The sequence below is a fragment of the Mixophyes fleayi genome, assembly GCF_038048845.1.
Source record: "Mixophyes fleayi isolate aMixFle1 chromosome 12 unlocalized genomic scaffold, aMixFle1.hap1 SUPER_12_unloc_1, whole genome shotgun sequence".
Classification (NCBI taxonomy): Eukaryota; Metazoa; Chordata; class Amphibia; order Anura; family Limnodynastidae; genus Mixophyes; species Mixophyes fleayi.
Window position 1 is genome coordinate 139893 of NW_027445895.1, and position 125552 is coordinate 265444.

At 41.6% G+C, this 125552-nt stretch overlaps 2 protein-coding genes and 3 long non-coding RNA genes across 6 annotated transcripts; 1 reads left to right on the plus strand and 4 right to left on the minus strand.

Moving 5' to 3' along the window:
• Positions 1 to 4578: 4578 nt before the first annotated feature.
• LOC142112065 (uncharacterized) lies at positions 4579 to 99055 on the minus strand. The gene is given in 11 exon segments (XM_075193913.1): positions 4579 to 5098; positions 5100 to 5346; positions 9116 to 9254; positions 10484 to 10529; positions 10578 to 10656; positions 18111 to 18124; positions 44311 to 44389; positions 62848 to 62870; positions 89719 to 90084; positions 93778 to 93842; positions 98774 to 99055. Coding segments are annotated over 11 exon segments (1470 nt in total). The 3' UTR covers positions 4579 to 4968.
• LOC142112071 (uncharacterized) lies at positions 59914 to 60939 on the minus strand. The gene is made up of 3 exons (XR_012681150.1): positions 60879 to 60939; positions 60152 to 60211; positions 59914 to 59950 (listed from the first exon to the last, which is right to left on the minus strand). It is a non-coding gene; the product is annotated as an uncharacterized LOC142112071 (long non-coding RNA).
• On the minus strand, positions 68025 to 71018 carry LOC142112070 (uncharacterized). The gene is made up of 2 exons (XR_012681149.1): positions 70892 to 71018; positions 68025 to 69152 (listed from the first exon to the last, which is right to left on the minus strand). It is a non-coding gene; the product is annotated as an uncharacterized LOC142112070 (long non-coding RNA).
• LOC142112067 (uncharacterized) lies at positions 74398 to 80473 on the plus strand. 2 transcript variants are annotated; one of them, XM_075193914.1, is made up of 5 exons: positions 74398 to 74678; positions 74847 to 74946; positions 75032 to 75096; positions 77933 to 78044; positions 78285 to 80473. In XM_075193914.1, the coding sequence occupies exons 1-5, from the start codon at positions 74577 to 74579 to the stop codon at positions 79628 to 79630; spliced, it is 1725 nt and encodes a 574-aa protein (XP_075050015.1). In that variant the 5' UTR covers positions 74398 to 74576; the 3' UTR covers positions 79631 to 80473. The 2 variants fall into 2 exon arrangements, with proteins under 2 accessions (XP_075050015.1, XP_075050016.1); XM_075193915.1 differs by having other exon boundaries at positions 78288 to 80473.
• A 14064-nt stretch (positions 99056 to 113119) lies between the features above and the next one.
• Positions 113120 to 117230, minus strand: LOC142112069 (uncharacterized). Its single transcript, XR_012681148.1, has 4 exons — positions 117175 to 117230; positions 115865 to 115921; positions 114434 to 114502; positions 113120 to 113768 (listed from the first exon to the last, which is right to left on the minus strand). It is a non-coding gene; the product is annotated as an uncharacterized LOC142112069 (long non-coding RNA).
• Between the last annotated feature and the right edge of the window lie 8322 nt (positions 117231 to 125552).

Consider the following 125552-nt stretch of genomic DNA (forward strand, 5'->3'; position numbering starts at 1 on the left):
GCAGAAAGATCAGTGAACAGCAAATAGCCAATATCTTCCAGAAACATTGGAATATCCTAAAGTCTGATTATGACCTGAAAGAAGTGTTAGAGGATAGGATCTCTATGACATGGTGTAGATCTAAGAATTTGGGGTTTCATTTAGTCCACAGTTTCTCACCATTTGAAAAGAGAATTTCTAATCGACCAATGGGTTTTTTCAAATATGGCGTATGCCGGGCATGCCAATTTATGATACAAACAAAGGAGTATAAAGATCGGTTCTCGAGAGTTAAATCAAAGGATTCATAAATTGTAACCCTCCGAATGTTATTTACTGCTTAACTTGTCCCTGTAACTTAAACTATGGTGGCATGACAGGCAGGTCACTCAAAAATAGAATCTTGGAGCATGTAAACAACATAAAGAGAGTCAAGAGAGACAGAGATAATTTAAAACAACTAACATATGTTGAAAGGAGCTTTATGAAGTGCCATGACTGTGATCCAAGATCACTACAGGCATTTGTCATGGAACAGATCAAGATGGGTTTGAGAGGAGGAGATCTCCATCAGGAGCTCAAGAGGGAATCAAAGAGAATTCTCCTTATGGATTGTTTAGCTCTTATCTGATACAGGGCAACTCAGTTATGATATAATCACAATAAACATTTGACATTCTTATAATTCATATGAATACACTAATAAAAACTGTGATTCATTTATCAAAGCTGATTGCTAGATATGGAAAGCAATTGTTATACAGAAAGGTAATTACTTGCAAACTAATAGATTAGAATGTATAATAGATATTTACTAATGGCATCATTTGGCATTACATATAGGTAATTATAAAATTCACATATCATTGTGTTCTCATTTTTTACACAACTTATGCACTTTCATTTTTGGGGTTTTATTGCATTTTATTTTTGCTATCCACTCCATTAAACTCATCTGTGTCAGTAGTGTTTCACAGTCCTGATTTACAGCTCGATCTTGCTCCAGCACCTTCCCTTGTACTGTGTTGCTCTCTAGCTCCAACTCTACACAGTCCACATCTGGTATTATACCATCCTCTACTCTGCACTGTCAATCTGTTATACTGGTGAAGGTTGGTACTGCATCCTTTTGCAAACTCCATATACCTGCTAAATTTGGTCCTGGTGCATCCTGCATCCCAGTTGCCATAGAGATCTCACCTCAACATCTCATTGCGTAGTCCTCTGTGGTGCCCACTTACCTGAATTAAGTTACCACTACTCGAGATTAAGCCCTGGGGACAACCGAGCACCGGCAAACACATCTGGTTCTATAGGAAAGGAGGTTGCTAAAGATGAAGCTATCATCAACGACAGGTTCTGGTAACTTAACTGGTAGGGTGACTTGTGACAAAGTAAAAATATTTATATTGTGACTCTATTATATCGCTGGAAATAGTGTTGATGAATGTATGTTTTATTCCTGTACATGTCCGATACATCATTTTTGTATTAGCTTCTCAAGTCTTGTTTTTGGGATAAATAAGAATGTTTAGAGAGCTATGTTTATATTTGGATCAAAACTCTCAATATTCATATCATGTATAGTTCTGTTTAAATTCAAGCCAAAACTTCATTTCAGAAGTTAATTTTTTTTTATTATAGAAAAGTTTTATTTAGATGTATGCCTTATTTTAGTTTTTATAGTATCATAAACAAATCCGTTTAATATTGAGTTAAAGCCTCGTTTTGGAGCTCAACATAGCTGTAAGTATTAGCTCTGCCATATTCCAGCCCACGTCTCGTTTTAGTGCTTGAGGTCTTTATGTTTTAGCCCTGTTTCCATCTAAGTCCAAGCCTCGGTTTGGAGCTGAATGTGTTTGCGTGTATTAGTTTTCTTTTATTTAAGTCCAAGCCTCGTTTTGGTATTTATATGCATTAAATCTGTTTCTAAATCCAAACCTCATTTTTGACTCCATCTAAAAGAATGCAGCCTCACTTTGAATTTCCTTCAAGCCTCATTGCGAGTTAAGCGACGACTTCCGTACAGGATCTTTGTCTCCACGGCGGCACTTTATTGGCTGCTATACACTTTAAAAAGTCAGACAATTAGTAACATTGAGAAAGACTCAAATCTGAGGAGTCAAAACGCGTTGGTCACTGTGGTGATTCCTCGCTGACCAGGACGTTCACTTGGTTGGTGATTGGAAGGAGACTTCCGGGACTAATTTCAGCTTTACCTTCCTCCGTGTCTTCGTGTGAGCTTTATGGTAGGGTCATCCACCCTATATTTATGTAGATGGTACCTATTTGTGCACCAGTTTTTATCTATATGGAATGTGAGTGTATTTTTAAATATTTGGTATCGGTGTAATAAAGAATAATGCAGTAGATATTGTTAGGTCTTTTTTCACATTTCCATATTGGGAGCTATATACTGAAAGAAGACTCTATGAAGATCAATGTAGAGAATACAATGCAATAATACAAGAAGCTTTTAAGGAAGCACATTATATAAGGGGGTTACCCCATTCACCTACACGTGGTTCACTGGTTTCCAGAGACAACTGCACCACTAGGAACTGAACACCAGTTATTGTACAAGAAAAATCGTTAGTCTTTGGACTTTAATGCTCTTCTGGGTGGAGGATATTTAAGTGTTAACATACTACACTATGTGTTATATATTATCCAGCTGGGAAGTGTTGCTTTATGAAGACTTCCACTGGTCTCTTAACCTACATATACTTGTGAGCGTCCAAGCACGTATATAATATATAATAATTATATATATATATATATAATTATTTATATTATTTCACACCAAACCACATATACTATGTGTACCAGATAAATATAAATTATTTTGCTTATCTGTACAGGTTCCTGTTGGCTCAATATTGCTTGTCTAGTTCACACCATACATAGATATAAAGAATGAGAAATCCCATATAGTATCTTTTCATAAAAACAAATTTATTGAATAATATAAAAATTGCACATTCACAAAAAATAAAAGAATCAAAGTCTTATCTGTAATCAAGGTGTAATTATACCAGTACTCACTGTCATTAGTCACCACCAGGGGCAGGCTGGGCTGGGGGGCACCTGCCCACCGGGCTGGTCACATAATGGGCTACCTTGGGCTGGATCACTTAGCCACTAGCCTTTTTTTCCCTTTAAAATGGTCCTAATAGGCTGTTGAATCGAGGTTTCCCCCCAGGGCTAAAATTTGCCACCCCTCCCCTGATCACCACTCAGTGGAGTCAGAAAACAAAAGATTGAATTACTGGTGGTTCAATTCCAATATTGGATACAGAGAAAGTTTGAGAAATATATCACATGTAATGACCTCAACACGTTTCGTCTACTAGAGACTTTATCAGGAGAACAAATTCACCTATATGTGCATTTATTACTTATACTATAGCTGGTGGCCATTTTGCACATGCACAGTTCATATTCTTCAGTGCGCATGCGCGGCTTGAGAATTAAGTGCAGATCGTTCGTGATTGCACCAAGTAAACACCTAGGAATGCCTCACATTACCTGTAAAATATATGAGAAACAGAGGCAGAGGATCTAAGAGACCTCATATATGTGGCTTAACAATTTCTTACAAGTGGCAGCCATAACAATTCCGTGCACGGCACCAGTTAGCTTATTGTGGTGCACACCTGTCTCGTTCGCAAATTAGATAAGGGCAACATAACCCATATACACAGCCACAACATTAAAACCACCTGCCTAATATTGTGTAGGTCCCCCTCCCCTTGTGCCAACAAAACTGTTTTGACCATGCGAGGCATGGACTCCACAAGACCTGTGAAGGTGTCCTGTGCCACATCCCACAGGACACCTGTGAAGGTGTCCTGTGGGATGTGGCACCAAGACGTTAGCAGATCCTTTAAGTACTGTAAGTTGTAAGGTGGGGCTTCCAAGGCTTGGACTTATTCTTACAGCATATTCCACAGATGCTCGAATGGACTGAGATCTAGGGAATTTGGAGGCCAAGTCAACACCTTGAACTCTTTGTCATGTCCCTCAACCCATTCCTGAACACTTTTTGCAAAGTGGCAGGGTGCATTATCCTGTTGAAACAGGTTACTACATTCAGGGAATACCGCTGCCATGGAGGGGTGTACTTGGTCTGCAACAAAGCTTAGGTAGGTGGTATGTGTCAAAGTAACACCCACATGAATGCCAGGACCCAATGTTTCCCAGTAGATTATAATCTAGAGTATCACAATGCCTCCACCGGCTTGCCTTCTTCCCATTGTACATCCTGGTGACTTCTCTTCCACATATTAAACGATGCACACGCACCTGGCCGTCCACGATGTAAAAGAAAATGCGATTCACCAGACAAGGCCACCGTCTTCTATTGCTCCATGGTCCAGTTCTAGCGCTCACTTGCCCATTGTAGGCATTTTGGTGGTGGATCAGCATGAGCTCTCTAACCGTTCTGTGGCTACACAGCCCCATAGGCAGCAACCTTCGATCCACTGTGTGTTCTGACACCTTACTATCATAGCCAGCATTACCTTTTTCAGAAATTTGTGCTATAGTAACTCTTCTATGGGATCGGACCAGCCAGGCTAGCCTATGCTCCTTATGCGCTTGGGTGCCCATGACCCTGTCGTTGGTTCACCGGTTGTCCTTTCTTGGACTACTTTTGGTAGGTACTAACCACTGCATACCGCAAACACCCCACAAGATCTGTCGTTTTGGAGATGCTCTGACCCAGTCATCTAGCCATCACAATTTGACTCTTGTCAAAGTCGCTCAGATCCTTACGCATACCCATTCTTCCTGCTTCCAACACATCAACTTCAAAAACTAAGTGTTGACTTGCTGTCTAATATATCCCACCACTTAACAGGTGCCATTATAACGAGATAATAACTGTTATTCACTTCACTTGTCAGCGATATTAATATTGTGGACGACTGGACTATATATATGTATTATATATACACACACACACACGGATCAATTGTTTAATTTACATTAACAGTTAAATGATTTCACAATATTTGGAGAATTGCGGAAAACTTGTTTCATTTCCAATTGCTTTTCTCTTGTGTGAAATTTTTGATGTTCAACAAGTTTAAATTTCTGTGTAAAACATTTCCAACATTTTCTCACCTGTGTGACTTCTCTGATGTTTAACAAGATTTGATTTCTCTGCAAAACATTTCTCACACTCAGAACATGTATACGGTTTCTCACCTGTGTGACTTCTCTGATGTTTAACAAGAGATGATTTATGTATAAAACATTTCCCACATTCAGAACATGGAAATGGTTTCTCACCTGTGTGAATTCTCTGATGTTTAACAAGATTTGATTTCTGTGTAAAACAGAGAGGCCATTTTGTATGATGACCTTAAAGGTGTTTTGGTACAAATGACAGCTCACAGTCATGTTGTTACTGGGCTTGAGAAATGATTTGCCAGATTGCAATTTTGTTTGCAAATGGTTCTGTTCAGCACCAGTAATGGGCATGGCCAAGGCACACATTGCATGCATTGGAGTGTGCTTCTGAAATCACAGGGCAAAAATACCCAAAATATACATTTTCCATGTGATGATTCTGAATAGCAAGACATAAAAATAGAGTTTCCCAGAAGAGCCTTTTTCCCAAAATAGATAAATAGAGGATACATGTGCACAAGATATAATAAATATAAATCCTTGTGTATGTAAAGCTGCTGCAGTCTCTTTAGATAAACATAGAAAACTGAGATCTTACATACGACATATACATAAATGTATGTAAGATCTGAGTTCTAATTGGATTCATTGATGGCCCTTACTGATTGGCCAATATACTTTTAGATTTCCAAGCAGAATTTGGGCTCCATCCTTCTGAAAATATTTCACTTGGAGGCGGAGAAACGCGTCACGTTATAGAGTTGTTGGTTGTACACACAAACACTGTGGCCGCTGTTGGGATATCTTCTTATGGCAGACTTATAAGCGCTGCTCTTTCAATGACCGGAAAACTGAAAACTATCATCAGGAGAGAGGTGACATCCAGCAATTAACTCCTAGTTATTGCTTCAGAGCTATTTGAGAATGGAACAATGTTAATGGGAAAAGTATAGACAGGACAATCTCTGTCTCCTCTCTCATATCTCCAAGTTATTGCAATATATTATTCCTCTGGTGTTAGAGAGAATCATACAATAAATGGAAGTAAATGTTCCCTACAGATTGGATTGATCGATATTGAAATGAGAATATCATCATGTAGTTACACACATATATATATATATATATATATATACACACACACATTTATCTATCTAAATATTTATGTATATATATATATATATATATATATATATATATATATATATATATATCCAGTCGTTTTTCCTTCCTTGATTCCCACATGCGTGAATATTGCGCCAGTCTACTCTATATGAGCGATTCCAACAGGGCAACATGTCTGCAGAGTTGCTGTTATTAATGTATTAAGTTAAGTGCTATTTTTTATCACATTATGTATTGTGTATTGGATTCTCTAATTAATCATTTAGAGAAGTATTATCAGTATAACCTATAATTATGACTCACCATAAATTAAGGCATTACCTGGCCTTTCATTCCTCTTCTGTGTCTTCCTGCTTCCAGCTGGATCATCATCATCATTTATTTATTGATCATGTTCAGGAGAACTACCAGTGGTAGTTGTGGTAGTTGTTAGTAGAACAGGTACAGGGTATCCGGCCTCTATAACTCTCTTTGTGTGATATTATTTCCCACCTGCTGCACTGTGTCATTAATTCTCATTAAAGGATCATTTAATTTACATACATATCATTTTTTAACTCTTTTTCTGTCTTTCGTCTTGTGCATTATGAATACTTAGTTAGATCTTTCTTAATTGATTAAATTACACATTCCTTTAGTTGAGCCTACCATACTCCCAGCTATACTACTAGGTATCCACCACTTTACCATCTTATTTTCCTTGACTATTCCCTTGTCCACTCTCCTCTGCTTCCTGGTGTACTCTCTGTATACTCCACCATGTCCTCGTACCTTCACCACATTATCTTAGTGTTTTCTGTCTCTCACACCTTCTACCCCAACATCTCATCCCCCTTCTACCTCCTTTTCTTTTAACTTTTTATTTGTAACAGCAGATAGATATCAATATACAGCACAACCGTACATGTTGTTGACATTAAATAAGAACCAAGGTTACACAATCTAAAAATCGGAGAGGAAACAAAAAATGAAATAAAACAAAACAAAGCAAAAATACAAATGACTATAGAAATATAGATTATATTCTATGTCACATTCCAATTGGTATTTGGGAATTAACGGCCTACGTGGTGAGTGTACAAGTGAGGACTTTTCCCGTACCAAAGATAGACCATGTAAGGTTGGATATATATAACAAATAGAACAAACTGCTGTTTTATTTTTTAATTTTTTATGATGAGGGGGAGAAGGGAGAGGGACTGGGATAGAGGTGGAGGGATTTTCCAAATTGGAAATACATCTCCTACCTCCTTTTCTTAAATCTTTATAGTAGAAACTGGAGCTTTACATAAGATCTGAAACCACTTGATTCCCATTTCCCGATATACATAATCATCTTGTCACTTAAGCCCCAGCTGACAGCCTCCATTGCTGTCCCAATCAGGAAGGAGTGTAACCCATATTCTGCCACTGACCCCCCCAGCTTCCCCATGCACTGTCTGACAATAGATATAAACTGAAAGTGATACAGAAAAGCTGATTGTGCCGAGATAGGATTACAGTTACAATCCCCCCATACAAAGTTATGTATCTGGTCACTAGTATTTGGATATATTGTTATCCCCATTTGGCACATATAATTCCCACTCTAGAATCCAAGACTTCTCCCGCGCTGCCCCCCTTCACTGGAACGACCTCCCTCGCTCCATCCGTCTCTCACCCAACCTGTGCTCCTTCAAACGGGCACTTAAAACTCACCTGTTTCTTAAGGCCTACCAACCATCCACTTAACCTCTCATCTCTTCGGTTCTCCCCTTTGCCTCACTGGCTCCCTTCTGTGCCTGATTCTGTCCACCCTCCCTTAGGATGTAAGCTCGTATGAGTAGGGCCCTCTTTCCTCCTGTCTCCATACCTGTTCTTCCACTCCGTCTCTACTGTATTTGCCTGCCCGGAGTTTACGAAGTATTGGTATTTTATGTTTAATGTTCTGTACTGTTTTGCCCTGTATGGTCTACTGTTTGTACTGTGTACGGCGCTGCGGAAACCATGTGGCGCCTTACAAATAAATGATAATAATAATAATAATAATAAAGACTCTGTGGATTCATTTGGTTGAAGTATATGGATTTCATAATATGGTTCTGAATGAAGAGTCAATGGACTAAAACTACAGGTTCATAAATATATATCCAGGTGGGCTCCATGTGCCTCTTTTGGACTACAAATTGTCTGCTGGACTATATCCTGGCCAGTTACCCCCTCCCTTAGTGAGGACAGGAAGTCTGGAGCAGCTGGAGCCCCTTTCACAACATAAATGTATAGAAGGGATTGAAACAGGAAGTTGCTATTCATCATCTGGGATTAAGCCCTGCAGTAACCAGTTTGCTACTCTATTGTTCTCTCTAGGACTGTGTCAGACTACTATGCACTAGACCAGCTGGGGGGAAACCCATGTGGGGATGACTTCTCTCCACTCCCATATCCAACCCCTGATTTGGGAGCCAATGGCATTCTGTACGGACTTGGGATAACCTTACAGGACGGGATTTCACCTGTGGGTATTCTGAACTGTTTAAAAAGAGCCTGCAAGGAGACCAAGGGCTGTTTATTGGATATCCTGAGCTTGGTATTGAAGATCTGTCTCCTACCAGCTCCAACGTGTGTCCTGATTACAATTTTACATCTAGGCACATCTCTGGCTGAACATGGTGCAACAGTATAACTCTGCCCCAATGGGAGCTGCTTGTGAGTCTGCACATCTGGGGGTAAATGTATCAAGCTGAGAGTTTTCCGGCGGGTTTGAAAAGTGGAGATGTTGCCTATTGCAACCAATCAGATTCTAGCTTTCATTTTGTAGAATGCACTAAATAAATGATAGCTAGAATCTGATTGGTTTTTCAAACCCGCCGGAAAACTCTCAGCTTGATACATTTACCCCCTGGTGTGCCTACAGGAGTAGGGTGACAGGGGTCCAGGCTGCTAACATCTCGGTAGTGAGCATAAGGCCGAGAGGCCAGGACCAGCAAGCCTAGAAGTGTAGAAATCGGAGGAATCTGGAAGACCTGAGTACTGACCTATTGTGACAAAAGCATCAGGACCAGAGACTTTTTCACAACTTAGCCCGGCCAAAGAAATACTGTTTAAACATATGTAACGGTTCCTCATATCTTTATCTGGGGATGTGTTGGGGAGGTTTTTAGATGTTGGCGATTTAATATAGTTATTGTGTTACAGTTGTGTTTGCACCTTCTGTAATAAAGGTACTATTATAGCTACCACTCCTCTTTGTCTGCGTGATCCAAAGAACACCAAGGTACCAGGGCTACTCTGTGGGCCTTGACTCTAATGCCCTGGTGTCCTGACACTGATCATCAAAATCTGAGGAGCATGACTGTCCCAATACTATCCCCATTCATTATAGGTTTTCATAAGACGCTGGTCTCGTCACATGAAAAGAAAAATGTCCAGATAGTGGATAACTGACTTGATTCCCATTTCCCACCTTAGCACCCACTCTTTTAAGGAGGTGAAAGCTTCAGGAAGATGCCTCTTACAGAATGGCCGCATCAAGTGAGGTGTATGATGCAGAACATGTCTCCTTACTGATCCCATTAGTCACCGAATCTTTCTTTGGAATTGACAAATGATGAATCAGGCTGAATATTCTGGGCTTTGTTTTAGGGAACATTTACAGTGCATAATGCATGGCTGACATCAAATATCCGTACAGTTTCAACTCTTTGGACTCCCTATAAGGAACTCTAAAAACATTCTTAAACCCATTCTCCAATAATAATGCTGCCTCCCTGTCTGGATGTCTCCTAAGTCAGGGATGCTTTGTATCTATATTTAATTTGTTATATCTTTTTCAAACAGGTTTCCCATGCCTAAACTGTCTTCCGATCTTGAAAACACTTAGCAAGCGGCTGCCCTCCACCACAGCTGAACATTCATGTCTGAGTCTGCATGGGGCCACATACATTGGCCATCAATAAACTGCCAGCATGTTCCCTTTCTTGCTCCTACCAACACCACAGCAGGCCCAGGAGAAGACCACTGCCAACCCATTGCAGGAAATCCCAACCTCATTTATAGCCACATGGGACATCCAGACAGCAAGAACTTGTAAAACATGCCCATATTCAGGGCATAAAATAACGTTTCTCCCCTTCATTACTTCTCTGACATACAATACCTTTCTGAATTACTTTGAAACCCTTTCCCACATCAGCACATGAATTTGGCTGTTCCCTAAGTGATTTCTCTGATATTTAACAATTTGGAATATGTGTAAAACATTTACCACATTCAGAGCAAGAATATCTCTCCTGTATGACATGGTCTTTCTCCTGTATGGTGCGCAACAAGAAGTGAATTATGTGCTAAATATTTCCAACATTCTGTAATATGGTTTCTTTACGGTATGACTTCTCTGATACTTAAGAAGTAATATTTTAGGAAAACATTTCCCACATTCTGAGCAGGACCAAGATTTACCTGGAGGAGGTGGGAGGGCAGCCATAATCCCTGAGCTGCCTTAACCTAAGACCTCACCTACCTTTCCTTGAACAGTCACAATTTGTGTTGGTCAAATAGGCTGAACCTACTAGGAAAGGTGTTTGGGCTGATCGGGGGGAACTCTTGGCAAACTGTGCATGGTTTGAGTGGATTGGCAATTGGCTTAAATTGTCCTGATTTTGCAATTGGTATTGATGACAGGTATTGCACAGGTACTGGTCCCAGTGTACATCTATTTTGCCTAAGGGAAGCTGACTTGTACAGTCAAACAAATAGCTACAATAAAAATTGTTGCATCCCTCTCTCTCTGTGTAGTGAATAAAGCTCTTTTGAAATATGCCCATAGCAAGGGAATTTCTTATCCACATAAATATCTAGTTATTGCTACAGTAAGAAGAAAAACACAGACACAATTCTTTCATTAGAAAATGTATTGCATGGAAATGGTAAAATAACTACATGCACAGTGTACACATAACAACATATACAACAAAATCATAACTAGTACAATAAAGACATAATGGGGCTTATTCAGAGTTGGACGCATTTGCGCACCAAACGTACGTTGGAAATAATGTAAACAAAAAAGTGGATTTACTCATTGATGTTGAGTCTCAAGACGCCTGCAGCTCAAAAACAGTTTCTTTGTGACCAATGTAGGTCTGCCCCCCCCCCCCCCGATATAGTGGGGTGCAGATATAAAATGTAATTAAAAATGGAAATGTCAATTACGCAATACTCAATCAGCAATTTAGAAACAGCTAAATAGGGCTGATAGTCATCATCATATACCTGCACCAAAAATCTAATACCTGCATGAGGTTCGAGCCCTAAAAGGCGTATTTGCAGATGTTATGTTACAATTACATGAACCCACCCATACTGTGCTCAGCCCATGCATGCTAGTCCCTGCACATCCTTATTCTGCTTTTCCAGACAAAGGCGGACGGATGTCAGCGATATAAATAACTCTATATATGGACATATACTTTCTGGATTTTGGAATCATTGCAGTATGAAAATACACATCTTATGCAAACAATGACCTACGTCTAACTCTAAATGAGCCCGAATATATACATTTCCTTTATACAACGATGGTAAAGATATTTTGCATTCCCCACTAGAGCAGATCAAGCTCCACCTTGTTTGATGTCTATGTACTGAAATACCAGCTGTGCGATGTTTTGCTTGTTTGTTCCACCTTCAGATTGCTTTATTTTATCTTGTACACACCATCCTGAAAATGTTACTACAAGCATTTATTTTCTTAGTAGCCTCCTTCCGTGATTTTAGCCATGTATTTATAACATCAGGGAGAGTGGATTATTTTCTTGCCCCGGGATACAACATAAAGCTGCTCACTGGGTACAATTATACAGAAAGCAAAGCAGAGCAACACAAACACACAGCTCTGCCCCGTGGTATCACCACACGGGTTAAACGTACAGAGGGAAACCAGGATGTAAAAGTTGTGTATTTACTAAAACTTGGAGTAAAGCCTATACAAGCCATTAAATACATGTGATGGTTGGAAACCCCTTTAATTATGCTTCTGAAAGGATTTTATTTTATACAGGGCTTTGTCACTAAAAACAATACATTGGGTATAGTGAAACCTCCTAAAAAGCCTTGACATAATTGAGATTAAAGTTGCATTATCAAATAATTGTTACATGTTACTCATTTGCCTCTTTCCAGCTCCAGGGTCTGCTCTATGCAGCCGCTTTTCCCGGGACACCTTCGTTTCTGGCTCCTCCGTGTACATATGGCTGTGGCAGTGGCTTGTGAGCAGGAGGTCCAATCAGAAGCCACAATCTCCATGACTGCAACTCCTGATTGATCATCCTGCTTACTCATACTTCTACCTCGGGGAGATCAAAAGGGGGCGGGGTGAGTCGATTGCTTAATTTGGCCCTGCGCCAAAATGTCCATTTAGTCAGAGCTGTGAGATGAACCACGGAACCACGGGAAACACTTGTGCATGGAGCAGGCCCCGGGGCTCCAGAGAGAGGAGGAGCAGGTGAGTAACATGATAACATGCAACAATTAGGTGGTAATGCAGATTTAGGTGCTCCTCTGCTGCAGCATATCACTATCATGACAGTGTATTGTCTTGTCATCACAATATTCAACAGAAAGGGACTTTTAAAGAATATATATACATGATAGGGCACCAGCATACGTGTACAGCAGCTGTAGCAGTTAATAGATTGGAGAGAACATGAGGACTGGAATATCCAAATCAGTTTAAGACAAAGAATAAGACTCTAGAAACACTGTATCTACTTAATCAGGGAATTTATTTTACATCTAGATAACATTTAACATGTTTCATTCCTACAGATTAAATTTTGTTGTCTCTGAGATACAAAATGAATAATGAACATCATGGGAATTACTAAACAATTTGTTATTTTAATAAAAGTATATATAATTATGTGGTAGTACAATGTAGGGAATGTGAAGAAAGTATAATATCATATAAAACACAAGGCATCGGAAAGTATAGAAAATATATATTATATTTGAACTTGGAAGTTTTATATATATGACTCTTGGGAAAATGCGAACTGTCAGATACTGTACAACAAAGTAGGATTATATTAAATTTTAACACACTGGCAGAGTGATTGCATGATTCTGATCTTAATAAGATGTATTTAGTAGATTTTACCATACCCTGTGGCTGGTTTCCCATCCGTGTAAAGATTAACCCTTCTAATGCTGCGGTGCCAATTGGGTTAACCCCCCAGTGCTATGTGCTGAAGGTGCAATGTATTTTAAAGTGTATTTTAATAAATATATAAATGTAGATATTGGCGCTGAAAGGGTTAGCCCAGGAGTAGAAATGTATAAAGTGATATGTGTGTTTATAAAATGTTATTTCAAATGTGTATAAAACAAAAGAAATTGCTTCTCACCCCACTGCTGGTCCAGTGAGGATCGGAGCTCAGCCAGAGCTTTAATTCCTCCACTCCGGTTCCCATTTGTAAGTACAGGATGACTGGAGTGTCGGAGGGGTCTCCAATCCCTGATGGTACAGTGGGGGCTGCAGGAGCAGCCCCTGGATAAAGTAGGAGCCTGGAGCTCTCTGTGTGTAAACTCCGCTGGCAGCTGTAGTTCAGTGGCTTCTAGAGGAGACTTGCAGAGGCGCCTCCTAGATTCACACATGAATCCAGGAGTCCCAGTCTGCAGAGCACCATACTGGAGCTCAAAGAGCCTGGGGACAGCTGGTGGCAACACTATTCTCCTACAACTCATGTGCAGTTGGCATTCACAGTCGGTGAATATCTGCTGACAGGTGACACCAGTAGAAGTGGTCAGTAACAGCCAGATACAGACAGTAAGAAGGAAACCCAACTAAACTGTTTAAGATCTCCCTCTCCAAACACTGGGTAGCAGAGTAAGCCCATCCAGTCACAGTTTATAACTGGTGGCAAGCAATTTGATAATGCTAGGGGTTTTTTTTTGGGAGAGCCGAGTTACTCAAGTGAAGAGCTCCTTCCACACAAGGGAATGCAAAAGATGGTTAACTACACCGCAATGTCCAAGGTAGATCTCGAAATCCTGTGCAAAACAAGAAAAATTGTACAGTAAAAAGTCATCATCTGCTGCACCATGATTTGGGTCCTGTCACTTTACCGAATTTGAGGACGGTGTTGGAGACAGTGATTTACACTTGCAGGTGTTTGGAATGATTTCTAAACTCCATGCTTTGTCCAAAAAGGAGTGGGTCAATTATTTGGTCCTTACAATGCAAGGGCGTGCATTAGAGGCCTATTGTGTATTGACCCCAGATGACTGTGCAGACTCTGAAGTGGTAAAGAAAGTTCTCTTTAAGTGCTACATTATTACCCCAGGAACCTACTGGCAGAAATGTGAGGATTTTTTTTTTTTTTTTTGTTTTTTTTGCACTGATTTGGAAACACTCTGTTGACAGATATGACTTTTGACAGACAGAAATATTTATGCACAATTAGGGAGGACACCCCAAAAGCACTGGGGAGTGCTAAAAATTATTTGGTAGATACTGCTGACAGATATGACTTTTGACAGCCAGAAATATTTATGCACAATTATGGGGGACACCCCAAAAGCACTGGGGAGTGCCAAATATTAACAAAAAATAATAAACCTCTATCCTCCTCTCTTCTCTAGCGATTTTTGTTAGAGCAATTGCAAGAAGAATATTTGATTCTCTGTCCCTGCTCTAATCAGCCTGTGACTACACCCTGCTCTCTCCCTCTGTCAAATGGCGATGGATTGCTGTAGAGGCGTGTATTTATAATGTTGAAGTATCGCGAGAACCGAGCCCCGAGATCCGATGACGTCACGATGACGTTCGGCCTCGATTTGGATTCGGAACGGGCGGGAGAGTACCGAGCTTCTCCTCAGCTCGGTACTCGGATAGCCAAAGTTCGGGTGGGTTCGGTTCTCGGGGAACCGGACCCGCCCATCTCTAGTAATAAGGGACCAAAATTTCTCATTGGCAACTGGTCCATGTTCTTGATATCTTACATACTTACCAACCTTTGAAAAGTGAATTCCGGGAGATCCTGAGAAGGTCGTGGTGGGAGGGGGCAGGGCGCGGTCAGTCTACAACACAGCGCACTGCGGAGACTTTGAGTCGTGGCTACTTGGTGCAACATGTGGCCATAGGCCGGCATAAGAGTATGCGTCCAGTTAATTTTGAAAGGAAAAAAAAAGGTTTCTAAATTATAGCAACTATCATCATCAGCTATTTATATAGCGCCACTAATTCCGCAGCGCTGTACAGAGAACTCACATCAGTCCTTGACCATTGGCGCTTACAGTCTAAATTCCCTCACATACACAGACTAACGTCAATTTAATAGCAGCAAAGCAACCTACTAGTATGTTTTTGGATTGTGTGATGAAACCCATGCAAATGTGGGCAACATACAACCTCTACCCAGATAAGGTCATGGGTGGGAATTGTACTCAAGACCCCAATACTGCAAAGCAGAGGTGCTAACCACTGAAAAACCCCCGGCTGTAGTCCTGGTGGGAAGTTTGGATTGTGGGTCAGTGTGGTGAGAGGAGACAATATGTAAGAAATGTGTTTTAGTTTCCTCAAACAAGCCCAGCGTTGGAGGGTAGGGCCAGCTGTGGGATGTGGGGCAGCCTGATGAGCCAAGGAGGAGATAGAGAGGGACACTTAGAGTATAGCAGAATGGTGGCTCAGTGGTTAGCACTTCTGCCTCACAGCACTGGGGTCATGAGTTTGATTCCCTACCATGACCTTATATGTGTGGAGTTTGTGTGTTTTCTCTGTGTTTGTTCTCCCAGCTCAAACGAAATCACAAACTTATTTCTGCAAGTCTGGGAGGAAGAGGAATAAGACTTTTAGTAGGGTGTTCATCTTGATAATATTAATCCTCCACAGAAGCCTTAGGAACACCATGTCCTATATTAAGAGCGTAACTTGAAGATTAGTGGAATATAATTCCCCGTAAACAAATTTGAGCCTGTCCTGTTTTTCTTATCTTGAATCTTCTTCAATCCACTGAATTCACCCAGATTTCTGACAAACTGAAGTAAAATCATTACTGTCACCCACTGATTTCAAATCAGTGCCACTGAACCCGGGTGATTTTACTAGATTTCTCCTGATTTCAGTGAATTAAGGAAAATTACAGATAAAAACAGGACTGGCTTTAAAAAGTCCTCCTTTGATGGAATTATACAAATGTACCTCTGCACACCTTCCTTTCCTTATGTCTGATATCCATTGTTCACAAATAATTGGGTTTTTGCATTCAATCAAATAAGACTGGAAGTATGAGCCAAAACCCCGTCCTGGTATTTTTCTTCAAATTTCTTCAATTCACTGAAATCAGGGAAAATCAACTGAAATCACCCAGATTCAGTGAGATTGATTTCAAATCACTGCAATCATCCCTTGATTTCAAATCAGTCCCACTGGATCTGGGTGATTTCACTGGATTTCAGTGAATTGTGGAAAATAGCCAGAAAAAAACAGGACTGGGGTTTTATGTGTAGCTTTTCCAAGCCAGGCTTCATTCTGGTGGGAACCGAGAGCAATAAAATACCCACTGCTTCTTTGTGTCTCCTCTCTGATATTCATTGTCCACAAATAACAATAAAATACCCACTGCTTCTTTGTGTCTCTTCTCTGATATTCATTGTCCACAAATAATCAAGAATTTTAGCAATTCATCCAAACGCGGGCACTCGCTGTGGGCGGTCTTTAGACCCGAGGCAACGCTACAACACAGCGCACTGCGGAGACTTTGAGCCGTGGCTACACGCTGTGACATCGGGCCATTGGCCGGCGTAAGAGAAAAAGATGTGCCTAGTTAATTGTGAGGAAAAAGTTTCTAAAGTACAGTAACTGTCATCGGCTATTTATATAGCATACACAGGGAGAGCGTACAAACTCCACACAGATAAGGCCATGGTCGGGAATTGAACTCACAACCCCAGTGTTGTAAGGCAGGAGTGCTAACCACTAGGCCACCATACTGCCCTTAATGCAAGAGCCATGTATGTATCATTTATTGATCTAAAATAAATTCCAGTGAATCCGGAGGATTTTCTGTATTTTCCACTTAGTAAAATTCTCATGTGCCTGGGAATTAAAGGTAGATCTTGGCCTCTTAGAGAAACAACCCTACTAGTAGAAGCTAGATACTAATTCCTAACAGCTTTTAGGACAAATACCTGCTGTGGGAGGGGCAGATGGGTTTCTTATAGGCGCTGTTGAGAGCTTATTGGCTGAATCATTGGCCCAACCCTCTGACTGGGCGGAGCCATGCAACCCCTTTAACTTATTTGGACATAGCAGGGAAGTCATCGATGGAGCAATGATTTCTGAAGCTTCGGATTTCAATAAGTAAAAGTTGCATGTGGGTTTCTGCCGTTGCCAGATGTCGAGGAAGAAGGAAGAGCAGTTCCAAGGCTATACCTGACAAATGACAAGAAACTCAGAACAAATTACAGGCAGCACGGTGGCTTAGTGGTTAGCACTTCTGCCTTACAGCACTGGGGTCATGAGTTTGATTCCCAACCATGGCCTTATCTGTGTGGAGTTTGTATGTTCTCTTTTGTGTGTCCTCCCAGCCCAAATGAAATCACAAACTTATTTCTGCAAGTCTGGGAGGGGTAGGAAGAGGAATAAGACTTTTAGTAGGGTGTTCATCTTGATCAAACTAATCCTCCCCAGAAGCCTTAGGAACGTCATGTCCTATAGATTTCTGACAAACTGAAGTAAAATCATTACTGTCACCCACTGATTTCAAATCAGTGCCACTGAACCCGGGTGATTTTACTAGATTTCTCCTGATTTCAGTGAATTAAGGAAAATTACAGATAAAAACAGGACTGGCTTTAAAAATTCCTCCTTTGATGGAATTACACAAATGTACCTCTGCACACCTTCCTTTCCTTATGTCTGATATCCATTGTTCACAAATAATTGGGTTTTTGCATTCAATCAAATAAGACTGGAAGTATGAGCCAAAACCCCGTCCTGGTTTTTTTCTTCAAATTTCTTCAATTCACTGAAATCAGGGAAAATCAACTGAAATCACCCAGATTCAGTGAGATTGATTTCAAATCACTGCAATCACCCCTTGATTTCAAAACAGTCCCACTGGATCTGGATGATTTCACTGGATTTCAGTGAATTCTTGAAAATAGCCAGAAAAAAACAGGACTGGGGTTTTCTGTGTTGCTTTTCCAAGCCAGGCTTTTTTCTGGTGGGAACCGAGAGCAATAAAATACCCACTGCTTCTTTGTGTCTCCTCTCTGATATTCATTGTCCACAAATAATCAAGAATTTTAGCAATTCATCCAAACTCGGGCACTCGCTGTGGGCAGTCTTTGGACCCGAGGCAACGCTACAACGCAGCGCGCTGCGGAGACTTTGAGCCGTAGCTACACGCTGCGACATCGGGCCATTGGCCGGCGTAAGAGAAAAAGATGTGCCCAGTTAATTGTTAATGGGGGAAAAAAAGTTTCTAAATTTCAGTAACTGTCATCAGCTATTTATACATCAAACACAGGGAGAGCATACTAACTCCACACATATAAGGCCATGGTCAGGAATTGAACTCACAAGCCCAGTTTTGTAAGGCAGGAGTGCTAACCACTAGGCCACCATACTGCCCTTAATGCAAGAGCCATGTATGTATCATTTATTGATCTAAAATAAATTCCAGTGAATCCGGAGGATTTTATGTATTTTATGTATTTTCCACTTAGTAAAATTCTCTGTGTGTTCTCTTTTGTCTGTCCTCCCAGCCCAAATGAAATCACAAACTTATTCCTGCAAGTCTGGTAGGGGTAGGATCTACCTTTAATTCCCAGGCACATGAAAATTAGGGTTAGGGTTAGGGTTAGGGTTAGGCTAAAATTTCAATAAATGATACATACATGGCTCTTGCATTAAGGACAGTATGGTGGCCTAGTGGTTAGCACTCCTGCCTTACAACACTGGGGTTGCGAGTTCAATTCCCAACCATGGCCTTATCTGTGTGGAGTTTGTACGCTCTCCCTGTGTTTAATATAGAGATGGTCACTGACCCCCGTGTTTTGGTTTTGGATCTGGATTACCGTCGTGTTTTGGTTTTGGTTTTGGTTTTGCAAAACCGCCATTGCGTGTTTTGGTTTTGGTTTTGGTTTTGGTTTTGTTTGGTTTTGTTTTGCTATTTTTTTGGAAAATCCATGTTTTTGGGCCTAAATTAACCCAATTTAGTGCTCCAACTGTTTTAGAGACAAGTAATCTAATTGTTGAGGTAATAAATCATCCAAAAAAACAGTTTAATTCTTCGTTGGTAGGCCTATTCTACACACAAAACAGATTGTCTTCCTCTCCATCTATGCATATTGGCAATGCAGCCATCGTATTTGAATGTAGATTACACCCTACACTTATAGTTAAATATGTAAAGAAATGGAAAAAGCCAGTTTGGTTTCTGTCTCTCAAGGCCCCCCTCCACTTGTATAAAATACCAAAAAATTCAGCCATTATAGACTGTACAATATTAATTGACATGGAGAAAGACAGTTTGGTTTCTGTCTCTCTAGGCCCCCCTCCACTTGTATAAAATACTAAAAAATTCAGCCATTATAGACTGTACAATATTAATTGACATGGAGAAAGACAGTTTGGTTTCTGTCTCTCTAGGCCCCCCTCCACTTGTATAAAATACCAAAAAATTCAGCCATTATAGACTGTACAATATTATGAAAAATTGACAAAGCCAGTTTAGGGTCACTCTGTCTATGACACCCTACCCTTAAGGATAAATTGCCCTAACAGCAGCCTTTCAAGATGGTATGTGATATGGAAATGCCCCAAGTCCCTTTCCTCTTTGGGGGTAGATTGCACCCTACACTTACATAGAAAGTTTTAAAAAGATGTTATCGGCATCATCTTCAGCTTAATCCTCACCCTCATCAGTGTGTATGTCATCATCACAGACTATCAATTCATCGCCGCTTGAATCCGCCATTAGAGAACAGTCAGTGCTTGGATGTCTTGGATGGTGAAGGCCTTTCTCGTGGAAGATGTAGTTCATTTTTATAAACATCATTTTCTCCACATTTTTGGGAAGTAACCTTCTACGGCGATCACTGACTAAGTTCCCTGCTGTGCTGAACACTCGTTCAGAGTACACACTGGAGGGTGGGCAGCTTAGGTATTGCAAAGCAAGTTTGTACATGGGTTTCCAAATGGCCTGCTTTTCTTCCCAGTAAGGAAAGGGACTGTCTGACATTTCCATATCAACTACCTCTTGAAAGTAATCCTCCACCATCCTTTGCATGTTTATACTCATATTGGATGGAGTTATGGGCAAAGTGACACATTTTTTTGAAAAATCCTTCAAACCAGCCCAGATGTTAAATTGTTCTGGTCTGCCCCCTGTGTCTTCCCTGCTTCTTTTTTGGAAATTTAATTTTTTACGAGCAACAGCTTGAGAAAGTGAAGGAGGACACGTTGTCAAGCCGAGGCCCAGTTCAGCGGCCAACTTGCTGAGCAATAGCTCCTTGCAAAAGTTCACATCTCGCTCATTTACAAGTAAAGACTCAATGTAGGTTTTAAACCTTGGATCAAGCACAGTGGCCAAAACGTACTGATCCGAGTTCAAGATCTTAATAACTCGAGGATCATTGTGAAGCGAATTAAGTACTTGATCGACAAGGCCAACATACTTTGCTGAATTGCTTGCTTTCAGCTCCTCCTTCATTTTCTCAAGCTGCTTTTCCAATAGTCTAATTAAAGGAATGACTTATATGAACTGTCACAAGTACTATCTTTTGTCAGTACAATCCCAGTTGTCACATGTATATCTGTTCTATTTGATCTGCTATTTAATCAAAGTGCATCAAGAATGTACATATTTTATTCCTCCAGTTTGATGCCCTCTTTCTCTTATATCACACTTAGAAGGGTTTTCCCTATATAGATTTTATGATCTGCCAAGTAATATTACTTTGACAACTTAACAATATGGAAGTCACACTTTATCAGCTATTTCCTGCTGATATTATAACAGCAGGAGAGACCCAGCTTATCGCATTCCCGTCATTTAAAACAGTCTGCATGTTATTTGTTATCATTATTCATGATCTATACTGATATTCAGTAGAAAAAGTGATTACTTACCATGTTTAACATCATCCTTATCGCTGTCATATTAATCCTTGGTCTGCAGGATCTTATTTCAATCCAAAATGCTCCAAGGACAGGCATTGGCTGGCTCATCTGTCTATCATTATTTCTCCTCCTCTGATTCGATACCCACAAGGGATTCCCCTGTGGAGAGACCAGCTGTCTCTATCAGCCTATGAATGGCCTTCCCAGCGTGTGATGTCACGGTAATCCCATTCACTATTGGCTGGACAGTATGTCAATCGTAGCATCTGATCCCACTGGCTGAACATAACGGTTTTTAGCTACAATAGGGGATCTTTTGTTAGCCAGATAAAACTAGCTCAGCTGCTGAGACTATTGTCTTTCACGGAGACTACACATAAGCTCACTCATATCAGGGAACTCTTTCAGTACCACAGAGCTGTTACTGGTAATGAGCTAATTACATATGGTATAGCTGACAAGGTCATACATTGCAGGAATTGCACCAGCCTTATCATAGATGCACCTAAATGTATAATTGCTGTGAACAGTGTCTACTATAGAGACTGTCAATTGTTTTATATCAGGGACTTTTTCTGGTAACATAGAGCCATTACTGGCAATGAGCTATCTGCCTTTATTATTGCTGACAATATTACACAGTGCAGGAAGCACACCAGCCTCAGTATAGATGCGCTATGGTGTAGTGCTTCATACTGTCAATAATCCAGAATAAGCCTTGTATTTAAAACTTACCAATAGCATCACACAAGCTAAGACCTTTTTGAGCTAGGGGGTTCCCCTTATTAAATTCACTAAGATCCAGTACCTTACTCCGTTATCTGCCTGCTACATTTGTTACAGTGGTGACTAGAAGGCTTGTAACACCAACACAATAAGAGACACGGTTCTCAATTACTCTTCAAATCATTTTTGTCTTCTTACCAACCACCACTTACCAGTAAATGGTTTGCTAAAAAAGGTTTTATACAAGATACTCTTTGTATCCACCAGACTATTTCCTTATATAATAGATCCCTATCAGTTGGTGTTTTTGTTTTTATCACACGTGTGTATGTGTGTATTTGTAAGTTATTTTAATATATTTCACCTTGTTTTCCGGGAGGATGTCATTATTAAACAATAATCATTAAAAGTTATATTTTAATTAACATAAGGAGTGCTAATTTGTCCTTCTAACATGAACCTCTGTTCATTATTCGTTCTGTCCAATTAAAGCCACGGAGCCAGAAATATATTGAAAGTATTAAACTGTTTAATGTAGTGGAAAACACAGTCCATGTGATGCAAGTTAAACACAGGCCAGATCAGTGAATAAACAGACTTCCAGGTATAAGGCAAATATCAGGTTTACCTCCAAGTGACAAGATAGAGATGAATGCTAAATGCTTACAGAAAAGCAGAAACTGGCTAAGCAAGGATTTCCACAGGAAAAGAGAAAAAGCAAGGCAGTTAGTCCAAGGGTAAATAAACATTACAGGCACAGAAACATTAATGACCATCAAAGGAAACTGGGAGAGGCAGGCATATATAGTAAACAATCAGGTGTGAATGATTAACATAGTGCAGCTAGTAGTCCCTGATGGAAGAGAAGGCAGAATAACAGCACCTCTGGTGGTTCACAGGTACTGCAGGGTCAATATAATAATAAATATAGTCCCAGAGGCAGGAGCTAAAGCAGCATCATGAGGCAGATCCTAACAGTAGCCACTAACCCAGGTGCTTGTAGCTAGCTGCAATTCCACCCTGTTCCTGGAAGTCATCAGACTAGACTGGATAGGAAGTGTTATGGCTGTGGGAAAACCGGTCACCTAAGGCCAGACTGTCCCACAGGCTGACTTGCATACCCGACTAAGGGAGGTGGGCCTAAAAAGATTGTTCTAGTACCAGAAAGTCCAGTGGCGCATGTCACAGAGAAAAGTGACTCAGTGAAGAGGCCAAAAAGACACCCAAAAAGAGGTGGAAGCACCCAAGTTGGACCATTGCAGGGAGAAGGCCTGAGAGTCTCAGGGACCTCAATCACTGTGGTGAGCCCCCATCCTTGCTGAACCTGCTGCAGCATTGCCAGGCTAGACTGCCAAAGTCACAGTTCCAGATGGACTCGAAGTGCCCACGGTGAGGATACGTCTCGATTGGGGAGCTGGCAAATAAATGTGAGATGTGCTCCTGGGAAACGATCTTGGTCATGGGATGTGGACAGGTTTTTGTCATCCCCATTACCCAGAGTCAAGCTGTCAGACTACATGCTACAGGAGTGGCAGTCTAGAGGAAAAGACCCAAGCTACTAGACAACAAGAGCTGCAACAACATTTTCCAGCCCAAAAGAAAAGGTTGAAGCTGCTAGATCATCAGGACTTAGCCAGCTCTTTACCACAGAAAATACCCCATTCCCCAGCAATGCAGAGTATGTTGTTTCCAGCACATGTGCAATTAAATATGGTGGAAAATATTACGTTATGAACTTGATATTGAGGCTGGTTGGGTGAAATAGACCTTTTATTAAATGGAAATGCTATTAATTTAATTTTTGGGCTGGTGGGGGTGAAATTGTTTTAAAAATCAAATCGGAATGTTATTAATCTAATGTTGGGGAAGGTTGGGAGGAAGGAAGTTTATTTATTAAACATAAACACTAAGAATATACTGTTGGGGTTTTTAGGGGGGAGGAGGCCTAATTATTAAACATGGGAGCTATTAATTTAAGGTTGGGGCTGTTTGGGGGGTAGGAGGCTTATTTATTAAATTTAAGTATTTATTTAAGTATTTAAGTATATTAATTTAATGCCGGGCTGGTTGGGGTAAAATATCCTAATTATTAAATGTGTACTAATTTATTGTTTTGGACTGGTTGGGTGGGGGAGGAGGGGGTTTGTTTAACTGTTAATGCTGAGAATGCTATTAATTTGGGGTAAAGAGGCCTATTTATTAAATACAGAACACTAGTAATGCCATGGTGGTTGGGTGCCTAGAGTGTTGATTATAAGCACTGAAGGGCGCCAAAACTTTATCTCGCTATCCCTTAGAATCTTTAATAGCGACGCCCAATGTAAACCCCTAAAACCTAACCATCTAACTGAATCTGCCCGGGGAAATTTGCTCTTACCGGCCCAAAAAACAAATGAATGGCCGACCAGCCAAAAATGCTTCCCATCCTGCCGTGAACCTGCAACATGGAGTAAAATGCACATAAAACAAATTTCAAGACATAATACATGGTATTAGAGAAAGAAACTACTATATATTTGCGCGCAACGCAGGGTGACGCATGCGGAGCTAAAACCGGAAACCCCGGGGTGCCACAAGCCAATCAGGCCCCCGGGGAAAAGAAATGGCAAATCCCCTCCACGCCTCCTTTTAACAAGACAAGCAACGCATGTCATGGGTCAGCCTTACCACATTGCATTATTAAGCCTAAAGCGCAACAGCTGGCCTAACATACTGTTTGAAACACTTAGACCTTCACCTACCCGAAGCCACGATACTCTGTTCCGACACACCCTCCTCCGCCGCTACTGTAGCCGCTCCTATTCTAAAAGAATGAGTCCCATAGTCTGCTGTATCCAATCCAAGTTTAGCAATACAATTCTTAAAGGCCGCGGAAAACTGGACCTTCGTAAGGGGGTACCTATCATGGTGCCTAAGCCAATTACCACCAGGAGCAGGGGACATATCTCTATACAATCTTGTAAACTCAAGCAGGCAAACTGCAATATCCTGATTACGATGCTAGGTAATCCACCGCCCCCTACCCAAAGGATCAGTCTTTGATCTATGGATCTTACAAGCTATGTTATCATTCTTAACCACAACATTACTGTGAAGTAACCCTGAACCGATTGCCGATCTAGATGAAGCTAACAACTCACCTATAAACCGCTTATGGTGGACAACCTTCTATACCATCTTTAACCTTTACCAGAGTTAACTTAACAACTAAAATAACGACACAGAGACTTGAACTGGCGTTTGAAAGGTCAGGAATTTATTATAGGCGAAACCTGCTGGGGAAAAATTGGTGGCCAACATAAACAGACCAATCAGCATCCAGGCCACACCTACTAGTTGTAAATTCCGTCCAAACTAATTTGGACTCGACTAGGCGTAAAATGCCAAACTCCCCCATTTGGCATATTAGCTGAGGCCCGCCCACCTAAACGGAGCCCCTTAACCCCGAAGGGCTATTCTGCTAATTGCCCAATCCCTTTAAGAGGAGAGTGCCTACTACGCCTTTAATGTAACAAAATGGCTGCTGATTGGGCTGCTTACCGCCACTTGCAAACACAAGTCCAATATCAATACCACAATATGGGATGGGTGGGTGGGTAACAAATCTATCCGGCAAGAGGAAGTCACATCCTTTTCCTATATGTTATAAGCCTCCTCAGGAAAGCAAACCCCTCCCTTTCCGGCTCCACTGATTGGATAGCTCAGATTTCTACCACAACCCAGATAAGTTAACTCCTGGTATGCCTGTACTTTTTCCTCTGCCTGCCCCCTCAGCGTTTATATCACCTCGGTCTCATTCAATCCCTCTGTTGTATTAAACCGCTTATGGTGGACAACCTTCTATACCATCTTTAACCTTTACCAGAGTTAACTTAACAACTAAAATAACGACACAGAGACTTGAATTGGCGTTTGAAAGGTCAGGAATTTATTATAGGCGAAACCTGCTGGGGAAAAATTGGTGGCCAACATAAACAGACCAATCAGCATCCAGGCCACACCTACTAGTTGTAAATTCCGTCCAAACTAATTTGGACTCGACTAGGCGTAAAATGCCAAACTCCCCCATTTGGCATATAAGCTGAGGCCCGCCCGCCTAAGCGGAGCCCCTTAACCCCGAAGGGCTATTCTGCTAATTGCCCAATCCCTTTAAGAGGAGAGTGCCTACTACGCCTTCAATGTAACAAAATGGCCGCTGATTGGGCTGCTTACCGCCACTTGCAAACACAAGTCCAATATCAATACCACAATATGGGATGGGTGGGTGGGTAACAAATCTATCCGGCAAGAGGAAGTCACATCCTTTTCCTATATGTTATAAGCCTCCTCAGGAAAGCAAACCCCTCCCCTTCCGGCTCCACTGATTGGATAACTCAGATTTCTACCACAACCCAGATAAGTTAACTCCTGGTATGCCTGTACTTTTTCCTCTGCCTGCCCCCTCAGCGTTTATATCACCTCGGTCTCATTCAATCCCTCTGTTGTATTAAACCGCTTATGGTGGACAAACTTCTATACCATCTTTAACCTTTACCAGAGTTAACTTAACAACTAAAATAACGACACAGAGACTTGAATTGGCGTTTGAAAGGTTAGGAATTTATTATAGGCGAAACCTGCTGGGGAAAAATTGGTGGCCAACATAAACAGACCAATCAGCATCCAGGCCACACCTACTAGTTGTAAATTCCGTCCAAACTAATTTGGACTCGACTAGGCGTAAAATGCCAAACTCCCCCATTTGGCATGTTAGCTGAGGCCGGCCCGCCTAAGCGGAGCCCCTTAACCCCGAAGGGCTATTCTGCTAATTGCCCAATCCCTTTAAGAGGAGAGTGCCTACTACGCCTTCAATGTAACAAAATGGCCGCTGATTGGGCTGCTTACTGCTACAGCTAAGGTTTCCCACCAGGAACCGCAGCCCGCCACCAACCGACCTCTCATAGCCAAACAAAAAAAACAAATATCTGCTCTATAAAGTATGCCATACCCAAATCAGACAAATGTACACCATCGGGCCTATAGTACTGCGTCAACACAGCCCTTATGGACGGATAACTAATGCAGCCACCACCTACTTCCTGAAAGGTCTTCCGAACCGCCCTATTTACCTTCCCACAAGCTTTCTCAATCCGTGCTGGTTTATCCGCCCCTCTCCAATTGCGCCTAGGGATAATATCGGACCATGTAAGGTGAACTGTTGGCCAATGTAACTTAATGGCCCCGACATCAGATCTTATATGTTCAATGAGCTCTAAACTGGACCACTTACCCAGGTCATTCCCCCCAAGGTGAATTACAAGTTCTAAAGGGCGCCCAAACCTACTCTCTGTGTCTTTTAGTATCTTCAACAGAGATTCCCAACGCATACCCCTAACACCTATCCATCTTATTGACTCCGCCCTGGAAAATTTGCTCACATCATGAGCAGGGCCGCTCTTACCGGCCAAAAAAACAAATGAATGGCCTACCAGTCAAATACTCCTCCCATCCTCCCATCCTGACGTACACCTGCAACATGGAGTAATTTATTAGTAGTAAATTAAATGGCAAAACGTAAAACATAATTAATACTGAAAACAAAAAAATGCCACATTCGCGCATAACGCAGGGTGACCCATGCGGAGGTAAAACCGGAAACCCCGGGGTGCCACCGCCAATCAGGCCCCCGGAGAAAAGAAATGGCAAAACCCTCCGCGCTCCCTTTCAACAAGGTAAGCAACGCAACGTCATAGGTCAGCCTTATTACATCGCCCTGTCTAAGGCTAGAGCGCCACAGCTGGCCTGACATACCGCTTAAAACACTTAGACTTCCATCTACCCAAAGCCATAATGCTCTGCTCAGACACACCTTCTTCTGCCGCTACCGTAGCTGCCCCTATCCTAAAGGAATGCATCCCATAGTCCGCTGCACTCAAACCAAGCTTAACCACGCATATTTTGAATACCGCTGAAAATTGAAACTTTGTAAGGGGAAAACCATTACTATGTCTAAGCCAATAACCACCGGGAGCAGGAGACATATCCCTATACAACCTTGTCAATTCTACTGGGCTGCAGGGGCATCCACGGGCGCTCCTGGAGCGCCCGCATCTAACATGGCCGCCGAAATCGGGATGGACTGACGCGCATGCGCGCGCGTCTGCGTGCGTGCGCGTCGTCGCGCATGCGCATAAACTTTTCTAGCCGCCGCGGAACCGCCGGGGACACCCACCCCACTACCCGAGAGGGGGGAAGAGGAAACACCCGTCGGTGAGGCCCGGATCTGGGCTCGCCGCTTACTAAGGGCCGAGGGGGGGGAACAAGCCTCAGGGAGGCGGTGGGGTGGAACCCTAACTCTCTTGGCCCGGAGCATAATGGGGGAAGGAAAAGGTAACAAAAAATAAACAAGAAAAAGAGAGAGGGGAAAGGTAGGGGAGGCAGGGACAAGAACTAGGGGAAGAAGATAAGGTGGAGAAAACAAGGAGGAGAATGGATTGGGAAGAAATGTGAAAAGAAAAGAACACTGAAAATACAACTTAAATAAACACGATCACAGCAATAAATGCAATACCAAAAACAGTATAACACAGTGAAAAAACACAGTGAAAAAACAGTTTATGTAGCAATACTAACCAGGACAGCAGAGAGCCCATACTCACTTAACAAATCTATCCGGCAAGAGGAAGTCACATCCTTTTCCTATATGTTATAAGCCTCCTCAGGAAAGCAAACCCCTCCCCTTCCGGCTCCACTGATTGGATAACTCAGATTTCTACCACAACCCAGATAAGTTAACTCCTGGTATGCCTGTACTTTTTCCTCTGCCTGCCCCCTCAGTGTTTATATCACCTCGGTCTCATTCAATCCCTCTGTTGTATTTCTGAAAGCCATGAAAAAAGCCTTTACACACTCAAGCCGAAACAAAGCAGCTTCAAACGCATTTAAAATTTTCCAAGAACATGCACCACATAGCCATATAATCTCTAATTTCCTTGGATATCCTCACAAAATGCATTGCTTTTGTAATCCCAACCGTAGCCCTTTCTAACTTCTGGCAAAAAACCCTACCCATGGGTATCACTCTACAAGCAAAATTAAGCAGGCCAAGCAGTGACTGCACCTGTTTTTACTGCACCTTACACTCACCCTGAAACGAATCAATCACACCCCTCAACTTAGCTACTTCCTCCATTGGAAGCTTACAACACCCTGCAACAGTGTCAATTTCAATAACCAGGTATGACAATTTCTCGATATGCCTCGTCAACACGCCAGAGCGTGACCTTGATGCTGCCAAATCATCTGTAGCCTTATTAGTGATGGCAAACATATCCACAAAACAACCTGTGCCTATCTTACCACACACCCGGCACCAATATCCCCCTGACGGCTGTATTGGAACAGCGCACCACATCGTCCCTCGATATCCTGCTTCCTTCATTGGAACCAACACCTTCCAACCCCGCCCTATGGCAGGTACTACACAACTTCCTCTCCAGGAGCTTCATCAATCTTGTGTCTGCCCTCCCAGACCTGTCCAGAACCTCACTCCCAGAGGTAGAAGAGCTGGAATCAGAGCTAGAACCAGACACCCTACTGGCATGCTCACCAACTGATCCACGACTACCACCTTCCACACGTGATGACGGGCCCACCATGGCCGTAGATGCGGCTTCCGCATAAGAAGCACGCCCAGACCTCTGACCTGATGTCACACAACCAGCCGAACCTGCAGAGGGAGAAACAGAAAGAGAGCTCCCCGACCCAGGAGCCGCAGTCCCCGCATCCACCAACAGTGCTAAAGTAAACAAACTACGGTCAGCCGACCGCGACTGGACCTGCTCGCTGACCTGGGTCAACTAAATTTGAGGCAATCATGCAGGGGACACTCGATGACCTGCCAGGGAGGACGCATGATCCTGCCCTGAACCTGACCCGCCAGTCACCTTAACCTTTTCATCTACATGCACCCTCAGTGTTTATATCACTTCTAATCCCAGCCCTCTCTTACTCTTATAATAATTTTTTTGTTTTTTTTGTTTTTTTGTAACTACCAATATTTTAAGCATAATACATAAACATCTATATCTGTATATCTAAATGAAACAAATAGATCTATATATTTATATATCTATATATCTATATGAAACATCTGGTGTTAAATCAGCAACAGTGTCCATCTTTCCGTGCTCATGAACAGGGGAAATGTCTTGCACTGACGGATACAGTCACCAGTCCTCTTCTATCAGATAATTTCATGTTTCTAATACATTTGTAGTATGTGCAGGTTTTATATGAAGAATTAAAGATCTCTGGTAGATTTGGTTAAATCCATACTTAAGACCACTAATTTATGTAAATATATTGTATCTTTAGATGGCTGATGGTGAAGGAAAGAGTAAAACTAGAAGACTTATGTTACAGCTATATTTCTAAATGTGGAAAATGTATTATATGTAAAATATATTGATGTACAGAATCCTGAATTTGGATTAAAATGTGGATAATTCCTTGCAGGTTTAGGAAGATTTGTGTTCAGTTGAATCCTTGGGATTCAGCCAACAGAATCTGATTATTATTTTCTTGGTGTATATATGTGTAGAACATTGTGGATAGTGCATCAGTACAATATAGGTGTTTCCTAGGTTAGTATGTGTAGAATCAGACTATGTAACAACTTAACCCTTCAGTGCAAGACATGAGCTCACCCTGTATGCCGCATGATGGTATGTCTCAGTTCCCAGCGCTGCCATTGTCTTGGTTTCCACTGATGTTGCTCGCAGAAACCACCCTTCCACATCTTTTACGAATCCACCTCCACAGGGACTGAAGACGAGATCTCCGGGGGCCAGATGTTTGCTGTTGCCTCCGCTGCTGCTGGTCTGCTGGAAGGCAGCACCATGAGCACAAACAGAAGAATGAAAAATCTGCTTGTGCATCATTCTCGATGGTGATCTCTCTTGTGTCCACCTGCGGTGATGTAGTGATGACCACGGGAACGGAAGAAGGGATGTTGTCAATTGAGGCATGCGGTCTTTCTGGTGGGGATGGTGTACAGTCTGAGACCAAGCTGCATAGAGCATGAAGACGTTCTGTTGCTGTCTGTTTCTCATGTGTATTCTGTAGGGGAAAAAAGTTTGAGTCCAAGCCTGCTAAGAAAACTGATACTGATCTTAGTAAATGTAACAAGGATTAGTTATTATCGCAGGCCTGGATGTTCTATGGGGGAATTTAATTGGCAGCGTTACTCGTGAGAATAACGCAGCCCACGCCCTATTATCGTTAGTACGATAATTTTAACGCGGCTCTCTACTCAAGGCTTTCAGAGCTGCAAGCAAAAATCAATGTTGAGATTACCGTACTAACGGTAATAATGTGCACTATTACCGTAGTAACAATAATAGTGCAAGGAACGCGTTATTCTCACGAGTAATGCTGTCAATTGAATTCCCTCCTCTGAATGTAACTTAATTAAAGAGCACAAATTGTGCGGACATAATGAATTTTACCAGCTTCCTTCACCATTATGTGTTCTAATAAAGTCATGTGATGAACTACAGAAGCTCTAAGGCTCATATACAAACATCAAAACATTCAGTTGCTTCCCTAAAAGCAGCTTCTCCTCCCAAACTAGCTCATTAAAATAACAGTGCAAAACTAGACACAGTTGTGCGCCTTATCTGCACTTAGCAAAGCCGCCCCCTGATCTATCTGTTTCCGCCAATCAGACCTTTTGCATAGGATAATAGAATCCATCTAAATATGAAGTCAAAAAGCCACCATACCTCATTGATGGGAACTTCACATCCAGCATCTTCAGTTGTCTTCACTTCATCAGATGCTGAGAATTCTGACTGTTGATAAAATGTATGCATATGAAAAGAATGACTACACAATGGGGTAAACCATGTACACAGGTACAATATCCTAACCATGAAGCAACCATTAGTTTTACGCAATTCACTCCTGGGGCTGCATGTGCATTAAGTTGTTTTGTTTTTTTAAGCTGATGGAGATATCACAGATGAGCTGTAACTTGCAGTAACCAATCATAACAAGACATTCCCAGTAGTAGAAGTAGACGGCATTGGACAGAAATTAAAAAGAGGACATATAGATAGCAGAATGTCAGCTTAATAAAAGAAACAGGTAGACAAAGCCAAAAGGACATGCGCATGGTTTAACAAACAAGGCAGATTATATTTGTGTTGCGTCTGTTATATTAATCTACATGCGGAAGCCAAATACCAATAATGGACTGAAATTTTAGGAGCTACAGCCAAAGATACATTCCTAGTACTCGTAAAACAGGATAGCACTTCACGTGAACCAAACAAATGAGAAGACCATCCCCAGACTAATAGTAGGATATCATAGTAGCTGATAGTGTAATTTAGCAGATATTTACAAACATTGCATGAAATGGGAAACCCTCAGGAATCAAACACTCGATCCTAAAGAGATCAATTTTATCAGGAGGTAGAAGATTTCCCGATGTCCAGCTCTACTCCTGGGCTTTGTGTTGACTTTTGCTACCTCTGGTACTATCATCATCATCATTTATTTATATAGCGCCAGCATATTCCATAGTGCTTTACAAATGGATACAAACACAGTAATAAAACAGTACTGGGTAATACAGACAGACAGAGAAGTAAGAGGACCCTGCTCACAAGCTTACAACCTATGGGACAATGTAAGTTTGATACATGAGGTTAAGTGCTATATATTGTATATTGGTCAGATTGCAACTGTAAAAAGTGCTCAGTGGGCTATATGATCCAGTCACACAGCAATGTTGGTCAGGGGGTCAGAGAGATAGAGATGGGATGTGGGGAATAAAGGATAGTTTTGAGCCAAAGATCACACCTAGGCAGCAAGTGTGGGGTAGGATATTTTGTCATGTTCTCAACAGAAATCTAAATGTTTTGCAAGCCCAGATATAAAAATTACTAATATAAGCAGAAGCATAATAGAAATCTGATTTTTCCACATATCCTCTGCTGTACCTGGTATCTGATCTGGATTCCATTTTTCTGCCCCACCCCTCCACCCCTCCACCCCTCCACCCAGCTTGCTGTTGCTTTAGACCTCCCACCGCCACCACCACCAAGGCCCAATGGCCTCAACTTCAATTATGTTCCATCTGTGTAAAATTAATATAATGTGAAGTGGTCACTGATGGGAAGACTTATATTTTTAGAAAGTTGTATCTTAGTAAATACCTCCGAGCTGTTATCCAGATAAAATCCTGGGGGCGGTGACTCCAGTCTTGGTGCGCACTAATAGGACAACAAGGAGCAGAAAAAGTAAATGTTATTACAGAGAGAGAATATGGGTTTTAAAAATGAATACAGAGAAAATCCAGTGAATTGTTATAACAAGAGTAGGAGTTACTAGGGTCTAGGATGATATTGCAAATTTGAATTTATGTAAATTTTACATTTCATACATAGATTACTACATTACTACATTAATGAGTAATGACCTCAAAGTCCGAAAAATGTCACCTGACTGCCCAACTTCTTATGTCTTTAAAGCAAGGAAGAGTGACCTGTATAATTCTCTTATCTTAGAAGTTCCTGGGTGCAGATTGCTGCCATGTGCTTCTCTATAGGAGGCACTGGCCTGGCCCTGTGTTTCTGCACTGGGTGGAGTAACTTGCCCTTAAACATCATACTATCACCATCACCATACTATCACCATGGTCAGGGATTGAGGCATCACTGTCAGTCATCCAGCAGTGCACCATGGCCACATAACAAGCACTCTCTGTACGGAACCTTTTCTTATTCAATTTGATTCCAGAGAACTCTATTATAGATGTGAGATCTCTGTTCTCAAACATCTTTCCCCATAGTGGCCTTATGAACTGTCAGATCTATTCAGGTCGAAATGATCTACTGAAGGAGATTACTTTACACCTCATCCACTCATACTCATACAAGTGGGTGAGTAAGAAGAAGACAGAATATTTTATACATTGTGATGACTGGGCAGCATAGTTTTATCAGGTGCAGATATAGAAATTATTCATATTAACAGGAGCATAATAGATATCTGATATGTACACATTGCTGTAGACCACCCACCACCAAACCATCACCAACCAGCAAGGCCCATGACCTCAACCATATTCCATCTGTGTTAAATAAATATAATATGGAGAGTCTACTGATGGGAAGACTTATATTTTAAAAAGTTGTATATCTAGAACATACCTTAAAGGTGTAATTCAGAAGATATTTTTCTAAAGCTGTATCCGGTGTTGGTGCACAACACTAAGAAAACAGGATGCAGAAAAAGTAAATGTCATTATAAACATAAGACATCTCTGTTCTAAAACATCATTCACCAAAATGACCTCACAGACCGTTGGGAATATTCATATCTAACTGATCTACTCTTGTAGATTATGTTACACCTCTTCCATTCATACTTATACAAGTAAGTGGAAGGGAGTTCTATGAATCCAGGAAAAGAAAGAAAACGGGAGACAGTATATTTCGGTCATTGTGACGACTGAACAGGATAGTTTTCTCAAGGTCAGATATAGAAATGACCCATATTAGCAGACAGATAATAGAGATCGGATGTTTGCATCTGGTACCTGAGAAGTACTGGATTTCATCTTTGCTCCAGCCCTCCACCCAGCTCGCTGTTGGTGTAGACCACCCACCGCTAACAAGCCCCATCAACCTCAACCATATTCAATCTGTGAAGAGTCCGCTGATGGGAAGATTTATATGTTTAGAAAGCTGTATACCTAGACAATACTTACCGCCAAGCTGGAATCCAAATGTACTCCTGGAGGTGCTGATCCGGCGCTTGATACATCTTCCTAAGACAACCGGGGGCAGTAAAAGTAATTGTCATTACAAACATATTGTAGGAGGAAGTATATGGGTTTTAAAAATGAAAGTCTCTCAACACATGGCTTCAACCTCAAACATATACCATTGGTGTAAAATAAATAAATATAAAATGAAGCGTCCGCTGATGGGAAGACTTATATCTTTAGAAAGTTATATATGTAGAAAATACCTCCGAGCTGGAGCCCATATAAAATACCCGCGGTGGTGACTGCGGTCTTGATACACTCTCCTAAGACAACCGGGAACATAAAAAGTAAATATGGTTAACCCCAGATATGTGATGCTCGCCTATACAGTCTGTCCTATTTCCTAAATAAGTTGCATCTACCATTAACTTATACAAGTTGAGAATGTTACATTTTAGCAGATACACAGATCACGCCGGGGTTCTCCTTTAAAAATTGCCATCTTAATTGCCAGCAGCACCTAGTCCCAGATGTGACTGTATGCAGGGGCCCCCGGCTCCCCTAAGTATGACAGCGTTATTATGTCACGTCCAGGGGCCTCCCTGCACACACTGCGTGAACAGGTGCTGGACACAAGAGAGACGAAAAAAGAGAGAAACCCTAAAATAATTATATCATTAAGGGGGCACTATTATAATTTATAATCATCAAGGGGGCACTAATAATAATTAATATCATTTAGGGATTAATTATGAACAACAAGGGGGCAATCATTTTAATTACACTTATCCAGGGGACTGGATTTCATTTTTTGTCTTACCACACCACACAGTTTGATGTTGCTGTAGACCACCCACCATCACATCACCACCAGGACCTATGGCTTCAACCTCAACCATATACCATTGGTGTAAAATAAGTAAATGTAAAATGAAGAGTCCACTGATGGAAAGACTTATATCTTTAGAAAGTTATATATGTAGAAAATACCTCCGAGCTGGAGCCCACATAAAATCCCTGTGGTGGTGACTTCGGGCTTGATACACTCTCCTAAGACAACCGGGAAAATAAAAAGTAAATGTCATTACAAACATACTGTAGGAGGGAAACAAATGAATGACTCTCAATACAAAGGAAAGCCAGTGAATTGGAATAACAAGGACAGAGGTTACTAGAGACTATTAATACATTTCAACTTTGAATTTAAGTGATGAAATTTACATAAAACTGGTATAAAAATGACTGCTGATTCATACCACAGGCTCTTTGCAAGATGGATGTTAAAGAACCATTGGTGGGAATAACTGGTATCTGGACCACTACCTGGTGAGGATCATGTTAGGGAAACATGAGAACCTTGAAGAGGAGGCTCATATAGGGCCTGATTCAAGTCCGAACGCAACTTGCACCTAACTTGCTCTTAAGAAAAGATCACGGAACCCATATTCAAATCCAAGCGGACATCAAGATGTGTTTAAGTTTGAATCTGGGTGTAAGTGCAATCTGCCTAAACGTTACATGTTGTACATTAACAGAGCACAGCGCAGTATACACACAAGCGTATGTGCAATATAAGGTATTTAAATAAAGCCTAGGAAAAAAATGATGAACAACTCTAAACAGTATAATCATATTTATATTTTTTTTACATTAAATACATAAATCAAGATCTCCTTAATGCATATTGTACATACAATGGGCCTGATTCGTTAAGGAAAAGAAAATAAGTAAAAAGAGGAGTAACTTTGCATCTTGGCAAAACCATGTTGCCTTGGAGTGGGAGGCAAATTTAAAATGTCATGGTAGATTTATAGTTGGGGTTGGGCATGTCCTAGATCAACTTTAAATTTCAGTGTAAAATTAAAGCTATCAAGTATTTGTGTGTTACATGAAAAACAGCCAGTATTTATCTTATGTGCTAAATAATAACCCTATTTTCACCCCTTGCATTGTAACATGGTTTTGTCCAGGAGAAAAACCTTGCCACCATTGTTCCCTTATGTGTTGTAGGCAGTCGTAAGTGTCATTTGCTTTGGACATGAATTACATGCAATTGCATTAATTGGAGTAAAGTCCGTTTTGGAGCAAGCGCAGGTCTATTTCACGCAAGATAAGTCTGAACATGAATCTGGCCCATAATATTACATGTACATCTTTATACATAGAAGAGACTAAAATCTTTGGCGTTGTTAGGGGAGGATGGTAAAGGGTGCCCATGAGGGTGTGGCCACGCACCCATTGTGATGTGACCACACCTCCATTTATGGACGCACTGCTGCAAACTGTGTTTTGTTTTGATTCGGGGATTGCAAAAGTTGGGAGGCATGGAATAAAGACTGAAAATTACTTATAATATAACTAAAATGTAACAATATTACAACATAAGCGCATTGTCACATGTGTTGAAGCTTAACCTGTGCCTCAATTTAGAATTGAACAACGATCTTCCATATATAATATAGTAGACAAGACATTTTACCTCAGCGATGGAATGTCCAGCGATGTTTTCCTTATTCCTCCGGGAGGTGTCATTGGGATCTCCAACGAGGGTCTCCATTACAGCTTCTGGCACTGGGGAGACAAGAATATTCATTATCAGCTAATATATTCTCAATGATGGGTGACTTTGTTTTACTATAAATTATCATTAATTTACCCATGGTATTAGCAATATAAAATCTGTTAAACATGTTCCTTATGTGTCTGATCTTCATCCATGTGTTTGTTCATTATCCCTGTTTTGTGCCTTTCACCCTTAGTTCCTCCCCAGTTGTCTCTTATGTGCGTTCCTTTGTGTGCAATAGCTCCCTCTTGTGTGTAGATCCAGTCTGCACCGTCTGACACTCAGGTGGGATAAGGGACTTTCAATTTGAACATCGCTTCTGTGAAATTTTCCGATTAGAATGTGGCCTATGCCGATAGAGAGTCCATAACTGATCTACATGGAAAAGCTAGCTACCGCGGCATAACCGTGGACCTTGGCTAGTACATGAGTCCCATTATTTATTATTACTATCGTAGTTGATATGTAATATAACACAGTGATCGGCAGAACAGGTATTGGGAAAAACAGAGTATACAAAATACAGGGACATACAAAGTAGACAAACATGACCACATCTTGATGGGGCGTGGTCAAGGCACAATGAGGGCGTGGTCATTAGCTATCGCCCTTATCCCAACATTCCCACTAGCTGGACAAATATGTCCCCGGGCAGGATAGTGGACTCTTCTGCTGAAATTGGGACATTTGGGAGGTAACTACCATACTGCTTATCAATTGTGGTGAAACTATACCATAAACAAGGAAAAAACACATACTGAGAGGCATTGGCGCAAACATGATATAGGGAGGAAAATATATCTTACCAGAAAAAGCCCATATCCAGTTGGAGGAAATCTGCTATTTTATATATGTAAAGCAGCTCCCATATAATATTTAGTGATAACGTTAAAAAATTGTCACCGGATTATAGCATCAGTCATAGAAAACGGGGCCATAATCTGTTAATAAACACACAAATGGAGCCATAATTTGCTGACAATCATAGAAAACAAACTACCCTGCAAACTCTGCTGTCAGGGCCCGGAGCAGTTCTTCTCTTACCCCTAACTGGCAGTTTGCTCTCCTACAGCCAGAGACCAGGGCAGGACCGGAAGGTGAGCGCTATCTGTCTGTAACAGAACATGCTGACAGCGGCTTCAGGACTCAACAAGTTACATCGGACTTACATGAAAGATGGGGGATGGGGGGTGCTGGGTGTACCACTGGGTGCCCTAAATGTCCGTATTAAATTCTTGTTTGATATTGCCACTGGGTTCCCCGCCCTAACGAACACATTTATATTTTTCTTACATCTGGAAGAACTGCGGATGACAGGTTTGTCTTCACTCATTTTTCTGTCTCTTGTCAGACTTAGCGATCAATCTGTTGTTAGGAAAATTATTAAAAACATGGTTACTTTCAGAGCTCTTCATTATTTAATAAAAAAAGTTACTAAAAGCAGGTCTCAAAAAATGTGTCCCAAAGGTACTGGGTCTAATTCATTAAGGAAAGAAAAGCAAAATAAATGAGTAACTTTGCACCTTGGCAAAACCATGTTGCATTGGAGAGTGAGGTAAATTTAGGGGTAGGGCATGTCCTAGTTCAGCTTTAAAATTCGGTGTAAAAATAAAGCTATCAAGTATTTGTTTGCTACATGAAAAAACAGCCAGTATTTAACTTATATGCAAAATAATAAACTCATTTGCACCCCTTGCATTTTAACCTGGTTTTGTCTAGGATCAAATATAGTCCTTTATTGCTTTGTTCTCCTTAATGAATCAGGCCCACTGTGTTTAAATGTATTCTACACTTTACCCCCAACCTTGTCTTGTCTCCCCTCGCTCATCCTTCTCCCCTCACCCCATTACTTCCTCATCCTTTCAAATCTCTGTTACTTTCCACTCACCCCCTTTCTCTCCATCCATCTTTGGTTCTCTATCACGGGGGGCTCAAGATGGACTAAAATCATTTTGTTAGTTCTGGATTAGTTTAGTTCACATTGGGGCTAATGCACATGGGCACCATTACAGTCCTGTAGATTCACTCTTTTATTATATACAGGTTAATCTGCTGCTCCCCCTGTGACCCCACAAGTGGGCTTACCTGAATAAAGGGCTGGAGACTATCACTAGGGCCCATAGAACGTCAGACCTGGTGTAGGAAATGCACAAGGCACTAACTGGGGCATTTTTTATTAGCTATGGGGCATTTTTGGCTTATACATTATTTGCTGCACTTTGATTGTTCTCATTAGATTGTAAGCTCTCTCCCTACCCTTGGTTTTTATATTGGCTTTTATTTTATCTATATTGTATGTACCTGTTTCATGTATGACATGTTTTATTCACTAATCTGTAAAGCACAGTTGGCCTTAAAAATTTATAATAATAATAATAATAATAATAATAATACACATTTTCTGTAAAACCATTTTAGAAAATGTTCCCCTTTGTGTTCACCTTTCAATTCTTAGAGATATTTGGGTTTAAAATCAGGTCCAAGTTTTCATACTTATACTGTACTGTAAATATTGTTACCAGGCTAAAGCCATTAACACAGGGCTTAGAGATGGGTAAACCAGGAATACACAGACTGTAAATTATTCTCACCCCCTGAATATATCCCATTTATAATATAATCCCCGTCCCAGTCTTGTTACATTACCTGTGGAGATGACTGATGCTCTGTTTGAAATTCAAGTGTAAACAGCTGTTTCCAACCAATCAGATTGAAGAGAATTCTGTGACATCACCAACCCAGGTAGCTCAGTGCCCAGTAATCCCTGATCAGCCATTGGTTGAGAGCTGTGTAACTGTAAATGGCCATATGTATGACAGCCCTATGTCTTAGTTATGTACATATGTGTAACATGGATGAACTGTGTGAATTATAGGGAAGTGAAGCCATGACCTGAATGGTTATGTTATAAAAAACCCATCTATATATTGGCATAAGACTACTTAGTGGGGTATTTCTCATTGTTGTGTGTGAAACAAGAAGAATTTTTACTTTTCCCCCACATTTTGTTTTTTTATGTTTCACTAGAGATGAGCGGTACGGAGATAGAATTAGATAGACAGGAATTTTAGGGTACAGAGTCGAATTGAGACATGACTCAGTGTCTTGCTCCAAATTCCGATCTGAAAATGAGGCAAAATGTCATTTCATGTAAAATGTCAGATCTCGTGAGTATTGGATCGATATCTTCAATGTATAGCCGTCCTTCCTGTTCTCAGCTGCCATTTAGAAGTGGAAGCAGATGGGTATATTATTAAACTATTTAAGAGTTAACAAAAACTATTCTTTCTTAATTTTAAAATCAAAGATGTTTAAATCTGATGACAGTAGTGCCAGGGGCAGTATCAGCGACATCTGAAATATTTAGTGGGGAAAAATAGGGAACTGTTTAATTGTGAGCAGCACCCCCCCTCCCCCCACAAACAAAATGCATATACTGTATATATATATATTATATATATATATATTTATATATGTTGCTTTTACAATCTAAATGTTTGTCTGTGAAGGTAATTGTGTGTGAGGGGCAGCATCACATCTGTCCTAGTGAGCGGCTATATGGCAGGGTGCGGTGAATGACCTGACACTGTGTATTATACACAACCCAGTGGGCTGTCACAGTTATATAGTCTTTTGTTTGACCAGTGACGCTTGTCACATATCTGTAGCTAAGTGGACAGTCGGTACAATGACATTTTCTAGGGACTGAAGGACTTTTTGTTTAACCTCACAGTACAGCAATTGCTGTTAAGAAGAAATAAGATTGTGATGGAATTTGGTAACGTGGACACATGATCTCAACTAATCGGTTATAACCTGATGCATTGATGGGGAAATTGGACTCACATCCAGTGATAACATGGCTGTCATGGCTTTAGTGATCCGCTGTGCAGCAGGATGCTGGCTGTCATACTTGGTTCCTCTTTTGCGTCTCAGACAATTGTTGATTATAATACAATAAAAAGATTGATATATCTGCGCAGGCCAACTGAAAGCAGCCTCTGTTCACACACACACACACAATCCACATACAATGTGCAAAAATAAAAAACTGTAGAAATAACCAATGGTGACAGAGCTGGCGCTAACAGTTTTAAAGAGTCAACTGTGAAATTATATATATATATATATATATATATATATATATATATATATATATATATTCTTTCCATCTTGATGTATGTCTTCCACAAATTCCAGAAATTTGCAGTGATCAAAGTAACTTTCAGATTTCTGGCATTCACCACGATTGTGGTCACATAAAAAAAGTGAAAAGAAAAAATCATATCATAGCGTAACATATAATATGTGGTTACACCGAAAACCACTAAATATCCCAAGGATCCAGTGGGGGTTGATAATTACGACAAAAACACCACATGATTGGTGTTCTCAATCCCCTATCGGATATACACTTACAAGATTTCAATCTTGAATCAATATAAGCCAATATTTGTATTTTACATTGCTTTTATGCTTCTTTGGTGCAATAAAACTTTGGCTACGTGAGATAATGCACTATCAGTTCTCACTTGTCTTTTGAGCACCTATCATAAGGAGATCCAGTAAGAGGACAAGATTCCAGGAGGATATCCATGTATACATATTGACTTATATTGATCCAAGATTGAAATCTTGTAAGTCTACTACTACTGTCTTATATCACTGAGGTAGTATCAGTACAAAGTAACATGATAGTATAATGTGGGCAGCGTGTCTTGAATTTGGTTCCAAGTCACCCTAACAAAATAATAACATTAGTTTAGCCATTTATTTTTTATTTTGAGAAAATGTACATACGAGGACAAACTTTTAAGAGCTAATTTCTCTTGTGGTTACTCGTTAACAATTCATATGAATGTATAGAAGGGATTGAAACAGGAAGTTGCTATTCATCATCTGGGATTAAGCCCTGCAGTAACCAGTTTGCTACTCTATTGTTCTCTCTAGGACTGTGTCAGACTACTATGCACTAGACCAGCTGGGGGGAAACCCATGTGGGGATGACTTCTCTCCACTCCCATATCCAACCCCTGATTTGGGAGCCAATGGCATTCTGTACGGACTTGGGATAACCTTACAGGACGGGATTTGACCAGTGGGAATTCTGAACTGTTTAAAAAGAGCCTGCAAGGAGACCAAGGGTTGTTTATTGGATATCCTGAGCTTGGTATTGAAGATCTGTCTCCTACCAGCTCCAACGTGTGTCCTGATTACAATTTTACATCTAGGCACATCTCTGGCTGAACATCGTGCAACAGTATAACTCTGCCCCAATGGGAGCTACTTGTGAGTCTGCACATCTGGGGGTAAATGTATCAAGCTGAGAGTTTTCCGGCGGGTTTGAAAAGTGGAGATGTTGCCTATTGCAACCAATCAGATTCTAGCTTTCATTTTGTAAAATGCACTAAATAAATGATAGCTAGAATCTGATTGATTTTTCAAACCCGCCGGAAAACTCTCAGCTTGATACATTTACTCCCTGGTGTGCCTACAGGAGTAGGGTGACAGGGGTCCAGGCTGCTAACATCTCAGTAGTGAGCATAAGGCCGAGAGGCCAGGACCAGCAAGCCTAGAAGTGTAGAAATCGGAGGAATCTGGAAGAGCTGAGTACTGAGCTATTGTGAGAAAAGCATCAGGACCAGAGACTTTTTTACAACTTAGCCCGGCCAAAGAAATACTGTTTAAACATATGTAACGGTTCCTCATATCTTTATCTGGGGATGTGTTGGGGAGGTTTTTAGATGTTGGCGATTTAATATAGTTATTGTGTTACAGTTGTGTTTGCACCTTCTGTAATAAAGGTACTATTATAGCTACCAAAGAACACCAAGGTACCAGGGCTACTCTGTGGGCCTTGACTCTAATGCCCTGGTGTCCTGACACTGATCATCAAAATCTGAGGAGCATGACTGTCCCAATACTATCCCCATTCATTATAGGTTTTCATAAGACGCTGGTCTCGTCACATGAAAAGAAAAATGTCCAGATAGTGGATAACTGACTTGATTCCCATTTCCGCCCTTAGCACCCACTCTTTTAAGGAGGTGAAAGCTTCAGGAAGATGCCTCTTACAGAATGGCCGCATCAAGTGAGGTGTATGATGCAGAACATGTCTCCTTACTGATCCCATTAGTCACCGAATCTTTCTTTGGAATTGACAAATGATGAATCAGGCTGAATATTCTGGGCTTTGTTTTAGGGACCATTTACAGTGCATAATGCATGGCTGACATCAAATATCCATACAGTTTCAACTCTTTGGACTCCCTATAAGGAACTCTAAAAACATTCTTAAACCCATTCTCCAATAATAATGCTGCCTCCCTGTCTGGATGTCTCCTAAGTCAGGGATGCTTTGTATCTATATTTAATTTATGTCTTTTTCAAGCAGGTTTCCCATGCCTGAACTGTCTTCCGATCTTAAAAACACTTAGGAAGCGGCTGCCCTCCACCACAGCTGAACATTCATGTCTGAGTATGCATGGGGCCACATACATTGGCCATCAATAAACTGCCAGCATGTTCCCTTTCTTGCTCCTACCAACACCACAGCAGGCCCAGGAGAAGACCACTGCCAACCCATTGCAGGAAATCCCAACCTCATTTATAGCCACATGGGACATCCAGACAGCAAGAACTTGTAAAACATGCCCATATTCAGGGCATAAAATAACGTTTCTCCCCTTCATTACTTCTCTGACATACAATACCTTTCTGAATTACTTTGAAACCCTTTCCCACATCAGCACATGAATTTGGCTGTTCCCTAAGTGATTTCTCTGATATTTAACAATTTGGAATATGTGTAAAACATTTACCACATTCAGAGCAAGAATATCTCTCCTGTATGACATGGTCTTTCTCCTGTATGGTGCGCAACAAGAAGTGAATTATGTGCTAAATATTTCCAACATTCTGTAATATGGTTTCTTTACGGTATGGCTTCTCTGATACTTAAGAAGTAATATTTTAGAAAAACATTTCCCACATTCTGAGCAGGACCAAGATTTACCTGGAGGAGGTGGGAGGGCAGCCATAACCCCTGAGCTGCCTTAACCTTAGACCTCACCTACCTTTCCTTGAACAGTCACAATTTGTGTTGGTCAAATAGGCTGAACCTACTAGGAAAGGTGTTTGGGCTGATCGGGGGGAACTCCTGGCAAACTGTGCATGGTTTGAGTGGATTGGCAATTGGCTTAAATTGTCCTGATTTTGCAATTGGTATTGATGACAGGTATTGCACAGGTACTGGTCCCAGTGTACATCTATTTTGCCTAAGGGAAGCTGACTTGTACAGTCAAACAAATAGCTACAATAAAAAGTGTTGCATCCCTCTCTCTCTGTGTAGTGAATAAAGCTCTTTTGAAATATGCCCATAGCAAGGGAATTTCTTATCCACATAAATATCTAGTTATTGCTACAGTAAGAAGAAAAACACAGACACAATTCTTTCATTAGAAAATGTATTGCATGGAAATGGTAAAATAACCACATGCACAGTGTACACATAACAACATATACAACAAAATCATAACTAGTACAGTAAAGACATAATGGGGCTTATTCAGAGTTGGACGCATTTGCGCACCAAACGTACGTTGGAAATAATGTACACAAAAAAGTGGATTTACTCATTGATGTTGAGTCTCAAGGCGCCTGCAGCTCAAAAACAGTTTCCTTGTGACCAGTGTAGGTCTGCCCCCACCCCCCCCCCCCCCCGATACAGTGGGGTGCAGATATAAAATGTAATTAAAAATGGAAATGTCAATTACGCAATACTCAAATTAGAAACAGCTAAATAGGGCTGATAGTCATCATCATATAACTGCACCAAAAATCTAATACCTGCATGAGGATCGAGCCCTAAAAGGCGTATTTGCAGATGTTATGTTACAATTACATGAACCCACCCATACTGTGCTCAGCCCATGCATGCTAGTCCCTGCACATCCTTATTCTGCTTTTCCAGACAAAGGCGGACGGATGTCAGCGATGTAAATAACTCTATATATGGACATATACTTTCTGGATTTTGGAATCGTTGCAGTATGAAAATACACATCTTATGCAAACAATGACGTACGTCTAACTCTAAATGAGCCCCAATATATACATTTCCTTTATACAACGATGGTAAAGATATTTTGCATTCCCCACTAGAGCAGATCAAGCTCCACCTAGTTTGATGTCTATGTACTGAAATACCAGCTGTGCGATGTTTTGCTTGTTTGTTCCACCTTCAGATTGCTTTATTTTATCTTGTACACACCATCCTGAAAATGTTACTACAAGCATTTATTTTCTTAGTAGCCTCCTTCCGTGATTTTAGCCATGTATTTATAACATCAGGGAGAGTGGATTATTTTCTTACCCCAGGATACAACATAAAGCTGCTCACTGGATACAATTATACAGAAAGCAGAGCAGAGCAACACAAACACACAGCTCTGCCCCGTGGTATCACCACACGGGTTAAACGTACAGAGGGAAACCAGGACGTAAAAATTGTGTATTTACTAAAACTTGGAGTAAAGCCTATACAAGCCATTAAATACATGTGATGGTTGGAAACCCCTTTAATTATGCTTCTGAAAGGATTTTATTTTATACAGGGCTTTGTCACTAAAAACAATACATTGGGTATAGTGAAACCACCTAAAAAGCCTTGACATAATTGAGATTAAAGTTGCATTATCAAATAATTGTTACATGTTACTTATTTGCCCCTTTCCAGCTCCAGGGTCTGCTCTATGCAGCCGCTTTTCCCGGGACACCTTCGTTTCTGTCTCCTCCATGTACATATGGCTGTGGCAGTGGCTTGTGAGCAGGAGGTCCAATCAGAAGCCACAATCTCCATGACTGCAACTCCTGATTGATCATCCTGCTTACTCATACTTCTACCTCGGGGAGATCAAAAGGGGGCGGGGTGAGTCGATCGCTTAATTTGGCCCTGCGCCAAAATGTCAATTTAGTCAGAATTGTGAGAGGAACCACGGAACCACGGGAAACACTTGTGCATGGAGCAGGCCCCGGGGCTCCAGAGAGAGGAGGAGCAGGTGAGTAACATGATAACATGCAACAATTAGGTGGTAATGCAGATTTAGGTGCTCCTCTGCTGCAGCATATCACTATCATGACAGTGTATTGTCTTGTCATCACAATATTCAACAGAAAGGGACTTTTAAAGAATATATATACACGATAGGGCACCAGCATACACGTGTACAGCAGCTGTAGCAGTTAATAGATTGGAGAGAACATGAGGACTGGAATATCCAAATCAGTTTAAGACAAAGAATAAGACTCTAGAAACACTGTATCTACTTAATCAGGGAATTTATTTTACATCTAGATAACATTTAACATGTTTCATTCCTACAGATTAAATTTTGTTGTCTCTGAGGTACAAAATGAATAATGAACATCATGGGAATTACTAAACAATTGGTTATTTTAATAAAAGTATAATTAATTATGTGGTAGTACAATGTAAGGAATGTGAAGAAAGTATAATATCATATAAAAAACAAGGCATCGGAAAGTATAGAAAATATATATTATATTTGAACTTGGAAGTTTTATATATATGACTCTTGGGAAAATGCGAACTGTCAGATACTGTACAACAAAGTAGGATTATATTAAATTTTAACACACTGGCAGAGTGATTGCATAATTCTGATCTTAATAAGATGTAGTTAGTAGATTTTACCATACCCTGTGGCTGGTTTCCCATCCGTGTAAAGATTAACCCTTCCAATGCTGCGGTGCCAATTGGGTTAACCCCTCAGTGCTATGTGCTGGAGGTGCAATGTATTTTAAAGTGTATTTTAATAAATATATAAATGTAGATATTTGCGATGAAAGGGTTAGCCCAGGAGTAGAAATGTATAAAGTGATATGTGTGTTTATAAAATGTTATTTCAAATGTGTATAAAACAAAAGAAATTGCTTCTCACCCCACTGCTGGTCCAGTGAGGATCGGAGCTCAGCCAGAGCTTTAATTCCTCCACTCCGGTTCCCATTTGTAAGTACAGGATGACTGGAGTGTCGGAGGGGTCTCCAATCCCTGATGGTACAGTGGGGGCTGCAGGAGCAGCCCCTGGATAAAGTAGGAGCCTGGAGCTCTCTGTGTGTAAACTCCGCTGGCAGCTGTAGTTCAGTGGCTTCTGGAAGAGACTTGCAGAAGCGCCTCCTAGATTCACACATGAATCCAGGAGTCCCAGTCTGCAGGGCACCATACTGGAGCTCAAAGAGCCTGGGGACAGCTGGTGGCAACACTATTCTCCTACAACTCATGTGCAGTTGGCATTCACAGTCGGTGAATATCTGCTGACAGGTGACACCAGTAGAAGTGGTCAGTAACAGCCAGATACAGACAGTAAGAAGGAAACCCAACTAAACTGTTTAAGATCTCCCTCTCCAAACACTGGGTAGCAGAGTAAGCCCATCCAGTCACAGTTTATAACTGGTGGCAAGCAATTTGATAATGCTAGGGTGTTTTTTTTGGAGAGCCGAGTTACTCAAGTGAAGAGCTCCTTCCACACAAGGGAATGCAAAAGATGGTTAACTACACCGCAATGTCCAAGGTAGATCTCGAAATCCTGTGCAAAGCAAGAAAAATTGTACAGTAAAAAGTCATTATCTGCTGCACCATGATTTGGGTCCTGTCACTTTACCGAATTTGAGGACGGTGTTGGAGACAGTGATCTACATGTAGGTGTTTGGAATGATTTCTAAACTCCATGCTTTGTCCAAAAAGGAGTGGGTCAATTATTTGGTCCTTACAATGCAAGGGCGTGCATTAGAGGCCTATTGTGTATTGACCCCAGATGACTGTGCAGACTCTGAAGTGGTAAAGAAAGTTCTCTTTAAGTGCTACATTATTACCCCAGGAACCTACTGGCAGAAATGTGAGGATCTGGCAGAAGCCTTCTCATCAACCATGAGGAATTTGCTAACCAGCTGTGGCAGTTCGTGATGAGATGTATGAATGGATCTGGTGTCAAGACCTGGGTGGATTTAAATGGTTTAATTTGCAGGGAGCAGTTGTCTCGCCGGTGCACACAGAGGGTGGAAAAATTGGTACTGGACCACAACACAATAATATTTGAAGTAGCGGACCAGTTGGCAAATCAAAATGTAGTGGTTTGGCCACCCTGGCAGAAGCGCCAGTCTAGCAGCCAACACCAAAGAATTTTATGAATTGAAGAACATCCCTCTGCTGTTGATCACTCCGCCAAGCAAGTAGTTACAATCCTGTTCCACAAACTAGGTCCTTGTAATTAAAGCCACGGAGCCAGAAATATATTGAAAGTATTAAACTGTTTAATGTAGTGGAAAACACAGTCCATGTGATGCAAGTTAAACACAGGCCAGATCAGTGAATAAACAGACTTCCAGGTATAAGGCAAATATCAGGTTTACCTCCAAGTGACAAGATAGAGATGAATGCTAAATGCTTACAGAAAAGCAGAAACTGGCTAAGCAAGGATTTCCACAGGAAAAGAGAAAAAGCAAGGCAGTTAGTCCAAGGGTAAATAAACATTACAGGCACAGAAACATTAATGACCATCAAAGGAAACTGGGAGAGGCAGGCATATATAGGAGACAATCAGTGCAGCTAGTAGTCCCTGATAGTGAGAAGAGAAGGCAGAACAACAGCACCTCTGGTGGTTCACAGGTACTGCAGGGTCAATATAATAATAAATATAGTCCCAGAGGCAGGAGCTAAAGCAGCATCATGAGGCAGATCCTAACTGTAGCCACTAACCCAGGTGCTTGTAGCTAGCTGCAATTCCACCCTGTTCCTGGAAGTCATCAGACTAGACTGGATAGGAAGTGTTATGGCTGTGGGAAAACCGGTCACCTAAGGCCAGACTGTCCCACAGGCTGACTTGCATACCCGACTAAGGGAGGTGGGCCTAAAAAGATTGTTCTTGCCCCAGAAAGTCCAGTGGCGTATGTCACAGAGAAAAGTGACTCAGTGAAGAGGACATAAAGACACCCAAAAAGAGGTGGAAGCACCCAAGTTGGACCATTGCAGGGAGAAGGCCTGAGAGTCTCAGGGACCTCAATCACTGTGGTGAGCCCCCCATCCTTGCTGAACCTGCTGCAGCATTGCCAGGCTAGACTGCCAAAGTCACAGTTCCAGATGGACTCGAAGTGCCCACGGTGAGGGTACGTCTCGATTCGGGAGCTGGCAAATAAATGTGAGATGTGCTCCTGGGAAACGATCTTGGTCATGGGATGTGGACAGGTTTTTGTCATCCCCATTACCCAGAGTCAAGCTGTCAGACTACATGCTACAGGAGTGGCAGTCTAGAGGAAAAGACCCAAGCTACTAGACAACAAGAGCTGCAACAACATTTTCCAGCCCAAAAGAAAAGGTTGAAGCTGCTAGATCATCAGGACTTAGCCAGCTCTTTACCACAGAAAATACCCCATTCCCCAGCAATGCAAAGTATGTTGTTTCCAGCACATCTGCAATTAAATATGGTGGAAAATATTACGTTATGAACTTGATATTGAGGCTGGTTGGGTGAAATAGACCTTTTATTAAATGGAAATGCTATTAATTTAATTTTTGGGCTGGTGGGGGTGAAATTGATTTAAAAATCAAATCGGAATGTTATTACTCTAATGTTGGGGAAGGTTGGGAGGAAGGAAGTTTATTTATTAAACATAAACACTAAGAATATACTGTTGGGGTTTTTAGGGGGGAGGAGGCCTAATTATTAAACATGGGAGCTATTAATTTAAGGTTGGGGCTGTTTGGGGGGTAGGAGGCTTATTTATTAAATTTAAGTATTTATTTAAGTATTTAAGTATATTAATTTAATGCCGGGCTGGTTGGGGTAAAATATCCTAATTATTAAATGTGTACTAATTTATTGTTTTGGACTGGTTGGGTGGGGGGGGGTTGGGTTTGTTTAACTGTTAATGCTGAGAATGCTATTAATTTAATTTTAGTTCTGGTTGGGGTAAGAAGGCCTATTTATTAAATACAGAACACTAGTAATGCCATGGTGGTTGGGTGCCTAGAGTGTTGATTATAAGCACTGAAGGGCACCCAAACTTTATCTCGCTATCCCTTAGAATCTTTAATAGCGTCGCCCAACGTAAACCCCTAAAACCTAACCATCTAACTGAATCTGCCCGGGGAAATTTGCTCAAATCATGAGCAGTACCACTCTTACCGGCCCAAAAAACAAATGAATGGCCGACCAGCCAAAAATGCTTCCCATCCTGCCGTAAACCTGCAACATGGAGTAAAATGCACATAAAACAAATTTCAAGACATAATACATGGTATTAGAGAAAGAAACTACTATATATTTGCGCGCAACGCAGGGTGACGCATGCGGAGCTAAAACCGGAAACCCCGGGGTGCCACAAGCCAATCAGGCCCCCGGGGAAAAGAAATGGCAAATCCCTCCACGCCTCCTTTTAACAAGACAAGCAACGCATGTCATGGGTCAGCCTTACCACATTGCATTATTAAGCCTAAAGCGCAACAGCTGGCCTAACATACTGTTTGAAACACTTAGACCTTCACCTACCCGAAGCCACGATACTCTGTTCCGACACACCCTCCTCCGCCGCTACTGTAGCCGCTCCTATTCTAAAAGAATGAGTCCCATAGTCTGCTGTATCCAATCCAAGTTTAGCAATACAATTCTTAAAGACCGCGGAAAACTGGACCTTCGTAAGGGGGTACCTATCATGGTGCCTAAGCCAATTACCACCAGGAGCAGGGGACATATCTCTATACAATCTTGTAAACTCAAGCGGGCAAACTGCAATATCCTGATTACGATGCTAGGTAATCCACCGCCCCCTACCCAAAGGATCAGTCTTCAATCTATGGATCTTACAAGCTATGTTATCATTCTTAACCACAACATTTCTGTGAAGTAACCCTGAACCGATTGCCGATCTAGATGAAGCTAACAACTCACCTGTAAACCGCTTATGGTGGACAACCTTCTATACCATCTTTAACCTTTACCAGAGTTAACTTAACAACTAAAATAACGACACAGAGACTTGAATTGGCGTTTGAAAGGTCAGGAATTTATTATAGGCGAAACCTGCTGGGGAAAAATTGGTGGCCAACATAAACAGACCAATCAGCATCCAGGCCACACCTACTAGTTGTAAATTCCGTCCAAACTAATTTGGACTCGACTAGGCGTAAAATGCCAAACTCCCCCATTTGGCATATTAGCTGAGGCCCGCCCGCCTAAGCGGAGCCCCTTAAACCCGAAGTGCTATTCTGCTAATTGCCCAATCCCTTTAAGAGGAGAGTGCCTACTACGCCTTCAATGTAACAAAATGGCCGCTGATTGGGCTGCTTACTGCCACAGCTAAAGTTTCCCACCAGGAACCGCAGCCCGCCACCAACCGACCTCTCATAGCCAAACAAGAAAACCAAATATCTGCTCTATAAAGTATGCCATACCCAAATCAGACAAATGTACACCATCGGGCCTATAGTACTGCGTCAACACAGCCCTTATGGACGGATAACTAATGCAGCCACCACCTACTTCCTGAAAGGTCTTCCGAACCGCCCTATTTACCTTCCCACAAGCTTTCTCGATCCGTGCTGGTTTATCCGCCCCTCTCCAATTGCGCCTAGGGATAATATCTGACCATGTAAGGTGAACTGTTGGCCAATGTAACTTAATGGCCCCGACATCAGATCTTATATGTTCAATGAGCTCTAAACTGGACCACTTACCCAGGTCATTCCCCCCAAGGTGAATTACAAGTTCTAAAGGGCGCCCAAACCTACTCTCTGTGTCTTTTAGTATCTTCAACAGAGATTCCCAACGCATACCCCTAACACCTATCCATCTTATTGACTCCGCCCTGGAAAATTTGCTCACATCATGAGCAGGGCCGCTCTTACCGGCCCAAAAAACAAATGAATGGCCTACCAGTCAAATACTCCTCCCATCCTGACGTACACCTGCAACATGGAGTAATTTATTAGTAGTAAATTAAATGGCAAAACGTAAAACATAATTAATACTGAAAACAAAAAAATGCCACATTCGCGCATAACGCAGGGTGACCCATGCGGAGGTAAAACCGGAAACCCCGGGGTGCCACCGCCAATCAGGCCCCCGGAGAAAAGAAATGGCAAAACCCTCCGCGCTCCCTTTCAACAAGGTAAGCAACGCAACGTCATAGGTCAGCCTTATTACATCGCCCTGTCTAAGGCTAGAGCGCCACAGCTGGCCTGACATACCGCTTAAAACACTTAGACTTCCATCTACCCAAAGCCATAATGCTCTGCTCAGACACACCTTCTTCTGCCGCTACCGTAGCTGCCCCTATCCTAAAGGAATGCGTCCCATAGTCCGCTGCACTCAAACCAAGCTTAACCACGCATATTTTGAATACCGCTGAAAATTGAAACTTTGTAAGGGGAAAACCATTACTATGTCTAAGCCAATAACCACCGGGAGCAGGAAACATATCCCTATACAACCTTGTCAATTCTACTGGGCTGCAGGGGCATCCACGGGCGCTCCTGGAGCGCCCGCATCTAACATGGCCGCCGGAATCGGGATGGACTGACGCGCATGCGCGCGCGTCTGCGTGCGTGCGTGTCGTCGCGCATGCGCATAAACTTTTCTAGCCACCGCGGCCGCAGCGGAACCACCGGGGACACCCGTCGGTGAGGCCCGGATCTGGGCTCGCCGCTTACTAAGGGCCGAGGGGGGGGGAACAAGCCTCAGGGAGGCGGTGGGGTGGAACCCTAACTCTCTTGGCCCGGAGCATAATGGGGGAAGGAAAAGGTAACAAAAAACAAACAAGAAAAAGAGAGAGGGGAAAGTGGGGGGGGCAGGGACAAGAACTAGGGGAAAAAGATAAGGTGGAGAAAACAAGGAGGAGAATGGATTGGGAAGAAATGTGAAAAGAAAAGAACACTGAAAATACAACTTAAATAAACACGATCACAGCAATAAATGCAATACCAAAAACAGTATAACACAGTTAAAAAACACAGTGAAAAAACAGTTTATGTAGCAATACTTACCAGGACAGCAGAGAGCCCATACTCACTTAACAAATCTATCCGGCAAGAGGAAGTCACATCCTTTTCCTATATGTTATAAGCCTCCTCAGGAAAGCAAACCCCTCCCCTTCCGGCTCCACTGATTGGATAACTCAGATTTCTACCACAACCCTGGTATGCCTGTACTTTTTCCTCTGCCTGCCCCCTCAGTGTTTATATCACCTCGGTCTCATTCAATCCCTCTGTTGTATTTCTGTAAGCCATGAAAAAAGCCTTTACACACTCAAGCCGAAACAAAGCAGCTTCAAACTCATTTAAAATTTTCCAAGAACATGCACCACATAGCCATATAATCTCTAATTTCCTTGGATATCCTCACAAAATGCCTTGCTTTTGTAATCCCAACCGTAGCCCTCTCTAACTTCTGGCAAAAACCCCTACACATGGGTATCACTCTACAAGCAAAATTAAGCAGGCCAAGCAGTGACTGCACCTGTTTTTACTGCACCTTACACTCACCCTGAAACGAATCAATCACACCCCTCAACTTAGCTACTTCCTCCATTGGAAGCTTACAACACCCTGCAACAGTGTCAATTTCAATAACCAGGTATGACAATTTCTCGATATGCCTCGTCAACACGCCAGAGCGTGACCTTGATGCTGCCAAATCATCTGTAGCCTTATTAGTGATGGCAAACATATCCACAAAACAACCTGTGCCTATCTTACCACACACCCGGCACCTAATATCCCCCTGATGGCTGTATTGGAACAGCGCACCACATCGTCCCTCAATATCCTGCTTCCTTCATTGGAACCAACACCTTCCAACCCCGCCCTATGGCAGGTACTACACAACTTCCTCTCCAGGAGCTTCATCAATCTTGTGTCTGCCCTCCCAGACCTGTCCGGAACCTCACTCCCAGAGATAGAAGAGCTGGAATCAGAGCTAGAACCAGACACCCTACTGGCATGCTCACCAACTGATCCACGACTACCACCTTCCACACGTGATGACGGGCCCACCAGGGCCGTAGATGCGGCTTCCGCATAAGAAGCACGCCCAGACCTCTGACCTGATGTCACACAACCAGCCGAACCTGCAGAGGGAGAAACAGAAAGAGAGCTCCCCGACCCAGGAGCCGCAGTCCCCGCATCCACCAACAGTGCTAAAGTAAACAAACTACGGTCAGCCGACCGCGACTGGACCTGCTCGCTGACCTGGGTCAACTAAATTTGAGGCAATCATGCAGGGGACACTCGATGACCTGCCAGGGAGGATGCATGATCCTGCCCTGAACCTGACCCGCCAGTCACCTTAACCTTTTCATCTACATGCACCCTCAGTGTTTATATCACTTCTAATCCCAGCCCTCTCTTACTCTTATAATAATTTTTTTGTTTTTTTTGTTTTTTTGTAACTACCAATATTTTAAGCATAATACATAAACATCTATATCTGTATGTCTAAATGAAACAAATAGATCTATATATTTATATATCTATATATCTATATGAAACATCTGGTGTTAAATCAGCAACAGTGTCCATCTTTCCGTGCTCATGAACAGGGGAAATGTCTTGCACTGACGGATACAGTCACCAGTCCTCTTCTATCAGATAATTTCATGTTTCTAATACATTTGTAGTATGTGCAGGTTTTATATGAAGAATTAAAGATCTCTGGTAGATTTGGTTAAATCCATACTTAAGACCACTAATTTATGTAAATATATTGTATCTTTAGATGGCTGATGGTGAAGGAAAGAGTAAAACTAGAAGACTTATGTTACAGCTATATTTCTAAATGTGGAAAATGTATTATATGTAAAATATATTGATGTACAGAATCCTGAATTTGGATTAAAATGTGGATAATTCCTAGCAGGTTTAGGAAGATTTGTGTTCAGCTGAATCCTTGGGATTCAGCCAACAGAATCTGATTATTATTTTCTTGGTGTATATATGTGTAGAACATTGTGGATAGTGCATCAGTACAATATAGGTGTTTCCTAGGTTAGTATGTGTAGAATCAGACTATGTAACAACTTAACCCTTCAGTGCAAGACATGAGCTCACCCTGTATACCGCATGATGGTATGTCTCAGTTCCCAGCGCTGCCATTGTCTTGGTTTCCACTGATGTTGCTCGCAGAAACCACCCTTCCACATCTTTTACGAATCCACCTCCACAGGGACTGAAGACGAGATCTCCGGGGGCCAGATGTTTGCTGTTGCCTCCGCTGCTGCTGGTCTGCTGGAAGGCAGCACCATGAGCACAAACAGAAGAATGAAAAATCTGCTTGTGCATCATTCTCGATGGTGATCTCTCTTGTGTCCACCTGCGGTGATGTAGTGATGACCACGGGAACGGAAGAAGGGATGTTGTCAATTGAGGCATGCGGTCTTTCTGGTGGGGATGGTGTACAGTCTGAGACCAAGCTGCATAGAGCATGAAGACGTTCTGTTGCTGTCTGTTTCTCATGTGTATTCTGTAGGGGGAAAAAGTTTGAGTCCAAGCCTGCTAAGAAAACTGATACTGATCTTAGTAAATGTAACAAGGATTAGTTATTATCGCAGGCCTGGATGTTCTATGGGGGAATTTAATTGGCAGCGTTACTCGTGAGAATAACGCAGCCCACGCCCTATTATCGTTAGTACGATAATTTTAACGCGGCTCTCTACTCAAGGCTTTTAGAGCTGCAAGCAAAAATCAATGTTGAGATTACCGTACTAACGGTAATAATGTGCACTATTACCGTAGTAACATTAATAGTGCAAGGAACGCGTTATTCTCACGAGTAATGCTGTCAATTGAATTCCCTCCTCTGAATGTAACTTAATTAAAGAGCACAAATTGTGCGGACATAATAAATTTTACCAGCTTCCTTCACCATTATGTGTTCTAATAAAGTCATGTGATGAACTACAGAAGCTCTAAGGCTCATATACAAACATCAAAACATTCAGTTGCTTCCCTAAAAGCAGCTTCTCCTCCCAAACTAGCTCATTAAAATAACAGTGCAATACTAGACACAGTTGTGCGCCTTATCTGCACTTAGCAAAGCCGCCCCCTGATCTATCTGTTTCCGCCAATCAGACCTTTTGCAGAGGATAATAGAATCCATCTAAATATGAAGTCAAAAAGCCACCATACCTCATTGATGGGAACTTCACATCCAGCATCTTCAGTTGTCTTCACTTCATCAGATGCTGAGAATTCTGACTGTTGATAAAATGTATGCATATGAAAAGAATGACTACACAATGGGGTAAACCATGTACACAGGTACAATATCCTAACCATGAAGCAACCATTAGTTTTACGCAATTCACTCCTGGGGCTGCATGTGCATTAAGTTGTTTTGTTTTTTTAAGCTGATGGAGATATCACAGATGAGCTGTAACTTGCAGTAACCAATCATAACAAGACATTCCCAGTAGTAGAAGTAGACGGCATTAGACAGAAATTAAAAAGAGGACATATAGATAGCAGAATGTCAGCTTAATAAAAGAAACAGGTAGACAAAGCCAAAAGGACATGCGCATGGTTTAACAAACAAGGCAGATTATATTTGTGTTGCGTCTGTTATATTAATCTACATGCGGAAGCCAAATACCAATAATGGACTGAAATTTTAGGAGCTACAGCCAAAGATACATTCCTAGTACTCGTAAAACAGGATAGCACTTCACGTGAACCAAACAAATGAGAAGACCATCCCCAGACTAATAGTAGGATATCATAGTAGCTGATAGTGTAATTTAGCAGATATTTACAAACATTGCATGAAATGGGAAACCCTCAGGAATCAAACACTCGATCCTAAAGAGATCAATTTTATCAGGAGGTAGAAGATTTCCCGATGTCCAGCTCTACTCCTGGGCTTTGTGTTGACTTTTGCTACCTCTGGTACTATCATCATCATCATTTATTTATATAGCGCCAGCATATTCCATAGTGCTTTACAAATGGATACAAACACAGTAATAAAACAGTACTGGGTAATACAGACAGACAGAGAAGTAAGAGGACCCTGCTCACAAGCTTACAACCTATGGGACAATGTAAGTTTGATACATGAGGTTAAGTGCTATATATTGTATATTGGTCAGATTGCAACTGTAAAAAGTGCTCAGTGGGCTATATGATCCAGTCACACAGCAATGTTGGTCAGGGGGTCAGAGAGATAGAGATGGGATGTGGGGAATAAAGGATAGTTTTGAGCCAAAGATCACACCTAGGCAGCAAGTGTGGGGTAGGATATTTTGTCATGTTCTCAACAGAAATCTAAATGTTTTGCAAGCCCAGATAAAAAAATTACTAATATAAGCAGAAGCATAATAGAAATCTGATTTTTCCACATATCCTCTGCTGTACCTGGTATCTGATCTGGATTCCATTTTTCTGCCCCACCCCTCCACCCAGCTTGCTGTTGCTTTAGACCTCCCACCGCCACCACCACCAAGGCCCAATGGCCTCAACTTCAATTATGTTCCATCTGTGTAAAATTAATATAATGTGAAGTGGTCACTGATGGGAAGACTTATATTTTTAGAAAGTTGTATCTTAGTAAATACCTCCGAGCTGTTATCCAGATAAAATCCTGGGGGCGGTGACTCCAGTCTTGGTGCGCACTAATAGGACAACAAGGAGCAGAAAAAGTAAATGTTATTACAGAGAGAGAATATGGGTTTTTAAAATGAATACAGAGAAAATCCAGTGAATTGTTATAACAAGAGTAGGAGTTACTAGGGTCTAGGATGATATTGCAAATTTGAATTTATGTAAATTTTACATTTCATACATAGATTACTACATTACTACATTATTATTATATATATATATATATATATATATATATATATATATGATTTTATAAATATATATATATATATATATATATATATATATATATATATATATATATAAATATATATACATACACACATGACATTTAATAGTGTATTATTGTAGTAGGTTTAGAACTATGTGACTTAGTAACTCTCTCCCTGAATGATGGCACTGTGCTGTTAACGTTAGACCATAGGGCCCCCCTCTCTTAAGTACCCTGGGCCCCCCAAATCCATAATCTAGCTCTGCCTCCTTTGCTACATTCACAATATTATGACAGCAGGTCAACCAGATCTTATGAGTAATGACCTCAAAGTCCGAAAAATGTCACCTGACTGCCCAACTTCTTATGTCTTTAAAGCAAGAAAGAGTGACCTGTATAATTCTCTTATCTTAGAAGTTCCTGGGTGCAGATTGCTGCCATGTGCTTCTCTATAGGAGGCACTGGCCTGGCCCTGTGTTTCTGCACTGGGTGGAGTAACTTGCCCTTAAACATCATACTATCACCATCACCATACTATCACCACGGTCAGGGATTGAGGCATCACTGTCAGTCATCCAGCAGTGCACCATGGCCACATAACAAGCACTCTCTGTACGGAACCTTTTCTTATTCAATTTGATTCCAGAGAACTCTATTATAGATGTGAGATCTCTGTTCTCAAACATCTTTCCCCATAGTGGCCTTATGAACTGTCAGATCTATTCAGGTCGAAATGATCTACTGAAGGAGATTACTTTACACCTCATCCACTCATACTCATACAAGTGGGTGAGTAAGAAGAAGACAGAATATTTTATACATTGTGATGACTGGGCAGCATAGTTTTATCAGGTGCAGATATAGAAATTATTCATATTAACAGGAGCATAATAGATATCTGATATGTACACATTGCTGTAGACCACCCACCACCAAACCATCACCAACCAGCAAGGCCCATGACCTCAACCATATTCCATCTGTGTTAAATAAATATAATATGGAGAGTCTACTGATGGGAAGACTTATATTTTAAAAAGTTGTATATCTAGAACATACCTTAAAGGTGTAATTCAGAAGATATGTTTCTAAAGCTGTATCCGGTGTTGGTGCACAACACTAAGAAAACAGGATGCAGAAAAAGTAAATGTCATTATAAACATGAGACATCTCTGTTCTCAAACATCATTCACCAAAATGACCTCACAGACCGTTGGGAATATTCATATCTAACTGATCTACTCTTGTAGATTATGTTACACCTCTTCCATTCATACGTATACAAGTAAGTGGAAGGGAGTTCTATGAATCCAGGAAAAGAAAGAAAACGGGAGACAGTATATTTCGGTCATTGTGACGACTGAACAGGATAGTTTTCTCAAGGTCAGATATAGAAATGACCCATATTAGCAGACAGATAATAGAGATCGGATGTTTGCATCTGGTACCTGAGAAGTACTGGATTTCATCTTTGCTCCAGCCCTCCACCCAGCTCGCTGTTGGTGTAGACCACCCACCGCTAACAAGCCCCATCAACCTCAACCATATTCAATCTGTGAAGAGTCCGCTGATGGGAAGATTTATATGTTTAGAAAGCTGTATACCTAGACAATACTTACCGCCAAGCTGGAATCCAAATGTACTCCTGGAGGTGCTGATCCGGCGCTTGGTACATCTTCCTAAGACAATCGGGGGCAGTAAAAGTAATTGTCATTACAAACATATTGTAGGAGGAAGTATATGGCTTTTAAAAATGAAAGTCTCTCAACACATGGCTTCAACCTCAAACATATACCATTGGTGTAAAATAAATAAATATAAAATGAAGAGTCCGCTGATGGGAAGACATATCTTTAGAAAGTTATATATGTAGAAAATACCTCCGAGCTGGAGCCCATATAAAATACCCGCGGTGGTGACTGCGGTCTTGATACACTCTCCTAAGACAACCGGGAACATAAAAAGTAAATATGGTTAACCCCAGATATGTGATGCTCGCCTATACAGTCTGTCCTATTTCCTAAATAAGTTGCATCTACCATTAACTTATACAAGTTGAGAATGTTACATTTTAGCAGATACACAGATCACGCCGGGGTTCTCCTTTAAAAATTGCCATCTTAATTGCCAGCAGCACCTAGTCCCAGATGTGACTGTATGCAGGGGCCCCCGGCTCCCCTAAGTATGACAGCGTTATTACGTCACGTCCAGGGGCCTCCCTGCACACACTGCGTGAACAGGTGCTGGACACAAGAGAGACGAAAAAAGATAGAAACCCTAAAATAATTATATCATTAAGGGGGCACTATTATAATTTATAATCATCAAGGGGGCACTAATAATAATTAATATCATTTAGGGATTAATTATGAACAACAAGGGGGCAATCATTTTAATTACACTTATCCAGGGGACTGGATTTCATTTTTTATCTTACCACACCACACAGTTTGATGTTGCTGTAGACCACCCACCATCACATCACCACCAGGACCTATGGCTTCAACCTCAACCATATACCATTGGTGTAAAATAAGTAAATATAAAATGAAGAGTCCACTGATGGAAAGACTTATATCTTTAGAAAGTTATATATGTAGAAAATACCTCCGAGCTGGAGCCCACATAAAATCCCTGTGGTGGTGACTTCGGGCTTGATACACTCTCCTAAGACAAGCGGGAAAATAAAAAGTAAATGTCATTACAAACATACTGTAGGAGGGAAACAAATGAATGACTCTCAATACAAAGGAAAGCCAGTGAACTGGAATAACAAGGACAGAGGTTACTAGAGACTATTAATACATTTCAACTTTGAATTTAAGTGATGAAATTTACATGATACTGGTATAAAAATGACTGCTGATTCATACCACAGGCTCTTTGCAAGATGGATGTTAAAGAACCATTGGTGGGAATAACTGGTACCTGGACCACTACCTGGTGAGGATCATGTTAGGGAAACATGAGAACCTTGAAGAGGAGGCTCATATAGGGCCTGATTCAAGTCCGAACGCAACTTGCACCTAACTTGCTCTTAAGAAAAGATCACGGAACCCATATTCAAATCCAAGCGGACATCAAGATGTGTTTCAGTTTGAATCTGGGTGTAAGTGCAATCTGCCTAAACGTTACATGTTGTACATTAACAGAGCACAGCGCAGTATACACACAAGCGTATGTGCAATATAAGGTATTTAAATAAAGCCTAGAAAAAAAATGATGAACAACTCTAAACAGTATAATCATATTTATATTTTTTTTACATTAAATACATAAATCAAGATCTCCTTAATGCATATTGTACATACAATGGGCCTGATTCGCTAAGGAAAAGAAAATAAGTAATAAAAGGAGTAACATTGCATCTTGGCAAAACCATGTTGCATTGGAGTGGGAGGCAAATTTAAAATGTCATGGTAGATTTATAGTTGGGGTTGGGCATGTCCTAGATCAACTTTAAATTTCAGTGTAAAATTAAAGCTATCAAGTATTTGTGTGTTACATGAAAAACAGCCAGTATTTATCTTATGTGCTAAATAATAACCCTATTTTCACCCCTTGCATTGTAACATGGTTTTGTCCAGGAGAAAAACCTTGCCACCATTGTTCCCTTATGTGTTGTAGGCAGTCGTAAGTGTCATTTGCTTTGGACATGAATTACATGCAATTGCGTTAATTGGAGTAAAGTCCGTTTTGGAGCAAGCGCAGGTCTATTTCACGCAAGATAAGTCTGAACATGAATCTGGCCCATAATATTACATGTACATCTTTATACATAGAAGAGACTAAAATCTTTGGCGTTGTTAGGGGAGGATGGTAAAGGGTGCCCATGAGGGTGTGGCCACGCACCCATTGTGATGTGACCACACCTCCATTTATGGACGCACTGCTGCAAACTGTGTTTTGTTTTGATTTGGGGATTGCAAAAGTTGGGAGGCATGGAATAAAGACTGAATATTACTTATAATATAACTAAAATGTAACAATATTACAACATAAGCGCATTGTCACATGTGTTGAAGCTTAACCTGTGCCTCAATTTAGAATTGAACAACGATCTTCCATATATAATATAGTAGACAAGACATTTTACCTCAGCGATGGAATGTCCAGCGATGTTTTCCTTATTCCTCCGGGAGGTGTCATTGGGATCTCCAACGAGGGTCTCCATTACAGCTTCTGGCACTGGGGAGACAAGAATATTCATTATCAGCTAATATATTCTCAATGATGGGTGACTTTGTTTTACTATAAATTATCATTAATTTACCCATGGTATTAGCAATATAAAATCTGTTAAACATGTTCCTTATGTGTCTGATCTTCATCCATGTGTTTGTTCATTATCCCTGTTTTGTGCCTTTCACCCTTAGTTCCTCCCCAGTTGTCTCTTATGTGCGTTCCTTTGTGTGCAATAGCTCCCTCTTGTGTGTAGATCCAGTCTGCACCGTCTGACACTCAGGTGGGATAAGGGACTTTCAATTTGAACATCGCTTCTGTGAAATTTTCCGATTAGAATGTGGCCTATGCCGATAGAGAGTCCATAACTGATCTACATGGAAAAGCTAGCTACCGCGGCATAACCGTGGACCTTGGCTAGTACATGAGTCCCATTAATTATTATTACTATCGTAGTTGATATGTAATATAACACAGTGATCGGCAGAACAGGTATTGGGAAAAACAGAGTATACAAAATACAGGGACATACAAAGTAGACAAACATGACCACATCTTGATGGGGCGTGGTCAAGGCACAGTGAGGGCGTGGTCATTAGCTATCGCCCTTATCCCAACATTCCCACAAGCTGGACAAATATGTCCCCGGGCAGGATAGTGGACTCTTCTGCTGAAATTGGGACATTTGGGAGGTAACTACCATACTGCTTATCAATTGTGGTGAAACTATACCATAAACAAGGAAAAAACACATACTGAGAGGCATTGGCGCAAACATGATATAGGGAGGAACCAAAATATATCTTACCAGAAAAAGCCCATATCCAGTTGGAGGAAATCTGCTATTTTATATATGTAAAGCAGCTCCCATATAATATTTAGTGATAACGTTAAAAAATTGTCACCGGATTATAGCATCAGTCATAGAAAACGGGGCCATAATCTGTTAATAAACACACAAATGGAGCCATAATTTGCTGACAATCATAGAAAACAAACTACCCTGCAAACTCTGCTGTCAGGGCCCGGAGCAGTTCTTCTCTTACCCCTAACTGGCAGTTTGCTCTCCTACAGCCAGAGACCAGGGCAGGACCGGAAGGTGAGCGCTATCTGTCTGTAACAGAACATGCTGACAGCGGCTTCAGGACTCAACAAGTTACATCGGACTTACATGAAAGATGGGGGATGGGGGGTGCTGGGTGTACCACTGGGTGCCCTAAATGTCCGTATTAAATTCTTGTTTGATATTACCACTGGGTTCCCCGCCCTAACGAACACATTTATATTTTTCTTACATCTGGAAGAACTGCGGATGACAGGTTTGTCTTCACTCATTTTTCTGTCTCTTGTCAGACTTAGCGATCAATCTGTTGTTAGGAAAATTATTAAAAACATGGTTACTTTCAGAGCTCTTCATTATTTAATAAAAAAAGTTACTAAAAGCAAGTCTCAAAAAATGTGTCCCAAAGTTACTGGGTCTAATTCATTAAAGAAAGAAAAGCAAAATAAATGAGTAACTTTGCACCTTGGCAAAACCATGTTGCATTGGAGAGTGAGGTAAATTTAGGGGTAGGGCATGTCCTAGTTCAGCTTTAAAATTCGGTGTAAAAATAAAGCTATCAAGTATTTGTTTGCTACATGAAAAAACAGCCAGTATTTAACTTATATGCAAAATAATAAACTCATTTGCACCCCTTGCATTTTAACCTGGTTTTGTCTAGGATCAAATATAGTCCTTTATTGCTTTGTTCTCCTTAATGAATCAGGCCCACTGTGTTTAAATGTATTCTACACTTTACCCCCAACCTTGTCTTGTCTCCCCTCGCTCATCCTTCTCCCCTCACCCCATTACTTCCTCATCCTTTCAAATCTCTGTTACTTTCCACTCACCCCCTTTCTCTCCATCCATCTTTGGTTCTCTATCACGGGGGGCTCAAGATGGACTAAAATCATTTTGTTAGTTCTGGATTAGTTTAGTTCACATTGGGGCTAATGCACATGGGCACCATTACAGTCCTGTAGATTCACTCTTTTATTATATACAGGTTACTCTGCTGTTCCCCCTGTGACCCCACAAGTGGGCTTACCTGAATAAAGGGCTGGAGACTATCACTAGGGCCCATAGAACGTCAGACCTGGTGTAGGAAATGCACAAGGCACTAACTAGGGCATTTTTTATTAGCTATGGGGCATTTTTGGCTTATACATTATTTGCTGCACTTTGATTGTTCTCATTAGATTGTAAGCTCTCTCCCTACCCTTGGTTTTTATATTGGCTTTTATTTTATCTATATTGTATGTACCTGTTTCATGTATGACATGTTTTACTCACTAATCTGTAAAGCACAGTTGGCCTTAAAAATTTATAATAATAATAATAATAATAATAATAATAATACACATTTTCTGTAAAACCATTTTAGAAAATGTTCCCCTTTGTGTTCACCTTTCAATTCTTAGAGATATTTGGGTTTAAAATCAGGTCCAAGTTTTCATACTTATACTGTACTGTAAATATTGTTACCAGGCTAAAGCCATTAACACAGGGCTTAGAGATGGGTAAACCAGGAATACACAGACTGTAAATTATTCTCACCCCCTGAATATATCCCATTTATAATATAATCCCCGTCCCAGTCTTGTTACATTACCTGTGGAGATGACTGACGCTCTGTTTGAAATTCAAGTGTAAACAGCTGTTTCCAACCAATCAGATTGAAGAGAATTCTGTGACATCACCAACCCAGGTAGCTCAGTGCCCAGTAATCCCTGATCAGCCATTGGTTGAGAGCTGTGTAACTGTAAATGGCCATATGTATGACAGCCCTATGTCTTAGTTATGTACATATGTGTAACATGGATGAACTGTGTGAATCATGGGGAATTACTTGTGAATCTGCCAATCTATTAGGTCAAACACAATCTCGTTAGTCACTACTCATAGGCAAACCACAAAGTAATCTCCCCCAGTTATCTTGAATTCTGTACCTCTTAACGATTCTGATGGCAGGTAGGAGGTATCCTAATGACCAGTCTATGGGTAACCTGCATTAGGACCTTACACCAGACTACAATAATCACCTTGGCAAGTGCTTACCCAGTGTGCCAAAATCAAACGTTCTCATGTGTAACGTTCTAATGTAAACTGCAGCATTAAATATAGTTCTTGTAAAAATATGATAGTGACTGTTTCCCACTAAGCTTGTTACTTACTGTCATAGGAAATTAAATCAATGGCAGAAGTAGCTACATGAAGATATGCTTCATGTAAAGTATTTGACATTACTCAAATATCTATTTTCCACATTACTTTTTAATTGGATTTTTACATGTATTTGGGTTTAAAATCAGGTCCACATTCTTTTTATACTTATACTGTACTGTAAATATTGTTACCAGGTTAAAGCCATTAACACAGGGCTTAGAGATGGGTAAACCAGGAATACACAGACTGTAAATTATTCTCACCCCCTGAATATATCCCATTTATAATATAATCCCCGTCCCAGTCTTGTTACATTACCTGTGGAGATGACAGACGCTCTGTTTGAAATTCAAGTGTAAACAGCTGTTTCCAACCAATCAGATTGAACAGAATTCTGTGACATCACCAACCCAGGTAGCTCAGTGCCCAGTAATCCCTGATCAGCCATTGGTTGAGAGCCGTGTAACTGTAAATGGCCATATGTATGACAGCCCTATGTCTTAGTTATGTACATATGTGTAACATGGATGAACTGTGTGAATTATAGGGAAGTGAAGCCATGACCTGAATGGTTATGTTATAAAAAAAACTATCTATATATTGGCATAAGACTACTTAGTGGGGTATTTCTCATTGTTGTGTGTGAAACAAGAAGAATTTTTACTTTTCCCCCACATTTTGTTTTTTTATGTTTCACTAGAGATGAGCGGTACGGAGATAGAATTAGATAGACAGGAATTTTAGGGTACAGAGTCGAATTGAGACATGACTCAGTGTCTTGCTCCAAATTCCGATCTGAAAATGAGGCAAAATGTCATTTCATGTAAAATGTCAGATCTCGTGAGTATTGGATCGATATCTTCAATGTATAGCCGTCCTTCCTGTTCTCAGCTGCCATTTAGAAGTGGAAGCAGATGGGTATATTATTAAACTATTTAAGAGTTAACAAAAACTATTCTTTCTTAATTTTAAAATCAAAGATGTTTAAATCTGATGACAGTAGTGCCAGGGGCAGTATCAGCGACATCTGAAATATTTAGTGGGGAAAAATAGGGAACTGTTTGATTGTGAGCAGCACCCCCCCTCCCCCCACAAACAAAATGCATATACTGTATATATATATATATATATTATATATATATATTTATATATGTTGCTTTTACAATCTAAATGTTTGTCTGTGAAGGTAATTGTGTGTGAGGGGCAGCATCACATCTGTCCTAGTGAGCGGCTATATGGCAGGGTGCGGTGAATGACCTGACACTGTGTATTATACACAACCCAGTGGGCTGTCACAGTAATATAGTCTTTTGTTTGACCAGTACCGCTTGTCACATATCTGTAGCTAAGTGGACAGTCGGTACAATGACATTTTCTAGGGACTGAAGGACTTTTTGTTTAACCTCACAGTACAGCAATTGCTGTTAAGAAGAAATAAGATTGTGATGGAATTTGGTAAAGTGGACACATGATCTCAACTAATCGGTTATAACCTGATGCATTGATGGGGAAATTGGACTCACATCCAGTGATAACATAGCTGTCATGGCTTTAGTGATCCGCTGTGCAGCAGGATGCTGGCTGTCATACTTGGTTCCTCTTGCGTCTCAGGCAATTGTTGATTATAATACAATAAAAAGATTGGTATATTTGCGCAGGCCAACTGAAAGCACCCTCTGTACACACACACACACACACAATGTGCTAAAATAAAAAACTGTAAAAATAACCAATGGTGACAGAGCTGGCGCTAACAGTTTTAAAGAGTCAACTGTGAAATAATATATATATATTCTTTCCATCTTGATGTATGTCTTCCACAAATTCCAGAAGTTTGCAGTGATCAAAGTAACTTTCAGATTTCTGGCATTCACCACGATTATGGTCACATAAAAAAAAGTGAAAAGATAAAATCATATCATAGCGTAACATATAATATGTGGTTACACCGAAAACCACTAAATATCCCAAGGATCCAGTGGGGGTTGATAATTACGACAAAAACACCACGTGATGGGTGTTCTCAATCCCCTATTGGATATACACTTACAAGATTTCAACCTTGAATCAATATAAGCCAATATTTGTATTATACATTGCTTTTATGCTTCTTTGGTGCCTTGTCAGGTCAGTTGTCACTTGTCTTTTGAGCACCTATCATAAAGGAGATCCAGTAAGAGGACAAGATTCCAGGAGGATATCCATGTATACATATTGGCTTATATTGATTCAAGATTGAAATCTTGTAAGTCTACTACTGTCTTATATCACTGAGGTAGTATCAGTACAAAGTAACATGATAGTATAATGTGGGCAGCGTGTCTTGAATTTGGTTCCAAGTCACCCTAACAAAATAATAACATTAGTTTAGCCATTTATTTTTTATTTTGATAAAATGTACATACGAGGACAAACTTTTAAGAGCTAATTTCTCTTGTGGTTACTCGTTAACAATTCATATGAATGTGTACACATCTAACAACAAGATCATCCTAGGGGGGAATTCAATCGGCTTCTGCACTATCACCGTTGATAACAGTAATTTGAACCCGGACGTCTGCTCGCTGCTCCCTGAGCAAAACAAACAGCGTTAAAACTTACCGCACTAGCGGTAATAATGTGCAGTATTACCGTAGTAACAGTAATAGTGCACAGGCCGTGTTACTTTCAAACATCTCCACCTTTTCTAACCCACAGTTTAGTAAATATACCCCAATGAGTGTGGTGGTCCCGCCAGCCCCTGGATCACTCACCCCCTCCTGGGTCCTCCACTGCTGGGGGAGAACCTTGGCTGGCATAGAAATTACAGGTAAAATACAGACTTGATATACTAAAGATTGAGATGTTTTGGAGAAAGTATAGCAGGCAAAATAATAAAGATGCTGTAATATTAATGGTGAAAGAAATAACTTCTTTATAACAACCCTTCACTCTCAAATATACAAAAAAAAAAATCTGCTTTCAGTATGTTGTTTACATCACATTATGTATTGGTTACAAAATATTCAAATATATATTACAAAGCTCAGCTGTCTGTAGTATGTAACAGCGCACACAAATGTCTGATAACGTCCATTTACAATATCAGGTTATATATTCCACTTGCTGGTCCTCATCATAACAAGTGACAACACAACTATCACTCTTCGCGTTAAATTCATCAGGTGGGATAATAACATGAACTTCAGGAGTAGAAATAAAATAATTAAACTGTTTTTATTATGTTTCTTGTGTACTCCTTCGTTAATATCGCTTGATGAACGGATACTTTAAAGAAGAAAACACAGAACAGTCCGCTCCAGAACGTGTCCCTTTACCCTCTGGAGCGCAGCTCTGGGAGAAGTAAGTCACAAGCACTATGTGAACTGTCCGGTAAACAGATGAGCTTTCAGCAGGGTCCTGCAGTTAGAGACCATACATGACAGACAGACATTCTGTGAAGATTTCCAGGGGCAGCATTCAAGAAGGGTCGTAGTCCTGAGAGCAGAGGTAACCTAGGAAAAATAAAGCGTCAACGTGAGCAGAGGGTGGGTACGTACAGATTGTGATAATAGATATAACAGGTGGAAATGGATTGGCCAGCTCTAAATACTTTTGCAATGAAAAGATAATTAAAATGGAAAACAAGATGATTTCAGTAGCAGAACAGTAATTAATGATGGAGAGTAGGGAGGTTATTCCTGCAGCAACTATTTGAATGTACTGTAGGGTACCAAGATATCATTACAGCAAGATGGAGGTTGCAGCAGTCTGGATGGTATGTAACAAAAATTGCTTTGTAGTACAAGAAAAAATGCATTTGTAGCTGTACAAAAGGACTCACCGTCCACACATCCAGTGCCCAGTGGGGGCTTATATATACCCAGTAACCCCCACCTGACCCAGGCCCCTTAAGGAAACATGAAGCTGCCCCAACACTAACAAGTAGCCATTCCAACTTGCTAAACCTATCTTCCAGCACTGTGCACTACAGAGCACTGTGAAGCAGTGACGGCCATTCCTGCAATCACTACCTGGGAACATCTGTAGCGTCTATACCTAGGTCCCGCAGAGTTACCCAGCATTGTGAAGGGGGGGGGGCACTTAATCTAAACTGAAGGCCTAACAGGAGAGAAGAGTATAGAGCAGGAGGAGTGTCGGTGAACTTCTAGGATGTCTTAAATGGCCCTTTCGCCTGTTCCCTACAATATACTACAGTGGTTCCTGGTATCCCCAATTAATGCCTGAAGTATACCAAAACTTAAAGTTATGGATAAGTGAGAAGGCTGAAGTACGCCACCTAAAAACAGTGCATTGAAATCTGGATGTATTGTTATTTTTGTGAGATAATTGAGGTGTCTTATGTACAGTTTGTGACAAAAGCAATTATATTAATGGCCTGTAATGATAATATCATCTAACTAAACTCTGACTAGATACAGTTAAAAAAAGAAAACCCCAACATCTATGGCAACAATGATCTCTGTATTATTATCTCATTCACTGCTAAGGATCTACTCCTCTTTCAAATAAAAGGCGCCTCTTTCATTTTGAAGTAAGAGAGGTGTCAGGATTGAGGCAGCGGGGCCTGTGAGGTAAAAGCTGGTGGGCAGCAGTGAGACACGATTGTGGGCAGGAGGCCTGTCAGGGAAAAGATCATGTAATACGTGTCATGGGGAATATCTGAGAAAAGTTAGCAAGTGTTGTCAGGTTATTGTTGTTTGAGGAGGGGCCGTGTGGGGAAGAGACTTCTCCTTCACATGCCTCATGCTTTAGTCACACATGTCCCCTCTCTGCCCAGCACCTTTAGTCACACATGCCCCCTCTGCCCAGCACCTTTAGTCACACATGTCCCCTCTCTGCCCAGCACCTTTAGTCACACATGCCCCCTCTCTGCCCAGCACCTTTAGTCACACATGTCCCTCTCTCTGCCCAGCACCTTTAGTCACACATGTCCCCTCTCTGTCCAGCACCTTTAGTCACACATGTCCCCTCTCTGCCCAGCACCTTTAGTCACACATGCCCCCTCTCTGCCCAGCACCTTTAGTCACACATGTCCCCTCTCTGCCCAGCACCTTTAGTCACACATGTCCCCTCTCTGCCCAGCACCTTTAGTCACACATGTTCCCTCTCTGCCCAGCACCTTTAGTCACACATGTCCCCTCTGCCCAGCACCTTTAGTCACACATGTCCCCTCTCTGCCCAGCACCTTTAGTCACACATGTCCCCTCCCCATCACATCACTACTTCTTACCTTTCCTCCACTACACAGGAACAGGAAGTTATCCAGCAGCAGCTCCTGCACTGTGTACCATGTGACTACAGCAGTCACATGACCTCGTGATGTCACAGAATTATCTGAAAGGGATTTAGCTTCTAACAGCTAGTAATGAATGTAGCATATAGCTGACTAGCAGCAATGTTATCACTAGAGTAAAATAGTTTATTACTGCATTGTCCTTAATGTAGAACAGCGGCGGCCATTTTCCCTTAGTCTCCCAGACATAATACAGCTGATACAGTTATGTACCAGTGACGTTCCAGAGGGGGCGTGGTCACATACTCTTGCAGGAGCCATTTTACAACCTGGAGAGCAGCTTTAACTCATTCATATATAACAACAACATCCAGGACCTGTACAAGGCTGAGGTAATATCTTCTAACAATATATTATTATTATGCTGAGAGCAGAGATATGAAGGATTATTATACAGAGGAGTCTGTATAGGGAGACATTACAGCTCATATAAAATGCTGTTTATAATGGGAGATTATTATTATATAGAGGAGAGGGATGTTGTAATTACTATATATGCAGAGGGATGTGACAGCTCCCAGCACACACACTGTTTATAATGGGTTATTATTATTATTATTATTATTATTATTATTATTATTATTATATAAAGGATAATAATCTATATAGTGATATATAAAGAGTAATAAGACAATTCCCAGCACACGCACTGTTTATAATGGATGAATATTATAGAAAGGATAATAATCTATATAGTGATATATAACAAGGAATAAAACAGGTCCCATCACACACACTGTGAGCTGTAAAGAAGTAAAAAATTAGTAGGTACAAAGCGTCCCATCCAATCCCGTTTTCAATGTATCATAGTAGAGCGGGTGGGTCCCAATCCTGTTGAGAAAATGGTCTGGTCACTACACTTGCATAATGTGAGTCTGTAAAAGTCTAGGTTGCACGGTCTAATCACGTTGTGCAGGTTCCCTGTTTGTTGGAAAGTCAAGGGTTTCTTAGATTGAGTAAGGAACTGCCCCACCGTTCTAACCCCCGCGTCATTCTAGATAGTGAATAGCTAGGCAGCCTCTCCATTCTAAAAACTAGGGTTCCCAAATAGAGGAAGATGGATAGATAAGTAAGGTTTTAGTTTCAATGTATGTATGATGTGCCACAATTTTCTAGTGGACATAAAATGGTGGTTGTCAAGAACTGTCGCTGATACGTTGTGGTCATGTAGATGTAGGAAAGCAGTCAATTTTAGGCCAGGGAGGAAATTTTGTTCTGGTGAGGTATCCGCATAGGTGTCAGACCCTTGTATCAAATCCCTCCGGTACTGAAGTTGAGCAGCCTGATTATAGAGTTCTATATTGGCCAAATGAAATCCAGCATTAGTCCTGGGTTGTTAAAGTTTCAATAGGGCAATTCTTGATTTTTTTCCCCCCAAATGAAGTTTTGAAATACTCTACAAGTCTAGGGGAGGATTTCATCTTAAGTAAATTTGCTCTACCCATTAAGTAAAGACAAAGATGACCCCAGCCCTCAACCTCGTTACTAGGTTCCCAACAACTTTCGAGATATGATGTTGATAGAAGAGACCAAGGTTCTTAGAAAGTTCTATACCTAGATATGGGATAGTGCTTTACGCCAATTTAATTGCTATGTTTCTAGCCAAGTAGCGTCAGGTAAAGCAAGGATCAGGTATAATGCCAGGGATTTATCAAACGGACAGCTTGATAAATACAACACGGACGCCCCGAAATACAGTATGTAGGTCTCAAGCATAGGATCAAGTACTAGGTTGAAGAGTAAGGGTGACATGGGGCAGCCCTAACGTGTACCCCTCGTCATGGGTGCCGCCTCTCCAATCAGGCCATTGATTAGTAGAGAGGTGGTTGGGCAAGAATAGAAAAAGCTTATGGGCCTGAGTCATTAAGGCAGGATACAGAGCTCATCGTGCAGTTGTTCTCAACGTTACGTAAATCATCTCTGCGTACTCCTGGAGTCGGCAAGGAGCGGATCTCAGGATACGTGTGGTGATGACTATGGGCGTAGGGTCACTCTGCTGTACTAGACCAGACACTGCAGGATGCGTACAATACGTATGTGGAATATGAAATCTTAAAAGAACCGTAGACCGTCATAACTGTCATTTGCGTTGGCATACGCAGCGGACTTGCTTTATTTGACGGCCGAGTGTCCTCGTTCTGGGCATGCGCAGAAGGGAATTGCGAATGATACGCACAAAAAACAGAGATACGTTCCTTAATGACTCGGGTCCTATCAGAGTAGTGAAATCCTCTCTGAATGCCCTACGTTTGTGTACCTCATACATATAGGGCCAGGATACTGCATCAAACGCCTTATTGGCGTCCAGGCTAAGTAGTATATTCTTGGAAGGATATTGTAAGGACGAGGAGGCCACCGCCGCGATGGCTTATACATATTTCAATCACTGAGTGATGGGAAAATAGACTGTAAACGAGTGGCCATGATTTTAGCCAGCAGCTTAATATCCAAATTAAGTAGTGTGATAGGGCCATAGGAGGCCATGGATTGTGGGTCTTTTCCTCAGTTTCAATATTAGCGTAGTGAATGCTTTATCAAAATTAGGAATGGATTTTGATTTTTAAATTAGTGCAACCCCAATGGGACTGTGCTAGGTTATGTTTTACTCACTGGAGTTGTACGATTTACTACACTGTTCAAACTGCTGAAATACCAACTCTGATTAAAATGAGTTACAGGTTTTGCTGTATTTTTAGTTGTAAGTTTTACGATTATAGAATGTTTCCACTTTCCTGGACTTTTTAAATGTGCAAAATGGACAAGAAGGGCTAGTTTTACAAATCCAACCCCTGTCCTACCTGTAAGTGTTTCCTATATGGACTGTCTAGTAGAATGTATCTAGCACTTCTCCTATTATCTTCCGTAGGTTGGCCATTCTGAGTCCTCTGTCTACTACAAGAACCCACTTTAAACTTGTCTTTATAGGTGAGCTCACTGAAGGTTTAGGTGATAAGTGAGCCCACTGAGCTGCAGTAGATGTAAATGCTATATACACTCTACTTTCCTGTATATATGAAATAGTTACATATAGGATATTGGTTGTATTTGTAAAATATACTATTATTGTATTGTAGTTAACTCCTAAAAATTCCAAATACATGGAGCTTCATTTATCTTTTTATCCAATTCAATTCACAGGATTACACCGTAGTAATAAAGAGATTTGGTGGGCCACCCTCAAGTGTGTCAGGAGTATTGAGCAGGACCCAGAGCCCCATCACGGTTCCTCCACCTCACTCACTGATATATGAGGGAAACAATGACTAAAAGATCCTGGAACTGATCAACAAAATCATTCCGCTGGTGACTGGAGAGGTGACTGCTGGGAATGTGACATAATACAGTAACACCAGGGGATGTGTCTGCGTGATAACTGTATCATTGGGTGTATTAGGTTCCTATAAAGTGTTGGGATGTCACTGTCTATTTATCCATGCAGGAGTGGACTTATTTAAGATTGCAGAAGAGTCTTTTCAAAGACGTAATGATGGAGAATCACTGGATTCTCAAATCACTGGGTAAGAGGAGATTTTCATTTATTGTAGGGGAGAGAACAGTTTTGAAGGCCACCTAGATACACATCATCTGAGAATCACATATAAACAATGTATTCACTCAGTGTATGTTTCCTACAGATGGATCCAGTAACACAAATACCACAGAGAGATGTCCGTGTTCTCTTTATTCACAGGATTGTACAGAGGAAAATCACAGTATTCCACAGGTAGGTGACATATTAGGGTCTCGCCAAATACCAAAGTGAATTTCCCAATATATGATCTGTAAAAAAAATACTTGTGTGGATCATATACACTGACATTCCTCTGTCTCATCACAAATTATTAAATCAGTTATTATTAAATATATTTGTATTGTTTTGTGGGCTGTTTAGGATGACGTCATGACTGGTATTAAATTAGAATTTATAGAGGGAAGGAAAGAGACGTATGTGAGGGGTGATCAGCAGTGTAAGGAGGAGGAAATCAGCATAGGTGAGTAATAAACACTTATTACAGACAAGAGTCACATATTCTCCTTGTATAAACAATGTAATCAGTCACTGTGTGTTTCCTACAGATGGATCCAGTAACAGAAATACCCCAGAGAGATATCTCCGTCCTCTTTATTCACAGGAGTTTCAGGTAGATGACATTTTAGGGTCTTGCCAAATACCTAAATGCCAAAGTGATTTTATTATATTATCTGTAAAAAACAGCGTGGATCTTATACTCTCATATTCTTCTGTTTCATCTCACATTATTAAATCAGATATTATTTATTATAATATTCTTAAAGGGGTCGTGTCCTGGACATGCATGGAGTACAAGTATGCTTGCTACGTTCTCCATCCTAAAATTCCTGCATTTATCCTCCATTTTGAGTTTGCTGGTTTATTTGGACTCTGTCTAGTCCTGGAGCTTACTTACCCCTCTTGGCATCCTCTGGGGTACTTCTCCTGATCCGCGGCTGCGGCGCTGCTCTTCGAGACCCCAGCCTGGTGTGCGGAGGCTGCTATCTGAGCGGACCCGCTGCAGCCTGACTCCTTGGTGGACAGCGCTTCTGCCTCTCCGTGCTGCCGGCGCTGACTGTTGGTGCGGACACCCCCAGGGACCCCTGCTGTGGTGAGACAGATCACCATACTTACCCATCACTGTCAGGTCGTCGGGTGCCGACACTTGCTCAGGCTCTTCCCTTTACTGTGTGCGACTCGAGTACATGACAATGCTGTAGACTATACCCCTCTGCCCTGGGAGCTGGGGATGGACATTTTCTGTTCCTGTCCTGTAATCTGGGCTGACGTCTTGGTGGTGCCCTATTTTCCACCATAGAGAGCGGCGATTTGTCCTCATGCTGCACAGTTCTGTTGCTCCAAGTCAGCCTTCCATCCTGAGATACAGATTGGATCCCCAACAGCTGGGCCTCAGGCTCTGAGTGCATGCAGGTACCTCACACAGTGGCTGTAATTTGACTTATGCTATCTTGCCTGTTTGTGCTGTGATAACATCCTGGCACTTGACATCTAATATATATTACTCCTCTGGGACAGTCATTAGCTTATTTATTGAACCTCATTCCCATATCTGGATTATCCAGTTTGCCTTTTATAAGTGGTGTCTATACTATCTTGACTCTGTTCTATGATCCTGCCTTGGGTACTTTCATGGTAAGACTTTCATACAAGTGTTTATCCATGAAATACAATACTATTATTATACCCATTCCTCTATATTGGGATGTATTTTCCTCGTTATATAATCATGCTGCTCTGGCCGGATGGCTTGACCGGTTTGCCTATTCCTCTACACCCACTGACAGTTCTGGAGAAACTCCATTATGTGTGCCCTCCCAAACTACCACTGTTCCTAATGCACCAACCTCACCTACTTACCCTGAGGTCACATTGCAGCAGCTTCTACAGCTGGCCGACCTTTCCCTTTTTAGACATGATATGCAACAAATCCAATAGTGAGGGGCTGAAGCGGAGACTCTAGAAGATGCTACAGCACCTATGAAGGGTCAAATTGATAATTTGGAAGCTCAGATGTTGGCATGTAAGCAGACGCTTTCTTTTAGTGAGGGGAGTCTCTGATGCAATAATACTCGTTTTGTGGGGCTACCTGAATAAGTGGAGGGGCCTGCTACTGAATGTTTCTTGGAGAAATGGTTAATTCAAGCTTTTGGGAAGGATTCCTTTACGGCTCAGTTCGCAGTGGAGCAAGCTCATCGCATCCCTTCTTAGGCAGCTCCACCCGGGACACCTCCCCGTGCCTTCATAGCCAAAATCTTACATTAGAAAGACTGATACAACTCTGCGACCATTCCCCTCTTATATTGTCTGTAGACTTTGCCATTACCAGGGGGTCAATCTTTCTGGAACCTGAACCCTATTAGTTACCTTTAATGGGCAAGGGACCTGATCTGGTTGCCTTGTGGGAAGAGTTCTTTGTGGATAATGCAGAAACAGTCCAGCCCCCTCTTGCCTTTGGCAACTGCCTAAGAACTGTACCCCTAAATCTCTGTACTCTCACCGGTACTGTGGGTTGTAGTTACCCTTGGCTACTGCCTACGTTCAGTTTCATCATCTTTACCTATCACTGTAAGTTCCGTTCCTTTCCGGACAAGTATCGGTACAGAAATCGTTGTGGATCAGGGGACTTCTCTATCAACTGTTCCTTATTTATTCCAGTGGCAATGAGTGATATATCAGTCTTGACACCATCCACTCGGTGTCTCACTGGACTCGCTCCTGCACTTCCTACTCTACGGCCTCTGTAACTCTATTCCTGGGTTCTCCCCAGCCAGTGGACATCTCACAACCCTCTGTCTGCAGCCAAGTCTGTCCCAACAGTGAACACCGGACTTTCGGAGCAGACTCCGTGTTTTGCTGTACTGGCTGGAGGGGTTCCTAACAGTTAGCACTTCTGCCTCACAGCACTGGGGTCATGAGTTTGATTCCCAACCATGACCTTATCTGTGTGGAGTTTGTATGTTCTCCCCGTGTTTGCGTGGGTTTCCGCCGGGTGCTCTGGTTTCCTCCCACACTCCATAAACATACTGGTAGGTTAATTGGCTGCTATTAAATTGCCCTTAGTCTCTCTTGGTCTGTGTGTGTATGTTAGGGAATTTAGATTGTAAGCTCCAATGGGGCAGGGACTGATGTGAGTGAGTTCTCTGTGCAGCGCTGTGGAATTAGTGGCGTTATATAAAGAAATAGATGATGATGATGATCAGGGGTGTCCATGGGGACCCATGCCATCTGATATATACTGTATTATTGTCAGTCTTGATATTATTCTGTATGTTTTTGTATACCTGCATAAGTATTGGAAATTTACTAATCTTTGATGTAATGTGTCACACCCGGTGATTTATATCTATCACGTTTATTCAGAAATAATTATTTTCTTTATGTTCTGTTTTGAAATACCAATAAAAAAACTTGACTAAAAAATTATCATTCTTTTGTGGGCTATTTAGGATGACGTCCTGACTGATATTAAAATAAAAATTATAGAGGGAGAGGAAGAGACGTATGTGAGGGGTGATCAGCAGTGTAAGGAGGAGGAAATCCCTACAGATATCGGCACAGGTGAGTAATAAAATGTATTACAGTAAAGAGTCATATATTTTGTTTATTGAGTCATTACAAGAATTCCAATTATGACTGCATCTAAGCAATGTGCTTGATAATGCGCTTTTATAATTGTAATGAAGTGTTCGTCAATTGCAAATTGAAATTAAACAGCTGAACAACTCGTTTATAGTTTGAAAATTTTGGGTATTGTAATCTGCAGCTCAATGTCCTTCCATACATTTATTTTACTTTCAGCAGATGGATGTAAACGCAAGAATATCTTGGGGGAGCAACTGATTTTATCTACAGATTTTAAAATGGAAGATAACAACATTACTCAAGATTCTACAGGAGAGAACCCAATTACCCTAAATATATATCCAATACTTTACAGTGCAGATAAATCATCTGAACTCTTAAATCATGAGGAATGTAATCCTGATAACATAGATATTGTTACACATAGTACAGCTCATACAGATGATACATTATTTCCATGTTCTGTGGGTGGGAAAAGCTGTACAGTTAAATTATCTCTTCATAAACATCAGAAAAGTCACATAGCTGAGAACCCTTTTACATGTTCTGAGTGTGGGAAATGTTTTGCATATAAATCAAAGCTTGTGGAACATCAGAGAACTCACACAGGTGAGAAACCATTCCAATGTTCTGAGTGTGGGAAATGTTTTGTATATAAATCAAATCTTGTTGAACATCGGAGATCTCACACAGATGAGACACAATTTCCATGTTCTGAGTGTGAGAAATGTTTTGTACAGAAATCAAAACTTATTAGACATCAGAGAACTCACACAGGTGAGAAACCGTTTCCATGTTCTGAATGTGGGAAATGTTTTACACAGAAATCAAAACTTGTTGAACATGAGAGAACTCACACAGGTGAGAAACCATTTCCGTGTTCTGAGTGTGGGAAATGTTTTGCACATAAATCAAAACTTGTTGAACATCAGAGAACTCACACAGGCGATAAACCATTCCCATGTTCTGAGTGTGGGAAATGTTTTGTATACAAATCAAATCTTGTTGAACATCAGAGAACTCACACAGATGAGAAACCATTTCCATGTTCTGAGTGTGAGAAATATTTTGCCGTAAAATCAAAACTTATTAGACATCAGAGAACTCACACAGGTGAGAAGCCATTTCCATGTTCTGAGTGTGGGAAATGTTTTTCACAGAAATCAAAACTTGTCAAACATCAGAGAATTCACACAGGTGAGAGACCATTTCCATGTTCTGAATGTGGGAAATGTTTTGCACAGAAATCAAAACACATTGAACATCAGAGAATTCACACAGGGGAAAAACCGTTTCCGTGTTCTGAGTGTGGGAAGGGTTTTGCACAGAAGTCAAACCTTGTCAAACATCACAGAACTCACACAGGTGAGAAACCATTTCCATGTTCTGAGTGTGGAAAATGTTTTCCATGGAACTCAAAACTTATCAAACATCAGAGAACCCATGCAGGTGAGAAAACATTTCCATGTTCTGAGTTTGGGAAATGTTTCGGATACAAATCAAATCCTTTTGAGCATCAGATAACTCACACAGATGACAAACCATATCCATGTTCTGAGTAATGAAAATGGTTTACAAATAAATCAGGTCTTGAATATCACATAGGACAAAAGCAGGACTCTTAATATTGTTAAAACAGTTGATTTTATTAATGTAAATTAAACTAAGCATAATATATTTACATAGTTTATACACAAAATATGATCACTCATGTGTGGAACTATTTTATCTACCAGATATCGTCCACACTGTACACAGTTAAAACAAGATTACCTTGATATATTGGGTACTGAGTAATATATAATTCTGGCAATAGGTTGGAGATATAATGTGGGATCTGAGACACTGTTACAGTATGTTTGTTCATACTCTCTAATTGAAGGTGTGAGTTCATATAATAATCCTGTAATCTGTAATACTTTGCCATTGGGGATTGATTATGAATCTTGAAAAATGTGTCCCACGGTCTAAATGCAATATTGTGATGTCATTTTTGTAGAAAAGCTCTCATTTATATGGTATGCCCATGGCTAAGTGGGTCAAGATGTGTCTACAGGGGTGCAAAACTTTGCTCCATCTTATGGGGATCTGAAATATAAAAGTTCAGTAGTATTGACACTTTTCATTTCACCTTTGCAATAAGACTTGTTCAGAGTGATCCGGTTATAGTAAGTCAGACTAGTGCAGGGATTGTTCTACAAGCCTGGTCAGTGATGGGCTCCATTTGTCACAGTGTCTCCCAGCCTCTGGCACTGCACAAGTGAAAATTTTTAATGAGTGATGTGCCAGGGTTAATAATGGTACAGTGAGCCCCCGCAGCCACATAACACTACCCAACCCCCTGTATCATGCAGATTCACTTCCTCTATACAGAAAATAACTAAGCAGAGGATAATCAGCCATCTTATGCCTGCCTAGTGAAGCCACTATCAGTACACATACCAGAGACAGCTTCTTACATTTTATAAATTCTAATTTCTCTTCCCTGCCATTGGGGGACACTGCGAGACATTGGGTATAGTAGTGGGCTCAGGAGTTCTTGTCACTTTAACTGTTAAATCTTTGGACTCCTCCCCTGCTATGCCCCTCCTCTCCAGAGAGATCCTTCGTTTTTTTAAGTGACTTAGAGTTCGGTCACTGGAGTATAGGCTCCTGCCTATACTTTGTCTAGCAGTAGGGTTACATGTTTTTATTTTTTATTCTATTCAGGTGCAGCTCGGGATCCCAGGCAAGACCCAGCAGAGTGAGTAGGACTCAGCTCTGCTCACTCTGGATCCCAGCGCAGGTAAGTGAAGCCTAGCGCTCATTTCTACCAGCACCTCTGCCGGCATTTATTCTAAGGGGCCATTAGTTAGGTTTATTGGTCTAAGTGGAAGGTGAAAATATTCAGAAGGGACACAGAACGGTGTTTTAGTGCAACTTGTATGTGTCTAGCAGCGGCAGGGGAGTGAAGCTGTATCAGCCTCTCCCCCCCCCCCCCCTGCCGCGATCTTCTTGCCGGCAGGTCCCCGCTCTCCCTAGACAGAACGAGCATATTGGGGGACAGAAGCAGCGCTCACACTCGGGAGAGGTGAGTCGGCTGCAGTAAGGAGCGCGCTGAGCTGGGCATAAAATCTGAATAGCGCACCATTAGACTCTCCTAGGCGGCCATTGGAGGATGGGGCCAGCGAGTTATGTTTTACAGAGGCAGAGCGGGCAGAGCCAGGAAGGGGAGGAGTGTTATTGCAGCTTCCTGGATCTGGTCTTCCCGCGCGGTGAACGGCGGGGGTGAAGAGAAGGTCACTGCTGAAAGCGTGCAGCTCTGTCTGTAGATTCCTCTGCTCTGGCTCTCCTCCGGTGATATCCTTATATGCCCTAATCGCTACAGGCTTGTATGATTAGAGGAGCATTTGGGGAGTGTATATATGTGGTTATATGGTCTTGTGAGTTATTTCATGTAAAAGGAATTTTCACAGACAGGGACCCATGTACTATAATGGTCTTTTGTATTATTTGGAGTGGTGCTCTTTCAGAGACTTCCTAGCACAGGACTCTCCTATTTTGTCGTCTTAAATTGTCTGTATTTCTTTTAATAATTATTTTAAGAAGCAGAACAATGGCGGAGAAGGGGACAGCTAAAGGCAAGGGTACTTCTGTGCCTGCTGCAGTATATTATGCCTGTTCAAAATGTAACACAAAACTTTCTGTTGGCCACACAGACCGAAACGCCCTTTGCGCAGCTTTTACTGCGGACGCTCAGAGGCGAAACAACCCAGCCCAGGAGGGATCCTCTGCAATGGTGGAACCGCCCTGGATGAGGTCTTTTTCTTCGGCTATGGAGAAAATGACGGCTGTGATGCTGCGGGCAATAGAGGTACGTGACAACACTACCCCACTTACACTTGCAGGCAGCCAGTCTGACTAGAATGCCACATCACAGGCAGGGTCTACCCACGGAGAAGATCGGCTAGTATCTATTTCCCAGAGGGGTAAGAGAGCCATTACTGATGCAGATCTGGAAATAGATCAGCTTTCTGATCGCTCCTCAGCCGAAGAAGGTGAGGTAGATATCGACCCAGAAGGGGAGGCTATCTATGATTCTGACTCTGGCTCCACGAGCGTGGACAGTCTTATTTGGGGAATCAGACATGCCTTAGGGTTAACTGATCCGGAGCCCGTAGCGCCTAAGGATATATCCTATTTTAAAAGACCTAAGGCACAGTTAGCAATTTTCCCGCATTCTCCAGAAATGTTGGAGATTATTTCTGAAGCTTGGTACAAGCCAAATAAGCAAATAAGTACCCTTTGATGGATAAACTCTATTCGGGGCGGAGCTCGAAAGGGTTATTCAGGAGACCACGGGAGGTAAGAGTACTGCTCTATCCACGGTTTCAAACAGGCCCCGTCAGGGTAGATTTCGTTCCTTTCTGAGCTTTTCCCGAGGGGGTGCCTTTAATAGAGGGTATTCCTCAGCGTCTAGATCATCGGCCATTAGAGGCAGAGGAGCTAGAGGTACAGCAAGGAGAGGTTCTGCTCGTCCAGCAGACAAGCCCTCTGCGTGACATAGTTCTTCAGGGGGAGCATCAGGTGGGGGCACGTCTTCTTCAATTCAGGGATCAGTGGTGGAAATCCACGACGGATCTCTGGGTTCAAGGAGTTGTGTCCCGGGGCTACGTCATAGATCTAGCCCACTCCTCTCCCCTCTTGCCCCCGCAGACGTGTAGCACTTTAGGAAGCCATGCAAAAGCTCCTTTCTGCTCAAGTAATAGTTCAGGTCCCTCCTCTAGAAAGGGGGCGAGGTTTTTACTCAAACCTCTTCCTGGTGCCAAAACCAGACGCATCCTTCCGGCCCATCCTGAATCTTCGGTCTCTGAACAAGCAGCTGAAGATTCAAAGATTTCGCATGGAATCCCTTCGCTCTGTGATAGCAGGGATAGAAAAAGGGGAGTTTTTGGCATCATTAGACATCAAGGATGCATACCTACATGTACCGATCTGGGAAGGACACCAGAGTCTTCTTCGGTTCGCAGTAGGAAAGGCGCACTTTCAGTTCAGGGCACTCCCCTTCGGCCTGGCTACCGCTCCCAGAGTCTTTACCAAGATCATGGCAGTCATGGCCGGTCTATTGCGCCAGAAGGGCATAACAATTGTCCCTTACATAGACGACCTTCTGTTGAAGGCACCGTCTGCGGTCCTTTTATCCCAACAGATTCAGACTGTTATTCAGTTTCTTCAGAGTCACGGTTGGGTGTTGAATTTACCCAAGTCATCGCTGGTGCCAACTCAGCAGATGCGATTCTTGGGTCTGCTTTTTGATACTCAGTCTCTGAGAGTTTATCTCCCAGCAGAAAAAGTCTTAGCTTTGCAGTCAAAGACCAGAGCCTTGCTGAGGAAGAGGAATGTCTCTGTTCTCAGTTGCATGAAGCTCCTGGGGACGATCCATTTGAGCCTTTACAGTCTGTTGACTTACGGTATCTTATGTGGAAGACAGTGTTTTTGATGGCCATAGCTTCAGCACGAAGAGTGTCTGAGCTTGGGGCACTTCGCTGTGACCCTCCTTTTCTTATTTTTCACGCAGACAGGGCAGTCCTTCGGACCAAGCCGTCTTTTGTTCCTTAAGTGGTTTCTAGATTCCACCTAAATCAGGAAATTGTTGTCCCGGCTTTTAAGGCAAAGAGGGACTCTTCAGAAGGGTCTATGCAGTACTTGGATGTGGTGCGAGCTCTACAAATTTATGTAGATCGTACAGCGCAGGTTAGAAAGACCAGAGATCTTTTCGTTTTATATGACGCCAATAAAAGAGGCTGGCCTGCTTCAAAGCAGTCAATTGCTCGGTGGATTACGTCCACGATTCGTGAGGCTTATGTTTTAGCTTCTCTAGCTGTTCCGCAGACTTTAAGGGCACATTCTACTAGGGCAGTGGGTGCCTCCTGGGCGGCTAGGCACGGCGCGTCGGCAGAACAGTTGTGTAGAGCAGCGACTTGGTCTTCCGTCCACACATTCACAAGATTTTATAGACTTCAGGGTTTTGCATCGGCTGATGCAAGCTTTGGTCGCAGGATTATGCGTGCAGCTGGTCCAGAGCATTCCCACCCTTGAGGAAGCTTTGGTATATCCCCAATGTCTCGCAGTATCCCCCAATGGCAGGGAAGAGAAAATGGGATTTTTACTCACCGTAAAATCCGTTTCTCTGACTCCATTGGGGGACACTGCGCACCCTCCCTTGCTCTGTATATAGTTCTGTGTGGGGAAATTTTGATTATGGTTCTTTATTATTAAGACCTGTCTAGGTTATGTTACCTCCTTAAGTTCACTCTTTGTTAGTCAAAACTGAGGATCTCTCTGGAGAGGAGGGGCATAGCAGGGGAGGAGTCCAAAGATTTAACAGTTAAAGTGACAAGAACTCCTGAGCCCACTACTATACCCATTGTCTCGCAGTGTCCCCCAATGGAGTCAGAGAAACGGATTTTACGGTGAGTAAAAATCCCATTTTTCCAGCAGTAATTCAAGCGATACCCAAGGGAGAATTAATCAGAACGGAATTGTTCTGATGATAACATCTATGCTCAAAGATCATATGAACTGAAATCTAGGCTTGTACGAAAAGCAGAAAGATCAGTGAACAGCAAATAGCCAATATCTTCCAGAAACATTGGAATATCCTAAAGTCTGATTATGACCTGAAAGAAGTGTTAGAGGATAGGATCTCTATGACATGGTGTAGATCTAAGAATTTGGGGTTTCATTTAGTCCACAGTTTCTCACCATTTGAAAAGAGAATTTCTAATCGACCAATGGGTTTTTTCAAATATGGCGTATGCCGGGCATGCCAATTTATGATACAAACAAAGGAGTATAAAGATCGGTTCTCGAGAGTTAAATCAAAGGATTCATAAATTGTAACCCTCCGAATGTTATTTACTGCTTAACTTGTCCCTGTAACTTAAACTATGGTGGCATGACAGGCAGGTCACTCAAAAATAGAATCTTGGAGCATGTAAACAACATAAAGAGAGTCAAGAGAGACAGAGATAATTTAAAACAACTAACATATGTTGAAAGGAGCTTTATGAAGTGCCATGACTGTGATCCAAGATCACTACAGGCATTTGTCATGGAACAGATCAAGATGGGTTTGAGAGGAGGAGATCTCCATCAGGAGTTCAAGAGGGAATCAAAGAGAATTCTCCTTATGGATTGTTTAGCTCTTATCTGATACAGGGCAACTCAGTTATGATATAATCACGATAAACATTTGACATTCTTATGATTCATATGAATACACTGTAATAAAAACTTTCATTTATCAAAGGTGATCGCTAGATATGGAAAGCAATTTTTATACAGAAAGGTAGTTACTTGCAAACTAATAGATTAGAATGTATAATAGATATTTACTAATGGCATCATTTGGCATTACATATAGGTAATTATAAACTCCACATATCATTGTGTTCTCATTTTTTACACAACTTATGCACTTTCATTTTTGGGGTTTTATGACATTTTATTTTTGCTATCCACTCCATTGAACTCATCTGTGTCAGCAGTGTTTCACAGTCCTGATTTACAGCTCGATCTTGCTCCAGCACCTTCCCTTGTACTGTGTTGCTCTCTAGCTCCAACTCTACACAGTCCACATCTGGTATTATACCATCCTCTACTCTGCACTGCCAATCTGTTATACTGGTGAAGGTTGGTACTGCATCCTGTTGCAAACTCCATATACCTGCTAAATTTGGTCCTGGTGCATCCTGCATCCCAGTTGCCATAGAGATCTCAGCTCAACATCTCATTGCGTAGTCCTCTGTGGTGCCCACTTACCTGAATTAAGTTACCACTACTCGAGATTATGCCCTGGGGACAACCGAGCACCGGCAAACACATCTGGTTCTATAGGAAAGGAGGTTGCTAAAGATGAAGCTCTCATCAACGACAGGTTCTGGTAACTGGTAGGGTGACTTGTGACAAAGTAAAAATATTTATATTGTGACTCTATTGTATCGCTGGAAATAGTGTTGATGAATGTGTGTTTTATTCCTGTACATGTCCGATACATCATTTTTGTATTAGCTTCTCAAGTCTTGTTTTTGGGATAAATAAGAATGTTTAGAGAGCTATGTTTATATTTGGATCAAAACTCTCAAAATTCATATCATGTATAGTTCTGTTTAAATTCAAGCCAAAACTTCACTTCAGAAGTTACTTTTGTTTTTATTATAGGAATGTTTAATTTGGATTTATGCCCTATTTTAGTTTTTATAGTATCATAAACAAATCCTTTTAATATTGAGTTCAAGCCTCGTTTTGGAGCTCAACATAGCTGTAAGTATTAGCTCTGCCATATTCCAGCCCACGTCTCGTTTTAGTGCTTGAGGTCTTTATGTTTTAGCCCTGTTTCCATCTAAGTCCAAGCCTCGGTTTGGAGCTGAATGTGTTTGCGTGTATTAGTTTTCTTTTATTTAAGTCCAAGCCTCGTTTTGGTATTTATATGCATTAAATCTGTTTCTAAATCCAAACCTCATTTTTGACTCCATCTAAAAGAATGCAGCCTCACTTTGAATTTCCTTCAAGCCTCATTGCGAGTTAAGCGACGACTTCCGTACAGGATCTTTGTCTCCACGGCGGCACTTTATTGGCTGCTATACACTTTAAAAAGTCAGACAATTAGTAACATTGAGAAAGACTCAAATCTGAGGAGTCAAAACGCGTTGGTCACTGTGGTGATTCCTCGCTGACCAGGACGTTCACTTGGTTGGTGATTGGAAGGAGACTTCCGGGACTAATTTCAGCTTTACCTTCCTCCGTGTCTATTCATGTGAGCTTTGTGGTAGGGTCATCCACCCTATATTTATGTAGATGGTACCTATTTGTGCACCAGTTTTTATCTATATGGAATGTGAGTGTATTTTTAAATATTTGGTATCGGTGTAATAAAGAATAATGCAGTAGATATTTTTAGGTCTTTTTTCACATTTCCATATTGGGAGCTATATACTGAAAGAAGACTTTATGAAGATCAATGTAGAGAATACAACGCAATAATACAAGAAGCTTTTAAGGAAGCACATTATATAAGGGGGTTACCCCATTCACCTACACGTGGTTCACTGGTTTCCAGAGACAACTGCACCACTAGGAACTGAACACCAGTTATTGTACAAGAAAAATCGTTAGTCTTTGGACTTTAATGCTCTTCTGGGTGGAGGATATTTAAGTGTTAACATACTACACTATGTTTTATATATTATCCAGCTGGGAAGTGTTGCTTTTTGAAGACTTCCACTGGTCGCTTAACCTACATATACTTGTGAGCGCCCAAGCACGTATATAATATATAATAATTATATATATATATATATATATATATATAATTATTTATATTATTTCACACCAAACCACATATACTATGTGTACCAGATAAATATAAATAATTTTTCTTGTCTGTACAGGTTCCTGTTGGCTCAATATTGCTTGTCTAGTTCACACCATACATAGATATAAAGAATGAGAAATCCCATATAGTATCTTTTCATAAAAACAAATTTATTGAATAATATAAAAATTGCACATTCACAAAAAATAAAAGAATCAAAGTCTTATCTGTAATCAATGTGTAATTATACCAGTACTCACTGTCATTAATCACCACCAGGGGCAGGCTAGGTTGGGGGGCACCTGCCCACCGGGCCGGTCACATAATGGGCTACCTTGGGCTGGATCACTTAGCCACTAGCCTTTTTTTCCCTTTAAAATGGTCCAAATAGGCTGTTGAATCGAGGTTTCCCCCCAGGGCTAAAATTTGCCACCCCTCCCCTGATCACCACTCAGTGGAGTCAGAAAACAAAAGATTGAATTACTGGTGGTTCAATTCCAATATTGGATACAGAGAAAGTTTGAGAAATATATCACATGTAATGACCTCAACACGTTTCGTCTACTAGAGACTTTATCAGGAGAACAAATTCACCTATATGTGCATTTATTACTTATACTATAGCTGGTGGCCATTTTGCACATGCACAGTTCATATTCATCAGTGCGCATGCGCGGCTTGAGAATTAAGTGCAGATCGTTCATGATTGCACCAAGTAAACATCTAGGAATGCCTCACATTACCTGTAAAATATATCAGAAACAGAGGCAGAGGATCTAAGAGACCTCATATATGTGGCTTAACAATTTCTTACAAGTGGCAGCCATAACAATTCCGTGCACGGCACCAGTTAGCTTATTGTGGTGCACACCTGTCTCGTTCGCAAATTAGATAAGGGCAACATAACCCATATACACAGCCACAACATTAAAACCACCTGCCTAATATGTAGGTCCCCCTCCCCTTGTGCCAACAAAACTGTTTTGACCATGCGAGGCATGGACTCCACAAGACCTGTGAAGGTGTCCTGTGGGATGTGGCACCAAGACGTTAGCAGATCCTTTAAGTACTGTAAGTTGTAAGGTGGGGCTTCCAAGGCTTGGACTTATTCTTACAGCATATTCCACAGATGCTCGAATGGACTGAGATCTAGGGAATTTGGAGGCCAAGTCAACACCTTGAACTCTTTGTCATGTCCCTCAACCCATTCCTGAACACTTTTTGCAATGTGGCAGGGTGCATTATCCTGTTGAAACAGTCTACTACATTCAGGGAATACCGCTGCCATGGAGGGGGGTACTTGGTCTGCAACAAAGCTTAGGTAGGTGGTATGTGTCAAAGTAACACCCACATGAATGCCAGGACCCAATGTTTCCCAGTAGATTATAATCTAGAGTATCACAATGCCTCCACCGGCTTGCCTTCATCCCATTGTACATCCTGGTGACTTCTCTTCTCCATATTAAACGATGCACACGCACCTGGCCATCCATGATGTAAAAGAAAATGCGATTCATCAGACAAGGCCACCCTCTTCTATTGCTCCATGGTCCAGTTCTGGCACTCACTTGCCCATTGTAGGCATTTTGGTGGTGGATCATCATGAGCTCTCTAACCGTTCTGTGGCTACACAGCCCCATAGGCAGCAACCTTCGATCCACTGTGTGTTCTGACACCTTGCTATCATAGCCAGCATTACCTTTTTCAGAAATTTGTGCTATAGTAGCTCTTCTATGGGATCGGACCAGCCAGGCTAGCCTATGCTCCTCATGCGCTTGGGTGCCCATGACCCTGTCGTTGGTTCACCAGTTGTCCTTTCTTGGACTACTTTTGGTAGGTACTAACCACTGCATACCGCAAACACCCCACAAGATCTGTCGTTTTGGAGATGCTCTGACCCAGTCATCTAGCCATCACAATTTGACTCTTGTCAAAGTCGCTCAGAGCCTTACGCATACCCATTCTTCCTGCTTCCAACACATCAACTTCAAAAACTAAGTGTTGACTTGCTGTCTAATATATCCCACCACTTAACAGGTGCCATTATAACGAGATAATAACTGTTATTCACTTCACTTGTCAGCGATATTAATATTGTGGACGACTGAACTATATATATGTATTATATATACACACACACACACATGGATCAATTGTTTAATTTACATTAACAGTTAACTGATTTCACAATATTTGGAGAATTGCGGAAAACTTGTTTCATTTCCAATTGCTTTTATCTTGTGTGAAATTTTTGATGTTCAACAAGTTTAAATTTCTGTGTAAAACATTTCCAACATTTTCTCACCTATGTGACTTCTCTGATGTTTAACAAGATTTGATTTCTCTGCAAAACATTTCCCACACTCAGAACATGTATACGGTTTCTCACCTGTGTGACTTCTCTGATGTTTAACAAGAGATGATTTATGTATAAAACATTTCCCACATTCAGAACATGGAAATGGTTTCTCACCTGTGTGAATTCTCTGATGTTTAACAAGATTTGATTTCTGTGTAAAACATTTCCCACACTCAGAACATGTAAACGGTTTCTCACCTGTGTGAGTTCTCTGATGTAAAACAAGATTTGATTTCACTGCAAAACATTTCCCACACTCAGAACATGTAAATGATTTATCACCTGTGTGAGTTGTCTGATGTCTTAAAAATAAATATTAAAATATTAAAAATATTAAATAAAATAAATATTAATAAAATATTAAAAATAGATATTAAATATTAGATCTGTGTTTAAGTCAAGTTTGTTGTAGGTGTACAAGATGGACATGATAGGAAATGATAAGAGAGCTAGTTGACCTTATGCTAGTGGTCAGTGGATTTGTCCTGTAGAAGGAGAAGAAGAATGATTTTGGAGCAGGATGAGAAGCAGCAGGAAAAAAAGAGAGTACACCGAGTAATTCATAGTTCACCAAGGCGTGTTAGAGAGCGGTGTAACCTTTCAGAGAGGCCATTTTGTATGATGACCTTAAAGGTGTTTTGGCACAAATGACAGCTCACAGTCATGTTGTTACTGGGCTTGAGAAATGATTTGCCAGATTGCAATTTTGTTTGCAACTGGTTCTGTTCAGCACCAGTAATGGGCATGGCCAAGGCACACATTGCATGCATTGGAGTGTGCTTCTGAAATCACAGGGCAAAAATACCCAAAATATACATTTTCCATGTGATGATTCTGAATAGCAAGACATAAAAATAGAGTTTCCCAGAAGAGCCTTTTTCCCGAAATAGATAAATAGAGGATACATGTGCACAAGATATAATAAATATAAATCCTTGTGTACGTAAAGCTGCTGCAGTCTCTTTAGATAAACATAGAAAACTGAGATCTTACATACAACATATACATAAATGTATGTAAGATCTGAGTTCTAATTGGATTCATTGATGGCCCTTACTGATTGGCCAATATACTTTTAGATTTCCAAGCAGAATTTTGGCTCCATCCTTCTGAAAATATTTCACTTGGAGGCGGAGAAACGCGTCACGTTATAGAGTTGTTGGTTGTACACACAAACACTGTGGCCGCTGTTGGGATATCTTCTTATGGCAGACTTATAAGCGCTGCTCTTTCAATGACCGGAAAACTGAAAACTATCATCAGGAGAGAGGTGACATCCAGCAATTAACTCCTAGTTATTGCTTCAGAGCTATTTGAGAATGGAACAATGTTAATGGAAAAAGTATAGACAGGACAATCTCTGTCTCTTCTCTCATATCTCCAATTTATTGCAATATATTATTCCTCTGGTGTTAGAGAGAATCATACAATAAATGGAAGTAAATGTTCCCTACAGATTGGATTGATCGATATTGAAATGAGAATATCATCATGTAGTTACATATATATATATATATATATATATATATATATATATATACACACACACATTTATCTATCTAAATATTTATGTATATATATATATATATATATATATATATATATATATATATATATCCAGTCGTTTTTCCTTTTTTCCTTCCTTGATTCCCACATGCGTGAATATTGCGCCAGTCTACTCTATATGAGCGATTCCAACAGGGCAACATGTCTGCAGAGTTGCTGTTATTAATGTATTAAGTTAAGTGCTATTTTTTATCACATTATGTATTGTGTATTGGATTCTCTAATTAATCATTTAGAGAAGTATTATCAGTATAACCTATAATTATGACTCACCATAAATTAAGGCATTACCTGGCCTTTCATTCCTCTTCTGTGTCTTCCTGCTTCCAGCTGGATCATCATCATCATTTATTTATTGATCATGTTCAGGAGAACTACCAGTGGTAGTTGTGGTAGTTGTTAGTAGAACAGGTACAGGGTATCCGGCCTCTATAACTCTCTTTGTGTGATATTATTTCCCACCTGCTGCACTGTGTCATTAATTCTCATTAAAGGATCATTTAATTTACATACATATAATTTTTTAACTCTTTTTCTGTCTTTCGTCTTGTGCATTATGAATACTTAGTTAGATCTTTCTTAATTGATTAAATTACACATTCCTTTAGTTGAGCCTACCATACTCCCAGCTATACTACTAGGTATCCACCACTTTACCATCTTATTTTCCTTGACTATTCCCTTGTCCACTCTCCTCTTCTTCCTGGGGTACTCTCTGTATACTCCACCATGTCCTCGTACCTTCACCACATTATCTTAGTGTTTTCTGTCTCTCACACCTTCTACTCCAACATCTCATCCCCCTTCTACCTCCTTTTCTTTTAACTTTTTATTTGTAACAGCAGATAGATATCAATATACAGCACAACCGTACATGTTGTTGACATTAAATAAGAACCAAGGTTACACAATCTAAAAATCGGAGAGGAAACAAAAAATGAAATAAAACAAAACAAAGCAAAAATACAAATGACTATAGAAATATAGATTATATTCTATGTCACATTCCAATTGGTATTTGGGAATTAACGGCCTACGTGGTGAGTGTACAAGTGAGGACTTTTCCCGTACCAAAGATAGACCATGTAAGGTTGGATATATATAACAAATAGAACAAACTGCTGTTTTATTTTTTAATTTTTTATGATGAGGGGGAGAAGGGAGAGGGACTGGGATAGAGGTGGAGGGATTTTCCAAATTGGAAATACATCTCCTACCTCCTTTTCTTAAATCTTTATAGTAGAAACTGGAGCTTTACATAAGATCTGAAACCACTTGATTCCCATTTCCCGATATACATAATCATCTTGTCACTTAAGCCCCAGCTGACAGCCTCCATTGCTGTCCCAATCAGGAAGGAGTGTAACCCATATTCTGCCACTGACCCCCCCAGCTTCCCCATGCACTGTCTGACAATAGATATAAACTGAAAGTGATACAGAAAAGCTGATTGTGCCGAGATAGGATTACAGTTACAATCCCCCCATACAAAGTTATGTATCTGGTCACTAGTATTTGGATATATTGTTATCCCCATTTGGCACATATAATTCCCACTCTAGAATCCAAGACTTCTCCCGCGCTGCCCCCCTTCACTGGAACGACTTCCCTCGCTCCATCCGTCTCTCACCCAACCTGTGCTCCTTCAAACGGGCACTTAAAACTCACCTGTTTCTTAAGGCCTACCAACCATCCACTTAACCTCTCATCTCTTCGGTTCTCCCCTTTGCCTCACTGGCTCCCTTCTGTGCCTGATTCTGTCCACCCTCCCTTAGGATGTAAGCTCGTATGAGTAGGGCCCTCTTTCCTCCTGTCTCCATACCTGTTCTTCCACTCCGTCTCTACTGTATTTGCCTGCCCGGAGTTTACGAAGTATTGGTATTTTATGTTTAATGTTCTGTACTGTTTTGCCCTATATGGTCTACTGTTTGTACTGTGTACGGCGCTGCGGAAACCATGTGGCGCCTTACAAATAAATGATAATAATAATAATAATAATAAAGACTCTGTGGATTCATTTGGTTGAAGTATATGGATTTCATAATATGGTTCTGAATGAAGAGTCAATGGACTAAAACTACAGGTTCATAAATATATATCCAGGTGGGCTCCATGTGTCTCTTTTGGAATACAAATTGTCTGCTGGACTATATCCTGGCCAGTTACCCCCTCCCTTAGTGAGGACAGGAAGTCTGGAGCAGCTGGAGCCCCTTTCACAACATAAATGTATAGAAGGGATTGAAACAGGAAGTTGCTATTCATCATCTGGGATTAAGCCCTGCAGTAACCAGTTTGCTACTCTATTGTTCTCTCTAGGACTGTGTCAGACTACTATGCACTAGACCAGCTGGGGGGAAACCCATGTGGGGATGACTTCTCTCCACTCCCATATCCAACCCCATGATTTGGGAGCCAATGGCATTCTGTACGGACTTGGGATAACCTTACAGGACGGGATTTCACCTGTGGGTATTCTGAACTGTTTAAAAAGAGCCTGCAAGGAGACCAAGGGCTGTTTATTGGATATCCTGAGCTTGGTATTGAAGATCTGTCTCCTACCAGCTCCAACGTGTGTCCTGATTACAATTTTACATCTAGGCACATCTCTGGCTGAACATGGTGCAACAGTATAACTCTGCCCCAATGGGAGCTGCTTGTGAGTCTGCACATCTGGGGGTAAATGTATCAAGCTGAGAGTTTTCCGGCGGGTTTGAAAAGTGGAGATGTTGCCTATTGCAACCAATCAGATTCTAGCTTTCATTTTGTAGAATGCACTAAATAAATGATAGCTAGAATCTGATTGGTTTTTAAAACCCGCCGGAAAACTCTCAGCTTGATACATTTACCCCCTGGTGTGCCTACAGGAGTAGGGTGACAGGGGTCCAGGCTGCTAACATCTCGGTAGTGAGCATAAGGCCGAGAGGCCAGGACCAGCAAGCCTAGAAGTGTAGAAATCGGAGGAATCTGGAAGACCTGAGTACTGAGCTATTGTGACAAAAGCATCAGGACCAGAGACTTTTTCACAACTTAGCCCGGCCAAAGAAATACTGTTTAAACATATGTAACGGTTCCTCATATCTTTATCTGGGGACGTGTTGGGGAGGTTTTTAGATGTTGGCGATTTAATATAGTTATTGTGTTACAGTTGTGTTTGCACCTTCTGTAATAAAGGTACTATTATAGCTACCACTCCTCTTTGTCTGCGTGATCCAAAGAACACCAAGGTACCAGGGCTACTCTGTGGGCCTTGACTCTAATGCCCTGGTGTCCTGACACTGATCATCAAAATCTGAGGAGCATGACTGTCCCAATACTATCCCCATTCATTATAGGTTTTCATAAGACGCTGGTCTCGTCACATGAAAAGAAAAATGTCCAGATAGTGGATAACTGACTTGATTCCCATTTCCCACCTTAGCACCCACTCTTTTAAGGAGGTGAAAGCTTCAGGAAGATGCCTCTTACAGAATGGCCGCATCAAGTGAGGTGTATGATGCAGAACATGTCTCCTTACTGATCCCATTAGTCACCGAATCTTTCTTTGGAATTGACAAATGATGAATCAGGCTGAATATTCTGGGCTTTGTTTTAGGGAACATTTACAGTGCATAATGCATGGCTGGCATCAAATATCCGTACAGTTTCAACTCTTTGGACTCCCTATAAGGAACTCTAAAAACATTCTTAAACCCATTCTCCAATAATAATGCTGCCTCCCTGTCTGGATGTCTCCTAAGTCAGGGATGCTTTGTATCTATATTTAATTTGTTATATCTTTTTCAAGCAGGTTTCCCATGCCTGAACTGTCTTCCGATCTTGAAAACACTTAGCAAGCGGCTGCCCTCCACCACAGCTGAACATTCATGTCTGAGTCTGCATGGGGCCACATACATTGGCCATCAATAAACTGCCAGCATGTTCCCTTTCTTGCTCCTACCAACACCACAGCAGGCCCAGGAGAAGACCACTGCCAACCCATTGCAGGAAATCCCAACCTCATTTATAGCCACATGGGACATCCAGACAGCAAGAACTTGTAAAACATGCCCATATTCAGGGCATAAAATAACGTTTCTCCCCTTCATTACTTCTCTGACATACAATACCTTTCTGAATTACTTTGAAACTCTTTCCCACATCAGCACATGAATTTGGCTGTTCCCTAAGTGATTTATCTGATATTTAACAATTTGGAATATGTGTAAAACATTTACCACATTCAGAGCAAGAATATCTCTCCTGTATGACATGGTCTTTCTCCTGTATGGTGTGCAACAAGAAGTGAATTATGTGCTAAATATTTCCAACATTCTGTAATATGGTTTCTTTACGGTATGACTTCTCTGATACTTAAGAAGTAATATTTTAGGAAAACATTTCCCACATTCTGAGCAGGACCAAGATTTACCTGGAGGAGGTGGGAGGGCAGCCATAACCCCTGAGCTGCCTTAACCTAAGACCTCACCTACCTTTCCTTGAACAGTCACAATTTGTGTTGGTCAAATAGGCTGAACCTACTAGGAAAGGTGTTTGGGCTGATCGGGGGGAACTCTTGGCAAACTGTGCATGGTTTGAGTGGATTGGCAATTGGCTTAAATTGTCCTGATTTTGCAATTGGTATTGATGACAGGTATTGCACAGGTACTGGTCCCAGTGTACATCTATTTTGCCTAAGGGAAGCTGACTTGTACAGTCAAACAAATAGCTACAATAAAAAGTGTTGCATCCCTTTCTCTCTGTGTAGTGAATAAAGCTCTTTTGAAATATGCCCATAGCAAGGGAATTTCTTATCCACATAAATATCTAGTTATTGCTACAGTAAGAAGAAAAACACAGACACAATTCTTTCATTAGAAAATGTATTGCATGGAAATGGTAAAATAACTACATGCACAGTGTACACATAACAACATATACAACAAAATCATAACTAGTACAATAAAGACATAATGGGGCTTATTCAGAGTTGGACGCATTTGCGCACCAAACGTACGTTGGAAATAATGTAAACAAAAAAGTGGATTTACTCATTGATGTTGAGTCTCAAGACGCCTGCAGCTCAAAAACAGTTTCTTTGTGTCCAATGTAGGTCTGCCCCCCCCCCCCCCCCCCCGATATAGTGGGGTACAGATATAAAATGTAATTAAAAATGGAAATGTCAATTACGCAATACTCAATCAGCAATTTAGAAACAGCTAAATAGGGCTGATAGTCATCATCATATACCTGCACCAAAAATCTAATACCTGCATGAGGTTCGAGCCCTAAAAGGCGTATTTGCAGATGTTATGTTACAATTACATGAACTCACCCATACTGTGCTCAGCCCATGCATGCTAGTCCCTGCACATCCTTATTCTGCTTTTCCAGACAAAGGCGGACGGATGTCAGCGATATAAATAACTCTATATATGGACATATACTTTCTGGATTTTGTAATCATTGCAGTATGAAAATACACATCTTATGCAAACAATGACCTACGTCTAACTCTAAATGAGCCCGAATATATACATTTCCTTTATACAACGATGGTAAAGATATTTTGCATTCCCCACTAGAGCAGATCAAGCTCCACCTAGTTTGATGTCTATGTACTGAAATACCAGCTGTGCGATGTTTTGCTTGTTTGTTCCACCTTCAGATTGCTTTATTTTATCTTGTACACACCATCCTGAAAATGTTACTACAAGCATTTATTTTCTTAGTAGCCTCCTTCCGTGATTTTAGCCATGTATTTATAACATCAGGGAGAGTGGATTATTTTCTTGCCCCAGGATACAACATAAAGCTGCTCACTGGGTACAATTATACAGAAAGCAAAGCAGAGCAACACAAACACACAGCTCTGCCCCGTGGTATCACCACACGGGTTAAACGTACAGAGGGAAACCAGGATGTGAAAGTTGTGTATTTACTAAAACTTGGAGTAAAGCCTATACAAGCCATTAAATACATGTGATGGTTGGAAACCCCTTTAATTATGCTTCTAAAAGGATTTTATTTTATACAGGGCTTTGTCACTAAAAACAATACACTGGGTATAGTAAAACCTCCTAAAAAGCCTTGACATAATTGAGATTAAAGTTGCATTATCAAATAATTGTTACTTGTTACTCATTTGCCTCTTTCCAGCTCCAGGGTCTGCTCTATGCAGCCGCTTTTCCCGGGACACCTTCGTTTCTGGCTCCTCCGTGTACATATGGCTGTGGCAGTGGCTTGTGAGCAGGAGGTCCAATCAGAAGCCACAATCTCCATGACTGCAACTCCTGATTGATCATCCTGCTTACTCATACTTCTACCTCGGTTAGATCAAAAGGGGGCGGGGTGAGTCGATCGCATAATTTGGCCCTGCGCCAAAATGTCAATTAAGTCAGAGCTGTGAGATGAACCACGGAACCACGGGAAACACTTGTGCATGGAGCAGGCCCCGGGGCTCCAGAGAGAGGAGGAGCAGGTGAGTAACATGATAACATGCAACAATTAGGTGGTAATGCAGATTTAGGTGCTCCTCTGCTGCAGCATATCACCATCATGACAGTGTATTGTCTTGTCATCACAATATTCAACAGAAAGGGACTTTTAAAGAATATACATACATGATAGGGCACCAGCATACACGTGTACAGCAGCTGTAGCAGTTAATAGATTGGAGAGAACATGAGGACTGGAATATCCAAATCAGTTTAAGACAAAGAATAAGACTCTAGAAACACTGTATCTACTTAATCAGGGAATTTATTTTACATTTAGATAACATTTAACATGTTTCATTCCTACAGATTAAATTTTGTTGTCTCTGAGGTACAAAATTAATAATGAACAACATGGGAATTACTAAACAATTGGTTATTTTAATAAAAGTATAATTAATTATGGGGTAGTACAATGTAGGGAATGTGAAGAAAGTATAATATCATATAAAACACAAGGCATCGGAAAGTATAGAAAATATATATTATATTTGAACTTGGAAGTTTTATATATATATATATATATATATATATATATATATATATATTGTAAACAAATAAAGGATATATCTGGCGCTGATCACCACAGCGTAACTAATTTAAAATAGTAAGATGGAAAATGTATAAATATACAATATATAACACTTGAGTCCCGTATCCACAGTATATAAAAAATCACTTGACTCTAGTGAGAGTGGCAGCCTCGATAGCCTGAAGCCAGATGGTTAGTCTGGACGGAATGGATTACTGCAACAGAAAAACAGTAATTGGGTTAACCCCCCAGTGCTATGTGCTGAAGGTGCAATGTATTTTAAAGTGTATTTCAATAAATATATAAATGTAGATATTGGCGCTGAAAGGGTTAGCCCAGGAGTAGAAATGTATAAAGTGATATGTGTGTTTATAAAATGTTATTTCAAATGTGTATAAAACAAAAGAAATTGCTTCTCACCCCACTGCTGGTCCAGTGAGGATCGGAGCTCAGCCAGAGCTTTAATTCCTCCACTCCGGTTCCCATTTGTAAGTACAGGATGACTGGAGTGTCGGAGGGGTCTCCAATCCCTGATGGTACAGTGGGGGCTGCAGGAGCAGCCCCTGGATAAAGTAGGAGCCAGGAGCTCTCTGTGTGTAAACTCCGCTGGCAGCTGTAGTTCAGTGGCTTCTGGAGGAGACTTGCAGAGGCGCCTCCTAGATTCACACATGAATCCAGGAGTCCCAGTCTGCAGAGCACCATACTGGAGCTCAAAGAGCCTGGGGACAGCTGGTGGCAACACTATTCTCCTACAACTCATGTGCAGTTGGCATTCACAGTCGGTGAATATCTGCTGACAGGTGACATAAGTAGAAGTGGTCAGTAACAGCCAGATACAGACAGTAAGAAGGAAACCCAACTAAACTGTTTAAGATCTCCCTCTCCAAACACTGGGTAGCAGAGTAAGCCCATCCAGTCACAGTTTATAACTGGTGGCAAGCAATTTGATAATGCTAGGGGGTTTTTATTTGGAGAGCCGAGTTACTCAAGTGAAGAGCTCCTTCCACACAAGGGAATGCAAAAGATGGTTAACTACACCGCAATGTCCAAGGTAGATCTCGAAATCCTGTGCAAAGTAAGAAAAATTGTACAGTAAAAAGTCATCATCTGCTGCACCATGATTTGGGTCCTGTCACTTTACCGAATTTCAGGACGGTGTTGGAGACAGTGATTTACACTTGCAGGTGTTTGGAATGATTTCTAAACTCCATGCTTTGTCCAAAAAGGAGTGGGTCAATTATTTGGTCCTTACAATGCAAGGGCGTGCATTAGAGGCCTATTGTGTATTGACCCCAGATGACTGTGCAGACTCTGAAGTGGTAAAGAAAGTTCTCTTTAAGTGCTACATTATTACCCCAGGAACCTACTGGCAGAAATGTGAGGATCTGGCAGAAGCCTTCTCATCAACCATGAGGAATTTGCTAACCAGCTGTGGCAGTTCGTGATGAGATGTGTGAATGGATCTGGTGTCAAGACCTGGGTGGATTTAAATGGTTTAATTTGCAGGGAGCAGTTGTCTCGCCGGTGCACACAGAGGGTGAAAAAATTGGTACTGGACCACAACACAATGATATTTGAAGTAGCGGCCCAGTTGGCAAATCAAAATGTAGTGGTTTGGCCACCCTGGCAGAAGCGCCAGTCTAGCAGCCAACACTAAAGAATTTTATGGATTGAAGAACATCCCTCTGCTGTTGATCACTCCGCCAAGCAAGTAGTTACAATCCTGTTCCACAAACTAGGTCCTTGTAATTAAAGCCACGGAGCCAGAAATATATTGAAAGTATTAAACTGTTTAATGTAGTGGAAAACACAGTCCATGTGATGCAAGTTAAACACAGGCCAGATCAGTGAATAAACAGACTTCCAGGTATAAGGCAAATATCAGGTTTACCTCCAAGTGACAAGATAGAGATGAATGCTAAATGCTTACAGAAAAGCAGAAACTGGCTAAGCAAGGATTTCCACAGGAACAGAGAAAAAGCAAGGCAGTTAGTCCAAGGGTAAATAAACATTACAGGCACAGAAAAATTAATGACCAGCAAAGGAAACTGGAAGAGGCAGGCATATATAGGAGACAATCAGGTGCGAATGATTAACATAGTGCAGCTAGTAGTCCCTGATAGTGAGAAGAGAACAGCACCTCTGGTGGTTCACAGGTACTGCAGGGTCAATATAATAATAAATATAGTCCCAGAGGCAGGAGCTAAAGCAGCATCATGAGGCAGATCCTAACAGTAGCCACTAACCCAGGTGCTTGTAGCTAGCTGCAATTCCACCCTGTTCCTGGAAGTCATCAGACTAGACGGGATAGGAAGTGTTATGGCTGTGGGAAAACCGGTCACCTAAGGCCAGACTGTCCCACAGGCTGACTTGCATACCCGACTAAGGGAGGTGGGCCTAAAAAGATTGTTCTTGCCCCAGAAAGTCCAGTGGCGTATGTCACAGAGAAAAGTGACTCAGTGAAGAGGCCAAAAAGACACCCAAAAAGAGGTGGAAGCACCCAAGTTGGACCATTGCAGGGAGAAGGCCTGAGAGTCTCAGGGACCTCAATCACTGTGGTGAGCCCCCCATCCTTGCTGAACCTGCTGCAGCATTGCCAGGCTAGACTGCCAAAGTCACAGTTCCAGATGGACTCGAAGTGCCCACGGTGAGGGTACGTCTTGATTGGGGAGCTGGCAAATAAATGTGAGATGTGCTCCTGGGAAACGATCTTGGTCATGGGATGTGGACAGGTTTTTGTCATCCCCATTACCCAGAGTCAAGCTGTCAGACTACATGCTACAGGAGTGGCAGTCTAGAGGAAAAGACCCAAGCTACTAGACAACAAGAGCTGCAACAACATTTTCCAGCCCAAAAGAAAAGGTTGAAGCTGCTAGATCATCAGGACTTAGCCAGCTCTTTACCACAGAAAATACCCCATTCCCCAGCAATGCAGAGTATGTTGTTTCCAGCACATCTGCCATTAAATATGGTGGAAAATATTACGTTATGAACTTGATATTGAGGCTGGTTGGGTGAAATAGACCTTTTATTAAATGGAAATGCTATTAATTTAATTTTTGGGCTGGTGGGGGTAAAATTGATTTAAAAATCAAATCGGAATGTTATTAATCTAATGTTGGGGAAGGTTGGGAGGAAGGAAGTTTATTAAACATAAACACTAAGAATATACTGTTGGGGTTTTTAGGGGGGGGGGCCTAATTATTAAACATGGGAGCTATTAATTTAAGGTTGGGGCTGTTTGGGGGGTAGGAGGCTTATTTATTAAATTTAAGTATTTATTTAAGTATTTAAGTATATTAATTTAATGCTGGGCTGGTTGGGGTAAAATATCCTAATTATTAAATGTGTACTAATTTATTGTTTTGGACTGGTTGGGTGGGGGGGGGGGTTGGGTTTGTTTAACTGTTAATGCTGAGAATGCTATTAATTTAATTTTAGTTCTGGTTGGGGTAAGAAGGACTATTTATTAAATACAGAACACTAGTAATGCCATGGTGGTTGGGTGCCTAGAGTGTTGATTATAAGCACTGAAGGGCACCCAAACTTTATCTCACTATCCCTTAGAATCTTTAATAGCGACGCCCAACGTAAACCCCTAAAACCTAACCATCTAACTGAATCTGCCCGGGAAAATTTGCTCAAATCATGAGCAGGACCACTCTTACCGGCCCAAAAAACAAATGAATGGCCGACCAGCCAAAAATGCTTCCCATCCTGCCGTGAACCTGCCACATGGAGTAAAATGCACATAAAACAAATTTCAAGACATAATACATGGTATTAGAGAAAGACACTACTATATATTTGCGTGCAACGCAGGGTGACCCATGCGGAGCTAAAACCGGAAACCCCGGGGTGCCACAAGCCAATCAGGCCCCCGGGGAAAAGAAATGGCAAATCCCTCCACGCCTCCTTTTAACAAGACAAGCAACGCATGTCATGGGTCAGCCTTACCACATTGCATTATTAAGCCTAAAGCGCAACAGCTGGCCTAACATACTGTTTGAAACACTTAGACCTTCACCTACCCGAAGCCACGATACTCTGTTCCGACACACCCTCCTCCGACGCTACTGTAGCCGCTCCTATTCTAAAAGAATCAGTCCCATAGTCTGCTGTATCCAATCCAAGTTTAGCAATACAATTCTTAAAGACCGCGGAAAACTAGACCTTCGTAAGGGGGTACCTATCATGGTGCCTAAGCCAATTACCACCAGGAGCAGGGGACATATCTCTATACAATCTTGTAAACTCAAGCGGGCAAACTGCAATATCCTGATTACGATGCTAGGTAATCCACCGCCCCCTACCCAAAGGATCAGTCTTCGATCTATGGATCTTACAAGCTATGTTATCATTCTTAACCACAACATTTCTGTGAAGTAACCCTGAACCGATTGCCGATCTAGATGAAGCTAACAACTCACCTGTAAACCGCTTATGGTGGACAACCTTCTATACCATCTTTAACCTTTACCAGAGTTAACTTAACAACTAAAATAACGACACAGAGACTTGAATTGGCGATTGAAAGGTCAGGAATTTATTATAGGCGAAACCTGCTGGGGAAAAATTGGTGGCCAACATAAACAGACCAATCAGCATCCAGGCCACACCTACTAGTTGTAAATTCCGTCCAAACTAATTTGGACTCGACTAGGCGTAAAATGCCAAACTCCCCCATTTGGCATATTCGCTGAGGCCCGCCCGCCTAAGCGGAGCCCCTTAACCCCGAAGGGCTATTCTGCTAATTGCCCAATCCCTTTAAGAGGAGAGTGCCTACTACGCCTTCAATGTAACAAAATGGCCGCTGATTGGGCTGCTTACCGCCACTTGTAAACACAAGTCCAATATCAATACCACAATATGGGATGGGTGGGTGGGTAACAAATCTATCCGGCAAGAGGAAGTCACATCCTTTTCCTATATGTTATAAGCCTCCTCAGGAAAGCAAACCCCTCCCCTTCCGGCTCCACTGATTGGATAACTCAGATTTCTACCACAACCCAGATAAGTTAACTCCTGGTATGCCTGTACTTTTTCCTCTGCCTGCCCCCTTAGCGTTTATATCACCTCGGTCTTATTCAATCCCTCTGTTGTATTAAACCGCTTATGGTGGACAAACTTCTATACCATCTTTAACCTTTACCAGAGTTAACTTAGCAACTAAAATAACGACACAGAGACTTGAATTGGCGTTTGAAAGGTCAGGAATTTATTATAGGCGAAACCTGCTGGGGAAAAATTGGTGGCCAACATAAACAGACCAATCAGCATCCAGGCCACACCTACTAGATGTAAATTCTGTCCAAACTAATTTGGACTCGACTAGGCGTAAAATGCCAAACTCCCCCATTTGGCATATTAGCTGAGGCCCGCCCGCCTAAGCGGAGCCCCTTAACACCGAAGGGCTATTCTGCTAATTGCCCAATCCCTTTAAGAGGAGAGTGCCTACTACGCCTTCAATGTAACAAAATGGCCGCTGATTGGGCTGCTTACTGCCACAGCTAAGGTTTCCCACCAGGAACCGCAGCCCGCCACCAACCGACCTCTCATAGCCAAACAAGAAAACCAAATATCTGCTCTATAAAGTATGCCATACCCAAATCAGACAAATGTACACCATCGGGCCTATAGTACTGCGTCAACACAGCCCTTATGGACGGATAACTAATGCAGCCACCACCTACTTCCTGAAAGATCTTCCGAACCACCCTATTTACCTTCCCACAAGCTTTCTCAATCCGTGCTGGTTTATCCGCCCCTCTCCAATTGCGCCTAGGGATAATATCGGACCATGTAAGGTGAACTGTTGGCCAATGTAACTTAATGGCCCCGACATCAGATCTTATATGTTCAATGAGCTCTAAACTGGACCACTTACCCAGGTCATTCCCCCCAATGTTACGAGCCGCGGCTCCCCGACGGGCCGCCGCGGCTCGCTTCCGGCTCTCTCAGACGCCCCGGCCGTCTCCATGACGACCGGGGTCTCACTTCCGCCTCTGACGTCCCGGTTGCCTAGGCAACAACCGGGACGCTGTAATCCGGAGGCCGCAGCGCCCCGCCAGCGGGCTCACACCCGGGCATATTCCTGCAGGGAAAGGTAGGGATATTTTATACCTTAGAGCAGACTCTGTGAGAGTCTTTTTGACTCAGTATTGGTGCTGTCTTGTCTCTGTCAGTATTTGTCTCGGTGCAGTGATTATGCTGTGGGAGGGGTTGTATTACTACAACTCCTATTGGTTCTCCTTGCTATTTAAGGCAGTGAGGACTTAGCCTCATTGCCAGTTATAGCTTCCTGTTTAGCTAGGCTCCTGTTTCTGTTTTCCTGCTCCTGTGTTTACCCTATTATTGGATTTCCTGTGTATGACCCCTGGCTTGTTTTTTGGACTTCGTTGTATTGCCTGTGACCCCTGACTCCGGCTCGTTTTCTGATATCCCTGTCTGCTGCCGGCCATTGACCTTTTGCCTGGACCTCTCATCGCTGTGTTCTACCACGCTGCCTCTGGGTTCTCCCCAGTCAGTGCACACTACACGACCCTCCGTTTGTCTGCAGCCCAGTCTGTCCCCACCACTAGGGGCTCCAGTGAACACCAGACATCGGAGCAGATTCCGGGTTCTGTCGTGCTGACTGAAGGAGTTCCTAACATTATAACTGGCCCAAAATATAACGATTCCATTCTCCACTGATGGAACCCAGTCCAGCTCAAGTCCTAGCAGGGCAGATCCAAGTTGTCTCGCAGATGGTTCAGGATCTTTCACACAGGCTTTCTGCTCAGGAAGAAGCCGCCAAGGCCTCACAAGCAACCCCGGCACCTGAGCCTAAGTTAAATCTTCCGGACCGGTTCTCTGGAGACAGAACCTTATTCCGAAATTTTAAGGAGGGCTGCAAGCTGTATTTTCGTCTCAGGCCCCGCTCCTCGGGCTCGGAGCAACAGAGGGTCGGCATTATCATCTCCTTACTCCAAGGCGATCCCCAATCCTGGGCGTTCAGCCTGACCCCTGTGAATCCAGCTCTACAGTCCGTAGACGCCTTCTTCAACGCACTTGGTCTCTTATATGATGACCCAGATAGGGTGGCCTCGGCTGAGTCCCACCTAAGAGCGCTAAAACAGGGGAGGCGGACGGCGGAAGAATATTGTGCCGAGTTCCGACGTTGGTCGGTCGACAGTCAGTGGAATGACCCCGCACTACGGAGTCAGTTCCGGCTTGGGCTCTCGGAGCAGATAAAGGACTCCTTAGTCCAATATCCTTCATCATCTTCCTTGGAGGCCTTAATGCAACTAGTTATCAAAATTGACCGCAGGATCAAGGAAAGAAGGTCCGAAAAGGAGGCCGTCTCACCATCCTGGCCCTCTTCAGCCGTCTACTCAGTTCCTCAGGATTTACCGGAGCCCATGCAGTTAGGGGCTTATCGCCTGTCCCCTGAGGAGAAATCCAGGCGCCGGTCACTGGGGCTATGTCTCTATTGTGGCAATAAAGGCCATCTCCTGCGTAGCTGCCCTAACAAGGCGGGAAAAGACCAGGCCTAGGAGTAAAGGAGGAGGTACGCCTAGGTCTCCAGATGGTCTCTTCCAAGAATTCGGTCTTAATCCCTGCTCGGATCATGTATGGTAATCGATCCGTTTCTATCCCTGCCTTTCTTGACAGCGGGGCAGCTGGAAATTTTTTGGATATAAACTTTGCCAAGAGACTTGGTATTCCGTCCGTAAACTTAGACTCAGAAATCACGGTCTGCGGTCTGGACGGTAAACCGTTAACTGACGGAAGGGTCTCATATCATACACCACCTCTGCAGCTTACGGTGGGAGCCCTCCATTCCGAAGTCCTCTCGTTCTTTCTAATTCCCTGCTCCTCCGTACCATTGATCCTCGGTCATCCCTGGCTTCTACTTCACAACCCTCACATAGATTGGAGCACGGGGGAGATCATACGATGGAGTAAGGCTTGTTCCTCAACCTGTCTTGCTCTTCCTCTCCGGATTGTTCAGCCTAGCCCTGAATCTCTTCCATTGCCTTATCGTGAATTCCACGACGTATTCTCGAAAAAAGAAGCAGACGCTCTACCCCCACACCGTAGCTACGATTGCTCCATTGATTTGGTTCCAGATGCCAAGCTTCCTAAGGGAAGATTATATGCCTTGTCTATTCCTGAAACTAAGTCTATGGATGACTATGTGGAGGAAAACCTACGTAAGGGATTCATTCAACCCTCCAAATCACCCGTAGGAGCGGGCTTCTTCTTTGTGGCAAAAAAAGATGGAAGCCTCCGGCCGTGCATAGACTATAGGGGTCTAAATGGGATTACCGTGAAGAATACTTACCCGTTACCACTCATCTCCGTACTTTTTGATCAGCTCAAATTAGCCACGATATTCTCCAAGATCGATCTGCGGGGGGCATATAATCTGGTTCGAATAAAAAAGGGCGACGAGTGGAAGACGGCCTTCAATACTCACTCAGGCCATTATGAATATCGGGTCATGCCCTTCGGCCTATGTAACGCCCCCGCAGTGTTCCAAGATTTTATTAACGATGTCCTGCGAGAATTCCTGGGGAGATTCGTTGTAGTTTATCTTGACGACATTTTGATTTATTCCCAGTCACTGGAGCAACACCGTACTCATGTCAAACAGGTACTTCTGAAACTCCGCCAGCACTGCCTCTTCGCTAAACTCGAGAAATGCGAGTTTGAAGTCACTCAGGTCACGTTCCTCGGATACATCATCTCACCTCGTGGCTTCTCCATGGATCCCAGTAAAGTACAGGCAGTTCTCGATTGGATCCGGCCTAGCAATCTTAAAGCCATTCAGAGGTTTTTAGGATTCGCTAATTATTATAGGCGATTCATCCAGTCATTCTCTGTATTGGTGGCTCCAATCACAGCCCTTACTCGTAAAGGGGCTGATACCGTTAATTGGTCCTCTACGGCCTTGACGTCCTTTCAAAAATTAAAAGAGGCCTTCATCTCTGCACCTGTCCTCCGACACCCCAATCCGGAATTACCGTTTGTTCTCGAAGTGGATGCCTCTGACGTCGGGGCAGGTGCGATCCTTTCCCAGAAAGATATCACTGATCACTGTTTGCATCCCTGTGCCTTTTTTTCCAGAAAATTTTCCTCCGCTGAGACCCACTATGACGTTGGGAATAGAGAATTGCTAGCTATCAAGTGGGCATTTGAAGAGTGGCGCCACTGGCTAGAGGGAGCTAATCATGTGGTTACAGTATATACTGACCACAAAAATCTACAGTATATTCAATCTGCTAAAATTGTGAACTCCAGGCAAGCCCGGTGGGTCCTTTTCTTCTCCCGTTTCAACTTTACTATTACGTTCCGGCCCGGATCCAAGAACATTAAGGCAGACGCCTTGTCTCGCAGTTTCATCGCCTCCCATCCTTCCCTCACAGAAACCGCTTTCATTATTCCGGCATCCAAAGTAGTCCTTGGCCTAACTCAGGATCTTGGCACAACCCTCCGGGGTCTCCAACAGTTGGCACCATCAGCTACTCCCAGGGGTAAATTATTCGTACCAGCTTATCTGAGGAGGACGGTCTTCACTGAATGTCATGATAATAAAACCTCAGGTCACCCTGGAGTATCCAAGACATTGGAACTTCTGTCTCGTTCCGTCTGGTGGCCTTCCTTGGCAGCCGATACCAAAGAGTTTGTGTTATCCTGTGAAACCTGTGCCAGGAATAAATCTTCTCGCAGACGTCCTGCCGGGCCTCTTATGCCACTATCCGTTCCAACGAGACCCTGGACCCACATATCGATGGACTTCATCGTAGAATTACCACGCTCATCCAGCTTTAACACCATCTGGGTGATAGTAGACAGATTTAGTAAAATGGCACATTTCATCCCTCTTGTAGGATTGCCATGCGCTAAAACCTTGGCATCCCTATTCATTCAGCACGTTTTCAAGCTCCATGGACTTCCTGTTAATATTGTCTCGGACCGCGGCTCCCAATTTGTAGCCACATTCTGGAGAGCATTCTGTGCCCAATTAGGAATTAAACTCTGTCTATCTTCGGGGTATCACCCACAATCCAACGGACAAACGGAAAGGGTTAATCAATCCCTTGAGCAATTTCTCCGTTTATATGTAACTAAATGCCATAGTGATTGGGCTGCTCTGCTTCCATGGGCAGAGTTCGCCTACAACAACTCGTGCCATTCATCTACTCTGGTATCGCCATTCTTCTGTAACTTCGGATTCCATCCTCGGTCCAACTCACTGGAAGTCTCGAATCAAGCCAAATCTAGTTCTTCGATTTCTTATCTGTGCCGGATATGGAGAAAGGTTCACCTTGCCCTCAAACAAGCTTCATTTAAGTCTAAACATTATGCTGATCAGCATCGTGGACCGTGTCCTTTCAAGGTCGGGGACAAGGTGTGGCTGTCTACCCGCAACATTAAACTTAAGCAACCTTGTAGGAAGTTAGGTCCTAGGTTTATTGGACCCTTCTCCATTATTAAACAGATTAACCCCGTGGCTTTCAAGTTGAAACTTCCTCCTTCACTCAAGATTCCTAACACATTCCATTGTTCCTTGTTGAAAGCAGTTACAGGTTCACATAAATTCAGACCACGTCAATTGCACAGACCTCGTCCTGTCTCAGTCAAAGGACACCAGGAGTTCATTGTTGAAAAGATCCTAGACTCCAAAAAGGTGCAAAGTCAACTCCACTTTTTGGTCCACTGGAAAGGCTACGGCCCGGAGGAACGGTCTTGGGTACCGCAGAAGCATCTACATGCTAACCAACTCATTAAGGACTTCTTTAAAAAGTATCCTGGGAAACCTGGAAGTCGGGGTGCATTGACCCCTCCTCAAGGGGGGGGTACTGTTACGAGCCGCGGCTCCCCGACGGGCCGCCGCGGCTCGCTTCCGGCTCTCTCAGACGCCCCGGCCGTCTCCATGACGACCGGGGTCTCACTTCCGCCTCTGACGTCCCGGTTGCCTAGGCAACAACCGGGACGCTGTAATCCGGAGGCCGCAGCGCCCCGCCAGCGGGCTCACACCCGGGCATATTCCTGCAGGGAAAGGTAGGGATATTTTATACCTTAGAGCAGACTCTGTGAGAGTCTTTTTGACTCAGTATTGGTGCTGTCTTGTCTCTGTCAGTATTTGTCTCGGTGCAGTGATTATGCTGTGGGAGGGGTTGTATTACTACAACTCCTATTGGTTCTCCTTGCTATTTAAGGCAGTGAGGACTTAGCCTCATTGCCAGTTATAGCTTCCTGTTTAGCTAGGCTCCTGTTCCTGTTTTCCTGCTCCTGTGTTTACCCTATTATTGGATTTCCTGTGTATGACCCCTGGCTTGTTTTTTGGACTTCGTTGTATTGCCTGTGACCCCTGACTCCGGCTCGTTTTCTGATATCCCTGTCTGCTGCCGGCCATTGACCTTTTGCCTGGACCTCTCATCGCTGTGTTCTACCACGCTGCCTCTGGGTTCTCCCCAGTCAGTGCACACTACACGACCCTCCGTTTGTCTGCAGCCCAGTCTGTCCCCACCACTAGGGGCTCCAGTGAACACCAGACATCGGAGCAGATTCCGGGTTCTGTCGTGCTGACTGAAGGAGTTCCTAACACCCAAGGTGAATTACAAGTTCTAAAGGGCGCCCAAACCTACTCTCTGTGTCTTTTAGTATCTTCAACAGAGATGCCCAACGCATACCCCTAACACCTATCCATCTTATTGACTCCACCCTGGAAAATTTGCTCACATCATGAGCAGGGCCGCTCTTACCGGCCCAAAAAACAAATGAATGGCCTACCAGTCAAATACTCCTCCCATCCTGACGTACACCTGCAACATGGAGTAATTTATTAGTAGTAAATTAAATGGCAAAACGTAAAACATAATTAATATTGAAAACAAAAAAAACTGCCACATTCGCGCATAACGCAGGGTGACCCATGCGGAGGTAAAACCGGAAACCCCGGGGTGCCACCGCCAATCAGGCCCCCGGAGAAAAGAAATGGCAAAACCCTCCGCGCTCCCTTTCAACAAGGTAAGCAACGCAACGTCATAGGTCAGCCTTATTACATCGCCCTGTCTAAGGCTAGAGTGCCACAGCTGGCCTGACATACCGCTTAAAACACTTAGACTTCCATCTACCCAAAGCCATAATGCTCTGCTCAGACACACCTTCTTCTGCCGCTACCGTAGCTGCCCGTATCCTAAAGGAATGCGTCCCATAGTCCGCTGCACTCAAACCAAGCTTAACCATGCATATTTTGAATACCGCAGAAAATTGAAACTTTGTAAGGGGAAAACCATTACTATGTCTAAGCCAATAACCACCGGGAGCAGGAGACATATCCCTATACAACCTTGTCAATTCTACTGGGCTGCAGGGGCATCCACGGGCGCTCCCGGAGCGCCCGCATCTAACATGGCCGCCGGAATCGGGATGGACTGACGCGCATGCGTCTGCGTGCGTGCGCGTCGTCGCGCATGGGCAGAAACTTTTCTAGCCGCCGCGGCCGCAGCGGAACCGCCGGGGACACCCACCCCACTACCCGAGAGGGGGGATGAGGAAACACCCGTCGGCGAGGCCCGGATCTGGGCTCGCTGCTTACTAAGGGCCGAGGGGGGAAACAAGCCTCGGAGGCGGTGGGGTGGAACCCTAACTCTCTTGGCCCGGAGCATAATGGGGGAAGGAAAAGGTAACAAAAAACAAACAAGAAAAAGAGAGAGGGGAAAGGGGGGGAGGCAGGGACAAGAACTAGGGGAAAAAGATAAGGTGGAGAAAACAAGGAGGAGAATGGATTGGGAAAAAATGTGAAAAGAAAAGAACACTGAAAATACAACTTAAATTACCACGATAACAGCAATAAATGCAATACCAAAAACAGTATAACACAGTTAAAAAACACAGTGAAAAAACAGTTTATGTAGCAATACTTACCAGGACAGCAGAGAGCCCATACTCACTTAACAAATCTATCCGGCAAGAGGAAGTCACATCCTTTTCCTATATGTTATAAGCCTCCTCAGGAAAGCAAACCCCTCCCCTTCCGGCTCCACTGATTGGATAACTCAGATTTCTACCACAACCCAGATAAGTTAACTCCTGGTATGCCTGTACTTTTTCCTCTGCCTGCCCCCTCAGTGTTTATATCACCTCGGTCTCATTCAATCCCTCTGTTGTATTTCTGAAAGCCATGAAAAAAGACTTTACACACTCAAGCCGAAACAAAGCAGCTTCAAACTCATTTAAAATTTTCCAAGAACATGCACCACATAGCCATATAATCTCTAATTTCCTTGGATATCCTCACAAAATGCCTTGCTTTTGTAATCCCAACCGTAGCCCTCTCTAACTTCTGGCAAAAACCCCTACACATGGGTATCACTCTACAAGCAAAATTAAGCAGGCCAAGCAGTGACTGCACCTGTTTTTACTGCACCTTACACTCACCCTGAAACGAATCAATCACACCCCTCAACTTAGCTACTTCCTCCATTGGAAGCTTACAACACCCTGCAACAGTGTCAATTTCAATAACCAGGTATGACAATTTCTCGATATGCCTCGTCAACACGCCAGAGCGTGACCTTGATGCTGCCAAATCATCTGTAGCCTTATTAGTGATGGCAAACATATCCACAAAACAACCTGTGCCTATCTTACCACGCACCCGGACCCTAATATCCCCCTGACGGCTGTATTGGAACAGCGCACCACATCATCCCTCAATATCCTGCTTCCTTCATTGGAACCAACACCTTCCAACCCCGCCCTATGGCAGGTACTACACAACTTCCTCTCCAGGAGCTTCATCAATCTTGTGTCTGCCCTCCCAGACCTGGCCGGAACCTCACTCCCAGAGGTAGAAGAGCTGGAATCAGAGCTAGAGCCAGACACCCTACTGGCATGCTCACCAACTGATCCACGACTACCACCTTCCACACGTGATGACGGGCCCACCATGGCCGTAGATGCGGCTTCCGCATAAGAAGCACGCCCAGACCTCTGACCTGATGTCACACAACCAGCCGAACCTGCAGAGGGAGAAACAGAAAGAGAGCTCCCCGGCCCAGGAGCCGCAGTCCCCGCATCCACCAACAGTGCTAAAGTAAACAAACTACGGTCAGCCGACCGCGACTGGACCTGCTTGCTGACCTGGGTCAACTAAATTTGAGGCAATCGTGCAGGGGACACTCGATGACCTGCCAGGGAGGACGCATGATCCTGCCCTGAACCTGACCCGCCAGTCACCTTAACCTTTTCATCTACATGCACCCTCAGTGTTTATATCACTTCTAATCCCAGCCCTCTCTTACTCTTATAATAATTTTTTTGTTTTTTTTTGTTTTTTTGTAACTACCAATATTTTAAGCATATTACATAAACATCTATATCTGTATATCTAAATGAAACAAATAGATCTATATATTTATATATCTATATATCTATATATCTATATGAAACATCTGGTGTTAAATCAGCAACAGTGTCCATCTTTCCGTGCTCATGAACAGGGGAAATGTCTTGCACTGACGGATACAGTCACTAGTCCTCTTCTATCAGATAATTTCATGTTTCTAATACATTTGTAGTATGTGCAGGTTTTATATGAAGAATTAAAGATCTCTGGTAGATTTGGTTAAATCCATACTTAAGACCACTAATTTATGTAAATATATTGTATCTTTAGATGGCTGATGGTGAAGGAAAGAGTAAAACTAGAAGACTTATGTTACAGCTATATTTCTAAATGTAGAAAATGTATTATATGTAAAATATATTGATGTACAGAATCCTGAATTTGGATTAAAATGTGGATAATTCCTAGCAGGTTTAGGAAGATTTGTGTTCAGTTGAATCCTTGGGATTCAGCCAACAGAATCTGATTATTATTTTCTTGGTGTATATATGTGTAGAACATTGTGGATAGTGCATCAGTACAATATAGGTGTTTCCTAGGTTAGTATGTGTAGAATCAGACTATGTAACAACTTAACCCTTCAGTGCAAGACATGAGCTCACCCTGTATGCCGCATGATGGTATGTCTCAGTTCCCAGCGCTGCCATTGTCTTGGTTTCCACTGATGTTGCTCGCAGAAACCACCCTTCCACATCTTTTACGAATCCACCTCCACAGGGACTGAAGACGAGATCTCCGGGGGCCAGATGTTTGCTGTTGCCTCCGCTGCTGCTGGTCTGCTGGAAGGCAGCACCATGAGCACAAACAGAAGAATGAAAAATCTGCTTGTGCATCATTCTCGATGGTGATCTCTCTTGTGTCCACCTGCGGTGATGTAGTGATGACCACGGGAACGGAAGAAGGGATGTTGTCAATTGAGGCATGCGGTCTTTCTGGTGGGGATGGTGTACAGTCTGAGACCAAGCTGCATAAAGCATGAAGACGTTCTGTTGCTGTCTGTTTCTCATGTGTATTCTGTAGGGGAAAAAAGTTTGAGTCCAAGCCTGCTAAGAAAACTGATACTGATCTTAGTAAATGTAACAAGGATTAGTTATTATCGCAGGCCTGGATGTTCTATGAGGGAATTCAATTGGCAGCGTTACTCGTGAGAATAACGCAGCCCACGCCCTATTATCGTTAGTACGATAATTTTAACGCGGCTCTCTACTCAAGGCTTTCAGAGCTGCAGGCGAAAATCAATGTTGAGATTACCGTACTAACGGTAATAATGTGCACTATTACCGTAGTAACATTAATAGTGCAAGGAACGCGTTATTCTCACGAGTAATGCTGTCAATTGAATTCCCTCCTCTGAATGTAACTTAATTAAAGAGCACAAATTGTGCGGACATAATGAATTTTACCAGCTTCCTTCACCATTATGTGCTCTAATAAAGTCATGTGATGAACTACAGAAGCTCTAAGGCTCATATACAAACATCAAAACATTCAGTTGCTTCCCTAAAAGCAGCTTCTCCTCCCAAACTAGCTCATTAAAATAACAGTGCAAAACTAGACACAGTTGTGCGCCTTATCTGCACTTAGCAAAGCCGCCCCCTGATCTATCTCTTTCCTCCAATCAGACCTTTTGCAGAGGATAATAGAATCCATCTAAATATGAAGTCAAAAAGCCACCATACCTCATTGATGGGAACTTCACATCCAGCATCTTCAGTTGTCTTCACTTCATCAGATGCTGAGAATTCTGACTGTTGATAAAATGTTTGCATATTAAAAGAATGACTACACAATGGGGTAAACCATGTACACAGGTACAATATCCTAAGCATGAAGCAACCATTAGTTTTACGCAATTCACTCCTGGGGCTGCATGTGCATTAAGTTGTTTTGTTTTTTTAAGCTGATGGAGATTTTACAGATGAGCTGTAACTTGTAGTAACCAATCATAACAAGACATTCCTAGTAGTAGAAGTAGACGGCATTGGACAGAAATGAAACAGAGGACATATAGATAGCAGAATGTCAGCTTAATAAAAGAAACAGGTAGACAAAGCCAAAAGGACATGCGCATGGTTTAACAAACAAGGCAGATTATATTTGTGTTGCGTCTGTTACATTAATCTACATGCGGAAGCCAAATACCAATAATGGACTGAAATTTTAGGAGCTACAGCCAAAGATACATTCCTAGTACTCGTAAAACAGGATAGCACTTCACGTGAACCAAACAAATGAGAAGACCATCCCCAGACTAATAGTAGGATATCAGAGTAACTGATAGTGTAATTTAGCAGATATTTACAAACGTTGCATGAAATGGGAAACCCTCAGGAATCAAACACTCGATCCTAAAGAGATCAATTTTATCAGGAGGTAGAAGATTTCCCGATGTCCAGCTCTACTCTTGGGCTTTGTGTTGACTTTTGCTACCTCTGGTACTATCATCATCATCATTTATTTATATAGCGCCAGCATATTCCATAGTGCTTTACAAATGGATACAAACACAGTAATAAAACAGTACTGGGTAATACAGACAGACAGAGAAGTAAGAGGACCCTGCTCACAAGCTTACAACCTATGGGACAATGTAAGTTTGATACATGAGGTTAAGTGCTATATATTGTATATTGGTCAGATTGCAACTGTAAAAAGTGCTCAGTGGGCTATATGATCCAGTCACACAGCAATGTTGGTCAGGGGTCAGAGAGATAGAGATGGGATGTGGGGAATAAAGGATAGTTTTGAGCCAAAGATCACACCTAGGCAGCAAGTGTGGGGTAGGATATTTTGTCATGTTCTCAACAGAAATCTAAATGTTTTGCAAGCCCAGATATAAAAATTACTCATATAAGCAGAAGCATAATAGAAATCTGATTTTTCCACATATCCTCTGCTGTACCTGGTATCTGATCTGGATTCCATTTTTCTGCCCCACCCCTCCACCCCTCCACCCAGCTTGCTGTTGCTTTAGACCTCCCACCGCCACCACCACCAAGGCCCAATGGCCTCAACTTCAATTATGTTCCATCTGTGTAAAATTAATATAATGTGAAGTGGTCACTGATGGGAAGACTTATATTTTTAGAAAGTTGTATCTTAGTAAATACCTCCGAGCTGTGATCCAGATAAAATCCTGGGGGCGGTGACTCCAGTCTTGGTGCGCACTAATAGGACAACAAGGAGCAGAAAAAGTAAATGTTATTACAGAGAGAGAATATGGGTTTTAAAAATGAATACAGAGAAAATCCAGTGAATTGTTATAACAAGAGTAGGAGTTACTAGGGTCTAGGATGATATTGCAAATTTGAATTTACGTAAATTTAACATTTCATACATAGATTACTACATTACTACATTATTATTATATATATATGTATATATATATATATATATATATATATATATATATATATATATATGATTTTATATATATATATATATATATATATATATATATATATACATACACACATGACATTTAATAGTGTATTATTGTAGTAGGTTTAGAACTATGTGACTTAGTAACTCTCTCCCTGAATGATGGCACTGTGCTGTTAACGTTAGACCATAGGGCCCCCCTCTCTTAAGTACCCTGGGCCCCCCAAATCCTTAATCTAACTCTGCCTCCTTTGCTACATTCACAATATGATGACAGCAGGTCAACCAGATCTTATGAGTAATGACCTCAAAGTCCGAAAAATGTCACCTGACTGCCCAACTTCTTATGTCTTTAAAGCAAGAAAGAGTGACCTGTATAATTCTCTTATCTTAGAAGTTCCTGGGTGCAGATTGCTGCCATGTGCTTCTCTATAGGAGGCACTGGCCTGGCCCTGTGTTTCTGCACTGGGTGGAGTAACTTGCCCTTAAACATCATACTATCACCATCACCATACTATCACCACGGTCAGGGATTGAGGCATCACTGTCAGTCATCCAGCAGTGCACCATGGCCACATAACAAGCACTCTCTGTACGGAACCTTTTCTTATTCAATTTGATTCCAGAGAACTCTGTTATAGATGTGAGATCTCTGTTCTCAAACATCTTTCCCCATAGTGGCCTTATGAACTGTCAGATCTATTCAGGTCGAAATGATCTACTGAAGGAGATTACTTTACACCTCATCCACTCATACTCATACAAGTGGGTGAGTAAGAAGAAGACAGAATATTTTATACATTGTGATGACTGGGCAGCATAGTTTTATCAGGTGCAGATATAGAAATTATTCATATTAACAGGAGCATAATAGATATCTGATATGTACACATTGCTGTAGACCACCCACCACCAAACCATCACCAACCAGCAATGCCCATGACCTCAACCGTATTCCATCTGTGTTAAATAAATATAATATGGAGAGTCTACTGATGGGAAGACTTATATTTTAAAAAGTTGTATATCTAGAACATACCTTAAAGGTGTAATTCAGAAGATATTTTTCTAAAGCTGTATCCGGTGTTGGTGTACAACACTAAGAAAACAGGATGCAGAAAAAGTAAATGTCATTATAAACATGAGACATCTCTGTTCTCAAACATCATTCACCAAAATGACCTCACAGACCGTTGGGAATATTCATATCTAACTGATCTACTCTTGTAGATTATGTTACACCTCTTCCATTCATACGTATACAAGTAAGTGGAAGGGAGTTCTATGAATCCAGGAAAAGAAAGAAAACGGGAGACAGTATATTTCGGTCATTGTGACGACTGAACAGGATAGTTTTCTCAAGGTCAGATATAGAAATGACCCATATTAGCAGACAGATAATAGAGATCGGATGTTTGCATCTGGTACCTGAGAAGTACTGGATTTCATCTTTGCTCCAGCCCTCCCTCCACCCAGCTCGCTGTTGGTGTAGACCACCCACCGCTAACAAGCCCCATCAACCTCAACCATATTCAATCTGTGAAGAGTCCGCTGATGGGAAGATTTATATGTTTAGAAAGCTGTATACCTAGACAATACTTACCGCCAAGCTGGAATCCAAATGTACTCCTGGAGGTGCTGATCCGGCGCTTGGTACATCTTCCTAAGACAATCGGGGGCAGTAAAAGTAATTGTCATTACAAACATATTGTAGGAGGAAGTATATGGGTTTTAAAAATGAAAGTCTCTCAACACATGGCTTCAACCTCAACCATATACCATTGGTGTAAAATAAATAAATATAAAATGAAGAGTCCGCTGATGGGAAGACTTATATCTGTAGAAAGTTATATATGTAGAAAATACCTCCGAGCTGGAGCCCATATAAAATACCCGCGGTGGTGACTGCGGTCTTGATACACTCTCCTAAGACAACCGGGAACATAAAAAGTAAATATGGTTAACCCCAGATATGTGATGCTCGCCTATACAGTCTGTCCTATTTCCTAAATAAGTTGCATCTACCATTAACTTATACAAGTTGAGAATGTTACATTTTAGCAGATACACAGATCACGCCGGGGTTCTCCTTTAAAAATTGCCATCTTAATTGCCAGCAGCACCTAGTCCCAGATGTGACTGTATGCAGGGGCCCCCGGCTCCCCTAAGTATGACAGCGTTATTACGTCACGTCCAGGGGCCTCCCTGCACACACTGCGGGAACAGGTGCTGGACACAAGAGAGACGAAAAAAGAGAGAAACCCTAAAATAATTATATCATTAAGGGGGCACTATTATAATTTATAATCATCAAGGGGGCACTAATAATAATTAATATCATTTAGGGATTAATTATGAACAACAAGGGGGCAATCATTTTAATTACACTTATCCAGGGGACTGGATTTCATTTTTTGTCTTACCACACCACACAGTTTGATGTTACTGTAGACCACCCACCATCACATCACCACCAGGACCTATGGCTTCAACCTCAACCATATACCATTGGTGTAAAATAAGTAAATATAAAATGAAGAGTCCACTGATGGAAAGACTTATATCTTTAGAAAGTTATATATGTAGAAAATACCTCAGAGCTGGAGCCCACATAAAATCCCTGTGGTGGTGACTTCGGGCTTGATACACTCTCCTAAGACAACCGGGAAAATAAAAAGTAAATGTCATTACAAACATACTGTAGGAGGGAAACAAATGAATGACTCTCAATACAAAGGAAAGCCAGTGAATTGGAATAACAAGGACAGAGGTTACTAGAGACTATTAATACATTTCAACTTTGAATTTAAGTGATGAAATTTACATGATACTGGTATAAAAATGACTGCTGATTCATACCACAGGCTCTTTGCAAGATGGATGTTAAAGAACCATTGGTGGGAATAACTGGTACCTGGACCACTACCTGGTGAGGATCATGTTAGGGAAACATGAGAACCTTGAAGAGGAGGCTCATATAGGGCCTGATTCAAGTCCGAACGCAACTTGCACCTAACTTGCTCTTAAGAAAAGATCACGGAACCCATAAGTAAAAAAAGGAGTAACATTGCATCTTGGCAAAACCATGTTGCCTTGGAGTGGGAGGCAAATTTAAAATGTCATGGTAGATTTATAGTTGGGGTTGGGCATGTCCTAGATCAACTTTAAATTTCAGTGTAAAATTAAAGCTATCAAGTATTTGTGTGTTACATGAAAAACAGCCAGTATTTATCTTATGTGCTAAATAATAACCCTATTTTCACCCCTTGCATTGTAACATGGTTTTGTCCAGGAGAAAAACCTTGCCACCATTGTTCCCTTATGTGTTGTAGGCAGTCGTAAGTGTCATTTGCTTTGGACATGAATTACATGCAATTGCGTTAATTGGAGTAAAGTCCGTTTTGGAGCAAGCGCAGGTCTATTTCACGCAAGATAAGTCTGAACATGAATCTGGCCCATAATATTACATGTACATCTTTATACATAGAAGAGACTAAAATCTTTGGCGTTGTTAGGGGAGGATGGTAAAGGGTGCCCATGAGGGTGTGGCCACGCACCCATTGTGATGTGACCACACCTCCATTTATGGACGCACTGCTGCAAACTGTGTTTTGTTTTGATTCGGGGATTGCAAAAGTTGGGAGGCATGGAATAAAGACTGAATATTACTTATAATATAACTAAAATGTAACAATATTACAACATAAGCGCATTGTCACATGTGTTGAAGCTTAACCTGTGCCTCAATTTAGAATTGAACAACGATCTTCCATATATAATATAGTAGACAAGACATTTAACCTCAACGATGAAATGTCCAGCGATGTTTTCCTTATTCCTCGGGGAGGTGTCATTGGGATCTCCAACGAGGGTCTCCATTACAGCTTCTGGCACTGGGGAGACAAGAATATTCATTATCAGCTAATATATTCTCAATGATGGGTGACTTTGTTTTACTATAAATTATCATTAATTTACCCATGGTATTAGCAATATAAAATCTGTTAAACATGTTCCTTATGTGTCTGATCTTCATCCATGTGTTTGTTCATTATCCCTGTTTTGTGCCTTTCACCCTTAGTTCCTCCCCAGTTGTCTCTTATGTGCGTTCCTTTGTGTGCAATAGCTCCCTCTTGTGTGTAGATCCAGTCTGCACCGTCTGACACTCAGGTGGGATAAGGGACTTTCAATTTGAACATCGCTTCTGTGAAATTTTCCGATTAGAATGTGGCCTATGCCGATAGAGAGTCCATAACTGATCTACATGGAAAAGCTAGCTACCGCGGCATAACCGTGGACCTTGGCTAGTACATGAGTCCCATTAATTATTATTACTATCGTAGTTGATATGTAATATAACACAGTGATCGGCAGAACAGGTATTGGGAAAAACAGAGTATACAAAATACAGGGACATACAAAGTAGACAAACATGACCACATCTTGATGGGGCGTGGTCAAGGCACAGTGAGGGCGTGGTCATTAGCTATCGCCCTTATCCCAACATTCCCACAAGCTGGACAAATATGTCCCCGGGCAGGATAGTGGACTCTTCTGCTGAAATTGGGACATTTGGGAGGTAACTACCATACTGCTTATCAATTGTGGTGAAACTATACCATAAACAAGGAAAAAACACATACTGAGAGGCATTGGCGCAAACATGATATAGGGAGGAAAATATATCTTACCAGAAAAAGCCCATATCCAGTTGGAGGAAATCTGCTATTTTATATATGTAAAGCAGCTCCCATATAATATTTAGTGATAACGTTAAAAAATTGTCACCGGATTATAGCATCAGTCATAGAAAACGGGGCCATAATCTGTTAATAAACACACAAATGGAGCCATAATTTGCTGACAATCATAGAAAACAAACTACCCTGCAAACTCTGCTGTCAGGGCCCGGAGCAGTTCTTCTCTTACCCCTAACTGGCAGTTTGCTCTCCTACAGCCAGAGACCAGGGCAGGACCGGAAGGTGAGCGCTATCTGTCTGTAACAGAACATGCTGACAGCGGCTTCAGGACTCAACAAGTTACATCAGACTTACATGAAAGATGGGGGATGGGGGGTGCTGGGTGTACCACTGGGTGCCCTAAATGTCCGTATTAAATTCTTGTTTGATATTACCACTGGGTTCCCCGCCCTAACGAACACATTTATATTTTTCTTACATCTGGAAGAACTGCGGATGACAGGTTTGTCTTCACTCATTTTTCTGTCTCTTGTCAGACTTAGCGATCAATCTGTTGTTAGGAAAATTATTAAAAACATGGTTACTTTCAGAGCTCTTCATTATTTAATAAAAAAAGTTACTAAAAGCAGGTCTCAAAAAATGTGTCCCAAAGGTACTGGGTCTAATTCATTAAGGAAAGAAAAGCAAAATAAATGAGTAACTTTGCACCTTGGCAAAACCATGTTGCATTGGAGAGTGAGGTAAATTTAGGGGTAGGGCATGTCCTAGTTCAGCTTTAAAATTCGGTGTAAAAATAAAGCTATCAAGTATTTGTTTGCTACATGAAAAAACAGCCAGTATTTAACTTATATGCAAAATAATAAACTCATTTGCACCCCTTGCATTTTAACCTGGTTTTGTCTAGGATCAAATATAGTCCTTTATTGCTTTGTTCTCCTTAATGAATCAGGCCCACTGTGTTTAAATGTATTCTACACTTTACCCCCAACCTTGTCTTGTCTCCCCTCGCTCATCCTTCTCCCCTCACCCCATTACTTCCTCATCCTTTCAAATCTCTGTTACTTTCCACTCACCCCCTTTCTCTCCATCCATCTTTGGTTCTCTATCACGGGGGGCTCAAGATGGACTAAAATCATTTTGTTAGTTCTGGATTAGTTTAGTTCACATTGGGGCTAATGCACATGGGCACCATTACAGTCCTGTAGATTCACTCTTTTATTATATACAGGTTAATCTGCTGCTCCCCCTGTGACCCCACAAGTGGGCTTACCTGAATAAAGGGCTGGAGACTATCACTAGGGCCCATAGAACGTCAGACCTGGTGTAGGAAATGCACAAGGCACTAACTGGGGCATTTTTTATTAGCTATGGGGCATTTTTGGCTTATACATTATTTGCTGCACTTTGATTGTTCTCATTAGATTGTAAGCTCTCTCCCTACCCTTGGTTTTTATATTGGCTTTTATTTTATCTATATTGTATGTACCTGTTTCATGTATGACATGTTTTACTCACTAATCTGTAAAGCACAGTTGGCCTTAAAAATTTATAATAATAATAATAATAATAATAATACACATTTTCTGTAAAACCATTTTAGAAAATGTTCCCCTTTGTGTTCACCTTTCAATTCTTAGAGATATTTGGGTTTAAAATCAGGTCCAAGTTTTCATACTTATACTGTACTGTAAATATTGTTACCAGGCTAAAGCCATTAACACAGGGCTTAGAGATGGGTAAACCAGGAATACACAGACTGTATATTATTCTCACCCCCTGAATATATCCCATTTATAATATAATCCCCGTCCCAGTCTTGTTACATTACCTGTGGAGATGACTGATGCTCTGTTTGAAATTCAAGTGTAAACAGCTGTTTCCAACCAATCAGATTGAAGAGAATTCTGTGACATCACCAACCCAGGTAGCTCAGTGCCCAGTAATCCCTGATCAGCCATTGGTTGAGAGCTGTGTAACTGTAAATGGCCATATGTATGACAGCCCTATGTCTTAGTTATGTACATATGTGTAACATGGATGAACTGTGTGAATCATGGGGAATTACTTGTGAATCTGCCAATCTATTAGGTCAAACACAATCTCGTTAGTCACTACTCATAGGCAAACCACAAAGTAATCTCCCCCAGTTATCTTGAATTCTGTACCTCTTAACGATTCTGATGGCAGGTAGGAGGTATCCTAATGACCAGTCTATGGGTAACCTGCATTAGGACCTTACACCAGACTACAATAATCACCTTGGCAAGTGCTTACCCAGTGTGCCAAAATCAAACGTTCTCACGTGTAACGTTCTAATGTAAACTGCAGCATTAAATTTAGTTCTTGTAAAAATATTATAGTGACTGTTTCCCACTAAGCTTGTTAATTACTGGCATAGGAAATTAAATCAATGGCAGAAGTAGCTACATGAAGATATGCTTCATGTAAAGTATTTGACATTACTCAAATATCTATTTTCCACATTACTTTTTAATTGGATTTTTACATGTATTTGGGTTTAAAATCAGGTCCACATTCTTTTTATACTTATACTGTACTGTAAATATTGTTACCAGGTTAAAGCCATTAACACAGGGCTTAGAGATGGGTAAACCAGGAATACACAGACTGTAAATTATTCTCACCCCCTGAATATATCCCATTTATAATATAATCCCCGTCCCAGTCTTGTTACATTACCTGTGGAGATGACAGACGCTCTGTTTGAAATTCAAGTGTAAACAGCTGTTTCCAACCAATCAGATTGAAGAGAATTCTGTGACATCACCAACCCAGGTAGCTCAGTGCCCAGTAATCCCTGATCAGCCATTGGTTGAGAGCCGTGTAACTGTAAATGGCCATATGTATGACAGCCCTATGTCTTAGTTATGTACATATGTGTAACATGGATGAACTGTGTGAATTATAGGGAAGTGAAGCCATGACCTGAATGGTTATGTTATAAAAAAAATCTATATATTGGCATAAGACTACTTAGTGGGGTATTTCTCATTGTTGTGTGTGAAACAAGAAGAATTTTTACTTTTCCCCCACATTTTGTTTTTTTATGTTTCACTAGAGATGAGCGGTACGGAGATAGAATTAGATAGACAGGAATTTTAGGGTACAGAGTCGAATTGAGACATGACTCAGTGTCTTGCTCCAAATTCCGATCTGAAAATGAGGCAAAATGTCATTTCATGTAAAATGTCAGATCTCGTGAGTATTGGATCGATATCTTCAATGTATAGCCGTCCTTCCTGTTCTCAGCTGCCATTTAGAAGTGATAGCAGATGGGTATATTATTAAACTATTTAAGAGTTAACAAAAACTATTCTTTCTTAATTTTAAAATCAAAGATGTTTAAATCTGATGACAGTAGTGCCAGGGGCAGTATCAGCGACATCTGAAATATTTAGTGGGGAAAAATAGGGAACTGTTTGATTGTGAGCAGCACCCCCCCTCCCCCCACAAACAAAATGCATATACTGTATATATATATATTATATATATATATTTATATATGTTGCTTTTACAATCTAAATGTTTGTCTGTGAAGGTAATTGTGTGTGAGGGGCAGCATCACATCTGTCCTAGTGAGCGGCTATATGGCAGGGTGCGGTGAATGACCTGACACTGTGTATTATACACAACCCAGTGGGCTGTCACAGTTATATAGTCTTTTGTTTGACCAGTACCGCTTGTCACATATCTGTAGCTAAGTGGACAGTCGGTACAATGACATTTTCTAGGGACTGAAGGACTTTTTGTTTAACCTCACAGTACAGCAATTGCTGTTAAGAAGAAATAAGATTGTGATGGAATTTGGTAACGTGGACACATGATCTCAACTAATCGGTTATAACCTGATGCATTGATGGGGAAATTGGACTCACATCCAGTGATAACATAGCTGTCATGGCTTTAGTGATCCGCTGTGCAGCAGGATGCTGGCTGTCATACTTGGTTCCTCTTGCGTCTCAGACAATTGTTGATTATAATACAATAAAAAGATTGGTATATTTGCGCAGGCCAACTGAAAGCAGCCTCTGTTCTCACACACACACACACACACACACACACACAATCCACATACAATGTGCTAAAATAACAGTTTTAAAGAGTCAACTGTGAAATAATATATATATATTCTTTCCATCTTGATGTATGTCTTCCACAAATTCCAGAAGTTTGCAGTGATCAAAGTAACTTTCAGATTTCTGGCATTCACCACGATTATGGTCACATAAAAAAAAGTGAAAAGATAAAATCATATCATAGCGTAACATATAATATGTGGTTACACCGAAAACCACTAAATATCCCAAGGATCCAGTGGGGGTTGATAATTACGACAAAAACACCACGTGATGGGTGTTCTCAATCCCCTATTGGATATACACTTACAAGATTTCAACCTTGAATCAATATAAGCCAATATTTGTATTATACATTGCTTTTATGCTTCTTTGGTGCCTTGTCAGGTCAGTTGTCACTTGTCTTTTGAGCACCTATCATAAAGGAGATCCAGTAAGAGGACAAGATTCCAGGAGGATATCCATGTATACATATTGGCTTATATTGATTCAAGATTAAAATCTTGTAAGTCTACTACTGTCTTATATCACTGAGGTAGTATCAGTACAAAGTAACATGATAGTATAATGTGGGCAGCGTGTCTTGAATTTGGTTCCAAGTCACCCTAACAAAATAATAA

Bases quoted from the DNA above. Each gene is read 5' to 3' on its own strand.
- LOC142112067 (XM_075193914.1), top strand. From the start codon at position 74,577: ATGTTTCCTACAGATGGATCCAGTAACACAAATACCACAGAGAGATGT. The intron at 74,679-74,846 runs GTAGGTGACATA...TGGGCTGTTTAG, and splicing joins AAAATCACAGTATTCCACAG to GATGACGTCATGACTGGTAT. The intron at 78,045-78,284 runs GTGAGTAATAAA...TTTTACTTTCAG, and splicing joins CCCTACAGATATCGGCACAG to CAGATGGATGTAAACGCAAG.